This window comes from Crassostrea angulata, chromosome 9 (genome assembly GCF_025612915.1).
Source record: "Crassostrea angulata isolate pt1a10 chromosome 9, ASM2561291v2, whole genome shotgun sequence".
NCBI classification, from domain to species: Eukaryota; Metazoa; Mollusca; class Bivalvia; order Ostreida; family Ostreidae; genus Magallana; species Magallana angulata.
Window position 1 is genome coordinate 29199410 of NC_069119.1, and position 115943 is coordinate 29315352.

A 115943-nucleotide genomic window follows, 5' to 3' on the forward strand; every position below is an offset into this window, starting at 1 on the left:
ATGAAGATATGTTTACTATGTTCTGTATGATCGAGTGTAACTTCCGGTCGTCACAGAAAGTACTCAAAAATTGATATTTCGTCTTTTTGTTTTGTTTATTTCTTGAGAGTTCCTTCACAGTATATATCATATCTATTTTCTGTTCAGAAGAGAAATTGATTTTTTGTACAGATTAATAATACATGAGGAACAGGAGACATTTTGGTTGCTATAGCAACAAGAGTCTAGTTATTAAGGTCTTCTATTTCCAATGGAAGACCTTATAGTGATTGTAATGTTTCTTATTATTAAGGTATTCCGTTTCCAGCGGAAGATCTTATAGTGATTGTAGTGTTTCTTATTATCTAGGTCTTCCGTTTCCAACGAATGGAGTGTTTTTTCTTTCTTTCTTCCTTTCTTTCTTTTTATTTTTTTTCTCCTTTTTTGACGGCAGAATTTCTCAAAGATGGCTGAATAGATTTCCATGAATTTTCAAGGGATGATAGAAAATGATAATATCTCGAGGCAATTTTTTTTCAAAATTCTTTCCGGTCGTCCGTTTCCTGTCCCGCGCAAAAAACTTGTGGCATCGAGATCTCAGAAACGATAAAGACTTGAACATCCAAACTTTGTTGGATGATAGACTTATTGTTGAAGATGGGTTTAAACTATTTTGATTTGTTCGTCGCAACTTCCAGTCGTCACCGGTAGTCTTCCAAAATTATTTTGTTTACGTATTTTATTTATTTTACATAGAATTAATATGATAGTATAGATTCTTACATGTGTATTCTATGCAATGTTGAATTAACAAAAACATTCTACTTCCGGTGAAATATCTCAATTATCTCAGGTAGCTTTTTTAAAACAAATTTTGTTCCGACAAGATCTCAAAAACTATTAGTGATCAAAACACGAAACTTAAATGGATGATAGACTTTTTAATGCAGATGTGTTGAACTGCTATCATTTTGTCGAACGTCACTTCCGGTCAACACCAGAAGAGTTCAAACAAATCATGTTGTTTATAAGTTAAATTGTTTTTCCTTGACAATTTTAGATAATTGATATGCAATAAAGTGCTGTTTTCTAATGTTTAACAAATACTAACTTTCATTTTCATTTAGCAATTCCATTTGTCCGTTTCCTGTCCCCAGACAAAATTATTTGACTCCTCTAAATCTCAAAAACGGTAATAACTTAAAGAATTAAACTTTGTAGGATGATAGATCTCTGTATGTAGATGAGTTTACATGTTTTTGTTTTGTTCGTCGTAACTTCCGGTCGTCACCGGATGCACTTCAAAACTTATTATTTTTACACGGTAACGACTTGAACACCCAATCTTTGTTCGATGATAAACTTAATATGTATATAAATGTGTTAACAGGTTTTTTTGTTTTATCCCGCGTAGTTTCCGGTCGTCAGAGGAAGTACACCCAATTTTGATTTTTTAAAAAATATTTTGGTAATTTTGCATGGATATAACATTTTAGCTATAAAAATACAATAATTCAAGGTAAAAAAAACAACAAAAAAAAGCTCTACTTCCGTCTCAAATATCTAAGGTAGCCTTATTTTTTTTTAAACAAAGTACCCACAAGATTTCAGAAACTGTGAGAGATTAAGACACAAAACTTATATGGATATTGGATTTTTGATTGAACATGTGTTTTACGGGTTTCATTCGGTCGTTCGTCACTTCCGGTTCTCACACGAAGCGTTCAAGCAATCGAAGTTGTATTCTTCTTTTTTTTTAACATTAGATTTTTTATAACTTTTTACTCAATGTGATAAACAGTAACGTACCGTAGGTAAATGTCCTAAAATATGTTCTTTCAATTTCTTAAATCACTTCCGTTTGTTCCTTTCCGGTCCCGAGACACAAACCTTTTTTCAACGAGATATTTTAACAAAAAACTTGAACATCCAAACTTGGAGGAAAGACAAAACAATGTATGAAGATGTGTTCTTTTATGGCGTAACTTCCTGTCGTCACAGAAAGTACTCAAAAATTGACATTTTGTCTTTTTGGTTTGTTTATTTCTTGCAAATTATTGTACAGTATATATCTATTTTCCGTTTACAAGAGAAATATTTTTTTGTTTAGATTAAGACAGGAAGAATAGAAGACTTTTTTGTTGCCATAGCAACAAGAGTCTAGTTATTTTTGTTTCCCATTTTTGTCCACAAGATTTCTCAGAAATGGCTGGATAGATTTTCTTGAGATTTTCAGCAGTGATAAGAAGTGATAATATCTAGAGGTGTTTTATTCATTTTTTCAAATTTCACTTCCTGTCGTCTGTTTCCTGTCCTGCGTCAATAAATCTTGTTCCCTCGAAATCTCAGAATCGGCAAAAACTTGAACATCTAAACTTTGTAGGATGATAGACCTGTATTTGTAAATGTGTTTAAACTATTTTGTTTTGTTTTTCGTAACTTCCAGTCGTCGTCGGAAGCACTTCAAAAACAATTATTTCTACGCATTAATTTTTTTTCCATAGAATAAATAAACAAGTATAAATCTATACCTAGGTTATCTATGCAATGTCATATCAAAAAAAAAAAATTCTACTTCCGGTGAGATATCTCAATTATCTCATGCAGCTTTTTTAAAAACACATTTTGTACCTCCGACATCTCAGGAACTTTAAGTTATCAAGGCACGAAACTGTCATGAATGATAGACATTTGATTTAAGATGTGTTTAATTGGTTTCATTTTGCCCTCTGTCACTTCCGGTTCACACCGGAAGAGTTCAAACAAATCCAGCTGTTAATCAGTTTAACTGTTTCTCTTTATTCACTGTAGTTAGCTCGATGAATAATAATGTACAAAAGGCAAGTATAGAAGAAATATTTAATATAAATTACATTCAGCACTTTCGCTTGTCCGTTTTCTGTCCCGAGACGAAAAGCCTTATTTTGACAAGATCTCAAAAACGGTGACGACTTGAACAACTAAACTTTGTGGGGTGTTAGACCTGTGTATTAATTTGTGTTAATACTATTTCGTTTTATCAGGCGTAACTTCCGGTCGTCACAGGAAGTACAACCAATTTTTTTTTTTTGTTTTTTTTTTTAATTATTTAACATAGAAGTAACAGTTTAGCAATAGAAATACAAATAGACATCTACTCATGGTTAAAAAAACGATAAAATTCTACTTCCGGTGAGACATCTCAAACATCTCAGGTAGCTTTCTTTTATAAAAACTTTGTACCTGCGAGATCTCAAAAACTGTAATAGATCAAGATACATTAACTTATATGGATGATATACATTTTGTTAAACATGTGTTTAACGGGTTTTTATTTGGTTTTCCGTCACTTCCGGTTCTCACTCGAAGAGTTCAAGCAACAGAAGATTTTTAAAATGTATATCTTATAACAGGTTTTACCCAGTGTGATGAACAGTAACGTACCATCAGTAAATGTACAAAAATATCTCATTCAAAGAACTGCGAACGCTAACGCCCTTTTCCTGCCTACATTTTACATCCATAAATTTTGGAATTCCTGTCAGATATTCAAAAACTAAGTTTTCTACTAAAATGTATAATCAAATCCTAATCAATTTATATCAAAATAAAATTTGTAATCAAATTATTCATTTTTAAATAAAAGTTTTGCTAACACGGGGTCTAAAAAAATTCATTGAAATCGGTTTCTATGAGTGAGGGAAATATTAATCTAGCGGCCAATATGTGCATAAAAAAACTTAATAATAACATATTTACGATCTATATTAAAGTAAAATTTCATATTAATTCATATCTGTTAATTAGTTTTCAAAAATTTACAAAGCAAAATTCTTATTTTGGAATGTATTGCGGTCTGTAGACATATGTCCCCCCCCCCCCCCCCCGTGAAACAAGAAACCCTTTGGCAAAAATATGCTAAATAACAAAAATTAAAACCCCTCAAAAGGAATTGTTTCACGGGGGAAAAAGATGTTTTAAAAAACATTTCCGTTTTCCGTTATTTTCTATTATGAATTGAGATATTTTAACCCAAAATACAAAGTTATCTTTCTTTGTTTGACCAAACCATTTATATAAAATGAAAATATACATAAATGTTTACATTATTATAAAAAATTAACTTTAATTAGACAACTTTCAAAAAATGACTTTTAGTTAGGCGGCTAGACAATGCTATCGTTCGCAGTCCTTTCTTTAATCACTTCTGTTTGTCAATTTCCGGTCCTGTGACAAACCCTCTTCTGTACCAGATCTCATAACTAACAAAAATTTGATTATCCAAACGTTGAGGAAAGACAGAAGAATGTATGAAGATTTGTTTACTATGTTCTGCTTGAACCGGCATAACTTCCAGTTGTCACAAAAAATGCTCAAAATTGACTTATTGTATTTTTTGTTTTGTTTTACTTGGAAATAATCACTAGAAAATTTCTTTACATAATGTATAACATCAATTTTTGCGTGGACCCTGAGGTTGGAAACACATGCAAATAGTCCACGTATTGTAGTCCTTTTTTATACGAGAGGAATGCATTTTTGTGACATATTGATACATGAGAAACGGAAGACCTTTTTGTTGCTATAGCAAGAAGATTCTAGATATTATTTTTATTTATTTCCCCGTTTTTCTCAGAGATAACTGAATATATTTCTTGAAATTTTCAGGAATGATAGAGAATGATAATATCAAGGAAACTTTTTTTTATTTTGTTCAAAATTTATTTCCGGTCGTCCGTTTCCTATCCCGCGACGAAAAAGCTTGTCACATCGAGATCGCAAAAACAATAAAGACTTGAACATTCAATTTTTGTAGGATGATAGACCTGTATTTGTAGATGTGTTTAAATTATTTTGTTTTGTTCGTCGTAACTTCTGGTCGTCACCGGTAGCACTTCAAAAACTAAAGATTTACTTATTATATTCCTTTTTCATAGAATAAAAATATAAGTATACATCTATACATAGGTTATCTATGCGATGTTATATATAAAAAAAAATTATACTTCCGGTGGGATATCTCAATTATCTCAAGTAGCTTTTTTAAAACACATTTTGTACCCGCGAGGTCTCAGAGACTATAAGTGATCAAGGCACGAAACTTTCACGAATGATAGACATTTGATTGAGAATGTGTTTAATTGGTTTCATTTTGTCTTCCGTCAACTCCGGTCTACACTAAAAGAGTCCAAACAAATCGAGCTGTTAATCAGGTTAAATGCTTTTCTTTGATATTTAAGTTAGTTAAATGAACAATAATGTACAAAAGGAAAATATACAAAAAAAAAAAATAATACAATTTAGATTGAGCACTTCCGTTTGTCCGTGTCCTGTCCCAAAACAAAAAACCTTATTTCGACGAGATCTCAACAATCGTAACAACTTGAACAACCAAACTTTGTGGGATGATAGACCTATGTATGTGCATGTGTTACCACTATTTTGTTTTATCAGGCGTAACTTCCAGTCGTCACAGGAAGTACACCCAAAGGACTATGTGCGGTTTTATGCATTTTTTGCACCCAAAATTAAAGTTTTATAAAGAGCTTTAAAAATAAGGTGGAAGATAGATAGAATCATATTTAAAATAAGGGTGCAAAAGATTATCACCACAGTGACGTCATAATGTAGAAATGATATCATGAAGATTGCCTAATTTTGATATTTTGATGTTTTGTAGCAAAATATGGGTTTTTTCTGATGGTTTTTCGACTGGGAAACATCAAGCGCAGGCTTGCTCAAGTACCATTTTTTAGTATAATGTGTATATTTATCAGAAGAAAAACATATGTTAAAATCTTACTTGAGCAGACCTGCGCTCTATACTTCCGAATGCAAATTATAAAGCAAAATTGGAAATATTTTCAATTGTTTACAAATTTGCGGGAATTAGGTCATTTAGTTGACGTCATAGATAAATAGCAAATGGACAATGGTGACTAAAATCATGATTTTAGTTATAGGCATCAACTGTACAATGATTTATGAAGATTTGAATTTAATTGGACAATATTTAAAAATTGGTTAAAATTGGGGACAGATATTTGACCATACCGCACATAGTCCTTTGATTTTATAAAAGTATTTTGGTTATTTAGCACGGAAGTAACATTTATCTTCATATTCATCTTCATATGGTAAAAAAAAACACACAAAAAATCTACCTCCGGTGAGACATTTCAAATATTTCAGGTAGCCTCCCTTTAAAAAACAAAGTACCCACAATATCTCGGAAACTGTGAGAGATCAAGACACACAATTTATATGGATAATGGACATTTGATTGAACATGTGTTTAACGGATTTAATTTGGTTGTACGTCACTTCCGGTTCTCACCCGTTCAAGGAATATGATTTTTTGTTTAAATTTAGATCTGTTTTAATATTTTACTCAAATTAATGAACAGTAGCCTACCGTAGGTAAATGTACTAAAATATGTACTTTCAATTTCTTAAATCACTTTCGTTTGTTTGTTTCCGGTCCCGAGACACAAACCTTTTTTCAACGAGATATTTTAACAAAAAAACGTGAACATCCAAACTTGGAGGAAAGACAAAACAATGTATGAAGATATGTTCTTTTATGGCGTAACTTCCTGCCGAGAAAAAAAAACCCGATTTCTCAACGCGATATTATAACTAACAAAAACTTTAACATCTAGACTTTGAGGAAAGACAGAACAATGTATGAATATATGTTTATTATGTTCTGTATGATCCGGCGTAACTTCCAGTCGTCACTGAAAGTACTGAAAATTGACATTTTGTCTTCTTGTTTTGTTTATTTCTTGGGAATTCTTTAACAGTATATATTATATCCATTTTTTGTTTACAAGAGAAATGGACTTTTTGTACAGATTAATACATGAGAAACGAAAGACATTGTTGATGCTATAGCAACAAGAGTCTAGTTATTATTATTTTCCCCATTTTTGTCCACAAGATTTCTCAGAGATGGCTGGATAGATTTATATCAAGTTTTCAGGACTGATAGAAATTGATTATATCTCTAGGCGTTTTTTTTTTCATTTTTTGAAACTTCATTTCCTGTCGTCCGTTTCCTCTCCTGCGACAAAAAGCTTGTCACATCGAGATCTCAAAAATGATCAGGACTTGAACATCCATACTTAGTGGGATGATAGACCTATGGTTATAGATGTGTTTAAATTATTTTGTTTTGTTCGTCGTAACTTCCAATCGTCACAGGAAGCACTTAAAAAAAATTACGCAATTTTTTTTAACAAAGAATTGAAATATAAGTATAAATGCTTACATATGTCATCTATCCGATGATTAATAAACAAAAAAATCACTTCCGGTGAGATATCTCAAACATCACAGGTAGACTTTTTACAACAAATATTGTAACAGCGAGATCTCATAAACTGTAAGTGACCAAGACACGAAACTTACATGGATGATAGACATTTGATAGATGATGTGTTAAACCGCTCTCATTTTGCCAACCGTCACTTCCGGTCCACATCGGAAGAGTTCAAACAAATCAAGTTGTTTAAAAGTTTAACTGTTTTTGTTTAACAATGTTAGACAAATTGATAAGCAATAAAGACCTATCGTCAAATGTTTAAGAAATACTAACTTTTATTTTCATTGAACACTTCCGTTTGTCCATTTTCTGTCCCGAGAGAAAAAAACCTTGATTCCTTGAGATCTCAAAAACGGTGACGACTTGAACGATCAAACTTTGTGGGATGATAGACCTATCTATTTACATGTGTTAACACTATTTTGTTTTGTTCGGCGTAACTTTAAGTCGTCACCGGAAGCACTTCCATTTTTTTTTTTATTTAACATGGAATGATTATATTAGTATACAATCTTATATATGTCATCTGTATAATGTTAAATTAGCAAATAATTTTTACTTCCGGTGAGATATCTCAAATATCTCTATGTAGCTTTCCTTTGAAAAGCTTTGTAGCTTTATAAATTTGATGCCCGCGAGATTTTTATCACTGTAAGTGATTGAGACACGAAGCTTTTATGAATGATAGACATTTGATTTCAGATATGTTTAACGGGTTTTTTATCAACCGTCACTTCCGGTGTTTACCGGAAGGGTTCAAACAAATCATGTTTCAACAAGTTTAGCTGACTTTCTTGAGTGTTTCATCTAGCCTGATAAACAGTGCGCTATGTACGCTAAGCAAATGTACGAGAAATACCAGCTTTTGTTAATATTAATCACTTCCGTTTGTCCGTTTCCGTTTTTATGAATACAGTTGTCTCATAATATCGTGCTACTACATTTATTATGCCTACCTATATTGGTCAACATCGCAATGATAATCCAATAAGAGCACAATATGAATCCTTTAGCTGATCATCACAAAAGAAACGTTTATGCATTTAAATCAATCCTTTTTCTGCATATGTAAAACACATACTGGCATGCTCACCACCTGAAACCTATCAAACCAAAGAGTTCAAAGAGTTGGGTAAAATGAGTACCCCCTAATGCGGCCTGTGTTGTGTATGCAGCTTCCGACAAAGATCAATTATTTGGATGTAGGCTATGCCTGTCCACTTCTCAAAAGAGAAAGGTGTATTGTGGAATGGGATATCCTGTTTGAAAATTTATATTTTTTTAAAATTATTAGAAATGGCCTTCATTTTTACTAAAACTGGTACAAAACAGATGTTATTTAGCGACAAACACTTGGTGCTGGTATAACTGTCTAATGACAGCATCTAGATTTATACTTTGTTCGTTTTTTTTTTCTTGTGGTTTTTTTCATATTGGAATAAATGATTTGTATTCACTGCAGAGAGTATGCTGACTTTGTCATAACGGTGCGGTGAATCCAGAGTGTGACATCAAGTTTCCAAAATAACATTTCAATTCGTCTAATGCACGAATTTATTAACTATACAATTGGCAGTGTGTTGTCAACAAAAACACTTACATAAACATGCTATTAAGCATTGAGCACGTCTGAATTTATAAATTGTTTTTGTTGAATGGTTCAATTATTGGTTTAAAGGTCGTACTTTGGATTTAATGGTTTACACGATAACAGTTGGCGTTTTTGATGAATGAATGCAGACACTTGATTAAGCTTTATTCATGTATAAATCAGAAACAAATGGTTTTATTGTCAAAAAGTGGAAAAAGGCTTGATGTAGAATTGTTTGCTTTTAAAAAATCGATCATTTTAATGTCACAATTTCTTTTGGTTTACATAATTATGTACGTAGTTTTATGCTTTGGATGTCAAGAAGACAATGTATAACCGATACATTGTTGTAACAGTTTTATAAACGTGACCTTTGTTAATTTGTTTATAGCAGTTCATTGATTGGCGTTTTATACCATCGGCTTTAGAACCAAAAACAGTATAGGAAATGTTCAAGTAACAAACATGTTAATTGAACACTTTTGGTCTCAACATTCAATTTTGAAAGATGACTTTAATCAACATTTACCTAATTTTAAACTCTTTCCCACATCTTAATGTGTACGTATATTTAATCAAAATGTTTTAAACATATTCCCGATCCTCGAGATTTGAAATTGCAGAAGACAGCAAAACGTTCAGTTTCATAATCAGACTTATTTACATATATGTATGTTTTAGGCAAACGACGAAGATGTGTGTGGTTTTGTGGATCGTATATTTTTTTGATATTTTAATTCAATGTTGTTCCTTAATTTCTAGAATATCATAAAAATAATCTAGCTAATACTGATGTTCTCTTGAGGACACAAACCATTAAACATTTAATTACTATTCCTTGAATGATAAAGTCTCAAAACTTGTGCATACAAATTGAGAAACGCACATTATAGTGTTTGGAAAATGTGTATGCACACATCGCTGCAGTTTTGAAACTATATCTTTCCAAAAATAATGATTTAAGGAAGGATTCTTCTCGTTATTAGACATACTTCTTATACTAAAAAATTCCTGAAATTTTGAAACCTTGAAACAGATCATATAACATAATAATTCTATCAGTTTGATCGAATTTGACCGTCTTGGATTTGCATCAAGGTCAGGTCAAGATCACTCCCATTTCAATCAACTTAAATGATGATAGAAATAAATGTAGTTATCTGCAGTTATGTAAACCCCTGTTTCAGATATAAAAGTTCGATTCCTTAATGAAAAGATAAAATATTAGAATGCCTATCAGCTTACACTACTAATTTGGAATAAATATTTGAACTTTGATGGATATTGCTTAGCCCGTATTTCCTCTAATTTGCTTAAATTTTGAAGATATTTTGATGCTTTTTTATGCTTTCAATATTAAAATATTTCTGATTTTTGCATTTTATGAAGACCTTATATAAAGATATAAACCGACAAAAAGCTAATATATGGACCATTTGATAAGAGAGATAACATTGTGTGATAGTAAAAAGGAAAGAAAAATATGATAATTAAATTTCCTTTTATATTGATTTAATGTACATTTTGGTAAATTTACGTTTGACAAGTCGCAAACCAGAAAAGACTCCTTCCTTAATGCCGATATTGACATTTTAACTTCTTGCTTTGTCTGAAAATGTGATTTATACGTAAAAAAATGTTTTATCCTAGGGGTACATGTATTAAGGTTCGTATTAATAGCGGAGTCACTGCTACAGACACAATGATACTCTTCGATTTTCGCTTGTGACGTTACATGTTACATTGTTTGACGTTTGTAACGTCATAATGAAACGTCATTTTAATCTTTTAGTGCCCTGTGTGTGTTACCGTGATATAACTACAGTATATTTTCGTACACTTTATTTAAGCATTGAATCATTATTTTTTGAAAGATGTGGTCTCATAACTGCAACGGTGTGTGCATACAAATTGAATAAAGCGCGCTAGCGCGTTATGAAAATTTGTTTGCACACACCGTTGCAGTTATTAGATCACATCTTTCAAAAAATAATGATTCAATGCTTATATTTTTCAATGCTTATATTTACGTTTTTGATATTTATTTTCTTTCCGGAAACATGATTTATTTTTAAACATATCTGCCTTATTCAACGAGTAATGTGTAATTAACGGAGGAGCCATTGAACAGCTGAATCATGCTGACAAATATAGTACCCAGAGATTTGATAACTTATATGATAATTTTATTTTTCATTCTGTAATTTGATAAATTTACTTTTGGTATACTAAGAAATTAATCAATTGAATTCATTTTATTGTTAAAATATGTTTACACCAAGAAATATTAATCAGCGTAAATATAATATCTTGTCGTGATCTGACTTCAAGTCGCGAGGAGAGTCAGTCATGTTCTTCGAGAAATACTAAAGGAAGACTGTATTCATACGCACCAGATTTGGTGATTGAGTCTTCTGTGTTATGCGTAAATATCACTCAAATATATCAATGCAATTTGATAGGGGTAAAGAAAGTAAATGTAAATATATGGAAATATATGTGGGGAGCAAATACTTACTTATAGTTTGACGTCACAGAATATAGTTTATTGGTAGCTTTTACACAAGCGTTACATGTAAATTAACAATTCAAAAAATATTGATTTCTTTTTCGATTTCGGATCATAAAATCTAAATCTAAAAAAACACAGTGTAAATGAAAGTTGCATACATGTTTACAAATGCAACACTAACTTTTAACAATCCTTTTCTTTGACATAATTAAACGGGAATATGTGTTGGTGAAAAATTAATGATATAAACTGTCGTATTTCAATGAAATATGAAGGAACTAACTAATACATCTCGACTTTTGTCCCTTTTTTATTAATGATATAAATCAAGAACGCCTACAGTCTTTACAAATACGGCAATCAACTAGCTCTTTGCCTTCTTTTGAATCTGGTGAAATTTAAAATATAACTGTAGGTATGTCGTACAATGTACATATAATCAAGATGTAAAATATCAATGTTACATAGTAACAGACTTCGCACTCTGCATCAAAATATAAACTAAGTGACTCTGGTGACCTCTAACCGAAGTGGGAATTACGTAAGTTGTTAGTTTTTTTTTTTAAATTGTTTTATAATTTAAATATTGTCTTGGCCTCTTTAATAGTTTCATCGTAATTAAAAAAATAACTATCAATTTAGATATTTATTTAAAAAAAACAATTTAGAACAAATGAGATTCGTTTTTAGATATCTAAGGACAGATGTACTTAACTAGTGATCAATGATTTGCATTTTGACTCACTGCAGAGAGCATGCCCTACTTCTGTCAAAACGGTGCGGTGGATTTGGAGTGTAACATAATTAGGTTTCATAAACTTCATTAGTATGCATGCATTTGTTAACTATAAAATTGCCAGAGATTTAATCAAAGTTTGAGAGTGTAAAATAAAAACAATAAATTTGTCTTACATAGACACATTTTAGTGTTTTTTAGTGTTTATATTCCGATCAGTTTGTAGACGATATAATTGACTTTGTAGCCCCACGGAGATCAAATACATTTACTTGTAGGTAAACAATTTCGCGCAACCGACGTCCATCCTTCTTGATCGATTTTATCTTAAATCATGCATTTTTATTCATAATGCAGATCGTGGGCAAATTTGCAATAACTTTGTAAAATGCATAATATCATCAATGAAATTCATTTTATTTTATTTCCTTTATAAAGTTTAAAGTATAACATAAAATACCTTGAAAATGACTGTCGGAAAATCTTTAATTTTTTGGCAACACGCCCTAATATTGGCATGAAAGACTATTCTGCTAAATACTTTCAATTAGATTAATCTTTTTTTCAGCACACAAATCTATATACGGTCGGTTTACTGTTATGAAATATTTTTTGTGGTAATTAATTCAATGCAAAAAATCAAGCTCACAATTTGCAGCTCACTTATTTCTCAACTGATATTAAACGATATTCTGTTTACACATAGTTTGCAATGGTTTATACGGGCTATATATAGTTTAATCAATTGGATTCATTTGAATATCAAGTTTCAATATCTAAATTGGTTTACCATTATCATAAACCATCCTTTGACTGATTAGTCAGCAAATCACACACACTATTATTCTTATTGCATGCAAAAAAAAAAATTAAAGCATGCAATAACTGCAAGACACATCGCAGGTGGCATCAATTAACACAGTCAGTGACATATGTCTCTAGAAACTATTAAGGTAAAATTACATGGAAAATTCACTTCAATCTAAACATTGATTTTTTTTTTACATTTTTAGTTTTCAGATAATGTAGATTTGCAAAATAACTTGCAATAAAAGCAAAGCAATCGTAGCAAAAAAAAATTCAATGCAATTTATACATACTTTTTTCGTTATAATGATAGTAATACTATTTTATAACGAAAAAAAAGATTGTTTGTTTCTTTTTTATGGCATATATTCTTTATCATATTGGTTTTTTCTCCATATGGAATCAAAAAATGTAAGTCAACAAAATATTTGTCTCGTTTCACGATTGATCAACGTGTCGGCAGCCAGCAATGTCATGTAGGACAAATTTTGACAATTTTTTTTTTCTGATTCAGTGTATCTTAGGATTCAGCCTGATTAAAAAACATATATAAATAAGTTTTATCGTACTTTTACACCAAATAATGACATGCTATTGATTATGCTAAAAAAGAGAACAATTCACATTAATAATGATAGATATATGAAATAAAAACCGTTCTACGACATTATCAATATTGTGTGCAATATGCTTTCTTATCAACAATCAGCCTAGCCCTCGACTAATGAAAAAACTGACATGTTGAGAGAGAGAGAGAGAGAGAGAGAGAGAGAGAGAGAGAGAGAGAGAGAGAGAGACGGACAGACGAGGGACAACAAGTAATCAGAAAAGCTCACTTGAATGCATAGTTCAGTGCTTCAGAGAAAAAACCAAAACAAGATAACATTTGACATGCACAGGCACAGATTAATTACATTCGGTGACATTCATAAATTAAACTTTTAATTAACGTCCTTCAACTTTATTACCTGACAAAAAGAAAAATATTTTTACGTATCATTTTTGATTTAGTGCATGTACACTTGATTATATAGTTCATAGAGCTGAATAAGTTTGATATATTCTTTTATTCAAAAGAAAAGAAAAATACTTTGACGTATTTAAAATTTGTGCCGTTTACTACAAATAAATTGACAATATTCACTTAAATATGTGTTATGTTCTTTTAAAGTCCCAGCCAGATCATCAATATGACATGAACTATTTTTAGTAATTTATCCATTCAATTCGCATTTACTGGTTCTGTATATGTTTTCTAGACCCGACAGTTTTAAGAACCAAGTAATGATTAGGTGTTTACAATATCATTGTTGTTATAAATATTTCACTTATTCTTATCAAAATATTGTGTTCAATGCTTGACTATTATTCAATACGTCACTTAATATAAAACTTTCTGCTTTTGTAATGAAAAAATTACCTAAGTTATTTGAAAACTTCATTACCAGAGACCGATATGATAATAAATGACAATAGGATAATATTTCAAACGGATAAATGAAAAGCATATTTGATTTATGTGAAGGAAGTTTCCGATGTGCATTTAAAGAGATAGAAGGTATTATGAGTGTTGTCCCGAAATAGCGTAGACTGACCACGTGACTCAATTTAAGTACGGAAGTACTGATTGGAATTGATCTCATGTATTATCATTTGGTTTAAAATGAATGAAAGTAATTTGGAATAGCACATAGTCAATTTTGGGTTTTTCCGACAAGGATTTTGAAAAAAACCACATAGAAATCATTTTGTGTATTATTTATAGAGAAAACTAGTTTCATCAAACTTTGTATCAGTAATCGAAATAGTTCTAGGTATATAAGGATCCAAACAATATTAAACACGTGTTTTATTAAACCAAACGCACATCTGTCTCCGTAAATCTTTGACAAGCAGACAAACTCCCTGCTTGTCGAAGAATTATGTAGACGGCCAATCATCTGGTTGAATGAGACTTTAATGAATTCTGGCGCACGAATCATTCCTACGCCAAAGTTCAATATAGTCTCCTATTCTGAATGCAAACGATTACAAAATTACGTGAACGTTTCGTAATATTTAAATCTGACAATTTTCAAAATATTTGTTAATAATTTTCCTGAAAAAAAACAACATTCTTTTTGATGCATTACATCAATTTGTTTTGTTTTTGTTTTTTTTATTTAATACTAAATCTAGATCTGTTCAGCGGTTATGATTTGTGCTTCGGTCCAAACACTGTTCCACCTCCAGATTGTCAGAGTAATTACTTGGGAAAGTTGATAAACAGTTTTTGGGGTTTTTTTTTGTAATTAAATTATTTCCGGTACCTACATAAGTTGTAAATTTTGCCATTTTTGTTTCATGCGCTAGAAATTACAGATACATGTTTGAAGATTTTAAAGATAGTATCAAAGCATTTTTTTGTAAGCAGATTAAATATTCTATTGGACTTATTGAGAAAAAAAAACTGATTGGGAGACAGCTTACTTTTGGAAGACACAGATAAATTATTATAGACGCATTAAAACATGAAATACTGTTCCGTCTTAAATGCAACTAAAATAAGTACTACTTTGTTGTTATTTTTATTATTTTTTCTCCTGGGATTAAATAACAATATCAAACAATTGTTGTTAAAACATTGACGATATTAGCATCATCACGGAAATTCAATAGAAATTGGTTAAAGTGCATGTGTTATATTATTAGCGTATGTTTATTTATGTTAATGGAGAAATGTACTTTTAAGCCCAGTGACGAGCCTGTCGACGCCGGGTCAGAAATCTAGATAAAATGCTTCTACTGACCACGGTGCGTCAGATCATTAGTATGCACTTGATCGCATTTACTTATTAGGAAGAGAATGTCGTAGCGCAGAGCGTATAAAATTGGGGTGCGGGAAACACAGCTCTCCAGTAGTCATCTGAAAGCTGTCTTTCTGCCTTCTCTTTTGATACAGGTAAGATTAATTATAACGCTTGTGCGCATTGTCAAAACTAAAATTAATAGATTCAGAGGGTTCAACTAATATTTTATTTTCAGAGATTTTTGTTATAAATATTAATGTTGATTAATTTCATTGCAATTAATATTGATATTAACTGTTATAATGTCATATTAAATTGTTATATCTAAAAAAACAGTAGTCATCTGGAAGCTGTCTTTCTCCCTCCTCTTTTTTTATTCAGACTGGGACACGGGTTACTCCCCATGTAGATGAGGAGACATTTCGGAAACACCTTGGCTAAGGCACCCGCCAGGTGTGGTATTTTGGAACACAGATCTCGGTGATCTAAATAAACTAAATATCATAACACTCCATAGATCCCCTAGTGGACTTTTATAAATAATACTGGAAGCGTTATGAAATTAGCTTCAACTTTCTTTGTTGCGTAAGACTTACATCGTATTGCATATGAAATGTTTTTAACAGAATATGTGCAGCACATTGCATGGATCTACTAACAAACTGGTAATAGCCATGAATATGTAGTATAGTAGTAATAGCTTTAGAGAATGTGAAATTCAACACATTAATTCAATTACAACAATTGTTTAAACATTAGTATATCAATCAATATGTAGTTTGAAGGCATGATGCAAAAACTTCCCGTTAAAGTTACAGAGTTCTCTAACATCGTTTGCACATAATAGCTTTGTAAATTTATACATTGATTTTTTGTTTTTCCTATGCTTTTTTTTATGTATTTGGCTCATAATTGCTGGTATCATCGTGGACATTTCAAGACAAAGTGATTTTCATCCTTAATTTCGGATCTACATAATTCACATATTCTGTTATTTCGCATAATATTTATATGGCTTCCACTTTCTATGGATAAATTATGTGATGACATTCTGATTTTACTGAGTTTTTTTTTTCTTTTGTAAATACATGGAATGGGTTTCACCAAATAATATTGTAGTGAAAATGGTCAATGATATTTCTATATAACATACATCTAGATGAACTTCATATCTACAAAAATATTTTGCACAACAGTATCAATAATGTTTTGCTTAATAAGTAAAACAAATGGCTTTTATAACATATGTTGTGTTCATCAGCCCAGATTAGCCTTAATTAATTTCAAACAATATGCCTTTGATATTTGACACCCAGTTTGATACATTTCTCAATTTGTGTTCACACTCTTCTAACATTTCCTAATAGCATGACCTCATGATACAATTTTTATTTTGTAATAATTTAAAACAAATCTTAAAAACCCGAAAATAGCCTACAATCTTCAAAGGCAACCTGTCAGTTTCAAAATACACCAAAGACGTATTTGCATTGTTTTTTAATACACAGAACATTTTTTATGAAATCAATTATAATTGTCTTTTTTCAATGTCACACGCAGGGTGGTTTCCCTAAAGTTCACACACGTAATTCAATATGCTTCTTACATAAGTGTCGAAAAGAGAGAACATTGTTTCAACATTTAAATTTAATTGACTAACCTTAGATATTAGACAGAACATTGCTTCTCTACCTTGACTGGCTAATTGTTTTTTTTTTTATTACAATAAAATTTCCATTATAGTTTAACTAAAAACCAAGATACATAAATTTATCTACAACTTCTATTTGGTCAGTATGTATAATCCATTTTTCGTTTTCATGGACTTTACCTCCATTTCTAAATACTATATTTTTTTGGTTTTATCTGTATTAATGACTAAGTCCCGTTTTGAAGTGTAATCATATAACGCGTTCAACATTAGTTGAAGTTCATGTACAGATTCGTCAAAACACACCATGTCATCAGCATACATTAACGTAAAAAGATTTAACTCTCGTAATTGCAAAGGGTCATTACCATTCTTATGAACTCTCTACATTTCTAGATCATTGACATACAATTAGAAAAAAATGGGAGAAACATCAGATAACATTCTTGTGTCTTAATACAGGATTTCATATTATTATACACAGAACGTATAACATTAAATACCTTTCCTCTAATACCAAACATATCAAGTTTTTGCCAAAGTTTGAAACGCTCTACAGTATCAAAGGCTTTTTTAAGTCGATGAAACAACAATATAATCTTCTTTTTTTTCTATTTCGAAGAGACATATTAATAATTAAAGACAGAATAAAAGCTTCTACAGTACCTATGTTGGGTTGAAACCTGAAGAGCGTCTGTAATAACATCGTATGCGTTAGCTTAATTTATAAGCCTGTTATTTGGAATGGAAGTAAAAAAAGTTTTTAAAAAAATCAGCTTATTAGGTTTATGCCCCTGTATTTCATATTAAATTTTGGATCTGTCGAGTCACCTTTCTTAAAAACTGGAACAATTACTGATTTTGCCCACATTGTAGGAAAAATACCAGATTGTAAAATTTTATTTAATAAATTGTGTTTAATAGGGAGGAGGTTGTGTTTAAATTCAATAAAATATTCATTAAATAGCAAGTCTGTTCAATGGCTTTTGTCTCTTTGAAGGTTTGATATTGCGGTCTCTATTTCATTCTTTGTTATTTCCTGATCAATTTTATCAAACACAGCCGATTTATTGCTCATTACGTTTTCCGTTCTCGTCGTTGTCGCGTTTCGATTTAAAAATAACTCATTGAAATGGTTAGAAAATGCAATTGAGTCGACATGCGATTTATGTTATTTCTTTTCTTTTTTTAATATTTATAAAAAAAACCTTGGGATTCCGTCTACGAATTTGATTAAGCATGTTTCCATCGGTACGCATGTATTATCGCTTCAGTTTAGCAGCAAGAGTTTTATATTCTTTCTTTGACTGTACCAGATTGCTGTGGTTACTGCCACCTTTATCCCGGTTGAACAATTTAAGATGATATCTGTATTTGTTGTATTTTCCTTTTATCTCCGGTGTTACACAAAGCTTATCAATTTGCGTTCTGCTCCAGTAAGTTTATGTTGTAAATAGGTCAATAAACGAGTCTATAGAGTGTTGCGTCTCGTGTGTTGGTGTCTTTGTGGCTAACAGTTAAGTTTCGTAACATGTTGCTATTGCAGTTCGCGCTTTATTAAGACACTGGTTTCCATTTACATGATTTTGTTGGATTAAAGCTGTTATCTTCAGCGGTGTTTTCGCCTTTTGGTTCGGTAACAACGGGACATGTCAAGATTTGTAAGTGTAGCGGAGCGTGATCGGAATACATTATTAAATTCACAACCTGAAATTTTTCTATCAAGCCGAAAATATCTGGCGATGAGATACAGTAGTCCAATACACTGAGTCCCCTGGACCCCATAAATGTAAAGTCCCTGTACATTTTGTCTTTATGCCGACCACTCAGTATTCTGATGATTTACACAATAATTTTGTAACATTATCGTTATATTATTGTCCGGGTTAACCCGGGACAGTAAATCATAGTCCATTTCATAACCGATGGTTTCCATATAATTTAAGTTGTTTTCATGCATCACATCATTCACTTTTAGGTCTTCTCTATTTGAAGTCCGTACATTCAGATTACCTTACATCATTACTTTTCCTTCATTTTGTAGTGTGGATATTTGGGTTTCCAGATCATTAAGAAAGTCACAATCATAGAGACGGTAAAACGTGGACTTGCTTGGTGGGATATAAAAACAACTTACATATAAGTTTTTGTCAATGTTTTTCAGAGTTATTTAAGAGTATATGGATTTTTTATCCAGATAACAGTATCATGTTGATTTTTTAACAACCGATATAAATTTATAACTTTTTTTACGAATCAAATTAACAATCCCGCCCCCTTGCGAGCTTCTGTTCTTAAGTCTCGGGAAAATGTAAGTGTCAAACTTATCCAAACTAACATCAAAGTCCTTTTAAACCCAATATTCAGTGAATAGAACAATGTCATAGGGTAATAAACAATTTTGAAAGCATAAGTCATTAATTTTTGTCGAGAACCCACCATTAATGTTCCAACAAATAATGTTTAGTCTTTCACAGTAATGTTGGGTTCAGTTTATAACATTCTCGACACCATCATATCCCTTCATATCTGTATCACCCCCATCTCCAGCCTTTGTGCCCCGAATACTAGTATCAAGCGTCTCCAGTCCTCGGTATTCAACACCATCAATGTACAGCTTATTTACAAGAGATGCCCTTTTCCCCCGTTTTCTGGCATCTTTTAATATTACAGGTCACAGTTGCATTCTCTGTTCCTGTATTTGTATAGGGAAATGTTCTTGGATTCCGAATCTTTGTTCCCCCTAATCTGGACGCATTCGAGCGGGGCTTTCTCTCTGATCCTGAATGATGAAAACTTACTACCACTGGTCTGATATCACCGGATCTCCTCCTTCCCATCCTATGTGCTCTTTCGATATTCTGGCTGATGTTACTTATTCTGAGATAATCCTCACAGAATTCGTCCACAATACTCACACAATGTTCTTTTATGTTACCACCAGGTTAAGCAAAACCAAAAAAAAAACACAGGTTACTACGCATACTGCGACACTGAAGGTCAATCATTGTTTTCTCAATATCTTTTTGTGTCTATTCCAGTCTGTTAATATGGGACGAAACCAAATCACTGACACCTGTCGTATGAGTTAGTTGAACCCTCTCTTTGTTTTCAACACTTTCCAAATGTGTAAGAATGCACTTTATAAATTATGGGAGAGTGTATATTTCTTTCTTATGTATAATAAGTTAAAGGTCTATATCCTATGGTGGCATCTCTCTGTCCCTTATGTGCAAGTTATTTTCCAATCAAATATGTCGACATGCATGATAAATATGTTAACATGCAAAATAATTATGTCAACATGCAACATAACTATGCTGACATGCAAGAAAATTGCAAATAACGCCCACCTGTGACATCCAAGATGCTAGATGATACCATTTGTGTCCACATACTACTTATTTATGTTAACATCCAAGATAAATATGCTGACATGCAACTTATTTATGTCAACATGGAACTTAGTTATGTTAACATGCAAGATGAATAAGTTGACATGCAGCTTATTTATGTCGACATGCAACTTAGGTGTTTATAAGTTGCATGTCAACAAATTTATCTCGCCTGTAAACATAACTAAGTTGCATGTCAACATATTTATCTTGCATATCAACATATTTATACGGAAGCCCGTTGGTGCCTCGTAGGAAAAATATTTTTTCTGGCGGCCGCCAGATATATTTTGGCGGCCGCCGGATAACTATTTGACGGCCGCCATTTATTGTCTGGCGATGATGCCATTTTTGAAAAGTTGTGAATTTTAATCGAACTGCATGCGCGAGCCAAGGTTAAAATACTTAGATGTCCTACATATTAAATAGGTGTTTCATTGGCCCCCAGTCAACACGCGTTATGACTGATGTTCATCTCTAAAAAAAAAATGTCGTACATAGAAAATAAAACCAGGTCTAAATTTGCCTTCTCGTTCATTGTCTCTTTAGTTAATTAAACTGAATTTAAATTTTGAACAATACATTGAAAGCAAAATCTTTATAGATTATACATTTTGGGTGACCAGTATATTAATTGATATATACAATCTTATCGATTGAAGAACCAAGGTTAAATGTAAATGTTCATGTTGTCCGGTTTAGTTGGAATATACAATGATGTAATTTGTTTTAATGTTTTTTTTTGTAAAATTTATAACGGACAAAATCAGTCATAAGAAATTCATGATTTAAAAGAATTCTTTATCAATATCTTAAATGCTCTCATCAGAAACTTAGCTGATCTTTCTCCCATTGATAAATATTTCGCACCAATATTAGACCTATGAATTCAGAGATAATGCATGGTTGTTATGTTTTAAAATTTTAATTTATCGTGTGGTAGTACAAGTAAATGGATAGGACTTATTTCAATTTTAAGAAGATAAAAAGTAAGTTTTTATCATAGTTTTAAAATCTGATTTACAAATCCTCTATTGTAGCTCCTTGAACAATTGGAAATTAAATCGCTTTCGAAATTAAGTTCATTTTTCCAAGACACGCATTAAATTGTGCGTTTAATAAACGAGAGTGTATTGAAAGGACAAAGATCCCTGAAATGACAATGTCCTACAACATTTGTTAATTTTACTGTTAAAAGCATTAACTTTGCATATTTTAGAAATTTTAGAAATTTTAAAATCAAATAAATCTGAATTAATGGTTAAAATTAACAATTTACAATTATCATATATAACAGCCAATCAGGAAAGGTCTATCCCAAAATATGACGTGATTCATTCACTTTTGGTCTCCATTTTCTAGTTTTATCGATTTGAAAAGCAGATGACTCGATGATTTGGAGTATGATTTTTAATAAAATTTCAGAAACGGTTATATCGTGATTCGTGTAAATGATGCATGAGTTTACACAAAATAGTAGTAAGTGGCGAACGAATTTTTTTTTAACCTATTAATTTTATATGAATCGCAAGAAAATCATGACAGGTAAAAAGGTCTAAAAAATCAAAATGGCTACCGCGACAAACTTTTTTTTATTGTTATAGTACTTGGAATAATCTTATTGTAAAAAAGAAATATTTCTAACGTCAGATGCCTGTGTTTGTTATCGGTATACAAATGTTAACTTTGCTCGGTAATTCAACAGTTTGAGAGTTTTCGGAGTTTTCATAAACCTTGTATAACAGATACCGCCCTACTTATAGATTTTCCCTTTGATCACAAAATAAATAAATATAACTTTTTCAATTATACACCTAAATATAGTTATTTTGATTTTCCCAGTTAGTTGTAGTTTTTTAAAATTTTTCTTGGGGTCTTATTTTTACATAAAATAATCAATGTCAAGTTTTTACAATTTTGAAGAACAGTCCTGGTCGGGATTTAGCAAAATTATGACAAAGTATCAGGCAATTGCAAAAAGCCGAACGTTAGCATACTAAATATAGATTGAAATAACTAAATCAACCTCATAATTTTGGGAACATAATGGAGAAAAACGTGAACAATTACAAATTCAAACTTTCAAGACCCCGCCTTTGAGTACTCTCAGTACTTTGATTTATACAGAGAGACTGTGGCCGATAACGGTCTTTTTATTGTACTGCCTTTCATGCGATTTGGAATAAGAGTTTAACAACATAGTCATAGAACGGTCTGCTCTCGTGATAATATTGCCTGTACTAGCTGTCGTGGTCAATAAAGCTGACTTTAATCTGCGTTGGTAAATTCTTATACCAAAATTAAAACATATAGAAGGCAGTGCTTCCTTTACTTATACATGTTTACATAAAATTCCTCTCAAGTTAAGGTTTTTTGATGTTAAGATTTCCTGAACAAGTGTTTAGTTCAGTTTTAAAAGTTCAGAATCAACTCTTAAATACCATGTTTTACAACAAACATGTATAATAGAAGGCACAAAGTAATATAGAAATCATTCTAGATTCTAACAAAGTCTTCTATACATTCAACTCAACCAGTTTTTCAAAACCCTAAGCTCTGCAATTTATATTTAATGTCAAGTTTCAGAAATAATTAATAAAACTAATAAATTATAATTTATAAGTTGCTTGTCAACATATTTATCTTGCAAGTTGACATAAATAAGTTGCATGTCGACAAAAAAAGGTAGCATCTAGCGTCTTGGTTGTTACAGTTTGGCGATATTTCAGATTTTTTGAGATTTTGTATAATGTTGCACACAAGGGGCAGAGATATGCCACTATACAAGTGTTTATGCTTCGTAAAACAAAACAAAATGTTTCGTGCCTTAAAGAGGTTCGCTCTTTAGGTTTTAGGTTGCCATTTTGGATCACTTCTGGTCTTAAAATTCGGCATCACATATTAATTCTAGCAGTATATTTATATTTTACAATGCCAAATAATCGTGATTGAATAAAATTGTTTCAATAAAATCACATTTTTACACTCAGGGATTAATAAGGGACTATATTTTGTGGCAGAAGGTTTTTTAGAAGAAAATAAACAATTTTCATAACTCAATATTTTAAGAGTAATGTTACTTTAGCTTCAAAATTTTCAGCGCAGACTAAACTTCTAGATAGTTTGTATATTACGATATATTTATGATACTCTGAAAAAAAACAGATTTGAACAATATTTTGATACTTCTATCGACAAATTTGGCATATTTTATAAATATTTCATAGACGTTGAGTCAAAATGTACTCTAAGTTTGGCCTAAAATTAGCTTATTTTATTTCATAGCTCAAATTTTTGAGATGTGACCCCTACTTGTTTTACTTTTACATAAGACATTAAATGTATATCTATTTGCATGCAATGTTTAGGAAAGATGACATTACTAATATTTTTTTTAATTGCGTTATATGTTGATTACTCAAAAATTTGTAATAATCTTAAGATATGTTGTTTTGTTCATTATTTACTGGCATTTGACGCGCCAAGGAAAACAATACAACTTTTAAACTTTGACTTAGATATTACTTATATATAGTCACTACATGTGTTACTTCATACTGTGTCAAAATCATAGCTAAATAAAATTTCAAATTATAAAAAATTGTTTAAGATTTCTTCAATTAATCAATTTCCAATCTAAGTTTAAGCAAAATTTTAAGGAAAATTATTTTTTTTTCTGTTTGGGGCACTATATTTCCAAAACATTGCATGTGCCATTGGTCACGAATAAAACAAATGACCACTTTAGCTCCCTATCTTTATTTCCAAGTGGTTTCAAATGATTGATATTGCTAGTAATTCAGGTGCCAACCTTTTTAAACCATCTTATTTAGTCATAGCAGAAAACATATATATAATGAGTGTCAGTGCTAATTAATTAATTGATAAAAATAGTACCATTCCATTAAATTAATTAATTGATCGATTGATGTGACTTCCACTCACTTAAAAAAAAAATGTTCCTGTCATTGATCGTGATTTTCGATTTTGACTTTGTTCAATAACGAGGAAACAAAATTTATTTGCAATTATCTTTTAACGACCATATTTTTCAACAAGTTTAAAAAATCAAAAAAATAGATCATCCAACTTAAGTTGTTAGGATTGAGAGAAAATGAATTATACTTTTGTAATATTGCTTTTGAAATAACGATTTGTATATGCAACAATTTGTGAAGGGTAAGCTTTTAGTATAAGATATTCTTTATTTCCTCCAAATTAATGGAGAGTATTACTTAATCAAATTATAAACGCAAGTGAAAATAGAACAGAAACAAAACATATTTATATATGTACATATTTTGATGCAATGCTATGGGATTTGTATGCTGTGCTATGAGAAATTGAAATGAAGGGGCTTAATGATATAGTATGGTATGCTTTGCTATGGAATGCTATGAAATTTGAACAAGACATCCAAACATTTAGAAGTAAAATGAAAAGAGGCCAACTTTTACCACTAATCTGCAACGTGAACATTTTTTCTTTTAAAAAAGGTTGAACTGTTGTATGCTATGCTACGGTATGCTGTGATATGATATAACGATTGAGATTCTATGAGATTGTATACCTTGGAATGAGATTCCAATGCTATGGTATGGGACTCCAATGCTTTGCTATGGAATTCCAATGATATGATATGATATTTCAATGATATGCTTTGCTATGGTGTATGTTGTAAAAGATATCCTTGAACTGACTGTACCTTCAATAACTAATTTTATTTTCCAGTCAAAATGGAACACCATGCTGCCTTCGGTACAAGTGGAATGATATCTTAGAGAAATGTACACGTAAGACAATTTAATTCGTTTAATGTACCAACTTGACTAAACTCTTCCCCTCGAATTGCATGTATTTGATTGATTTTAAATTAATATGAAAAGAATGGGAAAAACAAGCAAACAATGCATAGCTTTATTTTTATGGGCTAAATTTTTAGTCAACAAGTAATTGTACTGGAAAAAAATGTCATATATTGTTACCCCGTCCCAGTTGACAAATATATTCAAGGATTATAATACCGCATTCAGTAAATTCTTTTTAAAGCATTAGTTCATCATATTCAATTATTTTGATAAGAAAAGAAAAAAAAATGAATTGTTGCAGGATAAACGGCATAGACTGTTTTTACGGGTAAACGTGAAATTTAAATCTGAAAAATTGTTATAAAAGAGAAAAAAAATATTTAGATATAAGACATTATACACATCGAAAATCAACTCAATTTTTCATTTGTTTGAATGAATGCTATCTTATATCTCATAAATATTTATGCAGCCTGTAAAAAAGGATACAGTGGAACAAACTGTAACACCATATTTGTTTAATATCCTTCTTATGGATTAGACTGTCAGTCTTTATGTAACTGCACTGCCAATCAATGTGATCATGCCAACGGGTGCAGGCACGATACAAAAGGTACACTTTACAATTATATCTATATGTAAATCATTTGATGTGTAAAAAACCTTAATTGGTGAGTATGATTTTAGCAAAACATTTAAGGAATTGTATACATATAATGTATAAACATTCATTGGTTTTCTTTTTTTGACAAAGGAGGTTCAAATACTTTATACAATAGTGATGTTCTGGCTAGGACTATTAAAGCATATACATTTTCATATGAATATCATCATTTAATAAACTAAATGAGAGGTCTTAGAATCGGTGATATTGTTAGATATGGTATGTAACATCAAATTAAGTACGCAGCGGCAATGCATTATTTTATGCAATTGTTTATGATGAGTCAATTAAAAAAAATTGTAAAGCATGCATGTTTACAGATATTTCATTACGAGTATGGGTCTTTTATTTTTTTTTTATTAAAATGCCGTGTTTTTTTTTTACATTTAAACGTGAAAGATATAAGCTATTATGTTATGTATTATGCATTTTGTAGATATTTATATAAAGATAAAGTTTTAAATTTAATTATTATTTTTTTTTTGTTAGATGTGAAGACTTTTCACATGAGTCTACAACCAATGTTTTGGAGGAAACAACACATTTTGAACTGTCAACAAAAGAACCTTTCCACGTAAAAGGTAATAATTACACTTTTAATTAAAGTGCCTTTTTGAATTGAATGAACAGATTCATCTTTATCATATAAGGTGACCCGTATACGTTAAAGTCCTCATTTCTAACTGTTTCATCGTATAGTTATTGAAATTTAATCGCAATGTGACGTTCATGGACATCAATAAATATATTCTAAAGTGTACAATTTTACTTATTGGTTTAAAGCTGACAAGAATTCATAAATACGTATTATTTCCCTTTTATCTCCGATTTCCGCCATATTAAAAAATAGTTCTCAATTTCTAGTGTCCTGCTCATCGCTACACACCCCCTGTATATGGCCGAGAGCGTTACTCATGCTTCACTGCATTCAGGAAATTCATACACCCGAACACGTTACCTTGGACGAAAAGACGTGTAAAACGCGTTTTGAACAAAAATAATATGACAACCACTGCACTGGCTAGATATATCCAACGACGAAACAAGACAGACTGAAATTTAGACGCAGGTTCTTCAAAAACTCCTCGATAGTTGTAGACCGTTTTCCTGTGTATGCTATAACATCGCACAGGCGCAAACCACACACTGTGGCAGATTGAGCAATGTCAATTATCGCATGAATCTTAAAAACGGAGCGTATTTTGTAGGAACGGATCAAAAAGTTGCTACTTTTTTGAATTTACTATCATTTATCTACTGTGTTGGGTGAAGTGCCGCCGGGCTTTTCAAGAAGATGCAGACGTTATGCACTCTGTATGAACGACACACGTGTTTGATGTGCATGCGAAGTATGACAGCACAGTCTGTGCAAAATAATACAGGTACCTTGGACATCTTTTCAAAGAATAAATATATTTTGTATTTCATTGACTGTTGTTTTCTTTATTCTTCATTACTACAATTTACTACAATGTTCATGCATTTAGAAGTCCGTACAACGTAAATGCCTCGATCGGAAAGCAACCGACTTTAACTTTCTCAACTGGTATATACCACAGTGGCAGTAGAAGAGCGATCGAAACTAATATGGCGACGAAATGCTATTATGAAATCATGTCAGCTTTAAGAAATTATTACTTCAGCCAACACAGTAAAGGCTGCAAGTACCCCAACAACGCGCATAATGACATTTGGAACAATCATTCTTGCAGTAGTGTGTTTCATTTTAGTAAGAACAAGGGACGTTATTGGCCAAAAAATGCCGTGTTGTTTTAAAATCTAATGATACCTACCATTTTCAAAAGCCAAGAATAAACAAAACTCAATGGTATATGATTTATTTATATAACTTTAGTGTAAGTATGATACATTTTACGTTAAACACGGCGCCTTTTTAAAACGAAACGTCGACATTTTACGAAGCCTTTAACGCGGCGTCGTAAACATGACGGACAGGCTTAACTGGATTTTAACACAACCAAACATTTCTCTTATCTTTTAATATTTTTTTTTTGGGGGGGGGGGTATTAGTATTTATTTCCAAACTTTCCATTCCCTTTGTTTAGAATAAGGATTGTGTATTAACTAACCCGACATAGTTAGGGAATCCGTACTGCAGAGAAATACTCGAAAGCCAGTAGAGGTAAATGAATATATTATTTTACATCCAACAAGTATGATTCCCTCTATTTTATTACGAAAATGGATTGTACATTCATAGCTCTGTTGAAATTGACAGAACTGAAATATAAACGATCCAGTTCTTACTAGTTTATCGATCGGTCGAAACCTTTAGCAACCGAAGAAAAATCCCGGACTACACGAAATAATCATGGTGATGTCAGAATCAAATTCCAATAGGAGACGATTTGGGTGTTTCTTATACCTAACGTACTGATGTACGTAACAATAATTTTGTTAATATTTCTGAATTTTTTCAACCAATTTTTTAATTTGTTGATAGAAAGATGTAAATATAAACAATAAATTAACGATCAATGCAGAGAAAAAGAACGCGGGTAATGAAAGTTTTTTTCTGCAATGTCGCCACCTTCATTTACCGCATGAATCACCATTGAAAGCATTTTATTGTTTAATATCTTACTTATACTTTGTTAGTTTCTTGATTTTTTTCTAATACACAAACAAATACATGTAATTTAAGACAATCGACGCGCGTGGATAGAACAATTTAGCAACTTTATAAATGCGGGAATTTCACAAAGAAAATCATTTACCAATCGGTACAATAATATACAAGAAAACTGATTAATTAAACAGATGAATAATATATTTGAACTTCTAGCAAGTATTAAGAACGAGCACAGGTCAATGCACTTTCTTTTCAATCTATTTACGTGTGCTTTGTATAGATAAAACCTATAAACCTGGTCATTGATCGTCTACAAACTTTTAGTCAATGTGTTGAGATTGTTGTTTAAACCGTGAGTCTAGAATAAATATAATTTATTCAAATAAGACTTTAGAAATTCAGTCACTGTTAGTATGCACAAACATACATTCAGAGAGAGAGAGAGAGAGAGAGAGAGAGAGAGAGAGAGAGAGAGAGAGTTTATTTCTGTTTAACGTATAGAATATATACAAATTAAACTTCACACTCGCAGTGTAAGAATCATATCAAACATAACAAACAATGTAAGACTAAGTTGTTGCTGGTCATACTTCTATTATCTTCGGACTTGAAAAACAAAGGAACGACATGTTTTTGTTGTCGACTCGCGGAGGGAGCATGTGATGCAGCTAACGGGCTGAGTATATATATAGCACGTGGACTCTGAAACTGCTTGGTTGAACTTCATCATAATATGCTATTGTGCATTATTTTATCGATTAAAGGATTTAATATATGACAACTAGATTAAATAAATAGTCTATCTCTCTCTCTCTCTCTCTCTCTCGCTCTCTCTCTCTCTCTCCCTCTCTCTCTCTCTCTCTCTCTCTCTCTCTCTCTCTCTCTCTCTCTCTCTCTCTCTCTCTCTCTCTCTCTCTCTCTCTCTCTCTCTCTCTCTCTCTCGTTTCTTGGAACATGTGATGTAGCCTATAAACAAAAGGTTTCTAAGTGGTTTGATAAAGATGAAGTCTAAAATTTTAGACAAGATCACGAAAGACACTTTATCTACTGATTCACTAATTCTGCGCGCTAAAAAAATGGATATTTACATTTTTCAGTGTCTTTGCCTGTGATAACACTACGTATCGATTTTGTACTGTACAGTCTAATAAATTCAAAAGACGTATAATTGGGGCGCAAGTGGGGTTTGATTATTTATATTCAAATAATTCACAGGATGAATGACCAACTTTAAGTCCTCCTTAAAGATAGCTTAAAGGTGTTTAAAGGTAGCTTAAAGACGATCTTTAAGCCACCTTTAAGCTACCTTTAAGCTATAAGTATTGCTTAAAGGTGGCTTAAAGAAAGCGTAAAGATGGCTTAAAGGCAGCTTAAAGACCATCTTTAAGCCACCTTTAAGCCACCTTTAAGGACAACTTATAGGTCCTTAATGTCCAAACTTCTTTAAGCCACCTTTAAGCCACCTTTAAGCTACCTTTAAGCCACCTTTAAGCCATTAAAAAAAATTTAATTCAATATTGTGCTTAATTTCCAACAAAATGTATTAACTTTATGAAAGAAAAGGTATTAAAACGGTTTTTGTTCTAGAAAGAAAAATGAAAAAAAAAACACAAAAAAAACCGGCAACGGCGAGAATTGAACCCGGGACCCTTAGTTTAGTAGCATCACCACACATCCTCTGCGCCACGGCAACTTACATATATATGAGCGTTTTTATATCCTATATATCAGTGGATATTGAATCACTGTATTGAATGTGTTTACTTGAAAAGATTTTGACAAACCATTCAGTTTGTAACAATCAATTATATCTAATTTATAAATTACATGCATGCATGTATTTAGAATGAAATACGGAACTTGGTCTTCAGTGAACAAAAATATATTATACCTAAATGGAAACCGTTAGGTTCACTATAGTAGGCTTTCTTAGTTAATAAATTTAAACCGAGTAGATATACGTTCATCTAATTTATAGCTATAAAAATGTAAGAAAGAAAATGAAATCATTTCTTTTATTAAATGCCTGGATATTATTACGGTATTTGTTCAATTTCCCGCAATTTCCCGCAATTTCCCGGTTTTCATGATCGCGGCGCCGTTCCAATATGTTTAAATATTTACATGTAATTGTATGTACATGTACATGATTTTTAAACTATCAATTCTATAACAAACAAAATTACCAATTACCGGTGACGTATTTACTGCATGTGGCAATTGCAAATGACTTGTACATACAATTGTATGAAGTGCCAGGCCGGGTATATTTGACATATTTACCCTTATACATATATTTAAATAATCAACCCCTATTTATGATCACCGGTACATTAATTAATTAGCCTCAAGATTTTACTCTTACATACATGTATCGTTAATTTGTAGACGTAACATCTTTGAAACCCAGAGCTAGGAAATAATACTTTGAAAATGAATTACAAATGTAAATTAACTTTTATTCACTAGCCTTATCGTATACTCGTACATACTAAGATTCAACGCCTTTAGAAACCCTGACGTGCACCTGGGCACACGACACACCTGTTGTGTATATCTTGTATATTCTGTGTTAGTTCCAGGGGTTTTCTTAAGTTGGACAAACAATAGACTTTAATTAGATATACACAAACATGCACCTGGGCACACGACACAACTGCTGTGTATATCTTGTATATTCTGTGTTAGTTCCAGGGGTTTTCTTAAGTTGGACAAACAATAGACTCTAATTAGATATACACAAACGAACAAAACTATGTCTAGACAAACAAAGCAGTAATATCCTGCCCGATATAACAAAGGCAGTTGAGAGTCTTTAACATGTATCTAGCAGATCTAGAGTTAGAAATAATGAAAATTGAAAAAAAATACAAACCTTAAACCGATTAACAAATTAAATCATGCATTTTTGGTTCATTATCTTTATTTTGTTTAATAACCGGATGAACTGAGAGAGAGAGAGAGAGAGAGAGAGAGAGAGAGAGAGAGAGAGAGAGAGAGAGAGAGAGAGATATTTTTTCACCGATTAATTTATAATAGGAAACAAACATACTTTAATTAGTTTTATGCACATATTAAGATACAGAGACTGCGCTCATACCTACAATAATTTTGAAACCCCCCAAAATTATAAAGAATTTTATAACGGCAATCTGTGTCCATCAGAGCGGTGCTGATGATAGCGATCTGTGTTTAATGGAGCGACGATTAAAACCGCCTGGAACACCCCCCCCCCTTCCTTGGAAATTATATTATCACTCGGATGACCCCCTCCCATCTCTATAAAAGAGCTTTTGCATTTAATATATGTTTTTATTGTTCAGCTTGATCAATATTGACTTAAAGGCCACTTAAAGACAGTGTAAAGGCAGCGTAAAGAGAGCGTAAATGCCACTTAAAGATGCTTAAAGGTGGCTTAAAGGTGGCTTAAAGGTAGCTTAAAGAAGTTTGGACATTAAGGACCTATAAGCACTTGCTTAAAGGTGACTTAAAGGCGGCTTAAAGGTTGTATAGCCTTTAAGCTCCTTTAAGTCACCTTTAAGCCACCTTTCAGGACTTGCTTAAAGATGGTTTTTCGCCCTGTGATTAATCGTACAATTGCTGAAAATTGTATGAATATAAGTAATAAGGTATCATTCTTTGAATATTATGAGGTGAAAATTTCGGTCGGGGCGTGATCAAATCTATCATAATGCCCGTCGGGCTTTATTGGATTTGATCACGCCCCGACCTAAATTATCACCTCATAATACTCAAAGAATGATTCCTTATTCCTTTAATATACCGGTGTATGAAACATGTGCATGTTTTATAGGAACAAAAATAGATACTAGTAAATATAAAAATGTTTTATAGAAAGAAAATATAAGTTGAAATTAACTGCATATAATGTTCTTATCGAGAAGGTATAATTGTTTTCATTAATATTTTAGATTTGATATCGCTGAATGGAGTAACGGCGGACTTTTTTTTTGGGGGGGGGGTAAAAATTGGATTAATCGGGTGACAGTCGGCAGGTCATCAGCCGTTGTCTTGGACGATGTCGTATTCATTTTACGTCGGCCGACCAATTTTGTGTCCATCGGGTCAAGTTACATTTTTTTCTGCGTCGGTGGCCGATTTCTTCAGCTAAACCAGTCGTTCAATACTAGTAGTCCATCGAACAATTCTCGATCATCTTCCGACCTTCGGAAGACAGTTCTTATGTCTGTCGTCGCTCGGTCGATCGACATTTCGGCATTTGGATTTTCTTAAATGTCGGCCGACTGACGATCGAGGGTCAACTGGTCTTCGGGGCGATTTTGACAAATCGGCTGATGCACTGACGATCAACCTTATACGGATTAGGTTTAACATTTACCGGCTATCGGTTAATATGTAAGCAGCGGTCAGGCGCGGAACCCTTTTCCTCGATAAATTGAAGCAATGCCCACGAAGTAACAGGTGAATATTCAGAATTATTACCTAATCAAAGGGATTTTGTTGTTCTATTACAAATTAAATATTTGTGTCTATTTTTGAACTGCCGGTCAATAGACTGCGATCTATTAGACCGCCGGTCAATAGACTTCGATCTATTGGACCGCCGGTCAATAGACAGTGATCTGTTGGACCGCCGGTCAATAGACTGCGATCTATTGGACCCCGGTCAATAGACTGTGATCTATTGGACCCCGGTCAATAGACAGTGATCTATTAGACCCCGGTCAATAGACTGTGATCTATTGGACCCCGGTCAATAGACAGTGATCTTTTGGACCCCGGTCAATAGACTGTGATCTATTGGACCGCCGGTCAATAGACTTCGATCTATTGGACCGCCGGTCAATAGACTGTGATCTATTGGACCGCCGATCAATAGACAGTGATCTATTGGACCCCGGTCAATAGACTGTGATCTATTGGACCCCGGTCAATAGACAGTGATCTATTAGACCCCGGTCAATAGACTGTGATCTATTGGACCCCGGTCAATAGACAGTGATCTTTTGGACCCCGGTCAATAGACTGTGATCTATTGGACCGCCGGTCAATAGACTGTGATCTATTGGACCGCCGGTCAATAGACAGTGATCTGTTGGACCGGCAACGTATATCAGAACGCGTGTATGTTATGATGTTACATTCTTTCTCAGAGAGTGTATATTCCTTTACATAGACGCTGTTTTTAGTACTTGGTGAAACCAAATTCAATGTTATCAAAATGGAGTATCTAATAATCAACAGTTTTAAAGCCTCACATAAGGTAAAAAACTATTAAAAATCTAATGAGTTGAAGACTCCTCCTTTTGTGTGTAAACTAATACACAATTAAATTGAGATGTTGTTATGCATGCAACAAGTGTGGTGCATGTAAAAGATGAAAAAAATCTTAGTATATTGCATAATGGCACGAAAACCTTCTGCAATATGGCAATTGTAAACCCGGAAAACTAAAAAAGGAATTAGGTAATAAAACAATTATTTAATGCTTGAAAAGTCAATAGACCAGAATTTTTTCCCTTGGTGCAGGGAACAGGCCGTTGGCCTCGGGCAATAGATCATACTGAGCTGTTCCCTGCACCTTCGGGAAAAATATTCTGGTCTATTGACTGCTCAAGCATTAAATAACTGTATAATAGCGAACTTGTCTATTTAATCGGCCGACAATCGGTACTAGTCAAAAGTAAGAAAATATCACGGAAGACGAAGACAATATGACAATATGTCTAACGTCTGTTCTGGTTTTACGATTGATTAAACTACTTCGATCACATATGACGGATACAAACATAAACTGTCTACTTAAAGAGGAAATTATTAGTGCTTTGATCAATCCTTTCAATATGTCGGCGATTTTTCTTCTGTTATGATCTCAACAAAAATCCACTGTAAAAATTTTATATAATCGTTTACATCTAAATAGTGTGTGTGTTGTAATTTTCTATTTATTTATTTATCAATTTATTCATTTTTCGGTCGCAATTTCTATTTCTTTTTTCCTTTTGGCTCCTCTTACGTATACAAAAAATTATTTTAGATGTTTAAAAGAGAAACCCTCTTTCACCGGTAAAAACCGCGTGTTACGCCGAGTAACTGTCCGTGTCGGATCGCGTTGTTTGAATGACGTTGTTAAAATGTGCAATTTTCTAATCCTTTTTGCTAAAATTCACATTGTTCACAGTTGTTAACCGTCACCATTTTCAGTATATGAATTTGTTATGATACAGAAAATAAGTATGTTAAATATAAAAGAGGTTAATGCATGTGAAAGGTTTTAATTTCAGCAAAGATTATTCATATTTCTATATATTATAACGTTTTTTTGAGATCAGTCCATGTTTAGCGTACACTAGTGACGTCATAATGAAAGATGACGTCATTTTGGTGCCTGTAGAATTTAGGCAGTATCAAACTTAGTACAATGCACCACAATTAAAAAAACAAAACTAAGACGTTGAAAATATGATAAATTTTGCGGCCAAATACGGCTAATAACGTCCCTTGTTCTTTTGATTCTTTATACTGATCAGATGGAAAATTCCAATGTTTGCATTAAATAAATGCAAATACTTTTCGACACATTGTCTTGTCTTTCCATTATGACTTTCTTTATAAACTGCCCGACAATGTGTTTTTATTTCCATGATTAATAAAGGTTTACTCTTTGTCTTATTTTGAAGTTTCGATTTACATGTACTGTGTTTTTCAGCCACCTGTTTTAATTATAAATAACATTGCATGTGTAAAATATTAGTTATTTTAGCCTTTTACATGCAGTATACTCAGTCTGGGATTTTATTTCAACGGATGTTTTAGTGAATGATGTGAGAGTCATCAATCAAAAAAGTATGTGCTGATTATTAAGAGAGGCTGTCAGTAACAATTGAGAATTTTCTTTTTAAAAGTGGAAAGTGCAAAAATCACGAATTAGAACGAAACTTTTACACTTTTGTGTACAGTGACAATAAATAATAAAAAAGTGAAAATTTACCAAAACTGCGCGTGTGTTTTTATGGCAACACAACGTGTTACAGTGAAATTCATGAAATGTTGTATTTTCAACTTTTTCACGAATATCGATGAGTACACAATATCTGAACAATCTTTAGAGTGATAAAATTAAGGAAAACAATCAGTTTATTTTATTTATCTTTAAAAAGACATAGTTCTCTCCTTATTCATAGAAAATATTTTATTAAAATATATAAAAATGAGCAAAATGGACTTCTTTTCAGACGGTATTTTTTCTGAGGCGCAGCAGGAGTGACATTCATTCTATATGTCGTATTTTAGACAAAAATGTATGCTACCGATATAGTGAATAAAAGAAGTTAAACAATTTACTAGTTTTCTGTAAAACCCGAAACACTATACACATGTTTTCCGCATTTCACTTAATGATTACCCCTCTTCATGTGAACTCTCTAGAATTGAAGGAAGAAATGAATGAACTCTTGAAGAAGATGGAATAAACCTTTACCAGTATCAAACGAACATCGAAATCGCGGTGACAGCAAAAGTAAGGCACACACTTTTAATATATAATCATGTTTCCTCTCGCCCGACTGACCCTACATTTTACAGTTTTAGAGTACTGTTACTTTAGCTTCAAAATTGTCAGTGCAGACAAAACTTTTAGATAGTTTGTGTATTACGATACATTCATGATAGTCTGAAAAACATATCTGAACAATATTATATTTCTATCATTATCATTTGGCATATTCTATTAATATTTCGTAGATGTTGAGACCAAATGAACTCTAATTTTGGCCTAAAATTACCTTATTTTACTTTATATCATTCTCAAATTTTTGAGATGTGACCCATACTTGTTTCACTTTTACAGAAGACATTAAATTTATATCTATTTGTATGCAATGTTTAGGAAAAATGACATAATTAATATTTTTTTTTCTATAATTTGATTACTCAAAAATTTGTGATAATCTTAACATATGTTATTTCGTTCATTATTAACTGGCATTTGACGCAACCAGTAAAGCAATATTATTTTTTTAACTTTGACTTAGATATTACTTTTATAGTAAATGCATGTGTTACTTCATACTGTGTCAAAATCAAAGCTAAATAAAAGTTCAAATTCTAAAAAATATCTTAGATTTCTTCAATTAATGAATTTCCAATCTAAATTATAGCGAAATTTTCAGGATTTTTTTTTTCTGTTTGGGGCACTATTTTTCCAAAACATTGCATGTGCCATGGATCACAAATAAAATAAAGGACCATTTTAGCTCCCTATCTTTATTTCCAAGTGGTTTCAAATGATTGACATTGCTAGTATTTCAGGTGCCAACCTTCTTAAACCATCTTATTTAGTTATAACAGAAAACGTATGTATAATGAGTGTCAATACTAATTAATTAATTGATAAAAAAAGTATCATTCCATTAAATTAATTAATCGATCGATTGGAGTGACTTCCACTCACATACTTAAAAAAACCAATGTTTCCGTCATTGACCATGATTTTCGATTTTGACTTTGTTCAATAACGAGGAAACAAAATCAATTTGCAAATTATACTTTAACGACCTTATTTTTCAACAACTTAAAAAACTCAAAAAAAAAGATCATTAAACTTAATTTGTTTGGATTGAGAGAAAATGACATATTCTTTTGTGATATTGCTTTTGAAATTACGATTTGCATATGCAACAATTTGTGGAAGGTAAGCTTTTAATATTTCTTTTTCAAATATGACTTTAGAAGTCCTCATCATATGAACCTTTTTAAAACAACAGTCATTTCATGAACATCTTTTACTATTTTATGCTATTCTATGCTATGCGATTTTGATGATATGCTATGTGATTTTAATGCAGTGCTATGAGATTTGCATGCTATGCTATCAGAAATTGAAATGAATGCTTTGAGATTTTAACAAAAACATCTCCATACACAGAAAAATCCCAAACACGTAGAAGTAAAATGAAAAGAAGCCAACGTTTACCACTAATCTGCAACTTTAACATTTATTCTTAAAAGAAAACATTTCAAACCAAGTTAAAATCATGTTGTATGCTATGCTATGGTATGCTGTGATATAATATGACGAATGAAATTCTATGATATTGTATACCTTGGTATGAGATTCCAATGCTATGGTATGGGATTCCAATGCTATACTATGATATTCCAATGCTATACTATGATATTCCAATGCTATACTATGAGGTTTCAATAATATGCTATAATATGGTGTATGTTGTAAAAGATATGCTTGAACTGACTGTACCTTGAATAATTGTTTTATTTTGCAGTCAAAATGGAACATTGATATGCTGCCATGGGTACAAGTGGGATGATATCTTAGAGAAATGTACACGTAAGACAATTTAATTCGTTTTATGAACATGTACCAACTTGACTAATCTTTCCCCCTCGCATTACAAGTATTTGATTGATTGTTTTTAAATATTAAACGAATGGGGAAAACAAGCAAACCATACATAACTTTATTTTTATGGGCTAAATTTTCAGTCAACAAGTAATTGTACTGGAAAAAAATGTAATATATCGTTATCCCGTCCAAGTTGAAAAATATATTCAAGGGTTATAACACAGCATTCAGTAAATTGTTTAAAGGCATTAATTCATCATATTCAATTAAAAAAGACCAAAAAAGGAATTGTTGCGGGATAAACGTCGTATACTATTTTTTACGGTTAAACGTGAAATTAAGATCTGAAAAATTGTTATAAAAGAAAAAAAATATTTTGATGTAAGACAATTATTTATACACATTGAAAATCAACTCAAGTTTTCATTTGTTTGAATGAATGCGATCTTTTATCTCATAATTTCTTGCAGTCTGCAAAAAAGGATTCATTGGAACAAACTGTGACACAATGTGTGTTTATCCTTCTTATGGATTAGACTGTCAGTCTTCATGTAACTGCATTGCCAATCAATGTGATCATGCCAATGGGTGCAAGCACCATACAAAAGGTACACGTTACAAGTTTGTCTATATGTAAATAATTTGATATGTTAAAAATCATACTTGGTGAGTATGGTTTTAGCAAAACATTTAAGGAAGTTCATGTGAATATTATCATTTATAAACTAAATGAGAAATCTTCGAATCGGTGAAATTGTTCGACCTTGTATATAAGATCAAATAAGGTACGCAGGGGCAATGCAACATTTTATGCAGTTTATGATGAGTCGGTGTAAAATAAATTGTAAAGCATGCATGTTTATTATTTATGTTTATATTTCATTATGAGAATGGGTCTTTTATTTTTCATTAAAATGCCGTGTTTCTTTTTACCTTTTAAACGTGAAAGGTTTAAGCTATTTTATTTGTACTCATGTTATGTATTATGCATTTTGTAGATATTTATATAAATATAAAGTTTTAATTTTATTCAACTTTTTTTTTTTTGTTATATGTGAAGACCTTTCACATGAGTCTACAACCAATGAAGAAACGACACATTTTGAACTGTTAACAAAAGAACCTTTCCACGTAAAAGGTAATACTTACACTTTTGATAACAGTGCCTTTTTAAAATTGAATGAACAAATTTATCTTTACCATATAAGGTGAACCGTCTACATTAAAGTACAACGCACGTACATGTATTAATTTGTTTGGCGTTATATTTTATCGTGGCAAAAAATCAACATCATTTTTTTAGAATTATGATATTATATTTTAAACTTTTTAATAGAAAAAAAACATGATTAGGGAATGCATTTAATTTAGATAACTGCTATGCTCGTAGATCGAAGGCGTTTACGCTCTTTTTTTAAACCTGCGTGAATGATAGCAGTTGTCTTATAAACCGAAATAAGAATAATATTAGGGGCACCGAATAAACATGTCGTTTTCAGATAATTTTAAATAAAGTGTATCAAATGAAGAACAGTAAAACCGACTGAATGGTATGTGCTTAAAACATTAATCGTATTTTAAAGGGAGTTTTTTTTTTCGTGACAGCATTATTGAATTGAGCTGGATTAATATGGACATCAATACATTTATACAATGTATATAATTTTTTCAACTGAATGCATCATGCATGCATGTAGAATTGTAAATATTCTCAAAGTTATTTCCCATTAATGTCCTTATTTCTAACTGTTTTATCGTATAATTATTGCACTTTGATCACAATGTGACTTTCATGGATATCAATAAATATATTCTTAAGTGTACAATTTTACTTATTGGTTTAAGAAATTGTTATTTCAGCCAACACAGTAAAGGCTGCAAGTACCCCAACAACGCACATCGTATATTACAAAAGTACCATGACAAAGATAAAACCAATGACAATTGGAACAATCATTCTTGCAGTAGTGTGTTTCATTTTAATAATTGTGATTTTGTATACTTATCAGATGGAAAATTCCAATGTTTACTTTAAATAAATGCAAATATCTGTCGACATATCGTCTTGCTCTTCATTATTATTACGTTTATAAACTGTTATGCCTAACAATGTATTTTTATTTCGATGATTCTTCAAGATTTACTCTTTATCCTATTTTCAAGTTTCGCTTTGCATGTACTGTGTTTTCAGTCACTCGTTTAAACTATGATTTTAATTCAACAGTTTTAAAGGGGCGTAGTCATGATTTTCCTCAAAAAATATTTTTCTGATTTTAATGTTCACAATGCTTCAGTAAGGCATTTTTAATAGGCAACTAAAATTTGAGTGTCATTTGTTGAGTTGTAACTGCGTTACATAGATTATAATTCTATGCCATATAAACGAAGCTTTAGTTTACATTTTTAGTGTTGAAGTAAAACTTCCAGTTTTAGACTTAAAATAAATAGTTTAAGCGTAAGAAAATGTTCATTTATGCCAAAAATGAATAGGAAGATTGACAAATCAGATTGAACAAGATTTTTTACTGGTATATTGAATCTACGTAAACAAAAACAGGACAGGCGCTTTGTTTTTATATCAAAGAATTTTAAGCCTTGCATTTTGCGTATCACTTTGCAACTAACTCTCAAATTTTATTAGATCATTAACAATGCATTTCTAAAGCATTGTAAATAATAAAAATAGAAAATTAGAATCTGAGAAAAATCGTGCCCATGCCCTTAAATGATTAATATAAAGACTTAGTTAATGAGATTCAGATTCAAATCAAACAGTTTTGAGCAGAGGTATATTTATTGTTTGTTACAGTAATTTGAAAAATCTAATTTAAATTAAACATATTTTATAGATTGGGTAGTAAATTCCTCGATGTTTTAATTCAATGTACATGTAGAATGAATGATGTTCTAAAAAAGAAAACGGCTTTAACAAAAAAAACAACCCTCATTTGGTTCTAAATCAAGTAAAATAACTAAATGGAAACAATAATGATATAATTGACTATACAATTTACGTTTTTACTTTATTGCATGTAATTATATCATTAAAACACCAGCATATGATCATACCAGTACTTTAAAATCTTGATGAAGAATCATATTTTCGGAAGACTGTGTAAATCCTAAGGCATTACCACACAATTTGGGACACTGCAGTTATAAACAGGCTGTCAGGCCTGTTCATAAGTCGGTTACGGACAGTTGGCGGCGCAAATATTCTTAAAGAAGCCATTATCACAGGCCTAACATTATGATTAACAAACAAAGATTAAAAATCGACACGTCTTACAGGAAACAGAACAATCGTTCTTCTGTACAGAGGCATACAAATATTTCAAATAATCAGGAAACTAATTTTAAAAACGACCCACGCATGCATTCTATTATATAAGAATCCAACTGCAGCCCCATCTTTGCAAGCCTAAGGTTTATGATCCACTCTGCTTTTCTACAATATTGTAAAAGAGCAGAGTGGATCGTAAACCTTTGGCTAGCGAAGATGTCACAGACCCTGGCAACACAATTTTACAATTATATTACATAACCCATTAGTATTGAAGTTGTGTGTAACAGAAATAATTATGACATTGTCATCATGTTATTAACTTGATCACTTTATCTACCGATGGCAGGAATTCTTAGATTAATCTTGCAAACGTTTAAGGCAGTAGCACTAGTGCAATGCCAAACATTTCTTATCCGTACTATCTAGCTAAATCTTAATTTTTTTGGCGGCAGCGTGTACCCTTGTTCTTTGTTAATGCAAAGTAAGTTACTTCATTACATGTAATCAAATCAGGAAAATATTTGTAGATATATACGAAAAAACTTTGAAAGACTAAATGCAGTAACATAAACATTTTGTTCATGTGCAGATAAAATCAATGCACTCATATACGTCCTTTTAGCACCAGATACTAACTGTAAAGGAGATAGAAGATAGAGGACCTGAGTTTTAGAATGGCATTCTCCCAGAAGCGTAATGCAACATGTTCACTTTATACTGTGTACAGTTGTTTTCTGTGCCGCATAAAAGGAATATTGTGAAACTTGAACATCCGAATACGATTCCATAAGAACCCTCCAATCAGTAAACTAAAAACAAATATAAAGTACATTTTATGTTACATCTAAATAAGTTTGATTCCACTCATAGGCGGATTGAAATGTTTTATTACCATTTCATTACACGAACATTAAGATGCATATGCGATGTGTTGATAGTGCTATTTGTAAATTCTGTTATTTAGTTCCATATTAATAGTTATCATTAAAACGGTTAAATTATTCGACTTACACAGCAAAGTCAAGAATTATAAATTGTTTTTAAATGAATAATTGATGACAGAATTATCTCTCTTGGGACGTATTTTCGATAATGTCAATGTTGTTATATGCATGCATGACAAAAACAAACCTTAATGTCGCATTGTATGGAGTTTCTTGTATATGTTTAAAACATACACATATCTTTCATTCATCATTAAAACAATTACGATAATGGCCAATGTGAACACCATACTTTTTAATAAGTTTAGATGTATTTCTGTTAAAAAAAAAGATTGTTTTAGTAGGGTTTTTTAAAGGAATATATGCCGTTTGAAATGAAACTTTTAAAAGAAAGAAATGTTTGCGTTTTACAATTAAGCTCCAAAAGTTATTAACTTTCTGCAAATTTATACAGTTTAAATCAAACGCATATATATGCATGTAAAAGTATTAAATATAAATTCTAATCCATTTATTTACAGACCGGGTCTGTCAGTAAACGCCAAACTATAACATTTTCCTGAGCACGTGATGTGACAACAAGCTAAATTTAGAACGTACACAATATGTCGCCGTGAAAACTTGGTCGGTCCCTTGGCAGTGGAAAATAGCGTTTTGAGAGAAAAGAAAAAAAAAACCAGTTTGACAGAGAACGCTGTAAAATGCAAATCTTACCATATTGGAGACGACTTTGAGCGGAAGACACTTGTTAGAAAATCTCATTTTGAATTATTATATTGCTAGCTTCTTGTTACATGTATAGACAGGTGGGTCATACAGCTTTGTTTTTCTTTGTGTAATAAGATATTTACTCGTTAAGGAAAACAAAATATGTCTAAAATACGATATTTATAGTTGGGATATGATGAAACTTGTATATGGTTTGAGTCAAGGGGCCCAGAAGGGATATTTTATAATTATATATATTGTCAAATGAATAAAAATAATGGTACATTGCAAAAGAGCTCTCATCGATTGTCATCGACACCGATACGCAACCATCTTCATAACATGCAGATGACAATATCCGATTTTTTTTTTTATTAAAAGCACACAAACCTGTTTATCGGAATTCAAACAACTGTAAAAAAAAAAAAAAAAAAAAAAAAAAAAACCTGTCGTATTACCTCGTTCTGCAAGCTGCTTTTTGAATAACTATCCCGCGCACATGCTCAAATCCACCTCAAACGTTAATTGTTGATGGGAATGCATAACTAAATCGCCGTTATTCATTGTTTTTAATAACGGCTAGTACCTCGTTAATATTAATCAAAAAATTGCAAAGTTTTCTAGCAACTTCTTTTTTATATATTTAGCCATGCTGAAAAAATTTGGAAATGGTATTCAACATTGCACAAAGGCATTAAAACGGCATATATACCTCTAAAGAAAGAAGAAACATGCTACATTATTTGAAAACAAAAGATAATATAACTTGCTAATTATACTATTCTTGTGATAATAAAGCGTTTCTCTAGCAGTCGCATGTGACAATAAATACAAGCTATGATAAAAGACACAATAGCTAGTCCGATCAGAGCAAACTTCAGATAATTGGTCTGTTTACTTTCTTGTGTCACTGTCATACAGGTTGTTTTGTCATTATGTGGTGTGGCATCAGTTAAATCTGTAATAAGAAAAAACTATAACAAATTTACGTTTTAAAATATATGTATGAGTAAAATGTCTATTCTATCTATCGATCTATCGATCTATATATATATATATATATATATATATATATATATATATATATATATATATATATATATATATATATATATATATATATATATATATATATATATATATATATATATATATATCTTACTATTTGTCTATCTATGTATATATCTCAACATCTATCTAGTATATTTATCTATGTATCTATCTGTTTGTCCGTCCGACTCTTCGTTCGTCTACCAGTTTGCTTTGTAATACTTAAAGAACAACAAGGCAATCGCGTTTCAATTTTTAGCAACATTCAGTGATCATTAAAAGATTTTTGATAATTCTTGATAAATATAAATTAATTAAAAGCATCTTATACTTTTAAAAATATCACCATTAGTTTTGAGTAATTCCTTCGTTGCAGTGCTATGTTGAAGGTCTGTTGAAGGTAGACTGGAAGGTCCTGAAAATAAACAGTTGATATTAACAAAGATAAGGTGGATTAAGACACAAAATAAAGCTGTGCTGAAGGTTGACTGAAAGAACATGCAAGCTAAATAATGGCACAACCGAGCATTTCCTGCACACTGCAATTTAGTTACATTTTAGTAGACTGAATGGCAGAGTTATATCCCTTGAATTATGATTTATAAACGTAGCCTAACATGAAAGAAATGATAACACCAGGCATTGATTAATAAATGATGTCAATATTTGCTTATAAAAGATGGAAAAAGTACTAAATAATCAATTAGAATCATAATGATTTTTATATCATCAGTCAATGCTGAAAAAACCTACTTCAAACAACAAACGACTGCGAACGATAGCATTGTCTAGCCACCTAACTAAAAGTCATTTTTTTTTATAATTGAATGATTAAATTTATTTTTTTTTCTGTAATAATGTGAACATTCATGTATATTTTCATTAAATATAAATGCTTTGGTCAACAAAAAGACATTACTTTGTATTTTGGGTTACAACATATACAGCTCATTTCATAATAAAAACTAATGGGCAAAGGGAAGACGGTTTTTTAACAACAACAACCCCCCCCCCCCAAAAAAAAAAAAAAAAAAAAAAAGTTTGTTCAGTTTTCTCCATGATATCCCTGTTTGCAGACTACACACATATTGATTTGTTATCAACGACAGTTTTAAAAGAAGAATAAATGTACTTATTAAATGATTAGAATGTCTCAAGGCACGTATGATATTTGCGTTCTTTTCTTTCAAAAGTTAAGATTAAAATAAAATGCAAATATCATGAACTTGTTCCGTTAACAAATTCAGCTTGATTAACATAGCTTTAATGGTTTATTTGATAAACAACCTTTACTCTCACACGCTGTCAAGTCTAGAAAATCTTAAACTGGAAACGTCAAATAATATGTTAGCAATACGCCAAAAAAAATTGTAGCAGATACAAATTCCTTTACCCATTACGTCTGACATGACAGAACATCCTTAGTCTTTTCGTTTAATTAAAATAATTTCTCTTTAATAATAAAGAAAAGGTGGCAATGTTTAATTTATATCCAAAATGTAGAATGACACTATAATAGTCATAAAGTTTGTTATAAGATGTTATCACTTTTCTTATGATAATACGTTTGATGTTAAAAATAAAAACAAAGCCAATTCAATGAGGGTTTATGACGAAAAGCCAGAGTGGAATTGCCTATTTATCATTTGAACTGTACGTTCTATGGAGCTTTTCAAATACACAGAAAGAGTATTATATTGACATTACCGGGCATTCTGTTTATGTCGTATCAAAATGTTAAATCTTGAATGATATTGAATTTGCTATTCATCGTACATGTTAATTTGTAATTGCATTTCTTCCACGAAGAAAACATTTTCAAAAAGCCAGATGTACGCATTTTAAATGTTTGTAGGAAGTTATTTTACATAAGGGGAAGTTTTACATTTGATAATTTCGGCCTCCATGACAAATAATTTTACAGACTAATCATATAAATATATCCAATTAAAAACTTTTTTTCCAACTTGAATAATAGTTACTTGATCTTCGATTATTTTGTAGTGAATTATTAAACATAAATCGGTGTAAGTATAGCTTCGTCTTTACATATTTTTGACATAAAATCAATCAAAATCATATTCAAATTATATAAATAGTGCCTGTTTGGGAGGGTAAGAGTTTAAATTGAAACCCCGAGAAAACCATTGTCAACAGACGCGAAGCGGAAGTTGACAATGGTTTTCGAGGGGTGTTAATTTCAACTCTTACCCTCCCAAACAGGCACTATTTATTTTATTATACTGAATGTCTTCAGTACAAAAAGAACTTTCTATTTTTATACAGAAATGAGGTGAATTTTATGGCAAACCGTACGCGCATAGTTTATGCGCATGTTACAAATCGTTGTGTTACCCGTTGCCAAGGGTGTTGCTAACGCTGAGGGTAATAGAACGGATTATCAACTGCGTCATAACCAATAAGATTTAAGTTTTTAACATGACAGTATAATAATCAGAAATGCTGACTTTAGAATCCAACAGTTCTTATGTGACAATTTTGTAATCCAAGCTTAGTAATGAAGTCATTGGATACCCTAAAATTAGTAATGTATAAAAAAATTAACATTTGTTTGTAAATAGCTGCAAACGACATAATAGGTATAATCATTTAGAAACATATGCACACCTGATGACGATTTATTACAGCCATTGACAGGATCACAATCTTTATCAATACAGTTACATTTCATCTGACAGCCTTCTCCATATGTTGGAAATGGACACGTTGCTTCACAGTTAGACCCCACATATCCCTTGTTACAAGCTAAACAATTTATAATTGTAAAGAAAATGTTAATTTCAGCGTGCTGGCCATATACTCTATGATACTTGTTTCATAGAGTATGCACTTTTATTTAATTTTATGTTTTAGCGTCACTGAGTTACAGTATAAAATATTGAGCAACAAATCTCGAGCTAAATTGTATTTTGTTTTACACTTTTAACCTTGATAAGAATATCTCAAATTCATTTATGCCTAAATGATAAGGACATGAAATCTCCAGAGTAACTGTTACTTATTGAGAACATTATGCAAGACATTCATTACTATTTACAAATCAAAGTGCTAAAAGAAGGACCCTCAAAAACGGAAGCATGTTTACATAATTTACATTGTTTTCAATAATGTTGTATATTTACGTAAACACTTCTCTTGTGTAAGATCCCACTTGAACCCGACACAACATGATGTTCCGTTTGTTCTACAATAGTGTAAATAGTTCATTGTTATGGAACGGTCCTCGCAAATATTGGCAAAATTGCAAACAGATTACTTACCCTACACAAGTCCCTAGTATAGGCATAGTTTGGAAAGGCTCAAATAGTATCATATACAAATACGCAGTACCAAAAACCACTATTCTTTCCATTTTACCTCTATGCACTTATATTGAATGATACACGAATTCTATAGATCTGTGACTCTCTATATAAATTAATTTCCTTGTTAATTTGTTCCTTGTTATAAAATGAGGTCCTCTAAAACATGAAAATTCAATAACTATTATTCGTTAAATTCTAAGTTTCGGAAAATCAATTTTTAATTATAGTAGTAATTTTCATACCATGATTATCATTTTTTGAAACCATATAGAAACATGAGAAAGGTAACCCAAAAATGGTTAAGGTTTGAAAAAGCTGTTATTATTTTCTAAGCTTATTCTAAGGAGAAAATATCAGGCACTAGACAAACAACATATTTTTTTTCTTTTATTTTGCAGTTCAATGTGTAATTATTTATCAGTTTTGCTAAAATACATTCTTTGATTTCTTAGCAAAAGAATGCCACATATTATAGTAATTGTGATATGGAAAAGGGTATGTATTATTCTCTATGTATACGTGAGGTATGTGATATACAATTATCATAAAATGTTGTATTCTTTTGATAAGATTATACTTATCGATATTTTTTTAATGCATCAACTTGAACAAATTGATTTTAAATATTATTTGAAGTAGTCTGTACATGTATTAAATGAAAATATGATGTCTTATTGTTTTCTAAACATAAAGCTATAGAACCAGAATTTCCTCGTGTTTTGAAATTAACTGCTCTAAAACTAAAGTTTCAACTGCATTTTAAAATGTCGACTGTAAGAAATGTTTCATTTTTCGTCTGTTTACATGCAGAAACGGAAAAAGGCAGAGAAGTTCTACAAGGGGCGTGATACAGATCAGTATCAGCCCTAGGGATGATAACCTGTATCAAACCTGGAGGCCGGTAAGAGTTTTGGGATGTCATCTGTATCACATATGCAAAAACATGTATTTATTACTAAGTACGTGAATGTATTAAACTCATATCACCTATTTTATTTCAGTTATTCTTAAATAAAATACCTATAGGTATAAAAAAAAAGAGATGACTGAGGAATCAGAGCTAAACACAAACAAAGTGCAGGAAAGTCTAATACGGACTTAAAATATAAGTGTTTGGAAAAGCATTAACTTTAAACGAATAATATACCCAGTATATTTCCTGATTATCCGACAAAATGCAAACTACAGAATGCAGCATAAGTAAGATAATACGCAAGTTGTTTCAAATGCATTCAAATTTTAGTTAATTCATTAGCGTTTTGCAAATGATTTACATTAGTATGATTCAAAATTGATGGGTTTTTTTCGAAAATAATTAGGGAAGTAATTATAGTAGACCTGAAGATATATCATAAAATTATTTAAACTGCGTTCCTGTACAAGCTTAAGATTGATTCGAAGGTTTCGGAATAAATTAAAAACAATGTTACATAATCATTTTAATGTGAATTACCTCCCTTTTCGTGCATAAAATCATGACACAAAATTGTGAAATAAAGTCGCAGTTAATGATTCTTGCAAAAAAATATTTCACGGAATTCACCTAAAAAAGTATTCAATAGTTTTAAAAATCATAATTAATACATGTGTTTTGGCTTTTTCTTTATGACATGCATATGGGTCGCAGTTAATGATTCTTGCAAATAAATATTTCACGGAATTCACCTAAAAACTATTCAATAGTTTAAAAATCAGATTTAATACATGTGTTTTGGCTTTTTCCTCTATGACATGCATATGGGGATAACGAACAGTGGTCAAAATCAAAAGAACAAAGGATATATGAAATATATGACAAGAGCAGAGCAAATACGGACCTATAAAATAAAAAGAGGTAGTTAAAGAACCACGACAGAGTGAGGAATATATGAAAACCGGTCACACCCACCGGGTGCTCTGTGACGTAATCGGGAAAAACGGAAAAGTCCGTAGACAATTAGATGATTATTTATGGTATAACAATGAGTATGATAATCATCAATCAGCATGCCACCCAGTGGAAAATTGTATCTTTGTATCGACCATAGAACTCACGAAAAGATTACTTCAATCGAGATTGTTGATAGTCCTGTATTATCAACTTGTATGTCAGTAGCGTGCATCAAAAACAAAAATGATTTCGTTGATATGTATTATAAATTTATTACAATTAACACTAAAACACATTCAAATAAGAATTGTAACAATTTTAATTCATGTATTAGCAACTCAATAGCAAACTATCATGGATATGAAAGATACATGTAAAAGACGATTAGTTAATCCAGTAGGTTTTCTTTTTATGTTCTTAAAAAATGCTTTCTTCTTGTTCCACGGATGCCTATTTAGAAATTGTTACTATTGCTATCGTCCTTCTGCAATTTGTCTATCTATAAATCAAAAGACATAAACTTAGTAAAATATCATTATTTTTTTAAGATAGTCCTTGAAAAATAATATTGATGTAATTTCAAGAAAAAAAATGGCTTGATGATGAGTTAAATTTACATGTTGGCTCCTTAAATTTAATTTACACAAATGTGCCAATCAAAATAATCTAATTATCGACTAAAAAAAGGAAAGAGTACAAACCGCAAGATACAAATTAGTAAGTTGGATATATATTCAAAAGTTAGATACACAGTAACCTAGTACATGTAACAGCATTTTTACATATCTGTATTCATTTTCATATTTGTTAAAGCACGTGGGTAGGCATCGGCATCTAGGTCATCCTTTTCCTCTATGACGCCATCTTTTATGTCTTCCTGTTTGTGACTGACGTGTTTTGCTTGCTTTTGACATTTCCGATTTAGCGGCGAAGTATTTCAGAAAGGTCATCGTTGATTTGTAGCCTTGCTGTTTATAAAGAAAACATGAATAGAAGTGAAAATTAAAGTTAATGATTTGAATAGAATTTGAAAAGGACAGCAAAATTTACATCAAATAATACAAAAAGTTGATTTCCAAGGAACTTCATATAGGTATGATCGCCAGGTGTTAAATCAAGGTGCAGGTAAAATTAATAGAAAACAGTACTTTATCTACTTCTTTTATTTCTCAATAGCCCCTTCTTAAAACTTTGATTATGGAATGGTCTAAAAAATTGAGACTTAAGAAAGTGTTTTGTGATTATATACATGTATTAAATGTAACACAAATTAGATGAACAGACAAGTTTCTATTTTATAAATGATAATAATGATGTCTAGCCTTGAACATTTTTTTACGATTCATCGAGTGATGGGAGAGGGTAGCTAAAACTGCCGACCTGTCAAAGTGAACCATGCGGGGTATCTTGATGTACGTGCAGGAAAATAAAACAAGACAACCAGTGATAACGCAATGAATCAGAAAGGTATCAACTCACTGATATTACATATTCCTTGTGAGCCTCTTCCAATTCAAAATCCATACTGCATCAAAATGAAACGGAGATTCCCTTAGATATGATTATTTAAACATGATATACAATATACATGTTTGTTAGTAAATGAATGATTTTGAAAACATGTGTACGTGTAAATCTTTTATATCCGTGCTTCTGACAAGAATAGAAGTACTCACTTCTGTTGCTTGTTTTAGTTTTTTCTTATAAAAATCATTTAATGAAGACAACTGTCGAGAGAAAGTATAATTTGTCAAGTTTACACAATTTTCTATGGTTATGTCAATATTTTTCCATTTATACCAGCAGTGTTATATATCATTATCATCACAATGATAATTCAGCTACATTTACATGTACATCCCTGGGGATTCATAATTACCCGCAGGGAATAAATATCTGCATTAAATCGTGAATGACAACCATTAGAAATCTCATTTAAATTCTTTTTATATTATTCTATTATATGTATATATATTTTATCTTCAGAGCTCGCAAATAACTATTTTGTCATTTGATACAAACAGAGGAGTAGTAAAATAATCTACTTGCGTAAAATGTTATACTTCAATTCAGTATACACTGCCCACTGGTAGAAATATATGAAATAAAATTAATTTATCATTTTTGAGTTACTAAGCTTTCTGTACCAAGGATAATATACTTACATTAACATAAGCCCATTTGATGTGTGTCAGAAGAGTGTTCTGAAGGGTGTCAAAGAATTCGACAATGTCTGTCCTCTGGTATCCAAGGAATCCCTGTTATAAACTGACTCCTGTGTTTTGTATGAGGCTTATCAACTCATTAAAGTTTACATGTAATGAACATCAACTTTTGTAAAGTTTCAGTATATTGCATTTTCTTTTTTTAGAAATATCGAGAGAATATATCAATTAAGGTTTCACAGTCTATTTATATGCACATACATGTACATGTATCTTCTTAAAGAATGGAAAGTTTCTTTACTAGTTCGTTTTTATGAAACTATCAAAAATTAATTTTGTGCAAGTTTAAAAAGTATCAAAATTGATAGCTGTAATTTTTTTTTTCAAAAACTAAAAAAAAGATCATTCCATTTTTAAACATTAAAATCTATTATTCACGACTTTTAATACATGTACATGTTTGATATTAAAAAAATAATCTGCTTCCCCATCTTTATCTTCGTCAAAATGATTAAATGCTTTTTCCGCAGTATAGTCTTTTCCAAGTAGCATTTCCCTGCTTTTCTGAGAAAATTCCTCCTGAAAATATAACAAATTGTTAAAGAGTTTCTCGGTTCAAACCATATTATATTTCCACTTACAGAATACAATGATATGGATATCATATATACATGTACATGTACGTGTAACCAAAACCTAATGTTGGTGTGATATTGTTAGTGTTATTTTGCAAAAAGGCACTGTCAAGTTGTAAAAATACCGCAATAAGTGTAAAGTTGTAACTCTTGTTATTAATTTTCTTTTTTAAGTCAACTTATTCCCGTCATTGTTAGATCCTTCTTGGAATTTTAAAATTGAATTACACCCTTTTCGTGTTTGTTCATGTACCAGAGATAATTCGATAATTAAAGCTCGCATCTTCAAAAGTATTTTCCAATTCTGTCTGACTGATTGTGTGAACTTTATCCAGGTTGTGTTTATTCAATACCTCGAAGTTCTAAAAAAATTGGGGGGGGGGGGGTTATTATTAACAGCTATAACGCCGAAATACAACACGATTCATATAATACTATATACATATCAACAGGTCTACTGAGAGAAAGCAAGATTACTGTTGATAAAGGCATTTCTTATACTAGTGTATTAACCAAAATTGTGAACATTCTTTTACACTTTGTGATGACAATGCTTGAATTAATTTAAAGAAAACGGGTTTGATGTAACACAACATTTTAAGGATTTTTTTCCCTTAAAATTGTATCTAGCAGTTTTTCCGGTGGGACAATGATATATTTATTTAATTTTAAAATGAATAGCCTATCTTGTAAAGGAATTCATTTTGTCAAAATGATTGCAAAGTACATGTACAATAGTTAACTAAATATTCATTGATTGGACATTTAGAATAGGTACTTATATCAGCTGGTTATGATTGTTGCTTAAATACAGTTAGAATAACTTCTGGCTCTAAAGAAAATGGTTCACATTCATCAATCTAATGGTTGGTAACATATGCTTTAGCTCAGCTTACATAAAGTACCATTTCAATTCAATTCGTTATTCAGTCATGACCAGTTCACTGGTATTTGAGGTTCAACATGAGTATATACAAATGATCACACGCCAAAAAAACTTAGAATGATCGAAAACATGATTTCAAATTTCAAATATTTCTGTGTTGTTGATTTATGAGATAGTCATTAATTTGTCATTAAATCATATCTGTAATTAAAAATTGTTTGAATGTGTGTGACCATCTTAGCCCTACTAATGACTTGGAATAAATACATATTTATATGTTTAACCAATGTTGTAATTTACCTTCAGGAATTCGTCCACTTGCAATAAAAAGAAAACCTCTTCTTTTAAAAGTTTGTTTTTCTTTCAAATATCGCATGTCCTAATAAATGCAGTCATCTTTCGAAATTCAGTGACAGTAGATACATAATTTACACCATGAAATCCCATTCACCTCTCAAAATGTGATTAATTTGCTTCTTTTCTATGACTTCCCCCATCCAGTTGTACATCCTGAGTCCTGGATTCGTACCATGCCCACTCAGAAGGTTGGGTAAAAGACACGGTACTCTAAACCTAGCATCGTCAAAAAGTATTATGATTATGGATATACAGGGTCAATTTATGTTCGTAAGGAAAATTGGATAGTGGTAGGAAACTACACGTATGATTTTTATAAGATCAACTACAAATGTAGTAATTAAATACCCAACCATTCTTAGAACTGTTCAAAGAAATATTACTTATTATCATTAACGCTTTATAACAATAAAACTCCAACTTTATTTTTTTAGATGGACTAGATAGTTGTCGTCGATTTATTCTATAATAATCTTATTGACAAAAATGTGTATATGTATATATAGAAAACTTAGTAAGATATTGGTAATTTAAAAAAATGCATTGTTGAATATTAAGAGGACAGGCAGGGAAGAAAAATCTAAACAGAAATGGATAATATATACATTTTCGTGGCCTTAATCCTGTTTGTGTCAACTGTCTGAAAAAATAAACTGTTTTATTGTATTTATTTCAAACCAGTTAATGGGTAATTAGTGTCTCTCTCTCTCTCTCTCTCTCTCTCTCTGGATTTAGTTCTTTTTCTGATTCAATCTTCAATATGATTTCTATTACTGTTCCAAAAAGGACTTTCAGATAAAAGACTGTTTAAAAAAACAATCCGGAAGGGGGAGGCATTCCCGTTAAACTTCCTCGTTTTTGCATACATCATTTAAAGTTATGTGCTGGTGTAAAAAAGTATGAAATTAAAACACGCTTTGTTGTGCATTATTATCCATTTGCATGCATATTTTCAACTAAAGTTGTCAGATTCAAAGTATCTGCCCGATGGTTAACTCCATTTTCCGCCATGATGTTAACTAGTCAATCCATTTCTGGGCAACCCGGTCTGGAAAGTTTTTTCCATTCATACTAAAATCGCATAAGTTGTTCCAATTTATTTATTAATTTTTTGTATGAATAGAATTGCGATCCAAGGTATCTGTCCGCGATGCATCATTAACTCGTCCTAAACTTTTCGTTAATCAGTCAATACACGTTCTTGGTTACCCCGTTTTGGAAAGTTTTACCACATTTTCTCACCAAAGGTCGTGCTTCGTAAGTAAATAAGAATCGAAAACTAAAATTGCCTACTAAAGAAACGAATTTACTCATTTTATTTAATCAACATTTGTCAAATCTTAACTTATATGTATTCTCTAAATAGTCCCACAATAAACGTATTCACTCTTTACGTAATCATTTCATATCATTTCATTGCTAGTATATTTTGATCCATGATTGGATCCACCAAAGCGCATCCACCACCTTACTCTCATTTTTGCTATTTTGGGCTTGTTTATCGAAAATGAAAGTAGGTTTTTGATTAATTTCACAATAATAACTTATCAGTTAAAATCAATGATACCTTACGGACATTATCACACATATGTTCAAATACCAAAGGTGTAAGCAAGTTCCATTTGGGCAGGCATTTTGTAGTTTATTTGCAAAATGCCTTAATTCATAAATATAGATAAGATAACCATATATCTTTCATTCACTACAAAAAAGATTCAGATATTGGCTCATGTGAACACGTATTGTTTAATATGTTGATTGTCTTTCTGTTTTAAAAGATATTGTTCAAAGTTAAAAAGAAAAGGCATTACAATATGCTAATTATACTATCATTTGGCTTATATAACGTTTTTCTAGCAGTCGCACGTGAAAATAAATACAAGCTATGATAATAGACACAATAGCTAGTCCAATCAAAGCAAACTTGAGATAATTGGCCCGTTTACTGTTTTGTTTCACTGCCGTACAGGATGTTTTGTCATTATTTGTTGTGACTTTAGAAAAATCTGTAATTTAAAAAAATATCAATCATCTATCAATCTATCTTCTATGTATCTACATGTATTTTATATCTGTCTATTTATATGTATAGCTATTTGACCGTCCGCCCTTCCAATCTACAAGCTTGATTTGCATTATTGAAGAAACGACAAAACATTCACGTTAAGATTTATATCAAAATTTAATGATAATAAACGATTTTATTAATTCTCCCTAAAGATAAATTTATAAAGAAAAATGTTCTTTCTTCTTTCAAAAATATTACCATTAGATTTGAGAAACTCCTTCGTGGCAATGTTGTGTTGAAGGTCTTTTGAAGGAGTACTGGAATGTTCTAAAGGAAAAGCAGTTAATATTAACAATTATAAGGTTTTTTTCCTCCGATAAAATAATCACAAGCATCAGTGTTTGCTTGCAAAGATGTAGAAGATGTGAAAATTATAGCGAGCGCAACTCACCGGCGCGCAGCGCCGGAGCGAAGCGAGCTCTACCGGCAAGGCATGTCTGAATAGAAAATTCGGACTAGTTGCACATTCATTTAACGGATTTTTTTGGCGCCAGTAAATCGGACCAGTAATGCATTGTTTTAATCGTCCCAGTAGTTCCCCGTAATCATGGCAATTTTTATCACTTCACACTCTCACGAGAATCAGCAAGACAATACAAAAACAATAACGATGTATACGACATACAGTCAGTGCTATCTCTAAAGTTCAAGTCAGTACACTCTCAATCAAAAATAATCGAGTGACGTCACAAAAGTTTACACATTGATCCGATAGATTTTTTCGGCGTCAGTAAATTTTGACCAACAATTCATAGTACCAATGGTTTCCAACCTCACGTTCTCGCGAGAATCAAAGTTCAACTTTTGAGACGCATATATAAGATATGTAATTTTAAGAACATGGTGCTTTTTTTAAGTAAATAAAACAGTATACTTCGCGTACTTTTATTTCTCAGGAGAGTTTTAAAGAGTCAGGCGACACTTAACCAACGTAAGCTTTGACGTCACAATAAGCACTGATAAGGGGAAATTACTCTAATTGAAATTATTGTAAATCTGCTGTAATGACCAAAATCCTCTCAAAATTTTGCAAAGGCTAAGCTGAAGAACAGCTGAAGAATAAGGACATTTCTTCAGATACAGGAATCAGGTGTAAATTGCACTCATTTGGATGAATGTTCACATTTATCTTATTCACTATAATTACGGTAAATTCCTGGAACGTACGTCTAAAATGGAGTGGGTGGGTGGATGGCAGCCTCATAAAAAAAATCTTTGCAGGCAAAAAGAAAAAAAAATCATGAAATTCTAATCTGTTCAGCTCTTTAGCAGTTTAATGGTTTCTTTATTTTCCTTCCATCTATTAAATGCAGGGGGAGGGGGGGGGCACCATGTTCTTTTATTATGATAAGCAAAATATTTAAAAAAAAAATAATTAAACATTATTTTTTTTTTAAAGTGGAGGGGGCAAATCCACAATAAGTCGATTATAAAGTCGATGTGTAAAGTGAAAAAAGGGAAATATTATTTTTTTAACATAGGGGAGGGGGAGCTTTATGATGAGTCAAGTTTTATATGAAGGTTTAAGAAAAAATGTCTACTGCAAAAACGGGGGAAGAACTGACATTACAATCACTATAAAAGAGGAGATACAGTGCAATGAATATTTATATATTAAAATCATTATTATTCAACAACATTGTATCCCAGATTAAACTCACTGTTCTACTTATAACTAAATAAATCATAACAAATCTTATTAACTATGAATAATGAAAATTTACTGAAAAATAAATAACGTTATGTTTTATTTTTTTGCATTCAAATGTTACGTTGTTAATTCAATTTTTATTGATTAATTACAATTCATTGTTTGATCACATGCTGTGCTCGCCCCAACGGCCACACCGTAAAACATATTAGAAAAATAATTGTCAAGAATCATATCATCTTGTAAACAGATTTCAATCAATTGCAACTTTACGCTAAATAAAACCTTATTCAAACGACTAGCTTATGCATCAATCTAAAAAAAAAATGTTAGTTATGCGACTCGAATTTAAAATACTTGCTGTCAATTTATAACATACATGAGTAAAACCATTACCCAGAAGTGTAATCGATAAATCAATATTGATAGACATTAAAATATATCCAAATTCAATTTCATTGATGTTACATGTACTGATCAACAAATACAAAACATTATACTTAGTAATTCAATTATTTCATTTAGAAAAAATAAGAAACAATTTCGTAGGTTTTTAAACAAAAAATTGACACTTACGAAACTAAATACATAAAATACAAAATAATAATGAAATACGGATTCCTTACAAAAATGACAAATATTTTCATTTCGTATTTCTTTTTTTAACACGGAACTCTTAACTCTTGTTGATATAATGATACATACTTTAATGTCCTTTCAAATGGATACGTAGCATATCAGCTTTGATCCATAGTTTACCTTTTGCCGACAGCAAGCATCCTTTAACGTGGTCGCAGTCTTTGTCCATACAGGTGCATTTTTGCTGACAGGCAAGTCCATACGATGGAAAACGGCATTTTAGCTTGCAGTTGATTCCATAATATCCTTCTTTGCAGACTGCACAAATATTATTATTTATCAATGACGATTCAAAAAGGTACTAAAAAGAATGTTCCAAGGCAAGTGTGCTATGATCATTATTTTCCTTTTAAATTTAAGTTTACAAATAAAAAAATATCCTGGAATTGTTTGATAACCATATCAATCTTCTAAAGAGTTTATCTTGTAAAACATATCGTTAATGATTATATTATATACATTCTTTGCAGTAAAATGTAAAATCTGTAACCTTTTTTAAACTTTAAAACTGGATACTTCAAATGATATGTTAGAGATATGCCAAAATATACTTTGTAGCGGGCACAATTTCCGTTATCCATTAGGTCAGACATAGGTAAACATCTTTTATATTTTCTTGGTAGACATAGAACAGTTTTATTAAAACTATTAGTCTTTTAAATCAAAGATTTATTTTTAAAAAAATCTACGAAGATTTTGAAAGACACACAAAAAGTATTTCTTAGACATCATCCTTCATTGTGTTTAGGGTTGTATTAAAGTGTGTTATTAACTAATATGATATCAAAGATGTTCGTCATTGTACGCGTTGATCAAAAACTGAATTTCTTGTACATACCAAACATATATATTCTCAAAACGTGTTTCAAAAAAAGCCGGACGTAAGCATGTGTCAAGGAAATTTTTGTTCCTTTGGAGTACTTTCAATTTCCGTGCATGGTTAAGAGTTTTAGAGCCAAATCATATATATAAAATTCATGTTGAAATTTAAATAATGATGAGTTTATTTTAGATTTCTTTGTAGTTTTTTGTTTGTCAGAACTTTATGCACGCAGGAAGTGCAAGTGCATATATACACAATTTGGCAAAGAAATATCCAAAATTATATTTACTTTCAGTAATGCTGGCTTCATAATTCAACAGGTCTGTTGTAACTTTCTTGTACCCCAAGCCTATTGACGAAGACATTGGATACTCTAAAATAATTGGTTAATACAAAACTTTACCTACGTTGATATAAAATTGCAAATGACAGACTAGATTTAATGCCATTAGAAACATATGCACACCTGTTGACGAATTATTACAGCCATTGGCAGGATCACAATCTTTTTCAATACAGTTACATATCATCTGACAGCCTTCTCCATACGATGGAAATGGACACCTAATTTCACAATTAGGCCCCATATAACCTTTGTCACATGCTAATCAAATAATAATTTGAAAAATGCTTTAATTTGTGACATGCAAACCATATCAGCTATAAAAGTAGCCATTACGTTTGCACTTTTTTTTTTGTTTTTTTTATGTAATCATAATAGCTACCGAAAAGTGGGTTATTTAGATTATAAATTAATAAGTGACAATCTTGAGTTAATAGACATTTCTTCTAACGCTTTTAGCCTTTCTAAAAATATGTCAAATTCAGTTCATAACCATATGATATGAATTCTCCAGATTAACTATTATTTATTCAAAACTATATAAAGACTTCTTTTATCATTTAAACATGTAAAATCAGATCTTCAATAGTGTTTGGATACAGAAGTTGCATCAAAAACGCAAGGATTTTTAACATATATAGCAATGGTTCCAGTTCTGTAGAATATTTACGTATACACTTCTCTTGTGCTGTATCCCACCTGAATCCGACACAGCATGATGATCCGTCTCTTCTACAATTATAATAGTATCAGCTAGTCATTGTTTGTTAACTACTCTTTCTTATATTGACAAATTAAATAAAACAGTTTACTTACCCTACACAAGTTCTTGTAAGCATAGTTTGAAAACACCCAAATAGTGTCATATATGCAATACTAAAAGTCACTATATTTTTCATTTTAACTCCATGTATTTACTTTGAATGATACACGATGTCTCTACATCTGAGTCTTTCTAAATCGATTTATTTCCCTGTTCCTTGATCATAAATTTAATATATGACTGATTATAGCCATAGATTAAATTTTTCCGTCGCCTTTAATTTTAATTGCTGCAAACCACCTGCATAAAATTTACATATGTATATCATACTCATGTGCTTTAAAAAATTGCAGTTCATTGACTTTAATGCATTAAGGTTGTATTGGACACTTCAATGTTGTGACGTATTGTTTATCGAAATGAACAATGAAATAACGTGTGATTATATAATAAGGTTTTTACCCTATTGTCACCTAACAGCGTAGCGCAGTGGGTAAGAGGATTTTCTACAAGTCATGAGATCGAATCACACTGAGACTTTTAAAATGTTTACCTCTCTAAATATTTGTAAAGGCTATTTTTGGTTAAAAATTGTAAAATTTGAAAAGTCTAAACCGGTGAAAGTATTTCAATTATGATGTCCATATTAATATTGACAGAGGTCCCATACCATCTGAAGTTGTTAAGTTTCGAAAACTCAAAATTTAACAAGTTTTAACAATGGTGATTAATTTAATATAAATGTACAATAAAACCATTAAAAAAAAGTGAACCCAGGATTGGTTGTGGTGAAAAAAAACGCTGTTTATTGTTGTTTAAGCTAATTTTTAGACGAACATATTAAGCAATATATTTCATTTACATTTTACAGTTTAATGTATTGATTGCATGGTTCAACTCTAATGCCCGCACATTTTTATTTAAACAAGTACCATGTAACAAAGCAGCTATTCCACTGTTGTCTCGCACACCTTGGCAAGCCGTGTTACAATCCTTACTAATCAGTTTTACAAAGATACACGCATATCCATACACAACAATGACAAAACCTATAATTGCATATTTTAACTTCCGTATGCACTCTTGAAATTCTTGTAATTAATTTTAATTAGTTAAAGAACTGAGTGTACTGAAAGACGGGGCCTTGAAAGTTTGAATTTGTAATTGTCCTGGATTTCCTCGAATATACTTCCAAAATTTATGAATTTGAATTAGTTGTTACAATCAATGTTAATTCGGCTTTTTTGCCTGATACTTTGTCTAATTTTTTTTCAATCCCGGCCTTCATAATTGTAGAAAATTGACACAACGGTATATCATGTAAAACAAGCATTCTGAGAGTATTGCATAAGCAATACACGTCCCCTACCGGTTTGTAGAAATTTGTCAAAACAATGCACTGTTATGCAGAATATCATTTCTTACTGTCTCAACAGACCAACCCGATAACGAACCCGATTGTAATAATGCATAAAACCCTGTCGATTAAATTTACAACGCAATACTTGGCACTATTTTACAAAACTTATTTGTTTGTTAGAAACAATAAAAGGAATGGACCAACCTTACTTTGAGAACTACAAGTGCAACAGCAATCTTGTATAAGTCATCAAATTTGAACCTGATAGTGAACATGAACCTGAAAATATTTTAAGCATGTTTTATTCATGAAATATTCACAAAAACTCTTTATTTAGTTTTTAAATTACTTTTTAAAAACTTATTGACTTTTCACAAAGTATTGGTAATGCATTACTTTACTCATGTAATGGTAATGTAATGTATTACTTCAAGAAAATTAAGTAATGGTAATGGTAATTTAATGCCCTAATTAATGATGTAATGGTAATGCATTATTTTACAATGTAATTCACCCCAACTTTAATTTCGATTCCACCATCAACCTCTTCCATTGATTGATGAGCTCGTACACCAACTGAATAGACAACGGCGCTGTGCATTCAGCTACGTAACTCATTCCACATTTGAACCCGAGCAAGAATATTTTGGTCAATAAAACTATTGTTTATTTTCTAAATAGAACTTTGTTTATACACAGAGGACTTAAAAAGATTTAATGCGTGTTTTTATGATACATATTTACTGAAATGCATGAAAACTTTCTGCACTATTTTCTTACGCGTAAACTCATTTCATGTGTTCTACGCGTGCCTTCCGGTTTGAGAATTCGGCCGACAGTAGACCAGTAGACGGGGTCACGCTAAAAATGAGATAAGCGAGGATTCAGAGCACTTGTTTCCATATATGGTCATTTCAAAATTTGACAAATTTGTACACTTTACATTTGTCGATTTGTAACAGCTGTCGTTAGCTGTGCTATTTCAGAAAACGGAGATTACAAATTAAGAGACTACAGATGGAAAATGTAATTTATAGTGGCAGGTTACATGTAAATAACTTACATTATTTTACAGCTTCAAATATGACTAAGTACAAAGAATTAGATTGAAGGACTGTGGAGTCAACTCTAGGGTGTTTATGCTCTAGTTTTATAGGTTTCGGGATCAGAATTACACACATTCATACCCAGGCTCACACACCAGCATGTTGCATATCCGAATTTACAAGTTAAAATTTCGGAATTTTTGAAAACGACAACCCTCCAAAGTATAATACGGAATGAAAATTAAGTGTTTGGAAAAGTATTTACTTAAATGTAATACTTAAAATTTCCTGATCGACAACATGCATTGCAAACTACAAAACGCTCGTTGATATGTAAACGTTCTAAAATTTAATGGGAACATTCATTGATGTTTTGATTAGTGGAATCGATTAGAATCGTCTTTGCTAACAGTATCTTTTCTACAATGCTTAGCAAAATAAATCTCTCTCTCTCTCTCTCTCTCTCTCTCTCTCTCTCTCTCTCTCTCTCTCTCTCTCTCTCTCTCTCTATATGGTCAACGTTTAAGGACGTTGATACCTAAATAAATGGGTGTGGTAACAAATTTGTCAAAAAGCCATTATTACGATCAACAATTTGCTTCTATAATGCATTACACATTTTTTATCGTTTTTTAGCTACTTATAATAGACTTAACAAGTCTGTTGGCCCCTGTTTCACGGAACAACGCTCCTGTTTGTTGATTTCAAACGAAAGGTCCCCTACATGCCATTACTTTCTGTTTCTTACACTTATTAAAAAATTTTGTTCGTTTTTGAGATACAAATGATTGAATAATTTAGGAGCCAGCCCTGTTGATCCTCAATTGGACAGGCATCGTTGTTTAGAATAGTAAAATCAATTAGAGTCATCAATGGATACTTTTTAGACGGAGGCTCTATGAGCCTCCTCTATTGCTACCGGTCAGCTCACATGTGACGTCGATAGTGGATTTGACGGACACCACCTAGCGGCAAAAATTGCATTATTCGTTTGGGATTCATATTTCAATATTATTATTAAAATAAATATCTTATTTGCAATTACAATAAATAGAACTATACATATTGCGATCAACAAACATAATTTCTCTCGAAAATTTTAGTCCATATGTCAAATTCCAAGTAAGTATGAATATGCATCAGTTTAAGAATAGCAATGGTGTGTAATCGTTTAGTGGCTATTTATACTTTTTATGCAGCTTCCTGTCCGTGACGTCAAATTATGAGGATTCCTCAAGAACCATTTTGTGTTGACCGAAATATTGAATAATTATGAGATTCAATGGATAAACACGGCGTGGTTCTTAGTCTGTATAGTATATTTCTTGCGCATAATCAATTAATATCCTGAGGAGATATATCTTTTTATGTATAGCTACACTCCCGCCCCCGGCATCGATCCAATAAAATGATTATTCAACAAGTTGAACCACTGCTATGTGAACTTGAGTATTCCCCCAATTAAGTACAGAAAACCGTGATCGTAGCATGGCACAATGTGTGCATAGGTAGAGTACCCAGGCCACGTGCTGTGAAGCTTGATTAATCCTGCATTGTCTGGCCAGCGCTGTCGATTTCAAAGGAAGTTGGGAAGTCAGTGTGTTTTTGCAAGGTGATAAGAGAATTTCGCGTGAAAAAGTGTAAAACATTTGACAGAATGTACATATTTTCTTTTAAAAATGAAGTACAGGGTATTACAAGATCTACCGCGGTATATTATTGCCTGACGTCATGACGTCAGGCATATCTAAGGTTTAAAAGTTGCAATCTCCGAAACAGTGCAGACAATGAGACAAGCTATATCATGATATTTCACAAAAAAGATCAACCGATGCATGTTTAAGATGTCAGCATTTACGTTCATAATTGATGAAAATGTTTTAAGGCATGTAATAACAACAGCGAGCAAGAGTTTTCAAGTTTTCAAGGGACGGTCACCATGCAGAGCACGTGTGTAATCCTGATTTAAAAATAGATCAGCATTCCGCCATATTTGAACGGTGAAAAAGGGGGAGGGGTCATCGCAACAAGTTGTAACATATTGTCTTATACGGTACAATGTAAGTAATATTTGGTGTTGGGTTATCATTATTACAAGAGAGTCATCAGTTTAGATTAAAACAAATATATATTTATAAAGCTGGAATGTTTACTGGAAGAACTAAATCGCCAAAGCGGGGTGTGACCCGATTTTCGTTCAGTTGGGCGATTTCATTAATCTTGAAATGGGAACATAACTCGGGTGTCTCACTAAATGTACATTACTACATTTAACAATTACTAATCAAGTGTGTTTCTTAATTCGATAGATTTCTTCCAAAACATCCGATCCAAAGTAAAATATACATGTATATAGCTGTTACAAAACAAATGTCAAAAAATGCATTTAACCCACCCCCACCCCCAATGGATTTCTGCCAATGGATTAGTTCATTCGTTACGTGAACGGTAAAGCAGGATTTCGCGCCTAAATGTCTCATTCATAGTTTTTGCGCGCCGATTAGTTGACGAGTCCGTTGGGATCATGCAAATACCCCAAAGCACACCGTGTGTTTACATCACAGGCACGTAGCATCGGGGGTTGGGGTGAGGGAGGCTGTTTCCTCCTCCCCTCTTTTTTGACAGCTGGCACTTTTCTGAACTTTATAGGATAAATGGAAATATCATGGATTCCCCCCCCCCCCACCTCCACTTTTGTAGGAGCCTGCAACAATGAAACTGCAAATAGGTAGTTCTAATTGAATTAAAGTTACAGTTAGGGTTTTTTCGTGAATTTGAGAATTCACCCATTTTTAATTGCTTGTCAAGATGATTTTGATGAAGCTGCCCACACACATTCAAAAACAATACGTGTTTGTATACCCTCTCATATTTCATAAGGTTGGAATAATTTTGTTTAGTCAGGCAAGCTTTTTGGAAAGCTATTACTTGTTTCAAATTTAGCTTTAAAGAGATATTACAGCGAATTCTCTTCATCTTGGATATTTCCCTTTTTAAACATAGTTAGATAAAAGAAAAGAAGTCGTGCGTATACTGAAAGATTGAATCTTTTTACAGCAAAAAAAGCTCGCAATTGCGTGTTAAATATTTTTCCGAAATTCTAAATTTATCTAGCTCTAAAATTTTGTTTACACCACAAATAAAATCTGTATAAATTCGTAATATTTTCATCCCTTGCAGAAAGTCACGATGAAATGTTTACAGTTGCTGCGCTAAGCTGTTGATCAAAAGGCTGAGCTAGAAATATTTAATTTTTGGACCGCCTGAAATGATTAAATCAACGGTAATTTTGAGCAAAATTGAGCAAAATGAGCTGTAGCGTCTCTTATATATAAATATTTCATCTCCATAACTTTTTGAAACGCTAAGAAATATATTTGATCACTCTACAATCGAATCATACATTCTGCAAAAGAAAAAGAACAACAACTATGCGAGATTGAGATCATGCATGTATTACCTACATGTAACATTAGGGGTTTTTAAGCAATAACGATTTTTTTCATATGAAAAAGGTTCACTGTTTAAAAGTGTTTATTATTCATATATAACAAATTTTAGTATATATTGTGAATCATTAGGTATAGTACTAACTAACAAAATATTTTTTTGTTTGTAATTTGTTTTTGCATATTCCATAAAAGAGCATGAATATGTTAGCAAAGTAGTTTCTGTCCTGTAGTATTTAGTATTGCAAACTCTTCATTGATCAATACTCTAAACCTTCTATTATAATACCTTATTTGAAGAAGAAAAAAACCATTATTATTTTGGAGAGTTGATTTTTATCAACTCTCCTATGCAGTTACTCTGGCAAACCGGAAGTGAAACTGTGTTTGGACCTAACCACAGATCATCGCCGCTGACAAGACCTTGTGTTCGAAAATAATCGATAAATTAGATGTAATGCATTCTGAAGCATTAAATATTATTATAGTTAAATATTGCTTGGATCCATATAATTTTCAAGAAATATTTATATTACTGATACATAGTTTGATGGAATTTATTCTATCTTAAAATATTAGTCAACATGATTCATATGATGTTTTCCTAGAATTCTTATAATTGTCAGAAAAGCCCGAAAATTCATATTATGAAAATATGCGCTATTTGATTACGGATAAGAAACTACTTGGTATGCGAAATTACATATCGTTGATTTTAAGATAAATATCAATCAATGAAATCAACTCCCGTCGGTACTTCAATACTTCGAATTATTAGATAAATCTCCTCCGCAATGAAGCCTCCGTCTCTCAGTACTTCCAGTACTTTGATTTTTAATCTACAATGCTTTACTAAATATGCCTCGTAATCTTGATATTTTAAATCAAAGTTTAAGGACACTGACCTTTAAAATCCCCAAATACCTATTAAATAGCTGTGGTAAAGGGTTTTTCAAACAGGTATTTTTACGATCGACAACTTTGCTTCTATAATGCAAACAAAATCTAGATCATTTTTTTTAGTTATATGTATTTTACTGTACGTGTCTTCTGGTGCTTAATTGATATGAATATCCCCTTTTTCTTGATTTCGTTGAAAGAACTTTTAATAATCTACTACTTTGGTAATATAATTATGTTTTAACAAAATATAAAATGATAAAAACAAAAATACAAATCAAAAGGTTTAAAAATTTTGATTCAAAATTCGAACCCAAGTTTGTGTTTAGGCGAGCTCTAACTGGCGTAAAGCAACTAAATAGTGCACAACTTTAAACTATAGTCTACCTATCCTTAACATTCCATTGTCACATTTCTGATATTTTTTGGAGATTTGCTTTGCACCAAAGAAGACGTTAATTTATTTTTTTTTAAATCGGCCGTAAATCGGGAGAGGTAGTAACACTTTATAGATTTCAAAAAACGGCTAGAACTATGACTGTTGGCAATCATATGTGAAAGAATGGTTGAAATCAGACAATCAGTTTTTGCGTACACAAATTTTTTAAAAAATAAGAAGAAACAGTCCGAAAACAATAATGTATTCCTTCTTCAACGGAAGACCTTAATAAGAAACAGTACAAAAACTACAAGGGTTGATCCAAAATTAATATTACACTATGAACCGCGCTTCCCACTGGCGCTGTATTGTTTAAAATGAAACATCAAAATTGTTCTTATCAAAATTTTAATTCGAATTAAAATTTTGATTAAATTTTGTTGAACACTTATCAAGATATTGATGTTTATAGTATTATACATACGTGACATCGTCGCGTCTTACTTACGTCTTTTTACAGGTGTGTATTTATGAATAAATAAACATGCTTCAAAATTTGACAAAACCCCAAACAACACATTTTTTTGAAACAGATATTAAATATATTTTTTCTAACAGTAGAAAAAAGGGAAGTAACCGCCCTTTTCGATTATCTACACAATGCCTGTTGTCTCTAGATCTAGGAATAAAAAGGCTGGACATGCGAATAGTGATACGATGTATTTTTGCTTCGATAAATAGAAATCACTAGAAAATGTACTGAAATTGATATATCAACCTAAAATTAAGTGCGGATGAAAAGGGTATCCACAACGTGGTTCCAATATCTAATAAAAGCATATGTCATGTCAATAAAATAATTAGATATACAGAAGACATACGCTCTGGAGGAAAGTTAACACTGGGTTTTTATGTCAATGACTATATTATAAAGCTCCGTTCATGAATTCTTGAAAAGACCTCGACAAACTAATCGAACATTATATAATCCAATATACTACTTCATCGATTACAAAAATAGCAGATGTAATTAGTTACTTTATGAGAAAAATATGATAAAATTGTGAAATAGGGCATCGTTGTCAATTCTAATAGAGTACCTAATTTCGAAATTCAAACAGAACACCAAAGATCTAGAAGTGACGTCACTTGCGTGCGGGGACTATTCTTACCTTACGTTCTACGATGTAATCTCATATGTGACATTTCTTTAGGATCAACCCCCGTGTAAGGTCTTCAGCTGGAAACAGAAGACCTTGATAAGTTTTGCTAAATGTAACATCATTTCAAATGTTTAGAAATATATTTATTTTATGTCTCCTTGTTTTCAACAAATGTTTTGTCCTTCCTCGTTAGGTCTAATTTACACGATGGTCACATCAAAATATATTTCATCTAAAAACAATCTTTCCTATAGATAGATATAAATCTGAGAGAGTCAGATTAAAATTGTAAACAATAGATTTTAGAATGTTCGTTATATGAGTGTTAGACCTTTGTTTAAAAATCTGAAAGTATGTATGATTGTGGGAAAGTAGTGATAATATCAAACATAATAATTGATAATATCAGTTGCTATGAGAAAAGGTGTGAGATCAAAACTACAACTGTCATCTCGAATAATTTCCTCTCGGGACATAGTTTATATCAAAAATTCCACAATGCTCGTTGTTATTACACATAAATTGATATTGATATCACTTCAACAGTTACCTTTTAAATGACTTTATTATCTAATCCAAATGGAACACAGCTTTTAACATTGTTAATTAATGCATCCAAGATGTATTTACGTCGATACGTTTGCTTCAAGTAATTATCAATCGTTACTTAAAAATTCGATTGTGTTTTAACAAAACTAAAAAAACAATATAGAGATATACCTAGTGTAAGTTTTTCCAAACATATTATTAAGCTGTTTCTATGCATTGTTCAACTTATTTGATCTGAATGTTAATTCACGCGGGTAGGTTAAGGCAACTCCGAGTTTACTAACCGTCAAAATTATAATCAATTTAAAGACTGTTAATTTTTATAAAAACAGTGCGGAATAATAATACCAAGTGAATGTGTTCACAAAGATATTATTTTCCTACTTCGGAATCGACTCGATCTTTGAAGCTGCCGTGCCATGGTTTCATGTGACAGTGAAAAATAGATCACTTTTTTACCTTAACAAAAAATCAAAAAGTGTAACACTACCCCGAAGTTCATTTGTATGTTTGCTATAATAATTCGATCGGCAATTAGTTTATGTTTATCAATATTACTGCTAGAATCCAATTGTTAATTGCATAACATAAATATTGTCAATATTTATCGGAAACCCTCTCATTTCTACATAATTTCATTGAAAATACTACGTATTTTTCATTTAAAACAACAAAGCACCGGATTCTAGCACCAAATTCAAGTAGTGTAGGTCGTATACCGTTGATATTTACCAAAGTCATCTTTCATAATATCCGGGGTAGTGTTACACTTTTGCCTTTTTTTGTACACACTGACAGAGGAAAAGCTGGTCAAGCCATATAAATATCGATCTGTTTACCTTATAACAGTCGCTGATTAAACAAAATATCTTTGCCTGTATTATCCCGATTATACCCTAACAGTCACTCATCTAAATCTTCCATATATGTATTAAATAAGTTTTATTTTGGCATTGTTTACAGTGCATTTCGATGATTTGTCTCCCGACATGATTTTCTCTATCAAACATGCCTGTGACGTCATCAATTATAATTATACGTAATACAGAGAAATCGAAGATATATTTAGTTAGAAGAGTTCCTAGTGATATTTTATGCATGTAGTTTTTATAATTTAAACCAGAGATAAAGTTAAAATGGACATGTTTCTGAGTAAAAGATGACATCATTCTGCTTATTGTGACGTCATATCGGTCAGATGATTTTGATCGCTGAGAGTTGCCTTATCATACCCGCGCAAATACTAAGGTTAATTAAAAGTATATCTTCAATCCTGTTTATGTGTTTAGTAAGACTGTGATGTTGAAAATTTACAATTGTCAAAATAGATTGAGTAAGGCTTTCATTGTTGTTATTAATATGGTGGGCAAACATACGAAGTGAATTCAAATTATGAAATCTGTTATTACATATACAATCTTCCACTGGGTCGCATGCTGACTGACGTTTTTCATACTACTTGTTAGACAATTATTAATCTCCTAATTTTCTAAGGACTTTTCCGTTGTCCCCAATTACGACAATTACGACACACGGTGGGTGTGACCGGTCAGCAGAGGATACTTACACCTCCATGGCACCTGATGCTACCTCATTTTTTAAGGTTTGTGTTTGCTCAGTTCCTGATTTGTTTTTTCATTTGGACTTTTGATTTTTAACACTTTTCGTTATCACTATATGTCATGTATGGTTGCTTTTTCAATTGATGCTTGTTTTCAAACTTAGTACAAATTATATAAAGACCAGTGCGTGTTGTTGCATTTCTACTTGACGATGCAATAGTCATTATACAAGCGTGGAATGTGATGACATTTTTCAATGCAATCGATATGCACCTGTTGTTGTTTCCTTATCAATTCACTACGAAAGCCGAGAAGGATCATTCGAGATTCGAGATTCGAAATACGAGATTCGAAATACGAGATTCGAGATTCGAAATTCGAGATTCAATATCTAAATTAACCAATCAAATCAAGGATCTGAAAATATGTATCCTAGCGACATCAAAATGTTCTAAATAAAATCATACATACATGCTCTTATATACAAATAAATGCTATGTTCACTTCTCCATACCTAACTAAATAATTATTTGTATTTACTTTTACACAGAATATCTAAGTAGACTAGTAATAATGCAGTGTGCTTCGCGGATCTAAGTGATTTTGTTTGCCCTGGTGCATTTCCACCTGATGCGTTTGAACCCTAAGGTATTTCACCACCAGTAATTGTTTAAAACCCGGGTTTATTCACCCCTTTTGTGTAAAAATGCGGTTATGGTAGAGAACTTCATAAGCGTAGCTAATTTTTTCTGTAGGGGGTCCTAGGCCAATTTTAAAAATTTTTACTATGTAAATTTAATAAGCTCCAATTTTCCCGAGGAGGGGGTCCAGATCCCCTGACCCCCTCCTTTCTAGATCCCCGCATGAAGATTAGTACATGTATCTAAATAATCTAAATATAAATAATCTGTCCTGTTTCACTAATAAATATAAGCATTACTTATCGTTTTTATGTATGCATACAGTGATACACTAGTACTATGATTATAAACAAATCATTGAGATATTATCACATCATACGGAATTATTAATAAATACAATTTTTGTTTCCTTTTCCTCTGTAAACAACTTATTATGAGTCTTACTTTTGGAATTGTTTTCAATATAGAAGGATACCTACTCTCTACAATTAAAGGTAGGGATGATAGGGTGCCAATTTGTTCACATTGCCGATTTCTTGTGCAGAGAACAGTAAAACCCTTTATTTGATTGTGCATGAATATTTCAAAATTAATTGTTGTACATATATTTTGTTATAATTCATTCATTGATATATCAACAAGAAAGAATAAAAGCATATGTTTCACAGCCAAGTTAAGTTTCTCTGTAGTTTCCTACCCCCCCCCCCCCCCCGCACCAAAATTGACAATAATTACATATAAGTCATACAAATGTTTACTTTTTTTGTAAGTAACTCTCTAAAGATGTAAATAAGCACTGCAAACAAAGATGTGTGTATTTAATATACTACTACATTACACTTAGCCAGATAAAATGTAATCAGGATGAAGCTACAAGGGGTGAGTGGTGCAAATTTACCAATTTGGCGCCATACACACAGAACACCAAATAAAGAAACTGTGAGTGGTGTGTGGAATGCATAAAAGATGGCGGCAAATTATCTCAAATAATCAGTGCAGAAACCCACAAATAGGCTGTTATTTGTTACATATCCTGCAAAAACATTGATAAAAAATGTTATCGTCCCATAACATAGCCGATTAAGTTAATGTGTACATATGGTCAACGTACATGTAATTCTAATATACAAGAAGGCGGACGTATCAGGCGGGGATCCAGAAAATTAAATTTCAAAAATGATCGGTTGAATTACATTAAATGCTTTGAAAATTGTTTTAAACTATCGCACGGGTCAAAATGCGTGATAGAAGCTATGTACAGTGTAATTGGAAACTTTCATTTTACATCAATATGTAGTATTACCTATTATAACAAATGAGAGTATAGCACAACTGCCACAAGCAATACATGTCCTTTACCGGCACCACCTCCCTCCCCATAAAAAATGAAACAATTGTCGTTTTATTTGCTAAAATGTGTGTGGTTCAAGATTTTTCTAAAGGACATACCCGATTAGAATTGAAAAAAAGAGTCGTACGTTTAAAACTAATTTTGTCAAAACTTTTAGATTCATTTGGTTATATTTTGGTCCATTTGGGTAAATATATGCACCAGTGCAGCTCTAATTTATATATAATCAGGCCATAAATTCAAAATATTTTCAAAAATTAATAGCTTTAAATCCAGTGGATGAAAGGAAAGGAAAGCAAGTCGAACTCGATGAGTGCTAATACCTGTGTTGAATGAATGGTACAGTAGGATATGCGCAAAAAAGTCCCGTCTACTCTTTCCTACCCTTTAATCATTGGAATATTAAATCCGATTATAAGAGTCAAATTAAAAATCAAGTACGGATATGTACCTGTTTATCAAAAGTAAAACTACTCATAATTTATCTACAGTGCATCGTTATGGAGCTACACAGAAAGTTTTATATTAATTTGCCGAGCCAAATAAAAAAAACCTGGAAAACGAAGAGAAAACAAAGTGGGGACAGAATAACTGACAAATTAATTAGGACTATATAGCCCCCCCCCCCCCTCTTGAAATGTGTATACTGAAAACAGATTATTGGCGTATAACATGCGCACACAATTTAAAGAAAATTTCATGTTTTTTTTATCATTTTCGCTAGCTAATGTAAGACATCACAAATACCCCAAGCCCCCTCACGGAAAAGGAAATGCTAGGTGATGAGAGAGAGAGAGAGAGAGAGAGAGAGAGAGTTGATGTAAATCACAGGTGCGCTAACACCGTTAAAATTAAAGCTTGCTAGTTGGTCTGCCCTACCCTAGCTACCTCCTCTCTTTTCTCGTTTTAGAGGCTTAATTATTGTCTATATATGCTTGTAACAAATCAAATCAATTTCAACAATTTCAAATTCTAAATCAAACTGAATTTGTCACTACAAAACTCTCTGTCTGTCTGTCTGTCTGTCTGTCTGTCTGTCTGTCTGTCTGTCTGTCTGTCTGTCCGTCTGTCTGTCCGTCTGTCTGTCTCTCTCTCTCTCTCTCTCTCTCTCTCTCTCTCTCTCTCTCTCTCTCTCTCTCTCTCTCTCTCTCTCTCTCTCTCTCTCTCTCTCATATCGACAATGGCATTGCCATACCCTACAATACACTATTCTTATCTGGATTTTTGTCTTTGAGGTTGTAAATCATTATATCTTCTATGGTTTAAAACTTTATCATAACCTATATTTTGACATGTCGATTATTTTTTTTGAGTTTCGTTTCATAGCTAAAACATTTAGATTAAACAGATCTTTCTTCGCGAGCCGATTTTTACACAGTTGGGGCGAATACACTTCGGGTTAAAATTGTTCGGGGGGAAATACATACAGGGCAAACAAAACCACTTAGATTCGCAAAGCCAACAGTGTTATTTCTAATTTGATTGTTTATACTGTGTGGGGTTAATTCATCAATGTTAATTTAACCATTTTATAACCACTATATAAGAGCTATTAAGACATTTATTTGTAGGAAAGAGCATGTACGAATGATCTTTATTTAGAACAGTTTGATGTTGCTAGGATACAGGTTTCAGATCCATGATTTGATTGGTTGATTTAGATATTGAATCTCGAATTTCGAATCTCGAATCTCGTATTTCGAATCTCGTATTTCGAATCTCGAATCTCGAATGATCCTTCTCGGCTTTCGTAATTCACTGGTTTGCTTTATTTCAAATATTTTTTTTAATGAAGGAAACTAATTTCGTTGAAAATATACACACAATTTAATCAAAAATTTCTAATACATGGAATAATGTCGAGTATGAAATAGACTTCTAGACTACAAAACGTATGGAATTATGTTTCCACTGGTATTTGTAATGCTGCTGTTGGATTTGGAATTTTTGCATTCGTTTAGTTGTGAACAGTAAGTAAACTTGTTTTATGTAGATGTGTCCCTTTTAATATTATGTCTGATTGATATATTTTTTTACAGTGCAAACGGAACATGCTGCTACCAATTTGTTTGGGACAGGGTACAAAAAAATTGTTTACGTAAGTAGTTAAATATATATGGAAAATCTTATATTATCAACCAATTGACCTTTAATTTACACATCTCAACGTTCTTCTATCGTTTTTTAGCTTGTAAACTTCGATATTATGTACCGAACTGTGGCACAAAGTGCCCGATCCCACTGAATGGATCTTTATGTACTTCAAGATGTAACTGTAGTGCCAAGGACTGTGATTATATCAGCGGCTGTAAACAATCGTCAACGTTAAAACTAACGTCAATGTCAACAGGTAACCAATTGTCAACGTCAACAGGTATTCAGAACTATCAAAAAGGTTTTATTTCTTTTTCTCACCATTTGTCTCTTACCTTATTCATACGTCACGCTTTTAGAAATGAATGACCTGACTCATTAAAATATTGTTTTCACTATTATGGAGTATATAGTTTAGTATCTACAAGAAAATATGTCAAATGCCCTTTTTATGAGTATATAATGGGCTTCGTTTCTGTTTGTTTATTGTTTTTTCTTTTGAATTCAATCAATATTAATAATTTAATACTTTTGAAGTTTTGAATATTGATATTCAAATGTAATTACCCAAAATGTTGTGATAAATTCAATTTCAATCATGATAAAAAAAAATAATTGTTGCAATGACATTTATTTTAAAAAAGGTTTAATTTTTATCTTTAATAAGATGCTCTACAACGATTCTTGGACTAGGATTAGATTGGTTTTACAGTATCTAGCATTGCAGAAATAATAACCCCTTATGTGGGTTAAATATTCATTTTCTGCAATGCATGCTCATATTCCACATTAATCACAAAATGGAACATTGTCTCTGTTGATGTAAACATTCATCTCTAAATCAGTTGCAATTGTCAAATCAGAACGTTACTCAAAAAGAACAGTTGATTTAACATATATCTAAATATTAACAAGTAACTACAATTTTATGCGGGAGACTGAGGTCAGCCTCCGTCCGTGAGTCCGTGCTAATATATGTAGCATTTATTCGGATCAATACTGAAAGGATCAACGCAAAACAACGACTAACGTACAGAGAAGCAATAACTGTGTCTAAATATATATTAAAGCTACAATAATACTTATTCATATTCTGAATATTTTTTTTATTCAAAGAAATGCGTAGAATCATACGCCGACATTGATGCATAGGGTCGTTAATATTTCAGTTTCTCTCCTTTTCCTTTAAAAGCAGTATGAAGTATAATCAATTTTCTAAGAAGATAATTTCACAGTAAATATGACTATTATGTTCCCTTTTTCCGTTTCCATAGAAGTTGGCAAACTTGTTAGCGCAGGAACAAGTTCTAATTCGTCATGTAACCGCAATTCAGAAGTGCCTCACCAAACAAGAAACCATTATTGGTTGGAATAATTGTTCTAGCATCGATGGCTTTTATCCTAATACTGCTGACACTGTATACGAATCGACTGGAAATGAGTCAGCAATCAAGAATTGAACAAAAAGAAAAATTTGAACTCAGATAATGTTTATTTCAGAAACTTTACATAATGAAATAATTTCAATGCTTCAATACCTATTTCTTATAATGACTGAACTGTTTAATCAGGAAATATGCCAATTACAAAGTTCGTTATGAAGTTGCATGTTATTATCATTATTAAGGTTGTTTGTGTAAAAGTGATGAATGTTTGCAACTATATTGATATGATTTAATTCTGGTAGTAATGCGCTTTCTGCTTGGCTAAAAAATTATTTTGTATCGTATAATGAATGTTGCCTATATCATAGTAAGACTCACGTCAAAAACGTATTAATACGCATGACGTTACGTTTGAATTTTGTACCATTTTACGTCATTTTAAAGGTTAAATGGCCGTTTTTATCTACAATGAAGATAAAAAAAATTAAGTAATAAACAATGAATTATAATATTTATTAGTTTTATACGATATAAAATGGTTTGAAACAGTTAACGCTTTTCTATAAACCGCTAAGCGGTTGATAAAGCGTAAATTACCCAAAACCATTTTGAATTATATTGAATTCATTCCTTAAATCATTTAAATTATTATTATGCATTTCGCGTAAACAGTAAATAAAAATAGAAAAAAAAATTAAAAAGATTAAAAAACAATATCAAAATATCTTAATTAAGGATCACAATGATAGAATACAACATTACTAATGTAAACAAATGGATATTTTTGCATAATATGACATACAGGACCTGGCTAAAAGTTATTTATAAAATGTCAGACGTAACGTATCTAAAAAAAAAACGTAAATACGAAAATCAAAACCCAAACATTTTTTTTCAAAACGTTCCTTTCTTACTCTCGTATTTAGTTGCATGACCTTTAGATCTAATAATTTGTCGAAGTCGGTTTGTGTTTGAACCGTACAAACTCTGAATACATGTTTTATGGCATCAACTACTTGTTTGTTTCTTTTATGCATCTGCTATTGGACAGTGCTGCTATCGTGAAAGTTGACAAAACTATCCTTTTACATCCTACATGTATATCCTGTATCTTGCATAATATCTCTATCCTGTCCCATCCCATCCAAATACAGAGTTTGAATTTCAATAAAACGAAAATTGAGAAAGAAATGATTTTATCAACATATATTTAACCCAAAATGACTAATTATAACATTATTATTAAATCATTTATTTATACAGGGAAATTATAACAATATTGTTGATTTTATTAACAATGAGTGATTTTAAAGTTTTATTTTGCAAACATTGCCGTGGCATATTACTTTGTGGGAAGGCAATAAACACACAACGTTTTGTCAAACCCACACAAAATCAACAAATGCATCAACAGTAATACAACACACAACATATGTTCAAATGGCCACCCAGGGTATACTGCGGGTGGTTACTTATTTAAATGTAAGTTACATGTACAAAACAACGTGAATCCAGATCAAGCTAATATGTTACAAACAAAATGGTTTAGCATTTTAACCCGTTCACAGTTCAATTGTGACAATTTCACAAAAATAAAAAGCTAACGTAGGCCCCAGTTGATTTGGTGTGCGCAAGCGCCACGTGAAAGCGAACAAATAAAGAAGATTCCGCAATCATCTCACACATGGGAAGCGCCAAGCAACTGAAGAAATCCCCCAGGGACCAATATTCTCTGAAACAAGTTTTAAGGATATACCTGGCCCAGTTGCGACTTCCTAACTTGTTGAGACGGACTCCATCAGGCATAAGATCAGGGTGCTTAATGTGACAATCGCCAACATTAAAACTGATGAAGCAGCTACCCTATTGGCCTTGAGACGGCATCTCTCCATTGCTTTGTTATCATTAGAATACTTCCATTTATTTCGTAGAAGCATCTGTGACCAAGCAAGTGTGGACTGAGGAAATCGAATTTTAATAAATTGTAAGTGGGTTTTAATTTTCGCAATTAGTGAATACAGATCAATAGCCCCAATTTAATTCACCCCACTGTAAATAATTAAGTTGTCTGGTGATTCTTCATATTGTGCTAGGAAAAAGAGCTTTCTTTTCAGCTCCAAAAATTTTAAACCTAAATATCTTTGCCACAAAGTTTTGTATATTTAATCTATCCAATCCTAGATTTGATCCCCCGGTCTCCCTACTGATGCCATCATTGCATTCTTGATAATGAATGAGCCCACACACCACGCTGTAACTTCCGTGACCTCCACAATTCTAGCAAGAATTTTTATTGAACCAGATTACTTTTATAAATTATAACGTATTTGTTCCTAACATCTGCCCAATAGGACATCATATGTATGTCATATATGTCTTAGACTTCCAACGACCTGCTTCCGTTATAAGATCCCGTGTGCAACCAGCTTCAAATGCTAAAGTGGCTGCCCCTGTACGAAACGAATGGGCCCTATAATGTCCCTTAACTCCGCAAACATGAAGTGCATTTTCTAAAATAGCTGAGAACTGATACCTAGTAAGAGGTTACTAAGGTTAATTACATGTATATCTTTCATCCTGTTTATGTGATTAGTAAGACTGTGATGTTGAAAATTTACAAAAAATATTGTCAAAATAGACTGTAGTAAGGCTTTCATTATTGTTATTAATATGGTTGGCAAACGTACAAAGTGAATTCACAATATGAAAACCGTTATTACATATACAATCGTCCACTGGGTCGCATGCTGAATGACGTTTTTCATACTACTTGTTAGACAATTATTAATCACCTAATTTTCTAAGGACTTTTCCGTTGTCCCCAATTACGACAATTACGACACACGGCGGATGTGACCGGTCAGCAGAGGATACTCACTTCTCCATGGCACCTGATCCTACCTCATTTTTTTAAGGTTTGTGTTTGCTCAGCTCCTGATTTGTATTTTCATTTGGACTTTTGATTTTGAACACTTTTCGTTATCACCATATGTCATGTATGATTTGCTTTTTCAATTGATGCTTGTTTTCAAACTTAGTACAAATTATATAAAGACCAGTGCGTATTGTTGCATTTCTACTTGACGAGGCAATAGTCATTATACAAGCATGGTATGTGATGACATTTTTCAATGCAATCAATATGCACTTGTTGTTGTGTCCTTATCAATTCACTGGTTTGCTTCATTTCGAATATTTTTTTTAATGAAGAAGGAAACAAATTTCGTTGGAAATATACACACAATTTAATCAAAGATTTCTAATACATGGAATGAAGTCGAATATGAAATAGACTTCTAGAATACCAAACGTATGGAATTATGTTTCCACTGGTATTTGTATTGCTGCTGTTGGATTTGGAAATTTTGTATTCGTTTAGTTGTGAACAGTAAGTAAACTTGTTTTATGTAGATGTGTCCCTTTTAATATTATGTCTGATTGATATATATATTTTTTACAGTGCAAACGGAACATGCTGCTACCAATTTGTTTGGGACAGCGTACAAAAAAATTGTTTACGTAAGTAGTTATTAATAAATATATTGAAAATCTTATATTATCAACCAATTGACCTTTGACTTACACATTTAAACGTTCTTTTAAAGGGGAAGGAAAGTCAAAAACATAATTTATTTATTTTAATAAAGTGGTGTAAATTATCACATGTGGTCATGCTGTTTTGAAAATAGAATACGTAATTAAGCTTAAATGAAAGTTTGAAGTTGGAGAAGTCGTATTTACTGGAGGCTGACATAATGTAGAACTCTTTTGTATTAAAAACAAAAAAAAAATAATTATTTTGACGTCACACCCTCTATTCCGGTTTAGTTTACATATACAAATGAATGTACACAGTGTTCTGATTATGCCTTTCTGTTACTCAAATAATCGACTAAACAAATGTTCACACGTTAATCTAAAGAATAAAAACATATATCATTGTATGCATACATATATGCATTTTCATAAGTAAATGACGGCTGTTAATCTGCTACATTCAAAGTTGAAAACGACCTCGATTAAATTTTTTTATTCCAAGTCAAGTTCTTCGCTAACTGAATAAATGTTATAATTGTAATCGGGATGTTTAAAATTCATTCTTTAAAGTCGGAATTACCATGTCGAAATAAGGACGGCAGACATTTTCTATGATATCTGGCATCTGTTGACAATTTCCACATTTACACGGAGATTTCTCCGACACTAACCTCCGCTTTTAGATTTCAACGAACAGGCTCCATTTGACGTTAGTTTGTAGTTTGCAAAGGTAAAAGAACGGTCTCAAATCAATATTGTTTCAAATTTTCCAGAACTTGTAATTTAGAGCGAATATCATGATTTACTTAAACTGATGTTATGTTGATATTTTAAAAAGACAAACCGGAATAGATGGTGTGACGTCATAGATTAAAGTTCAATGGCAGCCCTTATGGCGGCGGGAAATTTAAATTAAGCGATAAATTTTCTTGATTTATTCATTGTTCCGGGTTTTTAATGAAAATAACTACGATTTACAATTATAGTAGATGATAAATAATTGATATATTGTACAACATATTTTTAGTTTCCTTCCCCTTTAACCTTTTTTAGCTTGTAAACTTGGATATTATGGACAGAACTGTGGCACAAAGTGCCCGATACCACTTTATGGATCTTTATGTACTTCAAGATGTAACTGTAGTGCCAAGGACTGTGATTATATCAGCGGCTGTAAACAATCGTCAACGTTAAAACTAACGTCAATGTCAACAGGTAAACCATTGTCAACGTCAACAGGTATTCAGAACTATCAAAAAGGTTTTTTTTTCTTTTTCTCACCATCTGTCTCTTACCTTATTCATACGTTACGCTTTTAGAAATGAATGACCTGCATCATTAAATATTTTACACCATTATGGAGTATATAGTTTTGTATCTACAAGAAAATATGTCAAATTTCTTTTTTATGAGTATATAATGGGCTTCGTTTTTGTTTGTTTGTTGTTTTTCTTTTTAATTCAATAAATATTCATAATTTGATACTTTTGAAGTTTTGAATATTGTTATTCAAATGTAATTATCCCAATAGTTGTGATTAAGGACTATGTGCGGTATGGTCTAATATATGCCCCTAATTTTAACCATTTTTTAAATAGTGTCTTATAAAAATCAAATCTTCATAAATCATTGTACAATGGACGCCTATCACTTTAATCTTGATTTTAACCACCATTGCTCATTTGCTATTTATCTATGACGTTAAATTTATGACCTTATTCGCGCAAATTTGCAAACGGATGAAAATATTCTCATTTTTGCTTTATATTTTGTATTCGGAAGACATTGATGCATTAGATAGTTAATAATTCAGTTGTTTATTTTTTTCCTTTAAGAGCTGTATGAAGTATAATCGATTTTCTACATGTATGAAGATAATTTCACAGTAAATATAATTATATTATTCTCTTTTTCCGTTTCCATAGAAGTTGTCAAACTTGTAAGCGCAGGATTAAGTTCTAATTCGTCATGTAACCACAGTTCCAAAAGTGTCTCACCAAGCAAGAAGCCATTATTGGTTGGAATAATTGTTCTAGCATCGATGGCTTTCATCATAATACTGCTGACACTGTATACATATCGACTGGAAATGATTCAGAAATCAAGAATTGAAGAAACGGAAAACATTTGAACTCAAATAATTTTAATTTCAGAAACTCTATATCATGAGATAATTACAATGCTTCAATATTTATTTCTTATAATGACTAAAATGTTTTATCAGGAAATATGCCAATGATATAGTTCGTCAATAGGTTGCATGTTATTATCATTATTAAGGTTGTTTGTGTAAAAGAAATGAATGTTTGCAACTATATATATATCATTTATTTAGTTATTACGCATTTCGTTAATAGTAATCAAAAGATAGAATACAACATTACTAATATAAACAAGTGGTTATTTTTGCATAATAAGACATGCAGTACCTGACCATAAGTTTGTTATAAAGTGTCCTACGTAGGGTATCTTAAAAAACTTTTTTGGTCCAGCATGGTTTTTAAACATAATTAAAGTGTGCTGATTCCAAAAAAATATGCTGGCCTTCATCAAAATGGCGTTAAGTAGCTCAAAATGACGATTCAAAATGCCGGACAACCAAATTCTATATTTTTTTCTTAAAGTCTTATTGACAAACAATAATGAAATGATCCAGCTGAGTATTTTATCATATTTAAAGTGTGCTAAGTTTGACAAAAATTTGCTGGCCTTCCCCAAAAAGCGTTAATTAGGTCAACATGGCAATTCAAAATGGCAGATACCCAGATTTTATAATTTTTTTCCTAAAAAATTTAAACTAGGGAAAACGCATAAAAACAATAATAATTCAGTCCAGCAAAGTTATTTTTGCATTTTAATTAAGGCGTGCTTGCTATGACAAAAATGGCGCTTATTAGGTAAAAATGGCCGACAGGCACATTCTATAATGCTCTTAAGGCTTTACAATTGAGGTAACAAACGATTATAAAATAGTTCAGCATAGCATTTTATCATAACTAAGGTGTCCAACAAAATATGTTGAGTGCGATAAATAGTTAAAAATGGTGGACAGCCATATTTCATCATTTTTCGTCTTACAGTCTCTTAAATGGAAAAAAAACCTACACAAAATCACAAATTGGTCTAGCAAACATATTTATCATAATAAGGTTGTGTCAAGTTTGATGAAATATGTTGGTCTTCATGAAAATGACGTTATTTTTTTCAAAATGGCAATTCAAGTTGGTGTATACCAGTAGCCACATTTCATTAATCTCTATATAGACTACTAAAGGCCTCTTAAATGAGGAAAATGTTTGAATATCATAATTTCAATGCTAATGATATAACTGACAATCAAATTGAAACACTTGTATTAAGAGAAAAAACTCCACCAGCTTTTTATTTGAAAAAAAAAATCTGTTTTGCCTTATAAGGCTACAGTATATAATTATGTAATTTATACAATTTCTTTTAGCATGATAAGATTGTGATTTGAAATTTGTAAATGTCTTTACCCGGGAAGTAGGCACGTTTACATTCACACATAAAGGTTCTGCAACATGTGGGGCAGTTGCAAGCTATCAAATCTAAGAAAGCTTTAGGTATAAGATCTTAAGGTCCTTAGTTCCAGCAACAAACAACCATCACTTAATTATTTTATCCAATCTCGGCTGGGCATGGTAATATGGATATGTTTATAATATATGCCTGTCTCCCTATCATTACATTGGTGTTTGTTTGTTTTATAAGCAACGTAAGGCAAATCCTAAGTTGGGACATATTCCCGGGCTATGATTTTTGGAAGAAAGCAAATTTAAACGTGTCAGTGGGCAATGTGTCTTGGTTATCCATATATCTAAAGAACTTCTGGAACTCTTTGATTTTCTGGTCAGTTAATTCCCCTTTTCATGTTTTTTTCTGTTCACTTATTATGTCAATTTTCTCGATATGCCGTAGAAAAAAGAAGTTGTGTCACACCATATCAGTGAATGAAATGAACCAAGTGCTACATTTGTAATTCAAAGTTCTATAAAAGGGGAACATTTTTTCTTCAGCAACATTGACAGGAATGTTTATCAGCTTTAACGAGGTTCATACATCCATCAGCAAACTTAGTTGTGAGGATATGTTGCAAATTAACACTGGCATGGTCTGGCATAAAAAGCATCAACTTTTACTCTGAATATGGACACGCATTGCTATCCACCCTCAGCACATTTGGCCAAACACATGGTAACAATTTTGCAAGAGGTTGTTTTATCTTTAAAGAAGATATAGACAGCTTGATTCCTTATACAATATATAAATTGACCCTAGTAAAAAGAGTAAAACTCTTTTGGTTGCCTAAACCATATTGTGCATACTTATTACTATATATAAAGCTGGACGATATGTGGATTTCGGCTCATTTTGAATCACGACCATTTCCAGTGTAGATGATGATATATTAGTTAGATTTATTTGCTGGAAAGGTATTAAAGGAAGAGACATACATATACTAGAATAGTTTTTCATGTCGTACACTCTTCTTAAGTACCTGATTGTATCTCTGTTATCATATACGCGTATGACATCGATGTCTTTAAAGCCTAAAAACACCAGTTTTACAGTGCAGAAATATTTCTCCTCTCTCAAACTTTGTTTTGTAAGCATTTGTTGTATTTCACGAACTTGCAGGTCGAGGAAATCGGTGCATAAAGTATAATTAAAAAAAGCCAGAAAGGTTTAGGAACAAGACGGATATTGAAAAGCATGAACACAAAATGTTTAAATAAGATACAATGTACGGTATACGCCTTAATAAGACAAAACGGAAAAAATTAACAATTTTTAGTAAAATATGGAACTGATCATTTTCTTCATTAAAATGTTCCAATCTAATTTTTCATGTGCATATTTGTATAGTGTAATACTTACGCGTTTCATCCCTGTAAACGGCTTTTAAAAAAAATTATAAATTCTGGCTGTCGGCTATTTTGAAACGCCATTTTGACCCAAATACATGTAACGCCATTTTTGTAAAAGTACGCATATATGGTCAAATTCAGTATACCCTAATTATGAATAAAAACTTTTTGTTGGACCGGATAATAATTGTTTTAATGCTTTGTTTCTTGTTAGAAAACATTAATAGAAAGTGATGAAACCTGGCTGTAGGCATATTAAATCGCCATTTTGACCCATTTTACGGAATTCCCGTCATAACTAGCATATTTCTTAAGACTCGGCATGTCTTAGTTATATGGATAAACTTTGCTGGACCAAATTAAACTTGTTGGTCCCATGCTTTTCCGTTTTAAGAAACTTTAAAGAAAAAAATATGAAATTTGGCTTTCCGCCATTTTGACATAAAAAGCATCGCTTTAGTTGAAACCAGCATGATACCTCAGACTTAACACGTCTTATTTATGATTTGAAAATTTATTTAAAAAAATACAATTGCTTGTTTCTCGCTTTTTCACCATTTAAGAAACTAAAGGGGAAAAATATAAAAATCTGGATGTCCACCGTTATGAATCGCCATTTTTTAAAAGATAATTTACGACATTTTCCTGAAAATGGCATATTATTCCTAACTATCCACACCTAAGTTATGATTAAAAACTTAGCTGGACTGAATATTAATTGTCTGTCTTACGCGTTAAGTCCATTTCAGAAATATAAGACGAATAAACAAAATTTTGTTACATGTATTCGTAATTTTAAATCGCCACTTTGACCTAATTAACCACATTTGTGGAAAGCCAGCATAATTTATAAGACTCAGCACACATTGGATATGATGAAATACTATTTTGGATCAATTCATTAGTGTTTGTCATTATTTTGTACCATTAAAGAGATTTTAAGAGAAAAATTTGAAGATTGGCTGTCCTCCATTTTGAATCGCCATTTTGACCTACTTACCGCCATTTTCATGAAGGCCAGCATATTTTTTCAGACTCAGTATACTTTAATTATGATAAAAACCACGTTGGACCAAATAATAGTTATTTGCCGTTAAAGCGTATTTCTAGAGCTCTTTTTAGAAATTAGGACTAGACTAACCTTCGTGTGAGCCTTCGCGAATATCAATGTTCTGTACATGTTTCCGAAGACGTAATTTTATGATTTTCCCAACATTTTCAATCATATTTATATCTTGAGACTGGGATGGCTATGTAAGGAAATTAATTTTGTTTTCTGTTTTCCATAATTTTGTGGCATTAGATGAATGTACCGTTGCATAGTCGTCTGGGAATAAATAGTTCTTATTCCGAAAATGGCGCATAATACCAGACCACTATTTTAGACCCAAAATATTCATATACTCTTGAGAACTGATATTGCCGACGACTTTTGTTCTGACCAATTCGTAAGTTCCATAGCCAAATAACATAGCCGAGTAATTTAAATTTTATTTCCACGAACAATATGGAATTTAGGTCGCTTTTTCTGATAAATGGCAACTTGAGTTTCAACGTTTAAAATCACCTTTCACCAACTCATTATCCACTGTCCAATGTAATTTACCTTGACAACGATTTACGCGGCGGGTGCGATTTTACAGACCGAATTGTCAATGAGTTTCTTGTTTTTCCGTCTTGTAAGTCATAAGTTCTTAATCGCTTAATCGCCACCTTGCCGTTCGTAAAAAACTTCAGTTACAGGACTGTAATTTAAACAGAGTTTTGCGACAAGTAGAGTTTAACACATCAGAGTATCTTTCGAGTATCACGGACATTTGTTTTCTGGGGCGTCTGAATGCAATTTTAACATGATCCGCACGCCTGATACCAACTCAGAACTTAGAACTCCAGTATGGCTCACTGAGAGAATACCTGCTATCTCCTGTCGGATATAACCACTTGTGACCATAATAATTTGATTATTTTTCACAGGGGTAGACATTTGTTAACTTTTGAAAGTTATCTTGTCGATTGTAAAATATATTACAGATGATACGCCATTAGGTGATTTTAAAATATTGTACAGCTCTGTATTTTGCTTATAACTGACAGCCTGATATAGTTAGTATAAATGATTGTAATCAATAAAAACAGAGGTAAAATGCACTAAGAGAAAGAAATAAACATTTGTTTTCAAATCATACAAATATCTATGTCAATCAACCATTGCGCAGAGATCTATCGAATTACTAATTGAAGGAACTGTTTATATCAGATTTTACTCTTTTTCAGCCGGTAAACAATCAGCTGCCTATTCATCGAAGTCTACATTTAATTTGATACGTAAAAATTCTAAAATACAAGCGATGCCGATCATGTTTTAAAGCATAATTCATAAAAGGAAAGGAAAATCAAAACATGCTTTAAACCCCTGTCAACACATTGAAATGTATAACCTCATTTTACTTCACAAAATCGGAATCAAGATATCTTTCACATATCAAAGATTCACTTTGCACGTGAACATTTGCACAACAACAAAAAATCATCTTTGCCAGATTAATCCTTTAATCCTTTAAACATGCCCTAAAATGACTGCTTCAAACAAAGAGCCTTGTTTTCTAGTTATGAAGAAACGAACACGAACTTATAAATTGATTGCTCTTCCCCACCAACCCCCGCCTTCATATTAGGTATATTTGTAATAATCTCAAGTTTAGAAAAAAAAATCGCTATTAAACTTAACAATTTATGTTTTCCTTTCAAATGGATTATTTATGCTACATTAATACACTGTCCCCAAATTTCTCTTTTTATAGTTTTGATGTTTTATCTGTTATGGATAAAATCTACACTGTTATTTCTGCAATTTTTATTTACTTTTCCTTATAATTATTTGTGTCAAATTCGTTTGAAATTGGCTAAGAGAAGAAGTCCACAACATGTAAAGTTAACAGGTGGACGGATTGAAAAGTGGACAACGGACGGCGGATTAAAGGTGATAAAAAAGTTTAATTGAGGTTTTCAGTTTAGGTGAGCTAAAACAGAGGGACAATGCACTAAAACAAAGAAAGAGCACACTCATAGATATACCCACATATATTCATCAGCGAAAATAGTGTCTGCCTAGACTGAATTGACTCAAGAAAAAGCTAAGCATCGTAAAAATACACATTGCATTCATCAACCATTGCAAAGAGATCATATCGAATCACCAATAGAATGACGTGTTTTTGTATGTTGTTAATGCATCAAAATTTTCTCATTTTGCGCTGGTAAACAACTATTTGCCAAATTTACGGACGTCTTTGTTTGATTTGATACGTTATTAATCAATAATGTAGGTAATAGCTACCCAAGTTATAAAGCATGAGTAAAAAATTGAAACGAAAATTAAAACAAGCTAAAAATAATGAAATGTCAAGGCATTGACATATTTAAACTCAATTTAATTCACATAATCGGCATTGATATATTTTTCATGTTTCAACAATTAACTTCGTAAGTAAATTGTTGTAAAACAAATTGATCTTTATCAGATTGCTCCTTTTACAACCCATCCAAAATGGATGCTTCAAAGAGCTTCGTTTTCGAGTCATGGAAAAAACGAACCCGAACTTATTAACCTTTGTCTCCCCCCCCCCCTTTATTTTTATTTTCGTGTTTACACTGTAGCTAAAATTTGAAACAAAATTAGCCTGTGATTTTACAGATTATATTTTCCTTCCCATTAGGATGGATTTTTGCTACAAAACGTTGGATTTGACTTAGTATTCCTTGATAAGGACATTTTTAAAAAATGCACTGTTGTTTTACAATTTCTAGGTTTTCGCCACTTTTAATAAAAAAATATGACCTGTCATTCCTGTAGTTCATAATCACTTTTCAATATTTATAAGAATAATTTGCGCAAAATTTGATCGAAATTGGTCAGGTGACTTTAGAATAAAATCCAAAATGTTAAAAGTTTATAGGCGGGTAAACATACCTAAAGACAACAAACTGTGATCAGAAAAACTCATCCAAGCGTTCATCTCAAGTGAGCTAAAAACCACAGAAATTTGCAAACATTGATTCAAGATAAAGATTTAACATTTAATCTTTATATTTTAGGAAAACAAACAAGTTTCTTCTGTTTCGACACAAGTCTGTCTTGGTTTGGCTTTAGAGCGAAGTCCCTAAAATTTTAAAGATAACATATATTACATGTATGTTACTGTAAATGCCCGATAAAGATAACATTTTATTCATGACATCGTACTAAATGCTGACGTTTTTCATATTAACTGTTATACAATAATTGACCACCTAGTTGTCTACGGATAATTCTTGATTACGACAAGAACATATGGCGGGTTTAATAGGTCAGCAGAGGATGCTCACTCCTCAATTTCACACCTGATCCTACCTCTATGTTTTTAGAGGTCTCTGTTTGCTCTGCTCCTGTTTTGTATTTTTCTTTTGGACTTTTGAGCTTGGAAGACTGGTTTTTATTACCACAAGTCGTCATTAATAATCCGAATTTGAAAACACATACCATGAATGTATAGAAAACGTTCTCAAATTTAATGCATATATGTATATAAAGTAATGTTTTAAAAAAACTTTTAAAGGTGAGAGAACAATAAGGAATCAAAATACAATAACTCTTGATTAAACTCTCAGCCATCATGTTATTGTACTAAAAAAGAATTGAATACGTCAGACTTGTCAGTGAAATGACGTAAAGAATACGTGGCGATTGTTTTTAAATAACCTTGCATATTAAGAATTAATTTCATTTGTTTAAGTTATTTGCTTTCTTTTTGTTTTACAAACAGTAGGAGTTATTCAAACTGTTGTGTATGTTAAAGCACTTGATATCTCCCATGTCACAAGTCCTATATATAGTTTCCAATCTATATGTAATCGAGAACATTTGAAAACACTTGTGTCAATTTCCTTATTCTGATTAAAACAGAACCACACTTTGAAACAATAATACTTCCATCAAACTAGACTTACCGAATCCAAATTTCATTGTTCAAATTTTAAATGGATATGTTTTTTTTTAAATTATAAACATGCTTTATAACTTCAAACAATTATCTACTTAACAAACAAAATCACATATTTGTAATGAGTACGAACGCTAAGTAAATGCTTGATTTAAATAATAACATTCTATTCAATTAATGAATCGATCAATTCAAGTGACTTTTAATCACATACTTAAAAAAGCAAAAAAAAAAAAAACACTGTTTCCGTCAATAACCATGTTTGCCGTATCGATTTCCACTTGGTTCAGGAAAAAGGAAACAATATTTATTGGCAAGCTATACTTTAACGACCTTATTCTTTAACAACTTAAAACAAATCAAGAACAGATCATTCGGCCTAATTTGTTAGAATTGAGAAAAAATGAATTATATTTTAGTGATATTCTTTTTGAATTTGCAATGTGTATATGCAACAATTTGTGGAGGGTAGGTTATTAATAATATTTTTTAAATATGTCATTACAAGTAATAATTTAATGAAGCATTTTAAAACTATCCTGATTTACCCTATTTCACAGTAAAAATGGAACATCATGCTGTATTGGGTACAAGTGGGATCATATTCTAAAGAAATGTACACGTAAGACAATTTAATTTGTTTTGTAGGCCAACTTGAATAAACTCTGTTCCTTTGCATTTATGTATATAGTTGAGTTTTTAAACATGAAACAAATGTAAAAACACAGACAAACCATACTTTGTTTTTTTTAATAGGCTAAATTTTAAGTCAACAAGTATTTGTACTGGAAAGGGATGTAACAAGATCGTGATTCTGTATCACTTGACAAAATTTATTAATTGACCATAATGCAACATTCACTAAATTCTTTTAAAAGCATCAACATGTATGCATCATATTTAATCATTTTGACATTAAAAGAAAAAATATGCATTGGTTGTATTTACGGATACACGTAAAATCTTGATCTTGGAAATTTATGGAAAGGAACAAATATTTAAATGTAAGACATTATACATTCCCTAAATTAACTTTTCATTATTTAAATGCTATTTTATATCTAATTAATATTCATGCAGCCTGTGAAGAGGGATACACAGGAACAAACTGTGAAACAGTGTGTGTTTACCCTTCTTATGGATTGGACTGTCAATTAGTTTGTAACTGCATTGCCAGTGAATGTGATCATGCTAATGGTTGTGTTCGAGATTTAAAAGGTACGAGTTAAATTATTTTGTCTAAATTTGAGATTTAGTCTTAGAAGGAGAAATTACTTTTTGCTTTAAATAAAACAAATTTAGCATGTAAAAAACATAATTGGTGAGTACGATTTCAGCAAAACATGTCAGGAATAGTATAAATTTATAATATGAACATTTATTGATTTTCTTTTTCTGACTGAGGAAGATTTAAATGCTTAATGCAATGATCTGGCTAGAATTATCAAAGCATATACATGTTTATGTAAATATTATTATTTAATTTTGACAATAAAAAAAACAAACAAAATGAGAGATTTTAGAATTGGTGAGATCGTTAAACATTATATAAAAAATTAAATAAAGTACGCAATGCTGTATTTGATGCAGTTGCTTATTATGAGTCGGTTTAAAAAAAAGTGTAAAATTTTTATTCTAATAGAAGTCATTTTAGCTCACCTGAGCTGAAAGCTCAAGTGAGCTATTCAAATCACATTTTGTCCATCGTCTGTCTGTCCGTCCGTCCGTCCGTCCATACGTCCGTCTTTCTGTCCGTCTGTCCATCTGTTTAACATTTAAAACTTCTCTAAAACCGCTTGGCCAATTTCAACCAAATTTGGCACAAAGCATCCTTATGGAAAGGCAAATATAAATTGCAGAAATAAAAGACCGATTTGTATTCCAAGCGAAGAAAACCTCGAAACTGTAGAAAAAGGGGGTGCAGTTTCAAAAATCTTCTTCTCAAGAATTACTGAGGGAAATTCAACATAATTTTACATAAATCATCCTAATGGGAAGGAAAATATAAATTGCAAAAATAAAGGGCTAATTCTGTTTCAAATTTGAGTAATTTACGAAAATAATATTAAGATAGAGAGAATGGGGGTCAATCAGTTTAACTTCGGGCTCGATAATTAATATATCGAAAACCAGTTTAGAGGACCAGTCTATGTTAGAAGCAGCCATCTTGATGTTGAACGGATATTAATTTGGTTGTTCTGCAACAGTTTACGTGCGAAGGAAATATCTGAAACATCCAAAATATATGTGTGCCGTTTATGTGAAGTAAATTAAAATTCGATGCGTTGACATGTTCATTTCTGACGGGGGGTTTAGCTTTTGATTTTCGTTTGGCATGTTCAGTTTCTTTTTTTTTTAACTTGAGATGAACCGTCGTTTTTATTTTCGAATTTTAAGATTGTACGTGTAGACCGGTTAATCAGCCAGCTGATTGCTTACATGTACCTGCGCAAAATCTGATGCACTAACAACATATTATAGAATACTATTTTTAATTATGGTACATGTAATTCGGTACGATCTCTACATAATGGTTGATTAATGCAACATCTTTTAATAAAATGCTTAGCAATCTAAACGGAGATTATTCTCGCTGCCTGAAATATATAAGTATATATATGATGAAATATGAATAGCAGTTTTTTGTTTGAGTGCATTATTTTCTTGTATTAATTGTTTACTAACCTGAGAGTCATGCTTCGTGTTATAAGCAAGATACAGAGATTTGGGCACAGTGCTACTGTATGTTTGTACACAAAGCTGAAGTCATGCTTTAGTTCGTTTACAGTTTAAATGCAACTATGCTGAATAGGAAATACCAAGTTTAAAATTCTTAAGTTGAATGTAATAAACTCATGCGAACAAAAACATGACTCAAACCAAGCTATGTATCTTTCTTAGAATTCTACGATTGACGCTGAAATTTTGGTTGATCAAAAGAAATGTCTTGCTTAAAGGATGATATGCTGTAACTACTTTCTGGTGCCCCCTTCTTCAACGATGAATTGCATAAAATCTACACAAATTCTTGATAGCTTTTCGAACACAAGTAAATAAAAACTACGTCTTTGAAACAGTTTCCATAGTCCTAACATATTATCATTATTATGAGGATTAAACCATTATCGATGTTCTTAAAACAATATTGCAACGGAAAATCATTTTTGTTGTTTTTTAATAAAGATGAAAATAATGGGTAGGCCTTGGTATAATAGAACGACATGCCTGCCAATATATAAAATTTGAATTATAGCTCTTTAACATATGTGACAAAATTTTTCAGTTAAGTTTATTCATCAATCAGTTCAAGTGAGTAAGGAAATGAAACGTCATACGGAATGAAATCATTCCTTGTAAACGACAATCGTTTATAATGGAGAAGGCCAATTAAACTTTTTAATGTTTTTAATTCGAGGAATCGAGCGCATTCATTCTGGTGCATTGAGGCACACTTTTCTTCTTTCAGAAATAAGATTTTTGAAAATGAAATACAATAACTAGTGTATAGTGGAGGGAAAACTGTACCATTAAGCTCTCGTGTATTTTATTCGTTTTATAAAGTCATGGGGGAAGCTAAAATAAAGGGAAATTGAAGTTAACCGTGAACACCACCTCAACAATTAGTTATGTATAATGCATATGATCTTATTTTCGGTAAAAAGGGTATCAAATAAAAGTAAATATGTCATAGATTAAGTATGTGCAAAAATAAGTGTAAAATTCGAATATTCATTTTTGGTTAATATACCGAGGGACCACATGGCACAATATCCTTTGAACGCCCATATAGAGCCAGTGTTGCTCAGGTGAGTGATGTGGCCCATTGGGCTTCTTGTTTTTATTCAAATGCCGTGTTTAACGTTAAGGTTATAAACCATTTTCTTTGTACTCATGTTATATATTATTATTTGTAGATCTCTTAATAAAGATAAATGTTTTTTTTATTATTATTTGTTACATGTGAAGACTTTTCTCATCAGTATACAACTAATGTCTTGGAGGAAACGGCACAATTTGAACTGTCAACAAAAGAACCTTTTCACGTAAAAGGTAATAATTACGCTGTTAATCACAGCGCCTTTTACATTGGCTGAACAAATTCATCTATATATCATATAAGGTGACCCGTCTCCGTCAAAATACAACACAATATATGAATCATTTTGGCGTTATATTTAAATTTTGCAAAAAATTAACGTCATTTTTGAAAATTATAATATTATATTTTAATTTTATTTTTAATAAAATTAAAAGATTTGGATATATATCTTATATAGACCACTTATATGCTCGTAGAACGAAGCAGTTTACGCTCTTTTTTTATACCTGCATTATGATAGCAATTGTTATTAACAAAAATAAATTAATATTAGGGACACCGAATAAACATGTCGTTTTGAGGGAATCTTAAGTAAAGTGTTTCAAATGAATACAAGCAAAACCGACAGAAAATGTGATTAAAAACATTAATCGTAGTTTAATACGACAAATAAAAGTTGCGAATGATAAAATGTGAAGTCTCATTGGTCAAAAATGTAAATAATGTTAATAAAGAGACGCGCATGAATACAAAACAATAGCAGCGACAATATTCAAAACGGATTCGCCTTCAGTTGATGCAGAGCTACTGGGCTGAATTTAACGGATTAAACACAAAAAGAAAGTTGAAACTGTATCTGCTGGATGGAAAACAAAGGATAATTTACGCGATGGCTTTTGATATTACTTACTGTGCAGCAAGATTCGTTAAAACTATTTAATTTGAGGTAGATCGCCGGAATATGCAACTGGGCATTAACATGCAAGGAAAGGCGCCCGTCCTGTGGACGAATATAATTGATTTTCGACGAAGAATAGAACGTATGAGCGACTTTTTTAAATGCTGTGGTAACCAGATAGCAAGTGAGGTACTTAAAATGATATATCTGCAGCTTGGAATACGCCGATGGAGTTGATACACTACTCATAGCTTTGATTTACGATGCTTATTCTGATGACTTATAAAGTACGTGTGTTCATTTAAATCTTGTCGTTACCAAATTTAAACAGCGATGTTTCCATGAAAGTGTTTAGGCATATATGTTCATTATAATTATTCCTGGATTTTAATCAGTCAACATCACCGTATAAGTTTATCTTTGATCTCAAGCAGACGAAATCGTAAGAAGACGCTTAATTTCTATTTTGTGACTTTAAAAATGTACATTACTTATTTTTGTTTTTTATTTATGTTTTGAGGTGTAACATTCAATTTCTTATATTGAAAACGTTGTATTTTGTTTGCTGACAATTAAAGAAACTTTACCTTTACATTTTGTTGACAGTGTTTTTTGTTTTTTGTTTTTTGTTTTTTTTTTTTTTTTTTTTTTTTAGAAATCCTGTTTTATAAATAGTGCTAAATCAGAACAGTCGAAAAAAAGTAGATCGAGCAATTTTTTTTTTTTTTTTTTTGAGGGGGAGGGGGTACCGGTATCAAAGAATTTTTTCCACCAATCAGATGTGCCAATTACTTATCAAACTAACAATTATTAAAAATATGGATATCAATACATGTGTATATATTTTTATGAATATATTTCATATGTCTTTTATATGTCATATTTCAATATGTCTATTTGTTTTATCATTTAGTTATTGCAATTTGATCGCAATGTGACGTTCATGGACATCAATAAATATATTATTGAAAAAAATAATACTTTGTACAATATTGCTTATTGATTTAAGAAATTGTTATTTCAGCTAATACAGTAAAGGCTGCAGGTACCCCAACAACGCGCATCGTAAATCACCAAAGTACCATGACAAAGATAGAACCAATGACAATTGGAATAATCATTCTTGCAGCAGTGTGTTTCATTTTAGCAATTGTGATTCTTTATACCTATCAGATGGAAAATTCCAAAGTTTGCATTAAATAAATGCAAACACTTGTCGGTACATTGTCTCGCTCTTCTATATGATTATGTTTATAAAATGTTATGCTATACAATATATTTTTATATTTGATGATTTTTAAAGGCTCACCCCTTGTTTTATTGTAAAGTTTCTCTTTACATGTACCGTGTTTGCAGTCACCTGTTTTAACTATGTACCATTGCATGTGAAAATATTTAGTAGTTTTATTTCAAAGGTTTTAAGAACTCTTTTTTAGCCGAATGAAGTGAAAGTCATAAATAAAAAATCATGTGCTGATTATTACATGTTAAACTTCTCATCAAATCAAACTACTGATCACTGTAATGCAAGCAGATAAGGCTTGTATATCATGCATTGGTAATAGATCAATCAAGATATCACATTAAAGAAGCATGGTCAAGATTACTTTTGAATTTTATTTTTCTAACCTTTCTTATCACGTTTTTGAAATTGAGCTTATGTTTTAAGTGTGACGATTTCTATTTGGCACCTTACTGTCGCAAGTATAACAAAAAACAAGTTATTTTTTTGTAAATTGTGAATTAATCACATCCGAACAAATTCAAGATTAAAATAACAACAATTGTTATTTAGATTTTAGCAAATCTACCCACCATGGTCATGAGTGATAATGTACAAGACGATGGTATTATGTAGTTCATCAAACAGGTTTTCTTTCTCTTAAAAAATGTCCAACTTTCTAATATGTGCGTATTCATGATCTTCTGGTTTCAAGGATGCCAAATACCTATTTTATCTTTGCAATCAACCTCTCGGAATAAATCAATCTATAAATCAAAGTGACATAACTTAGTAAAATATCATTGTTTTCAGAAGATATCCCTTGAAAAATATTATTGATTAGATATCGCGTAAAAAAGGTTTGAAATTGATTTGTTAGATATGTGTGGTGCATCGCTTCAATTGTATCCTGTTTAATACAAGACTGAAATATCAATAAGGATCAATACATCTTTGCATCGAAAAAAAATCTGATAAAATTATCCACTTTTTTTATGAAAAAATAAAGTAGCAAAACATAAGGTACATTCATATTATTTTCATTCCATTTACATGTTAAAGGACTTGGATTAGAGATATTTTACTAAGAATACCAAAAATACCGTACATCTGTGAATTTTCGCGATAATATATTTCTTGCTTATTTTCGCGATCTCTTTAAAATCGCAAATAATTGAATACGCAGAAATTATGTCCTCTGTTATTTTCAAAAACTTTTCAAATGGCGAAAAATGACTAACGCATTAGAAATGTTACATATTTTCCCCAATTTCACAAACTTTGTGATACGCAAAAAAACCCGTACATACGGTTTGCCTTACATCCCCCTCCGGCAAAGTGAAATATCCCTTGGATCCCCCTTGGAAAAAATGTTTGCGTTAAATGTGTCAGCTATTGAAATTTATTTATCAAAAAAGTTTAAGTAATCAGTAAATGATGTACATGTATAGGATATACTTAAAATGCTTTATATATATATATATATATATATATATATATATATATATATATATATATATATATATATATATATATATATATATATATATATATATATATATATATATATATATATATATATTTTTACAATTTTTTGCCCTACGAGTTGTCGCAATTTTTAATGTGTATTATCAAGAAGTAGAGAGTGCTCCATTTGGTCACATAATGTTGGTGTCATCAGTTGACCAATGAAATTAAATGCGGGAATTCTAGCGACTCCCCTTGTTTAGAAAGACGATCAAATTCACTTTCTTTCAGGACGCCGCACGGGTAACACCTTGAATACTGATTATGTTCCTTCGGACAATTGCTTTCAAATTCATGATCACCACCTCCTTTCCAGTGTTAATGTTTTGGTATTATTTTCTTTATTTTTCATTTTTTTCTTCTTCTTTTTTTTCATGCATGTATTTTATTGTAGATGTAAAGACCACAAGGAATTGGTTGGACGATATTACGCAACCAATTTTCGATTTCAGTTCCTCAATACAATCAATTAATAAAAACAATTAATTACTATTCGGAAATAAATTATAAATACATCATATTAAGATCAAATGCAGAATTGTGACATAACTCAATCAAATTTCAATTGTAGTATTACGTAATATTATTTCATATAATTTTACGCAGTGTTACAATGTTATGTAATAATTAAAGTCACCCTGGTGGCAAAGATCAACATATACCAGGTCTTGTTTTGTTTATATACATTGTATTATGTATCGAAAGATGGAGCTGATGGTCATACGTCAAGTAAACAACATAAGTTATAGCCCCTTCATACGGAAATCAATAATTGATAATTGTAATAAAAGCTTATCTTTTAAAATAATTGGTGAGCTGGCACTTTAGCTGTCATAAAACACAAAAAGATTTTTCTTAAACATTTTATTTTTTGGGAGTTGATTTTAATCAACTGTATTAAGCAGTTACCCGGACAAACCGAAGATGAATCAGAGTTTGGACCTCAGCACAAATCATCGCTGCTGACAAGACTTAGTTCTTGAAAATAATTGATAAATTCGATGTAATGTATGCTAAAGCATTGTTTTTCAAGGAAACTTATTCATAAATACCTTGAAAATAGATTTTAAATGGCACGAACAATTTAGATATTTTTTGTAGTCTTATGTATTTCTACACCTGGGTTCAATATAGTCTCGTTCAACTCAACGCTCGGCTGTCTCCGTAAATCTCCGACAGCAAGAGAGTCTCTCTTGTTTGTCGGAGATTTACGGTGTCAGCCGAGCGTTTGGTTGAACGAGACTAGAGTTCAATATTGCTTGGATCCATACAATTTTCAAAAAATATTTCTATTACTGATACATAGTTTCTCGGCATGCTTGGAAAACATATCCGAAATTGTTTCCGGAGGTTGAAGGTAGTTAAGTTAAAGCTAGCTATTTATATAATTTTTAAAGATAACTTGGCATTATAAATCCTAAGCTACAGTTGAATCGGATCATATTTAAGTGATAAAACAAAATGCACATGGAACAGTTCGTTTACAATAGTAATGATGATAAAAGATTTCGCACATTTCGCACATTTAGGGAAAAAAATCATAAAATATAACATTTGATTTCATTGTTTCCTCCTTTGAATTCCTTATGTTAAAGATATCAAATGCTACCGTAAACGGTGACAAAATACTTATAACAGCACGCTAATAAAATTAGAAAACAAATTGAAAAGTAGATTTATTTATTCATTTCAATATTTATCTTTTTCTATGTTACATTTGATGCTACATGTTTATAATGACATTTCTTATTAATCCTTGTTGAGTCTGTAGAACACGTCGGACACGTTCTTTTATAAAACATAAAAACGATAAATAATTTTGATGAAGAATTGTACCTGTACTGCTTACATCTGTACATCTGTAGAAATTATCACAGTTTGCGACACTAATGACTGTCAGACCTGTCTATACGTCGGATAGGGACAATATGCGTCACGGTTAACCTTAAAAAAAACTAATTCTTACATGCTTAACATTATGATAAAAAAACCTTTTAAAGCAAACGCGTTATACATTGAGCGAAACAATATTTACTATATGTACACCGTGAAGGATTGTTTCCAACCGTCAATTTTTTAGAATACTTAAAATCTTGAAAATAAAGTTTGAAAGGGAGTAACATAAATTAATAAACAAAAATGTGCAGTAGGCAGTTTAGAAAAATATAAATTTGGATAGTTAATGTTGTGTTGTATGATGATTCTTGTATAGGTATAAGGCATACATATATCTTTTATTCACTTTGACAAGAATTAAAGTACTGATCCATATGAACACCATACAGTTTAACATGCTCGATGCATGTATGTCTTTTTGTTTTAAAATATTTTGTGTTAGTAGGTTTTTAAAGAATGAATAAACATGTTACATCTATTCGAAACAAACGATAAAAGAAACTAGCTAATTAAACTATCCTTGTGATCATTATACGTTTCTCTAGCAGTCGCATGTTGAAATAAATGCAAGTTATGATAATAGACACAATAGCTAGTCCGATCAGAGCAACTTTGAGATAATTAGTCTGTTTACTTTCTTGTTTCACCGCCATACAGGTTGTTGTGTCATTATTTGGTTTGACTTTAGAAAAATCTGTAATAAGAAAATATTATGATAAATTTAAAGTTAAAATTAAGAAAGTCAAATATTCATTCTCTCTCTCTTTTTATTTATCTATCTGTATTTTGTACGTGTCTATCTATCTATCTATCTATCTATTTATCTATCTATCTATCTATCTATCTATCTATCTATCCATCCATCCATCCATCCATCCATCCATCCATCCATCCATCTATCTATCTATCTATCTATCTATCTATCTATCTATCTATCTATCTATCTATCTATCTATCTATCTATCTATCTATCTGTATGTTGTACTTGTCTATCTATTTATCAATCTGTCCGTCCCCCCTTCCTGTTCGTCTACCAGTTTACTTTGCATTATTCAATGATGACAAAGCATTCACGTTCAAATTTATATTAAAATTTCATTAAAATAACCGTTTTGTAATAGTTTTTGATTAATTTATGAGTTTAACTTTTGAAAAAAAAATGTTCTTCCTGCTTTCAAAAATATTACCATTCAAACGACTAGATTATGCATTATTATAAAAAAAATGTTTGTTATGCGAATCGAATTTAAAATACCTGATGTAAATTTTTAACACACATGTGTAAAACACTGCTTTAGAATAATGCAATATCTAAAAATATTAGAATAATTTTGCAGGTAATTTAAAATACTGTCGACTTATGAAACTGAACATATAAAATGCAAAATAGTAATGAAATACGGATTCCTTAGAGAAGTGGCTAACATTTTCTTTTTCTTTCTTTTTTAACACGGAACTCTTAACGTTTGTTTGAGGATACAGACGAATACCTTAAGATTCTTTCAATGAGATACATAATATATAGACATTAATTCATAGTTAACCTTTTGACGAAAAAAAATTTTTTTACGTGGTCACAGTCTTTTCCTAATACAGTTGCATTTTTTTTTTTACAGATAAGTCCATTTTATGGAAAACGGCATTTTAGCTCGCAGTTACGTTCATAATATCCTTCTTTGAAGGCTTCACTAATGTTGATTTGTTATTTATGAAGACAATTAAAAAAAATATCCAAGTTACTGATCGATAAAAAGAATGTATTAGGGCAATTGTGCCAAGTTTATTTCGGAATTGTTTGATAATCATAACTATTTTTTTATACGTAATTCAGCTTACATAACATATCGTAATTGTTTTATATTATATACATCCTATGCTGAAAAAATGTTGTAAAATTGTTAACTTCCATTAAAACTTTTAAACTGGATACTTCAAATGATAAATGCTAGAAATACGCCAATAAATACATAAATACATTGTAACGAACACAAATTCCTTAAGCCGTTGCGCCAGACATGAATAGACATTTTTCATCTTTTCTTGGTAACCACAGTAAATTTTAGATCATAACTATTAGTCTTAAATAATAAAGGTAATATAATATTAAAATGTTTATTTCATCCATGCATATAAGAAGAGACAGGTAGCTTGCTTCGGATGTAATCACTTATCCAATATTGGATTGTTTTTGTTTTTTCCTGATCTCAAATACATTGCCATTGATAATATTTCATGCCTTAGATTCGAAGAATCGACTTGTCAATTTGTAATGAAAACAATATACGAAGCTTTTGAAAGACACTCAAAAAAATAGATAGACACTAGACAGATCTTATCTGTCCTTCTGTTCCGGTTTGTAATATGTTTTTCGGTGCTACCGTTGTGGCGAGCGCAGCAAGAATTACAAATACATTGCATCATTGTCAACTTAGTGTTATTTAGTTATCAACTAACGAGAATTTGAGAGAGAGAGAGAGAGAGAGAGAGAGAGACAGACAGACAGACAGACAGACAGACAGACCAGTCGGTAGAGAGAGAGAGAGAATCAATTGTAAGACTTCTATGTTTTTTTTTTATTTTTGCAAAATATAAAGACGTGCTTCCACCTAAAACCGTTGTTTACTTTTGGAGAAAAATGACAGTTTTTTTAAAACTAGTTTCTGCTTAATTTGGTCAAAATTATAAACGATACCTACAGTATAATTTTTATGTACCTTGTTTTCTAAATTTTATTTTTTCCCTGGTTCATAATTGTTCTGTTTCTTTATTTTGCATTCTAATTGCATATGTTGTATCCGTACCCCTGGTCCCTGTTTGTAGGTGTGTAATTTCCTATTTTCTAATTTAATGGTTTGACAATATGCAATATCTGTATAGATTTTTTAAATGTTTATTTTTTTCTCTTTATTCTTTTTTATTCAGTTCAAAATGACCTATTTCTTTAATCTTCTCTACTTATACTTACTGTATATGCATGCAATTTAAGCTTAAAACTGGGGCGATACATGACAGTAAAGTATGGCTTTAGCTAGTTTATACATAATCTCTGTATCACCCCCCCCCCCCCCCCCATCATTTGAGGCAGGTATCGCAGGTTATATTTAAATTGCTAGTCTGTACTAGCATATTTTCTATGTTTGATCCAATTTATCGCGGGAAATTATAGCACGAAACTTCGTAACGTCATACGTTTAAATCTAGAATCATTTGTTTACGTATCTCAACTCAATACGAAGGAATCGAAGCATGTAAAAATGTTTTGGGTCACAACAAAACTTGTGTGGTACTCTAAACGTGTATTCAAACCTCAAGGCACCGTGAATTTTATCGAGTTTAATGTTAGCCATTTTTGGAATAGCACCACGGGAGAAACCATTAGACAGCATAATAAGACGTTAACAAAATATTTTTCTTAATGAATCTGTAGGTATATCTAATTCTTTTCCTGCGCGCACCTGTTCTCAGAGCTTGTTTCGCTCGCTATTAAAATGCATTACTACCTCGAATGATATCAAAGATGTGGTTCATTGATCGCGTTAATCTTGAACTGAATTTCTTGTACAAATCATAAATATATGTTCTGGAAACTTGCTGCAAAACAGCTAGACGTTAGCATTAAAAAGGTTTCCTGGAAGTGTTTGTTATTTATGAGTACTACTTTTTAATATCTGACAATTTCCGTGCATGATCAAGAGTTAAAGAGCCAAATCATATGTATAATTCATGTTTACTTACAATTTAAATAATGATGACTTTTTTAAAGAATGTTGTGTAGTGTTTTGTTTTGTCAAAAAGTTTTGCACGAAATAAGTATAACTGCATAAATACACATTGTTTGCATAGAACTTATCAAAATAATATTTACTTTCAGAAATGCTGGCTTCATAATTCAACAGGTCTGTTGCGACAATCTTGAACTCCAAGCCAATTAACGAAGTAATTGGATACTCTATAAAATAAGTGTTAAATACAATACTCTACATACGTTGGTACTGGTATAGAATTGCAAATGTCACAATAAATTTAATGCAATTAGAAACAAATACACACCTGTTGACGAATTATTACAGCCATTGGCAGGATCACAATCTTTGTCAATACAGTTACATATCATTTGACAGTCAACTCCATAAGATGGAAATGGACACTTTTCTTCACAGGTATTCCCCTTATAACCCTTGCCACATGCTAACCAAATAATAATTGGAAACAAAATTGTTTAATTTGTGACGTACTAGCCATGTAAGCTGTAAAATTAGCCATTTCTTTTACATTTTCTGTTTTTATATAATCATAATAGGAACCAAAAATTTAGCTTTTCACATTATTAACTATTGAGCGCCAAATATTCAGTAAAAGGATTTTTTTAATTTTCTAGCAATTTTTACCATTCTAAGAATATTTCAAATTCAGTTCACGGCCAATTGACATGAAATCTCAAGATTATCTATTATTTATTCCAAACTAAAGACACTCATTATTGTTTAGATATCAAAATGTAACACCAAATTTTCAATAGTGTTAGGATAAATCAGTTCATCAAAAGCAAGCATGAAGTATATTTACGTATACACTTCTCTTGTGTAAGATCCCACTTGAACCCGACACAACATGTTGTTCCGTTTCTTCTACAATCATAATATTATCAGTTAATTATTGTGAGTAAACAACTCTTTCGAATATTGACAAATTTAACAAAACAGTTTACTTACCCATCACAAGTTCCTGTAGGCAAAGTTTGAAAACACTCAAATAGTGTCATGTATGCAATATTAAAAGTTGCTATTATTTTCATTTTCATTTTAACTTCATGTATTTACTTTGAATGATACACGATGTCTCACGATCTGAGACTCTAATTTGATATATTCTCTGTTCCTTGTTCATAAAATCATGTGACTGATTATAGTCATAGATTAAATTTTTCCGTCACATATGATTTTAATTGCTGCAAACCACCTGCATAAAATAACATCATGTATAGCATACTCATGTACTCTAAACCATGGCATTTCATTGACTATAATACATGTACATTAAAGTGATATGGGATACTTCTATTTTGTAACGTACTGTTTATCAAACAATGAAATAAATTGTAATTATATAAGAAGTTTTTCTTCCCTATTTCTGTCACCTAACACCGTAGCGCAGTGGGTAAGAGGGTTTACTACGAAACTTTAAGTCATGAGTTTAAATCCCGCTTTTTACCTCTCAAAATATTTTTAAACCTTTTTTAGTTAAATATTGTAAAATTTGAAAATTCTAAACCAATGAAAGTAATTTAATTATAATGTACTTTAATCCATATCAATATCATTAGATGTCCCATACCACCTTTAATTGTAAAGTTTCGAAAAATCAACATTCAAAAAGTTTTAACAATGGTACTTAATATCATACCATAAAAATCATTAAAAAACCTAAGCGAACCGAAGAATGGCTATGGTGAAAAAAGGTATTTATCATTTTCTTAGCTATGTTTTAGTAGAACATATGAAGCAATAAATTTTATTTTCATTTTACAGTTTAGTGTATTTATTATTATTATTATTATTGTCGCACGGATCCACTCTATTGACCGCAAACTTCCCTTTAAATGTTGTTGTCGCATCGCTCATGCATGCACGAATGTTTTTAATGGAAAGTGTGAATTGATTAATCGTGTAACCAATCATAAAGTTCAACTAAAAGTCTAGATAGCCTATTTCATAGGATTTATGACAGACAATACAATATAATAACAGATCTATGTCCAAAAAGTAAGATACGTGAGGAATCAGAGCAACTGATATATGTAATATATGGTTGTAGGTTTCACGATCAGAATACACATATTCATACTCCGGCTCACACACCAGCATGCTGCATATCATTCACAAATTAAAATTTCTGGATTTTTGAATTTCATATCACAATTGAAATAATGATGACTTTTTTAAAGATTTTTAGTTTTGTCAGAAATTTTTTGCACGAAATAAGTGTAGTGCATAAATTTACATTTTGTGCATAGAACTAATCAAAATAATATTTACTTTCAGAAATGCCGGCTTCATAATTCAACGGTTTTGTTGTAACAATCTTGACCTTCAAGTTAATTAACGAAGTAATTGGATACTCTATAAAATAAGTGTTACATTCAAAACTGTATATACGTTGGTACATTAATTAAATTGCAAATGTCACATCAAATTTAATGCAATTAAGAATATATGCACACCTGTCGACGGATTATTACAGCCATTGACAGGATCACAATTTTTGTCAATACAGTTGCATATCATTTGACAGTCAACTCCATAAGATGGAAAGGGACACTTTTCTTCACAGGTATTCCCCTTATAACCCTTGCCACATGCTAACCAAATAATAAATGGAAACAAAATGGTTTAATTTGTGGCGTGCTAGCCATGTAGGCTGTAAAATTAGCCATTTCTTTTACACTTTTTGTTTTTATGTAACCATAATAGCAACCAATATATGAGCTTTTCTCATTATTAACTATTGTGTGCCAAATACATAGTAAAATATTTTTTTGATTTTCTAACAATCTTTACATTTCTTAGAACATTTCAAATTCAGTTCACAGCCAATTGATATGAAATCTCCAGATTAACTATTATTTTTTCCAAACTAAAGACTCTCATTATTGTTTATATATCAAAATGTAACATCAAAATTTAAATAGTGTTAAGATAAAACAGTTGCATTAAAGAGCAAGCATTTTAATCACAGCAATGTTTCCAGTAATGAAGCATATATACCTATACACTTCTCTTGTGTAAGATCCCACTTGAACCCGACACAACATGATGTTCCGTTTCTTCTACAAACATGATAGAATCAATAAATTATTGGAGTATACAACTCTTTCAGATATTGACAAATTTAATAAAACAGTTAACTTACCCTTCACAAGTTCCTGTAGGCAAAGTTTGAAAACACTCAAATAGTGTCAAATATGCGATATTAAAAGTTGCTTTATTTTTCATATTCATTTTAAGTCCATGTATTTACTTTGAATGATACACGAGGTCTCACGATCTGAGGGTCTCTAAATTGATTTATTTTCCTGTTCCTTGTTTATAAAATTATGTAACTGATTATAGCCATAGATTAAAGTTTTCCGTCACATATGATTTTAATTGCTGCAAACCACCTGCATGAAATTACATCATGTATAGTTGCTCATGTACTCTAAAACATGGCAGTTCATTGACTATAATACATGTACATTAAGGTGATGTGGGATACTTCTATGTTTTGACGTATTGCTTATGGAAATAAACAATGAAATGAATTGTAATTATATAAGATGTTTTTCCCCATTTCTGTCACTAACACCGTAGCACAGTGGGTAAGAGGGTTTACTACAAAACTTTTAGTCATGAGTTTGAATCCCGGTTTTTACCTCTCCAAATATTTTTAAAAGCTTTTTTGTTTTGGTTTAATATTGTAAAATTTGAAAATTCTAAACCAATGAAAGTAATTTCATTATAATATACTTTAATCCATATTTATATTGACGGATGTCCCATACCACCTTAAATTGTTAAGCTTCGAAAAATCAACATTCAAAAAGTTTTAACAATGGTATTTTATATCATACCATAAAAATCATTATAAAACCTAAGCGAACCCAAGAATGGCTATGGTGAAAAAAAAGGTATTTATTATTTTCTTAGCTATATTTTAGTAGAACATATGAAGCAATAAATTTTATTTTCATTTTACAGTATAGTGTATTTATATTTGTCGCATGGTTCAACTCTATCGACCGCAAACTTCCTTTCAATTGTTGTTGGCATATCACTGATGCATGCACAGATCTTTTTAATGAAAAGCGTAAATTGATTAGTGTTGTCACTAATCACAAAGTACAACTAAAAGACTAGATAGCCTATTTCATAAGATTTATGACACACAAATCATTTAAGTATAAAATTTATTTAGAACATTTGAAAGTGATTTATTGAAATCAACTTTACAGTGCATAAATGTAAAAAAAAAGTGAAATTTTCATTCTGTCACTTTTAATTCACATTAAAAAAGTAAATAATTCTCAAAACACTGTTGACTGTTTATCTAATTACAGTCCTACCCAATCACATCCTGATGAGTTTAATCATTCAATCTAGAAACAAATACCATGCAACAAAATAGTTGGTTCACTGTGGTCTCGAGCACCACGTCAAGCCGTGTTACAATCCTTACTTATTAGTTTTACTAGGATAACATGCATTTACATTCACAAAATTACAAAACATATAATTGCCATTTTTAATTTCCGTATACACTCTAAAAATTCTTGTAATGTATTTCAGTTATTCTAAATAATAACAGATCTATGTCCAAAAAATAAGATACGTGAGGAATCAGAGAAACTGTCTCTATACATGGTAATTTCAAAATTCAACTACTTTGTAGAATTTACATTTGTCGATTTGCAACAACTGTTATCAGATGTGCTATTTCAGAAAACGGAGATTACAAATGCAGAGGCTTCAGATGGAAAATACAATTTATAGTGGCTTGTTACATGTTAATAACTAACAATATATTTCAGCTGAAAATCTGCCTTAGTAGGAAGAATTAGATTGAAGGCCTGCGGAGTAAACTCTAGGGTCTTCATGCCCGAGTTTTATAGGTTTTACGATCAGAATTACACATATTCATACTCTGGCTCACACACCAGCATGTTGCATATCCGGATTTACAAGTTAAAATGTCTGGATTTTTGAAAACCATTACTCTCTAAAGTATAATACGGATACGAAAATTAAGTGTTTGGAAAAGTATTTACTTACATCTAATAAAATAAATTTCCTGATCGACAGCATGCGTTGCAAACTACAAAACGCACGATGATAGGTACACGTTTCAAAATTGAACGCAGGAAGTTGTAATAAATACATCGAAGTTTTTTTTTTATTCAATATCATTTCACATGTCCTCTGAAATAATTTTCTAACAAAAACAAATCACCAAAAAACAAAGGGAAATATTGTAATGTATTGGAGAGAGAGAGAGAGAGAGAGAGAGAGAGAGAGAGAGAGAGATACGTCTAAATGGTTTGCTAACCATTTATTAAGTGGAGTTATATTTTCATATGATTAACAGATGTTGGGATTGCACAATCATATATTTACCCGTGAGAACATGGGCAGTCAGATAGCGGTTAATTGCTTGAATCTATACTACTATATCAAAATAATAGACTCGTATTTTGGGGCTTTAATAACGAGAAATCGGAAGAGTACCGTCTTTTGTTTTCTATGTATACAATGTACATATGTAAAACATTATGGGTACTTGAAGATTACCAATTTGTTTTTATTTTTCTCTAAATCAAGCTTCGCTAATTAATAATCAACGAAAATTCCTTTAAAAAGCCGGAAATTATCTTGATTTTTAGGATTTTACCATCTTGCGCATGCGTATAACATTCACGCTTAATCACGGACAGCACTTAAGTTTACGTTTGCATAATATCACATTTGCATGGATAAACTCAGAAACGATAATACGAATACGTGTATATATAATTATTCTTTTCATAAAAGAAAATACGAGAGATAACTCTCAAAGCATTTAATATGAAAAATCCCGAGAGTTCCGAATGTCAACACGGTGTGTAAATTTGACGCGAGTAAAAACGTTGATGAAAAAGTGTTTAATTCTACATTTATAAAAATAAATTTTTAGATGAAAGGTATTTACAGCCTCAAAAGGGTTTGTGAAGAATAATGTGACTGTCATTTTTAATGCAGTTTCATTTATTTTCTCCAAAATCGTTTCGGAGCGATTCTGCAATTTGTTGCTACAATACAGTAATATGAGAGGCATTTTAACGGTGGTGAAGGCCTGCCCCGAGACACAGATTATTCTAACTATGCAGAGTGTTGTGAAATTAATTAGTGATTATTGTAAATAATAACTTTTATGTGACGTGCTGCGTTTATTTGTTTGTCTATCTCACTTTACACTGTTCCATACTTTGTTTATGTAATCTCCTGAGGTCTATGTTTACCCTAACCCTTAATTTGTGCTTCTAGTCCAATCAGATGTGTTCAATTTGTCACGTGACTCTTATTGATCTGTTTATTTTGAACAAGAAGCCACGCTATTGCTGTCAGTGAAATTTGTATCTTACTCAGTATACTAGCGAAGTTTTTCGTCCACCGTCTCACGAGGACTCTAAGAGAAACATAGATGTTACGCTAACATCGTTGAGCCGAACACGGTGAGTGTTGGAGTAGTCATTTACGCTACATTGTTTTGGTTCGCCAGCTTAGTGCGCAATCTGGTTAGAACCGGATATGGAGATGGATCACAACATGGACAATTCGAGTTTCCTCAGTGTGTGCTTAATTGGGCATTCCTTCGTTTCAACGTTATATGCAGACTAACTCGCAGTTGCGGAATTTAAAGTTAGACTCGGATTATTTTAATGTCTTCACATGTTCACGAGGAGGTTTACGAGTGGCGCAGCTACCAGCCTTTGTGAGTTTATCAACAACACCACATATGTGCTTTATTTAGATAGGAGAGAATGACTTATTGCGTTGTGATGTGAATAAACTGACCACTGATATTCTCTCCTTTGCGTCCTATTTACATGAAGGAGTGGGTATCCCAATCGTGATTGTTGGACAATTATTGCGCCGCCAGCCTTGGGCTTCATCAAGGGACTTCAATGTGAAAATTGTCGAGGCCAATCTTCTCCTCAAGGCACAATGTTCCAAGCACGAGGGAATTTATTTCTGGCATCACCGAGGTTTTTGGAGTGATCTGAATTTCCTCTGCCACGATGGAGTTCATTTACAATGCCCAAGATCATCCGTCCATGTTGTGACATCCTCTCCAATGCACAAATATTGGCGCAGCATACGCTCAGCAATACTGCACTTCAAACCAAAACTCAGGCCAGTATAAGATAGCGTTTTCTGCTTTAATATACAAGTGTCTTAAGACTGGCTTAATGCGTAATCTTGTTTTTCTTGCACGATTATTTTAATTTGCAAAATGTGAATTATTTGACTTTACAGGACAATATGTATAGTCTTAAACTTTCAATTTGTGTTAATAGAAATTCAAGAATTACAGCTTGCATATTTTTAACATTGTGGCATTTTTCATTATATATGCGGGACCATACGCAGAACAAAACATGAATTATGCTTTATAAGGCCTGTTATGATATCTTGTTCACTTATGCAGGACCACATGCATTATACAATTTTGTCTGTTCAATTGATTACTTCATAACTAATGCGGGACCATACGCAAAATACTCTGGTTATTGAACATGACTCTATTTATTTTGTTATGCGGGACCATACGCATTTTACTTCAGATTTATGAGCAGTGTATTAACAGATCATATGTATTAAATTCTATGTGGGACTATACACACGATTATATGACTATCATCTACTGCATAATTCTTCATATCTGCAATGCTTTCGCATTTTCTAAAATTCTCTAATATTGTGTTACCAAATGGTTACTTCTGTAAGGTTGATGATGTGGAGCCATATGCAGGATACTCTGATTACTGATCAATGATTCCATATGTGTTCAATATGTCTGTTATTTCCTAGTGAATTAGAGGAAGTACTACATATGTTCATCACACAGGAATTTGTAACCAATTGTTTTGTCAATTATGAAGAATTTATTTTTAAATTCTATGCATATAGTTAGGCTAAATGCTTCCTATGCATAACACTATGGTCTCAAGGTCTATTCGTACAATAGATACATGAATGACTATAACAAATCAATTTTTTCTAGGTCACCATCATGCCTCCAAAGCGCCAGTTAGCTGGTGATGCAATGAATCCATCGAGATCGAAAAGGAAAAGAAAAGTTCCTAACGCCACCGACAGTGCAGCCAATCCGGTTGAAGTTCACAGCCTTGACTCTTGTGACGTTCTTCCGCAGGCTGAAGCTTCCCCTGCAATAGACTATGACAAGTTGGCAGCTGCCATTTTGAAACAAACATCTCAGAAGCCTCCATCAGCAACTGAGCCTCAACAGGAGCTTCCTCCATCTGGACAACTGCAATCACCATTACTTCCATGAGACCAACCAGGACCCAGTACATCCGGCATTGGGTCCATTTCAGGGTTGGCAAAAAAGCGGGAAATACTCATATTTCCCAGGACGGTGGGAAATACTGGTAATTCCCGAGAATTACTGGTATTTCCCGGGAAATACTGGGAAATAAAGTACAACTACATATTATAGTACTTCATACTTAAGACATTAGTCTTAATTAAATCTGTAGGGATGTAGACAATAGTACACCTTGTCAGCAATGACATTTTATAATGTTCTTTGATTTTAACAAGTTTTGACTGGTCAGTAATGCATTGGTTATCTCTTATGAATACTCAAAACATGGTTCATTCATATACCATTGTAATTTGTTTTTAAGGCTTTAATCAGGTATAGGTGCATCTACACAGTTATCATAAACATGATATCAAAGGTTCCATTTTCTGGTTATTTGGTGAATATGAAAATGGGGCAAGAAAATTGTGAAAAATAAAGTGTGACTGTGTCACTACCTCAGTATGCAACACACCTAAGAAGAAGCCAATTAGCCCCACTCATAGTATGTATCTCCCAAAAACAGGAGCACAAAACTGCCAAGTGTAATTATTTAATAAAACAACATGTGATTATTGAATTTTTACTTGCAACACCTACACTAATTATAACAGTTTATTTTGTGCTTTGAATTATAAATCTGTAAAACACAAAACTTGAAGTTAAAAAAAACTGGACTAAAATTTGTACATTAGCAGCTATAGAAATCTTTTGGAATAGGTGATCTGGTGAATTTAAGATTTATAAACTGACAGTGAAATGGGGAAGTATAATACATTGGCTTTTGATGCTTACTGTTAATATCTTTTATCATAAACATAAGTTTTACATTGAACAAACTAAAGAAATAAAGATTATAAATTTTTATTTCCCAGTATTTCCCAGTTTAGTGGAAAACAGTAGTATTTACCGGGACGGGAAATACCGGTATTTACCACCGGTAATTCCCAGCACTGGTATTTCCCGGCCAACCCTGGTCCATTTTGGATCAAGTGTTTTTAGGTGAGCCAGCAAGGTCATCCACACATTCTCTAGACATTAAAGATGGCATTCCTTTGGGTGCCTCGGTGTCCATTAAATTAAGACAGAAAATTTGGTGTAATGAGTATATTGATTTAAAATCTTTACTAGACACCAAAGATGAACCCCTTTCTGTTACCATTTCAACAGGGGTTATCAATTTGCATCAGGGCCAAAAGTCCAAAGTTCCCATCTCACCCGGCCAGTGGACTGATGCTTTCCTCATTTTTTCAGCAATTTATTTGGAAAAATTTCCCACTGAAGCCCCCAACCTTCTCAAATACTGCCATATGATCCGGGAAATGCAATACTTACATGGGGATCAGGCATTTAGAATGTATGATGAAAATTTTCGAAAACTTACGGAAACAGTTAATGCCCCTTGGCAAAATCCCGTTCAGGAATTACGCCTCAAAGCGGCAACTACAAAATTTCAATTTCAAAAGCCACAACAGAATCAGCCCTTTCGTACTAGATTTTGCTTTCAATTCAACAAAGGCGAACGTTGCAGCCCTGCCCCTTTAAACACATCTGTATGCGGTGCAAATCAAATCACCCCAAGTCAAAATGCCCAGATGCCCAGAAATCAAACTATACTAAGCCTTCCTACACCAGTCAAGGCAGAAAGTCTGAGTAGAGTTTTAGAAGGTTATGACCCACAGAAACTGCAGTTTCTTATAGAAGGTTTTAGTCAAGGTTTTCGTCTAGGATGTGTAGGTCTACCCACTCAAACACTTTCAAGGAATCATAAAAGTACATCTGAATATCCATCAGTTATAGAAGACTTTATAGATCAAGGTTTAAATAAAGGTAGGATTGCTGGTCCATTTCCATCTCCCCCTTTTGAATTTTTTATTTCATCTCCCTTGGGAGTTGTACCAAAATCTGAAGCAGGAAAATTTAGAGTAATACATGAGTTGTCGTTTCCAAAACACAATTCTGTGAATAGTCAAATCCCTCAAGAGTGTGCAACAGTTCAATATGATTCCATTGACAATGTAACATCCCTGTTAAGGCAGTTTGGTAAGGACTCTCTTATGGCAAAAACAGATATTCAGGACGCATTCCGCATTGTTCCTATAAACCCAGAAGATTACAAGCTTCTCGGTTTCTCCTGGCAGGGTCTTTATTATTATGATAAATGTCTGCCTATGGGAGCTAGCAGTTCTTGTCAAATATTTGAATCCCTTAGCAAAGGTCTGCAGTGGGCTATGTGCACAAAATTTAATGCTGCAGGTATGTCTCATATGATAGATGATTTTTTCTTTATTGGTCCAAAAGATTCCGATAAGTGTTTGTCAGACTTACAACAATTTCTTGCAATATGTAGTGAAGCAGGCATCCCAATTAAGGGGGAAAAAACTCATTTTCCAACCCGCATATTAACTATTTATGGCATTGAAGTTGATTCAAGTGTTCTAGAATGTCGGTTGCCTGAACAAAAACTTGTCAAGATACGTAATAAGCTGCAAGAAGTAAAACATAGAAAGAAAATTACTTTAAAAGAGCTACAGTCATTAATAGGCTTATTAAACTTTGCCTGTTTGGTAGTTGTACCTGGTAGAGCTTTTCTGAGGCGCATTATCGACTTGACTTGTGGTGTATCCAATCCTTCTCATTTTATCAGACTGACATGTGAAACAAGGTCTGACCTTCAAATGTGGTCTCATTTCATAGAAAATTACAATGGGAAGTCAGTTATTTTAACAGATGTTTTCACATCATCAGATAAAGCTTTGCTTTTCACGGATGCTTCGGGTTCAATTGGTTTTGCAGGAGTTCTAGGCACAGAATGGTTTGCTCTAGGTTGGGATGTAGTATCAGATTTAGAGCACCATCAGATTGCTATTAAGGAGTTATTTCCTATTGTTTTAGCTCTGGAAGTCTGGGGTCCAAGTCTCGCCAATAAGAAAATATTGTTTATGTCTGATAATGAGGCTATTGTGCATGTATTGAACAAACAATCATGCAAGGAGAAAACTCTTATGAAACTTATTAGACGTCTTGTGCTTACATCTCTCTCGTATAATATATATTTTAAAGCAAAGCACATTGCAGGCAAGAAAAATGTATTAGCTGATAAACTCTCTCGATTTCAATTTCAGGAGGCCTTCAAAATAGCTCCCCACTTGAATGCAGACCAGACTGCAATTCCAGTAGAACTTTTGAAACTTTGAGTACTATTTGTCAACAGTTGCTTGTTTCTGCCTTGTCTCAATCATCGGCTCAAGCTTACAGACGTGCATGGGACATGTTTATTACATGGAAGCCCACTATCTCTCCCCCTGTCGCAGTGGTAGACTTTATTGGTCACTTGTTTTTGGTCAATTATTCACCAAGTAGCATAGCATCTCATATATCTGCAATTAGTTATGTGCATAAAATTTTAAATATGCAGGACCCAACACAGGCTTTTATTACTAAGAAAATTTTAAAGGGTTGTAAGTCATCAGTTCCAACAAAAGATACTCGTCTGCCAATTACTCCAGACATTTTACAGAAATTGTTGCAAGCACTTGCCCACACTGTCCCACAATATTCACTTCGCATTCTCCTACGTGCCTTATTTTTGTTAGCTTTTCATGCTTTTTTGAGATTAGGAGAAGTAGCTGCAAAAACACTGAACAACAGCAAACACGTTTTACAACGTTCTGATGTCACCTTTCAATATACAGGGTCTAAGTTATCAGCAGTTCAAATCATAATGCGTGAGTACAAAACAAATAAGCATCATAACCCCTTAGTACTCTCCGTTCAAGCTATTCAGGGCTCGACATTTTGTCCAGTACAGGCCCTATTTGAATATTTACAATATTCAAACCACTCAGCTGGCCCATTATTCCAAACAAATGATGCTCTTCCAATTTAATATTCGAAGGTTTCCTCTCACTTAAGATCAGCGGTAGAGTTTATTGGTCTTAATCCAAACAATTTTAAGGGCCATAGTTTCAGAATAGGTGCAGCTACATATGCTGCTTCATTGGGATACTCTGAAAATCTCATTCAAAAATTAGGGCGTTGGAACTCTGATGCTTTTCGTAGTTATATACGTATAAATTCCTTCCTTTTTTAAGAAATATGGGTGATTATGTAAGCTTTTATCACTATTGTACATGACAAGCCAACATTTGGCTGCTGCTGGAGTATCTAAAATATTGTGTGACAGTTCAGAAGTTGTCTGCTGTCTTTTGATTCACAGTTCAGTAGTGGGCTGCTGTGAATTACAATTTTTTATTTACATTTACTTTTCATTAGGTACTCCTGTATATTACTAGTTGTCTTTCCCAATCGACCATTGTCAAAAGCCAAAAATTTGGTCTAATGTTTAGTGCTGGCGGGTATTGACACCCAAATTATGTGCCCCTTTTACAATTTTCTGGCAATATTTATTTGTATATATGTGTCTGACCTTGCTGGTTTACCGGATATGTGACTGTCGTTCATGTAGCGTATGATGCTTTTAGTCGCTGTTCTGCTCTGTACAGAACACAGCTTTAATTTTGTTCTTTCAGGTACTGTGTAATTTTAATTTTGTGTTATTTACTGTTATTTGTAATTACCAATGTAAATCAAAGTAGACATCCTTATTATGTATGGTCTATCTTTGTTGTTTTGGTTTGTAGGGCTGAATCAGTTCTATTGTGAATGTCTAAATGTATATTATTTTGCCCTCATATATTCTGAGTATTTGTATTATTTATTGAGAAGTCTCCAACTATCAATGTCAAAATGAAATTAGTCTGCCTTCATCGTTTGATTTTTGGTTTTTTTTTTACAAATGTTATTCTGCAAATAGATTGTTATACTGGTTGTCTGTTTAGATCTATACTCCATCTTCACATCTTGTGTTCAAATTTTAATCTGGATTAATGTATATACATTTTCATTTTCATTTGCTGCTTTTGTTTTATTATAGTCCTTGCCAAGCAGCCTTTGGGTGGGTGGTTTGGTGGCCTAGTTTTTTGGTTTCTACCCACCTTTTTTGTGGGCAGGCAGTTTTTTGGATGCTTGTTTTTACTTATGTGTCTACAGTAGGGGGTCTGTCATGTATTCTTTTTACATGTGTTACATATTATTTCTAGTCCTTCGGCCCCCTATCTTGTGTTTTGTGTAGATATTTATTTTACATATGTGTGTATAATAGGGGGTCATGGTTGCATTCAGCACCACATGTTTTATTACTGTGTAACATGTTTTTGAATGCCCCCTATTTTGTATATATCTTTTCGTCATTTACTAAATAAATGACAATTTTCATTCTTACAATTGTTTTCTGTCTTATGCCTGCTTAAGTAAAAAACAAGCTCAGTCTCCTTGGCTAGAACATAAAAGCTAAGGAACATAAATAGCATTTTTATAGACTTAAGAGCTGCTTAAAGCTTGGTTATGTAAATGTCAACAATACGATGGGTCGATGTATCTATTTTGTGAATGTCCGATATTATATATGTATGCAATATGCCAACCC

General features: G+C 31.8%; 3 protein-coding genes, 1 long non-coding RNA gene and 1 pseudogene across 5 annotated transcripts; 4 read left to right on the forward strand and 1 right to left on the reverse strand.

Annotated features, from left to right (window-relative positions):
• Positions 1-24880: 24880 nt before the first annotated feature.
• LOC128163570 (uncharacterized) lies at positions 24881-35373 on the forward strand (annotated as a pseudogene).
• Positions 35374-37440: 2067 nt separating this feature from the next.
• Positions 37441-40216, forward strand: LOC128163568 (uncharacterized). Its single transcript, XM_052827196.1, has 5 exons — positions 37441-37505; positions 38098-38162; positions 38648-38785; positions 39238-39315; positions 40038-40216. The coding sequence occupies exons 1-5, from the start codon at positions 37441-37443 to the stop codon at positions 40214-40216; spliced, it is 525 nt and encodes a 174-aa protein (XP_052683156.1).
• A 15057-nt stretch (positions 40217-55273) lies between these two features.
• Positions 55274-102452, reverse strand: LOC128162453 (uncharacterized). 2 transcript variants are annotated; one of them, XR_008240669.1, is made up of 4 exons: positions 102204-102225; positions 57883-58020; positions 55671-55739; positions 55274-55410 (listed from the first exon to the last, which is right to left on the reverse strand). XR_008240669.1 is itself a non-coding variant. In XM_052825664.1 (3 exons), exons 1-3 carry the CDS (start codon positions 102450-102452, stop codon positions 98848-98850), a joined length of 333 nt encoding a protein of 110 aa, XP_052681624.1. In that variant the 3' UTR covers positions 98303-98847. The 2 variants fall into 2 exon arrangements, 1 of the variants encoding a protein (XP_052681624.1); XM_052825664.1 differs by lacking the exons at positions 55274-55410; positions 55671-55739; positions 57883-58020 and adding exons at positions 98303-99032; positions 102389-102452 and having other exon boundaries at positions 102204-102287.
• Positions 78868-80341, forward strand: LOC128162454 (uncharacterized). The gene is made up of 3 exons (XR_008240670.1): positions 78868-78958; positions 79031-79089; positions 80161-80341. It is a non-coding gene; the product is annotated as an uncharacterized LOC128162454 (long non-coding RNA).
• LOC128162451 (multiple epidermal growth factor-like domains protein 6) lies at positions 89379-95043 on the forward strand. The gene is made up of 5 exons (XM_052825663.1): positions 89379-89443; positions 89536-89597; positions 90056-90193; positions 92942-93025; positions 94718-95043. Exons 1-5 carry the CDS (start codon positions 89379-89381, stop codon positions 94894-94896), a joined length of 528 nt encoding a protein of 175 aa, XP_052681623.1. The 3' UTR covers positions 94897-95043.
• Positions 102453-115943: the final 13491 nt, after the last annotated feature.

Bases quoted from the DNA above. Each gene is read 5' to 3' on its own strand.
- LOC128162453 (XM_052825664.1), bottom strand. From the start codon at position 102,452: ATGATATGTAACTGTATTGACAAAGATTGTGATCCTGCCAATGGCTGT. The intron at 102,288-102,388 runs GTGTGTATTTGT...CTTATTTTATAG, and splicing joins CTGTAATAATTCGTCAACAG to AGTATCCAATTACTTCGTTA. The intron at 99,033-102,203 runs GTAAATATTATT...TTCTTATTACAG, and splicing joins TGAAGCCAGCATTTCTGAAA to ATTTTTCTAAAGTCAAACCA.
- LOC128162451 (XM_052825663.1), top strand. From the start codon at position 89,379: ATGAATTATATTTTAGTGATATTCTTTTTGAATTTGCAATGTGTATAT. The intron at 89,444-89,535 runs GTAGGTTATTAA...CCTATTTCACAG, and splicing joins TATGCAACAATTTGTGGAGG to TAAAAATGGAACATCATGCT. The intron at 90,194-92,941 runs GTACGAGTTAAA...TTACATGTGAAG, and splicing joins TTGTGTTCGAGATTTAAAAG to ACTTTTCTCATCAGTATACA.
- LOC128163568 (XM_052827196.1), top strand. From the start codon at position 37,441: ATGACATATTCTTTTGTGATATTGCTTTTGAAATTACGATTTGCATAT. The intron at 37,506-38,097 runs GTAAGCTTTTAA...TTTATTTTGCAG, and splicing joins TATGCAACAATTTGTGGAAG to TCAAAATGGAACATTGATAT. The intron at 39,316-40,037 runs GTAATACTTACA...TTGTTATTTCAG, and splicing joins AGAACCTTTCCACGTAAAAG to CCAACACAGTAAAGGCTGCA.